Source organism: Trichoplusia ni, chromosome 21 (genome assembly GCF_003590095.1).
Source record: "Trichoplusia ni isolate ovarian cell line Hi5 chromosome 21, tn1, whole genome shotgun sequence".
Taxonomy (NCBI): domain Eukaryota; kingdom Metazoa; phylum Arthropoda; class Insecta; order Lepidoptera; family Noctuidae; genus Trichoplusia; species Trichoplusia ni.
In genome coordinates, this window is record NC_039498.1 from 5,148,116 (window position 1) to 5,292,294 (window position 144,179).

A 144,179-nucleotide genomic window follows, 5' to 3' on the forward strand; every position below is an offset into this window, starting at 1 on the left:
CTGAAGAGTTTGTTTGTTTGACTGTTTGTTAGTTTGTTTGAACGCGCTAATCTCAGGAACTACTGGTCCAAATTGAAAAAAATATTTTTGTGTTGAATAGACCATTTATCGAGGAAGGCTTTAGGCTATAAACCGTCACGCTGTTACTAATAGGAGCGAAGATACAATGGAAAATGTGAAAAAAAACAGGGCAGGTATAAATCATAACTTATATCTTCTACCCACGGGGACGAAGTCGCGGGCAACAGCTAGTAATATAATAAATCTGGCCAAACTGAAAACCTCCTCCTCTTTGATATCGGTTCCAGACTTCACGTCTTAAGATAAAGTTCACCGGTGACTAGTGACTGATTCCGGTTGTAGTTCTGTCACTTTTCGTTTAGTTAAAATGTTCATGTAAACAATGAGACCGCTACTATATTGCGATACATTTGTCTTTCTCTGAAAGTTTTTTTTCCTTTTGGGGAGTAGTTTCTGCGACTTTGTACATCGGTTAGAAATATTAATTTTAAATACCTAAATCTACAAGAATAACACACCCTGTATCGAAAAGTTTCGGTTAAAGACATGCTGTTAGATAACCCGGCTATATTTTTCGGTAATAACAATAATATGTGTTATGGTTAAATCTTAACTGTTAGAACGTAATCGTGTGTTACTAAGTTAACTGAAATGCGGTTTAAGACGATTTCATAAAACAGTTTTGCGGTTTTACGATAACTTGGTCCATGTAAATGTATTAGCTAATTGTGTTTTAAGAAAGATAGAGAAGATGTGTGTTTTAAGAGAAAGTTAAGGTTTGTAATGTACCTACGTACTTGAATTAAAATTTCTGAATTTTAAATTGCTTGTGGTTTTTTATGCGGAATTTTTTTGAATAAAGGTATTTTTAACGTCAATTATAAAACACTTTTTGTAAATATTGTAGTATATGTGACTATAGCGATAATTTGATGATAGCAAAAGTTTGTCTGCTTTTGTGTCTGTATTTACGCGCTCTAACGTAAAACAAATAATGACAAATATTGATTAAATTTGTTACAGACTTTAGCTGGCACCCTGGATAAGGTCTAGTTTTCTCACATAAATCAACTCAGAAGAATATTAACTCAAAATTCTCGCTAACGCATAGCTCTTCAATTTTACTAACACTAACATCAACTACATAATTTGAAGTTGCTTCCAGTGAAACCGCCATCTTGTGAAAATAAGTTTTTATATTCACAAGATGGCGGTTTACGGCGGTACCTACTTTGTCGACCGCAGTTAAATAAGATTTGACCATAGAAATCTAAATAACAAGGTAATAGAAGTGCCAACGCCGCGTGACCTTGTCGCCACACTGGTGTCTTGGACGACACCAGCGCGCGAACTTACGCTCAGTCGCTCGCGGAACGTCGTCACAGCAAGAACCACTAAAAATGGTGTTTTGCGGCGTTTCTCAGGCTGGAAATTCATCTGCATCGTGTAATAACATAAATAAATAGATAACATTTTATCGGTAAGTAAATTATTGCAGTAATATTGATGTTATTGCAAAATTAAATTTCAAAACATAACCTTCATTATAAACCATATTTATATCGCACCATCCTGCAACAATTGCATTCTTTACTAATCATTGCCTCTGCAGTAAGAGACTTACAGAAATGCACCGTTGTAAAAAGAGAAATGTATAACGAAAAATAATATTTATCAATGCGATCGTATTTGTAGTGGTACGGCCGCACAAAACTGTCGGAAATAGTGATGTGGTTAAGTGCGGACAAATTATCCAAAATTAACATTGTATACGAAAAGTAACAATTTTAATAGTCGTTTGTTTTTGTGAACATATTATTGAATATATTTTTATTTCAGAATCCCACAGGTTGCAAATAAATACAAAAGACAAGTGGATGACTACCACGGGTAAACGAAATTGGTACCCTACAACTGAGGCCGAATATACACTATAAAATTAGTTGCATGCTTGATAACTTGCCGCCCGCCGCCGCCCGCGCCCCTCTCCATTTTTACGGCTCGGACCGCGCTCGCAACTGAATGTTTCAAAAAGTACGCCTTGCGCTATAGCATAGCATTGAATAAAAATTGCAATTTAAACTTATCCAAATCTCATAAATACCTATTTTTTTGTTATGAACGTTTACTAGTCATTCGATACATGAACAGGGCTGCTTTTGTAAGACGACTAAAAAGTCACCGTATATACTAAACCTACCTAGGTACCAAGTATTTCTTAATAATATTTTTTTTTGTCAACCGACAATTAGCGATTTTTTTTTTGTAAGTGGGTACATATTATAATGTAATCCATAGAAGAATACAACAAAAAACATTGTCACTCATAATTTCGTCTTTCATTATATTTCGGATCCTTAGTCAATCCCTAGTGTAGTTTACGTAATCACTACAACTAATGCAAAAAAATGCAATGACTGTGTGAGTTAGTAAATCCATACAACGACAAAGTCAACCTTATTGCATTAGACGTACGGCCTAGTATTGTTTGCTTGGTCTTCTCGATGTTAATGTTTGCGTGATTGCGTAGTTATTTGCTGTGAATGTGTTGAAGCCCCGCCCACCGGCGACATGCGTTTCGATAGATCGCCGCGGTATATGCCATTTCTATTACCTTGTTATTTAGATTTCTATGGATTTGACTTAAAGTGCAATGGTTTAATAACTTGATTTTAAATGTAAATGAAGAGAGAGTAAGAATCACTGTCTTTGACTAGGCATAGACAAAGCTTTTTATGACTTTCTTTGAATCGAAGATGATACAAAATCGCTTTAAAAATATTAATATGTGTTAATCTATACTAATATATAAAGCTGAAGAGTTTGTTTGTTTGAACGCACTAATCTCAGGAACTACTGGTTCAAATTGAAAAATTATTTTTGTGTTGATTAGACCATTCATCGAGGAAGGTTTAAGGCTATAGACCATCACGCTGCGACTAATAGGAGCGAAGATACAATGGAAAATGTGAAAAATTCTAACCATGTGGACGAAGTCGCTGGCAACAGCTAGTCCTGGTTATAAACTACCTGTGTACCAAGTTTCGTCGAAACCCGTCCAGTGGTTTTTGAGTAAACGACTAACAGATATCCGTACATCCATACATATAGGATTGTACACTAGTCTTTGCCTGTGGCTACTCTTGAATTTAATCCACTAATATAAAATTGTAAATTTTATTCGCAAGATGCAATTTTATAAAAGCAAAATTTTAATTCCACAAATTAGATAAATATTATGAAAATCTACTAGACGTAGACAAAACTACGTGTTAGCTACGACCAAACCCAAATATCATCAAAAACGATACAGCAGTTTACGCGTTAAGAGCTAACATTTATACAAAAACTTGCGCTTTTACAACATAAGTGTGATCTACAGTTTTAAAATACAGATCCGATTTAAAATGCCAACAGCTATAAAATCCTAGGAGAGATTCAAGTTATTCTATTCAGATATATGTAAAATACATTTGTATAGCCCAGTTGTGATTGCCTAGTGTGAATGCCAACTGCCTTAGGGACAACTTTTACTGTTTTCTATATCACTTTCCCTCGTAGATTTGCAAACTGTGTTCACTTAAAGTGGCCATACTTACCGCTTTTTGATGGATAATTCCCGGCTTCAGACAGTCTGTTTTTTGTATTTTTTTAGTAAAACGACTCTCGCATTAATTAATTTAATCTTTGTATAGCGGGGGTTTTACAAAAATATAATTCACATGCACAAAGACACCCAGACTCAGAACAAGCTTTCGTAGATCACACAAATGCTTGTCCTACGCGGGGATCGAACCTGCGACACGATGATCTCAACCACTCGGCTATCCGTGCAGTCAGTCTGACCAAGTGTCCTTAGCTAGGGTGTTAACATTCCGCTTTCGTTAACAAACAAATGATAAGTTTATAACAGTAGCTAATATAGTAAAAACCTAATTTTTATTTTCTCCACTTTTTCGGGTGGGAAATTAACAAATGACGAATGGGAGAAGTCATTTGTTAAGGAGGGAGTGTTAGATTTTTACTGACTGAAACCCACCCATGTTCCTCCTTTGCCCGTCGTATACCGAGGCCAAGGTATCCATTTCGGACGAGTCCCGTTTGATTCTCTGACAATTGTGTTCACCTTTATGAAATAAAACTTCTTTACTCGCGACTAGGAGGAGGAGGTAACTAGACGATAATGCTACGGAAGTCTGTTATGGCAATATGGTGTCACGTTTCTGTACCATTCGGGTCTAAAATATTTTTGATTTTTTAATGGATAATTTAAAAAAAAACTATCAAAAATTGTCGATTTTTTCAACAATTTTTGATAGTTGTTTTTTCTCAGTCAGTTTTACTTCAATCGCGTGTGACACGCACTCTTTTTTATCTTTTGGCAAGGCGTAGGAATCCTCTTAGACATCCACCTCATCTGGGGAGTAAGCGGGTACTATAATTCATCATCATTCTTACTGACTATACCTGAAACGCCCGCGCCGTGCTACGTCTCCCACGTTTTGTTTTCTTCACATACCGGACCATATCTCATCTTAGTCAACAAGACAAGTAGACAAGACTTTAGTCAGTAAGACAAATCAGAGTTTATCAGGAGTCCCGCTTTCATAAGAAACATGGTCACTCACTTATACTAGCGTTGACATTTTACTTTCTACGTACATTTAATATTTAAGTAATGAAAGACTTTGGAGGCTGTAAAGTTAGAGGTTACATTTTGTTTGAAGTTAACGAGCGAGGAGAAAATATGATTTATCTTCAGTGTTTTGCTTTTCAAGAATAAGTGTATAAAGTCACATACAATAGGGATGATGCCAATTTTTTTTGCAGTGTCCGTCTTGTAGTTTTTTGTATAATAATGGATACGTATTTTTTAATTTGTCCCGCAAACATAAATTGACCAAATTACAGTGAATGAAACGTACCCCTGACGACACGATTGAGTATAAATTTTACTCTATCGTTACGTCACAAGCCCCCTCTCCTAAACTTTAAAGCAACTGCTAACAAACAACAACTAGAATTGACAAAGATTAACAATCAAATCAATTCTAGTTTTTCTGAAAAAGGAAAAAATACGTGTCTCATACTTTTCAATTATCTAACTGAAGCACTAATGAGATTTTTTCTTTTTATACCCAATCATCATCCCTATTGCATGGAAAAGTCAGTTGATATAAATCTTACTACACTTCGGGGAACCTAACTTGATGTATTTTAACATCTTCTTCATTCAGGACTTTAGTCATTGTTTTGCAAAATTATTAAAATCAGATGCATAAACACACCCAGATTCAGGCAAGAATTCGTCAGAATTTGTCTTACACGGGGATCGAATTAGCAATACCTGTCTTTGGTGTGGTGTACTACCTATACCACTTGCCTATCCGTGCAATTATTGATAGCCAGAATAGTTATGAAGCGGTGAAGGATGGTCGAATTAAAATCCAGTCCATAGTCGAAAAGTATAACTCAGTAAACTAATTTGAATAAGCGAATTAAGTCTCTTTTACATTTTGACAACTTTTTTTATTGTGGAAAGTAAAACCGCGGCACGAAGGGCCAAGGGAGGTACATGGTTGGATTTTCGTCAGTAATAGTCTAACACTCCCTTCCGCTCAACCCAAAGCGGAGCGGTTTATTTGATGATTATCAATCCAAAAATATGAAATGAAAATTATCAAATGACTCTTATAATTGGTTGGTAACTAATTTTGTACATTTCGTTAATTCTTATGATTTAAGATATATACGATAGTCGGAGACCATGTGCTGTTATTATAAATAATTACTAATAAGGTATTAATAAAGATAGAAAGAAACGTCAATAAAAGAAATGCTTTTTATTCGAGTCTTATAAAATTACTTAAATTAAAGTGCTGTACTTAATTATTTTTAATATGTAATAAATCAATTTCTTCATGGTAACTTCACAAAATTATCACAATTATATAATTCAATTTATAAAATATAAATATCATTATTCATTTATATCTAAGTCTTTAAGACTAAGTATAAAATCTTATTTAAGTCACATATTTTCTAAATAAAATAAGATAATATTTTTAAATAATCTAAAAAATAATATATAAAACTTATTTAATACATTTTAATTTTGAATTCGCATCGTCAATTCAACTTAAATTAAAATTTAAGGCAAACTGACAATTATTTAAGCACCTATCCGTTACCTTAATAATGAAAATTATTTAAAATATTTATTAAAACTAAATTTCAAAAAAAAATATGAATTACATTTTCATAAAATGCCTTTGTAGGGCCCCGAGACGATACTCATATTAGACTCAAAATTTTGAATATGTTACTTTTTTTAAAATCGATTCAAGCTTTATTAATTTAATCCTTGTGACTTTCAAAATTTTCTCAAACATTCAAGTCACACGCACAAAGACACCCAAACATAGAAAGAGCATTCGTGCATCACAAAAATGCTTGTCTTACGTGGGGATCGAACCTGCGACACGGCACTGACAGTAGGTTTAGCGTGGTCACCTGTACGACTATTCTATCCCAGCCATCCAATTAAACCGATTACTTAATTGAATTTGAAAGATTATGAAATTTTCAAGAATTTGAGCGTCCTTAGATATTTCATATTTTTAGTAGGAGGTCAAATTAAACGGAACAATGTAGTATTCATTTGTTACAAGAAGGTTTCACAAAATTATGCGTAATTATTTGTTAGGTTATATTTTTAGATTTTGACGGTCTATTTCATAGTTGCTTCAATCTGTCTGAAACGGTTCTATCAAGCACTTTATGTTCGATAAAAAATTGAATTGTTTCGAGGCCCTTAATAAATGAGCAAAAAAAATACAATACCAATTATATTTTTTTCGAACTGTCACTACTAGTCTCTATTTTACTCTTTTCTCTCTCTAACAATCTCCTTCTCACTTCTTCTGGATTGTATCTCTTTCTGTAAACCCTTCTGACTCTTCTAACGGGGTTGACGTTCCTAGTTTTGACAATTTTCTTCCCAAAACTAGCTGTTGACGCCAAGTTAGTGATTTTCTCGTCATTCCTTAAACTCTTACTCTTGCGAGTGGAGTTAGTGTATATATCTCTCTGTTCTCTTATTGTGGCATCGTAAAAGACCTTCCCATTAACTATAGCTTTTCGAATATTTTCTGTAGTGGATAAGACTCTTGGTGGTCTTACAAATGATGTCTCACTCACTTCTAAACTCTTATCGGCTCTTTCTCTTTCAATCTCATCTTTACTCACCTTCTGTATAACTCCTCTTCGTTCTATATTAAATCGATTACCGAAATTGAAATCGAGTAAATCTTTATCGATTGCTATGTGTTTCGATTCTAAGTCTTTTTGTGAACGTTTGTCTAAAACTAGTTTTCCGCCTCTTCTTGAAGCCAAAATCCGGCCTATTTCCTCAATCTGTCTCTCTTCTGCCTCTAGCATTTTTAGATCAGACAACTTATCGCCTTTGACGTCATCTAAATCGATCACTTCAATCGAACTCGAGAAATCATCGATTTTATCATCGATTCCTGGAATTGTGTCTTTGATTTTGACGCTTTCTGGTTTAACTATTTCTACTTCAGTTATATTCTCTGTCACTGGCTCTTCTGTCACTACTACTTCTTTGACAGGTAGTGCTGTAGTAGTAGGGATAACTTTGACAGTAGTTATTTCTAGAACTTCGTCAAAGTCGCTTATATTTCGTTTTTTCTCGTCTCGGTGTTTCTCTTGGTTGTCGCTTCTCGGTTGCTGGGTTGTCGGTAAGGCGGTGGTTGTGAACCGTTCGGTTGTGGTTGTGGGCTGTTGAGTCTCGTTGTAACGGAAGTAGGTTGTGTTTGGTGGCGGTTCCTTGTGTAGGTAAGCAACGGGCCAGTATCTGAAAAAGTGGTATATTTTTCAAATATTTTATTGGTATCGATACATTAGGAGCCTTACTCTTGTCCCCAAATGGGGTAATGATACTCGTAAGGTGGCAGGGATTGAAGAGGAAGAGCTGGAGAACGAGCTCAGTGAAGGAGTTTGGAAAATACCTATGTATGGCCAACATTAGATTGAATCTATTGATTTTGATGATGATTTATCAGTAACCCATCTTGAAAAATTTGAAACGTAATAAATTATTGAGTATTGAATAAATTTTGAATTTGAGACCACACGGTTTATACAAATTCCAGTTAACTCAAAGTGATGTCGGAACTAAAACCTAATATCTCATAACTTCCTTACCTTGGTACTCCTAGTCCGTTGGGCGGTGGTCCTTCTGGTCCCTGTGAAGGCGAAACCGGCAGCCAGGTCCCGGTCCCCGGCGGAGGCGAGTTGTGGCTGAACTTGATATGAGGACGAGACTCAGTTGGGACTCGAGAATAACCTGAAAGATAGACAGGGTTAAGATATAGGAAGAAAGAATATTGACTAGAAATGGTCAAACCGTTTGAATTAAATACATAGATATTCATTTTCGTTTATTTTATTTAAAGCATCAAAGAGTTAGGCTTAAATCAATCTCTCAGCGGTTATGGTAAGACCGATTACAGGTTAAGGTACGCTTAACGCAGTTGATTCCTTTTGTAGCTTCAATTTGAGTCAAATGATACGATGATCTGTTTAGCCCATTATAGTTGTTTAATTTATACCTGGTAAAGGATTCCCATATTTATCATAGTAAGCTTGAGGTCCGTTCTTGTACAAGTCGTCCCAGTACTTCCGGTCGCCTTCAGATATATATGGTCCCACTGGCCCCTGTAGTCCCGGTCGTCCCGATCCTGGGGGTCCGGGTGGTCCCGAGGGTCTGTTCCTGTCGGGGTATCCTGGTCTTCCGAGCCAGGGTTGTGGACGTTCTGGGCGGATTGGGAGGTTCTCTAAAATAAAAATTATGATTTAAATAAATAATGGTAATTATTTCTTAAACAAAAAGAAAATACGGTAAATTTTATACTAAGGATAGAAACAGAATTGGTTGTGCTGGTTTTGGATAATTTTGTTCTTGAACCGAAGGCTGAGATCTAGTAACCTACAAAAAAATACACATCTAATCATCATCACCAAATTTTAGTTCCCATTTGTATATAGCTTTTTATTCATCTGTGAGATCTCTCTTACCTTACATATTTTCAATTCTGCGACACATAATAATATGTTTTTTTTTTTACTTTCAACAATTAGTAAAAAAGCATTTTCTCACCTCTATAGCCAGACCCCTGATGAGCATCCTGTGCTTGTGACGGATGGGGTATCTTGTGCTGGTGGTAGGGGTAATACTTCTCGCTGCACGGACGCCATTGGTCCTCATTGGGGCCTACGTAGCACCTGAAAAGTTTAAAAAACGTATTAAACATTTGCAACATATAGATTATAGTTTTATGTCGTATTGAAATCAATCTGGCTGTAGGCTTGTAGAGTATCGCCAGTCCAAAATAAAACTGGTAGAAAAACTATTTTTAGCTAGTTGCTTTGAAATCTCAATTTTCAGTGCGAATAAAAAAAAAGTTTAATTTTTTTACACCTTAAATTTCACGATAAGTAGGTAAATAGTATTATCTAATGAGTGTAAGTTACTTTTTGTATATTAAATAAAAATAAAACAAAATTACATCATAAGCATTCACAGCACACGGAAACAAATAATGTAATGCTTATTAAAAAGAAAGGGCTTTTGATTTGATTTTCTTGAGACAAGAAAGCCTATGTTTTTTTGTTAAATGTATTTAATTCATGTTTCTTGAAAAAAAAACATATTATTATAGTACATACCATGGTTTATGGAATCCCTCACTGTAGCCACAACGGTGTGTGGGAGAGCAGCAGTAATCCCAAGATCCTGAAACACACATATGAAACTAATTCAAAAAGAAGAATAATCACCAGGTTTTAAATCAAACATACGAAGCGAATTTTTAATAAGTGATACTAAGGAAGTCGTTCTGCCATACCTATCTCTCCACCCTCAGGCTCACAAGCCCAGTGGCCAGCTACCGTGTTCTGCGCGCAGCGGGAGCCAGAGCGACACGGGAAGCCCGAGACTGTGTAGTGTCGGGATACTGATGCTGGAAGGTAACATGATGAGTTTGGACATGTGACTTGAATGTTTGTGAAATATGTAGACACAAGGATAAATTCCATAGCCAGAATTGAGGGGAACAAGGTAAAAGAAAACCCTGTCATGTGATGGAGTCATATTTTTGAAGGTTGGGACCATAAAGGGTAAGGAAAAACCAATTTTTGATATTGATTTTTGATAATTTGTAGCTATAACAGCCACAGTTACACATCATCTGTGAAAATTCCTGCTGTTTAGCTATGACGACGTAAAAGATAAGACCTAGTAACAGACGACATCGGAGCCTTAATAATAGGCCGATATTACCCATTAGGTAGAGAAAATTAAATTATTCCAGCGATTTGATCAAATAACACTTCAAAACAAACCCTAGAAAAGTAGAATCTAGTACTCCTGATAAATACGCGTAAGTAAACCGTTGCATCATTTAATAATGAATCAGTCTCACGATAGTTATTACCAAAACCCGGAGAGATCTCCTGAAGCTGTCAAAGCTAGAATGACAATACATTTTTACTTACATGGTTCGCTGACTTCCCTATCAGGTAATCCTGGTTTACCCCCTGGTCTTGGTCTGTACACATCCTGGATCGGTCGGCTTGGTCCCGGATAACCCGGTCTCCGTTCAGGCAAATAACCCGGTTTCTCCGGTAAATACCCTGGTTTCTCAACAAAGTCATTAGGCCTGAAAACCGGTCTCTGTGGCCTAAATGGTTTTACATCCGGGTCTGGTAAATATCCGGGTTTGTAGCTACCCGGACCAGACGGGTAGTCTTTAATGTTTGTGACGATCACAGGTGGTGTGTAAGCAGGTTTGAAGCTGGGCCCAATTGGACCCGGGTAGTCCGGTTTATATGGCCCTGAGGGACCAGAGTATTCGGGTTTGAAGTCTGGTCCCGATGGCTCTGGGTATGGTTTGTGAGGAGCGCTAGGTGGGTAGTTGGGTTTATACCCGGGCGCTGAAGGATCAGAATACCCGGGTTTGTAAGGATCGGGTCTCGAGTATGGTTTGAAGCCGGGACCACTTGGAGGTCCAGACGCTGGAATGTGTGGTGTATCTGTGAATAAAAGAATAATTTATCTCTGTTTTTATCAAATGGAACTTAAATATTCCTTCCTGATAATTCGTTATTACACATGCTTACAGGAGTTGCAATGACGCAACTTCTGTAAGCCAGGATCTACTATGAAAATAACGACAACCACCGAAACAAAAAAGTTCGGTGTGTCCCAAGGGGTTATAAACAACATCAGAAATGGTAAAAAGAAGGAGTAAGAAGTCTTAACAAGCGGTAACTATCAAAAGTAACATTAAATTGATAAAATAAAGAAAATGATTAGTTACCATGATGATCTGGATACTCGGGACCAGACGGGGCTGAAGGGCCAGAGGGCCCAGAGGGACCGGAGAGACCAGTAGTCGGGGGACCAGATGGTCCCGACACGGAGTACGGATCTTCAACCGGCGGTGCGGAGAGGGGACGAGGTATTTCTGGTGCCGGTTCACTGAAAAGAAAAATCAGAAGTAAAATGGACAGTAGAAATCTTCAGCAAGCAATTGTACACGTTTAAAATGGCAATATTGCCTTTGATACTACGCAAGGGGAAGTTTTGTTACCTCTGGCAGGAAAATCTAAAAAAACTTAAAGGCGTATCGTTACCGGGAAGGGTATTTTGAGTCCAGAGGGACTAGAATAAGTGTAAGAAATATTAGTTTATCGTAAAGATATTGTCACAGATATCATTCGGTGTCCAATAGGTAAAATAATTGAAATAAAAGAGCGGTGTTTTCGACGGCAAGTTATTTTGCAGTTTGGCAAATATGATTATTATTACTCACTCATAACTCGCGTGGACTTTCCTCCAACACTGTCCGTTGAAGAGATCAAAGGCGAAGAGCCAGTCGTGGGCTGAGTGCTCGTAGTCGACGCCGCGCTGAAGGTCGAACAGACGGATCTCGGACAGGAAGCAGTTGTCCACACTTGAGGGAGCTTTGTTACTGGATAAAGGAGATTTGAATGGGAAAGATTTAGTATGAAACTATTACTAAAATATAATAGTTATACATGTAAATGTACTAGTAGAAATATTCAATAGTTCTGCTTGAAGTTTAGGTAATCTGTTTATAGAATAGGTGGCTAATATTACGTCTTAAAGTAATACTATAGCTGGTTTGGAAGAAAAATGCCATTCTACACCATTTTGTGCGCTATCACGCTTACACGACCATAGTTAAATATAAATATAAATAAATGCGGACAACATCACATACATTGTTCTGAACCCAAAGTAAGTTGCTAAAGCACTTGTGTTATGGAATTCAGATACAACGAAAGTACCACAAACACCCAGACCCGAGACAATGTAGAAATGTGAATTTTTACATTGACCCGACCGGGAATCGAACCCGGGACCTCAGAGCTAGCGACACCTTGAAACCGGTGCGTACGCCACTCGACCACGGAGGTCGTCAAAATAGTTACATGACTTAAAGATCTGAAGGTAGACTGTTAAAGCAATCACAGTCTGCTAGGTTAGCTTAAATATATGTTAAATAAATTTATTGTGCGTGCTGTGTAAAATTTGTAAATTTCGTGATCGGTTTGACGAGGACATTTTGATGCTTGTCCTAGTCGGGTGCAGCTGGTAAATTATATGTTTTTGTGTGCAATAAAATATTAAGTTTGACCGGTGTCCTCATGACATGTGTGCTTTAAAAAATACCCTTCAATTTGCCCATGAAGTAATTTTCTGAATGATTAAAGATAAACTCACTTAAAGGAGAAGCTGAGACATCGGAAAGGCGCGTCATTACACGCGCGTCCACACGCCTGCTCGTCCTTGACGCGCGCCTGACCGCGGATTGCCGCGCCTGTCAGCTTGGCTGCCTTGTCGTATTGCAGGTAACATTCTAGAGAGAATCATAGGCTTATTTATTATACATGTTCCAAAAAACACTCTTCGCTATAGTTTTTGCGTCATTAAATTCGATAAAAATTAAGATCGATATTCTATGCGTTTACATAGACAGACAGCATGCGTAAGATTTACAAGGCGACTTTTTAAGCGATTAGATTTATAATGTACATTTAGTAAGATTCCTACTGACGCCAATTTATACCTTCCAGTTGACAGTGACAGGGTTCGAACGACTTTTTACTCAGTTTCTATCTTTAATACGGCCTTTACCTTTTAGTTGTACGGATTTACCGTCTTTTAAGGTCAATTCTGAAAAAACGTGACCAATAGTCAATACGACTTATCTTTTATCACATACCCTCATCCCGATGCTGTACATCATCATATAACGCCGGCTCGCATCCTCTCCCATAGTTGCCTCTTGCGTACAGCTCATGCCCACTGTTAGGCCTCACGCCGTGCCCATTCTCCAGTGAAGTCGGTGGTGATGACGTTAAGATGCAATTCTCAAGGTCATCACCTATCTTTGGTGAGTCGAACCTTTGAATATTAAGTTTAAAGTTATGAAAAATAGTCATAAATATAGTTTATTCGTATATCTATTAGGATAGCCTGCCTAGTTTTGGACTCAACCAGAGTCTTTAATCATGAGCGTGACATAAATCAAAAGGATCTTTTTTTATTTCAAGTCCTTTGGCCGTTTTCCACGTACTTTCAAAATGTTACAATATCGACTCAAGGTCCACAGTAAGTATGGTTGTACAATATTTTACAGATGGAAAAGTTCGACAAAAATTGGAAGAACAGACGCATATTTTGCGACACTGATTCCAATACTACGACATCATAGGAACACGTTTCCTTAATACATGATTGGAAACTTATCATTTAACTTTTGCTGTCGAGTAAAGGACTCTCTTAAAGTTACACTACAAGACAGTATGCTTTTATTTTAAAAGGTTTCTTTCGTCGCTAGATGATATTGCTATTGCAAAAGTTTCAGGGTTTAAGTATTTTTATCATCTATTAATTAGTTCTGCGGATTTATTTGTGTCCCGCTCTGACCCAGATAGAGGTCTTTGGTAGTTGTTGAAAAGATACAGCGCATTAGGTACATGACATAGAGTAGGTTCCACAATGCTGCAATCTTACTTGAAAAGGTGCTGGTATTCAGTAGGTGTCAAAAGATACCTAAAGATTAAAACAGGTGGTAGAAGGGCTCAATTGCACCCAGTCTCTCTAAAAATAGACACTTTAACCCACTCATGGTATCCGCATTATAAAGATCAAAACATTATCAGCCCCCCTGGTCTCTATGGTCCCCATGGTACCCTTGGTCCCAATATTACCTGAAGCTAAACCCCCTGCAGAAGAAGGCATGTGCTCGGATACACTCTGCCTCGCAGGCCCCCAGCCCGCCCACCGTCAGCGCCGCGCCCACAGCACCGTCACTCACAGCCGAGCCAGACCGCACGTGCCAGAAGCACTCTACAAAGACAATCATATTAATAATACATGCCTGTAAATGTCTCATTGCTGGGTCAATTGCTGAGACCAACAGATGCTTAGCACTTAAGAAGCGTGAATGAATCAAGGTGCTGACTTAGGTAGACTTTGAAGATGAGAAACTTCATGGTGAGGACTCTCTCCCTTTGTAGATTTCTATCCCTCCTGCTCAGAAGCTTTGAACGTTTAACGAAACAGTGCTTTCACAGCCATAGTAGCGTGAAACGTTAAATAAAGAAGAAGAAAGAGATAAAGAAGTTTCACTTTAAGAACAATTTACACACATATCCAGTGTTGCCACTTGTTAAAAACAACAGTAAGTTGTAATTTATTGAATTGAATTCGAGTTTGACGCAACGTACTAAAAGTCAGACACGATGCGACAGAAAGTAATTCGAAAGCACTAAGCGTTGACGAGACGGTGACTACTTTGCTCACGTACTTTCGAATGAATGTAAAGTATAGTAAACTTTCAAATAATTTTAAACCTTACCGCTTTCGACCCAAGGTTTATAGTTGATAGTCACACAGCCCTGGTCTTGTGGCATGGCGTACACATCAGAGCTACTGTCAGCTGACATCTCGAGACCTCTGTAAGGTCTCTCGCTTAGGAAGCAATTGTCGGACCCGTGGGAGTTAGAATAGCTAGATGGACAAGAAATATAATCAAAATCAAAAGCTTTTATTTCAAATAAAAATTAAATATAAGTCATATCTATCAAAAATAACGTTAAATAATAAATAAATTGTTTATTATTATCGTAAAGATCGTAATGTTAATGAAATACTTGGAAGTGTGGTCAACAACGTTTTAAAAGATGTACTTTAATATAGTACAGCAACTTGTTTGTTTTAATTTACCTTAATAAAATAGATAACCCGCTTAATACATACATAATACAGAACAAATGAGATCGTGACCATCACACAAACATTTGTCCTAGTTGGGGATCGAACCCACAACTTCTGATATAGCAGTCAAGGCCACTAACAACTGCACCTACAGGGCAGTCAAATAAATTCAACATCCTTTCTTACTTACCGATAGCTATACGACACACATTTGAATTCCCTCTCGCCAAAGCAAGCTGCCTCGCACTCCACCACATTGCGAGCGATCAGAGCACGTCTTATAGCGCCACTACCCAAGGACATACCTGGGCGACGACGAGAGGAACAGTCTGGAAAAAATGTTTTAATAAAAAAACGCAAATATGTAATACACATTCTAATATTATTAAAGCGAAAGTATCTCTGTCTGCTGTCTCGCTTTCTCGCCAAAACTCCTGAACTGACTGTAGTGAAATATGAAACACAGATAATCTAAAGCCTGAGCAAGGGAATGGCCTACTTTTTAACTTAAAAAAAGCGTAAAGGGTGGGTAAATTTTATAATTATAAAAAAATCGGTTAAGGCTACAATTATAATGACATTCATACGGAAACGGGAACCACTGCGCTCTGTAAACTGAAACTGAAGTCCACTGAAGGCTTGTGGCTTTCACGAGCTTATTACATCACATATTCATTATTGAATACGAGAGTCGTTATTTTTATTAAAAAAATCATTATTCGTACCTTTCGTTCTCCCATCGTCACTGCGATCTATCTGCTCATATACATGCGACTTTGGTTTATAAAAACTCGATTCCCCATAATCTAATCCATTAGTATTGCCAGAACTCCCCGAATTATTCCATCTCCCTCTTTTCCAAGACCCATATCCATATCTGCTGCTCCAAGTTTCCCCATTTTTCCCTAAACTGTGGTAGTTGAAATTGTTGTTGGAGATTGGTTTGACGCCGTAAGATGGTTTTTCAGCATCACTGGCTAGTCTCCAGTGGTCTATGGATTTGTGATAGTCATTCCTGTCTTTGTAATGATCGAATCCACCGTAGACTCCACCATACTGCCCCCAGTTCTCTTGATCGTCATCACTTCGGGCTAATCCTGGAAAATATACAAAATCATCAATCAAAGAATCAAAAGAGTTCAAGCGTTTGTGTGACCCGCGAATGCCTAAGTATTAGTGAAGGTGACTTGAATATTTGTGAAACCCCCCTCTACACCAGTATTAGATTATTTATTGCAAAAGTTTTTTTTTTAAATTATCTTGTTGTAAGACCGTTCTTTGCTCCACCAAGTCAAAACATTAATCTTTGTTAATTTCCCTTCAATACCCTTCCATTCAGTTATTTATCGATCAATTTATCTAAAAGTGATATAAAAAGTACTGACAACTAAACACCTAGTAGCCCCAACCAAGTATAGTAATTTCTATGGAATGGAAACATTCGGTAAAATATTTGTAACTTTGATATCATCAGCTTTATGGCACTTGTTATCTATGTAACCTATAAATGCATGAGAAATCATTGAAATGAGCACACACTGCTTCTAATAGACTTATGCACGTCGCAATAGTCAGACAAAGAATGTAATATTTCAATAGTTTGATGTACTTTTTGTCACGTGACTTTTTTATAAAGGCTCTTACTGAAATTATGATTGAAAGGATCAGTTCAATTTCAAGTCTCAAAACAGGAATAGGATTCAGATACAATTCTCGCATGGCTCAAAGTTTCAGAAGGGCATTCAACTCTCTGGCTCAACCATATTTTATGTAGCTCACTGTGGCCCAATGGCCCCAAAGGCCTTTAGCAAATCCATTCACGATTCTCTATCTTGGTCGGCTTGGAATCACGCGCCTAAAGTGGTATGCGTTTAAACCATCCCTCCACCACATATACACCCACTGTATGTGGGTCACCCACACACCGAATATAATCCAAAAAAAAATTATCATATCAATTCTTTTAAAATTCATCCGCACCAAAAGTTAAAACGGAAGATTCTTAACATCTTCAAATAAATTCTTACCTTGATTAATCCTATACGGTATATAATTCCTGTCATCATATCTTTTATTCCCGAACCCTCTTCTGTCTTCCCCAAACCGATCCCGATTCCTGCCATCAAAACTATCATATCTGTCTCTCCATCCTGACTGAGCACCATCACCATCAGGGATCCTATTCGGTTTTGAGGATAAAAAACCAGAATGCAAGATCCCCGGTCCTCGTAGCGTCTCTGGGCAGTTGGGTTCCAAGCTATTTCGGTCGAGTTCGAAGAAATCGAAGTCTTTGTCTTCCACGAAGTCGCGGCGAAGGTCGAAAGCTTCTATTGGTTTGGTCATCAGCTCGCAGAGGCCTTTGCCGCGGAAGGAGCGGTCTAATCTGGGGAGAAAAGGATTCACATAAGTTTTCTGGAGACATAAACATGAATAAAAGGATATAGGTATCGGAAACCTTTTAATAAGATTCCACTGCCAATCTGTCTGCATTTGATATGTTTGTTGCCGCTAGTAATAATTAGAAAACGAAGGAAAATCGAGGTTGACTGTTACAGTCATTTTGATGGCTTCCCATTTTCATATTAAAATTGTTTTTTATTTTTCCTATTTGTATGGAAGCCTAAGTGTCAACTTCGAATCGCACACAAGCATTTTTCAATTTAGGTACTAAGATTTTTTTGGAGATAAACCGTTTGTTTATCTCGGTAAACTTTTACATAAAAACATACGGAAATGTCAAATAATCTCATACCAAAACAAAAGTATAAATTTTTCCGACTTCAAGAGACTTTGTAGCAATCTGTCTTCAAGCACAACGAAAACTATAAATTTAGCAAACATTCCCAACTTATTGCGGTCTCAACAATGGGTGGTACCATAGTACCATAGTAACCTTCGCCGCGTCCCAATTATGTCACTTCACACAAATGTAAACCATTATGTTCAGACGATTCTCATCATCTTTATGTAAATTGTGATGGGGCGGATTTGGGGGTACTATTTATATAGTACTGTACTGACAGCACGGATAGCCGAGTGGTTGGGGTCACCACGCCAAACCCACTGAGCGTGACGTGTCGTGTGTTCGATCCCCGCGTAAGACAAGCATTTTTGTGCTCCACGAATGCTTGAATTGTTTGTTGATGACTTGAATGTTTGTGAAACCCGCCGCGACACAAGGATGGAGTTAAATAGTCATAAAAGATGTATTGAATAACAGCGTCAAGAACTGAACATTTTGTCAATAAATCGCGAGATTATCTATTCTATAATTTCTAGATATTAATTCTAATTAGAAGTAATTTGGTTACGACGTCTTAAACAATTATTGGAGGAAGTCGACCCCAAAACTGTGTGAGAAAAGTCTTATTAATATTTTTCGGTTGCCATGGTTACCAAAAATTGTTATTATTGTCTGGCTTTATAAACAAAATGTAGAGTTTGTCCCTGTGTTATCTAACACAAGGTAGTTGCTATGTTGCAGGATAGTAAACCAACTAGACATTCCAGGAAATGTCTAGATTCTTGTCATGCATTGTTTTCTAGCCATTTTTCATCTCCTGATGAAAACTAATGGAAAGAACTTTGTTATTCAAGTTGTATTAATAGGTTTCCTATGGAAGGAGGCAAGCTCACAATACAACCGAATAAACACGATTTAAAATGAATCTGCCAGTTACAAATCAAAATATTTTAGAAAAAAGTTAATGGTTATACAATATTAATAAGGTAAAAAATGAAGTAGGTATTTAGTTTTAATGTAAGCATGCATTTATTAAAAAAAAAAATATTTTTAATGAAAATACACGCTTCACAGTAATACTTCCAGTAAATAAATACATCCTAGACAGTTTTCAAAAAGCCGGATACCGCGCTAACCCTGCGACATGCGCTCGCGCACAATGCTGATCCGACTGATACCACGCCGAGGTCAAACGTCATGGATTACGAGTAAACTATACACGAAATTAAAAAGGTCTTTATTATTCGTTAATGAATACATTAATTACTTTCGTGAAGCAGAGTCAAAAATATGAATTCATTACCGCCATGTTAGCTCCTGAATAAGGACTCGAATTAAGTCCGAAACTAGTTGGGTGATCCCGATGAATACGCTTAAGTAAACCCATATAATGATTATATATTAATGATTGTTAAAATTAATTTAAACCTGGATTTTCCAGGTGAATGTCATAATTGTTCCTAAAAATGTCGCGAGATTTGGTATCTACTAACTAAAAAGAGGTTTTAGTTCACTGCAAATGATAACAAATACATAAATAGTGTAATAGGCCAGCTACTGTTTAATACATGAAATATTGAATATTTAACATCTTTAAGAGATTTTAAACTTAACTTTCAAATTATCGTTAATTTCAAGTAGTTTTACCAAGGTGCAAATTAAACAGTCTTGACGAAAATAGGACATCCAAATAATCCGAATGGATTTATTGATTGGTATCCTGGTATTATAGGTCGAAGAAATTTTAAATGAAGTACAAGAAATCCTTTAAATCCATATTCCTGAATAATCGATACTAACTTGATCACGTTTTGATCTTAAAGTCTTCTAGTTTATCTTTAATTGACAGTGGGAGTAAGGGCAGTGGTGTATTCAGGCAAATCTAGCACCGATTTTACCAGAACTCAGAATGAGATACAAACTTTAAGCCCGATATACGAGTTGGACAAGCGACACTAAGGATTCTTTACATTTTTTTTCCTTTTGCTATGACCTAATTATAAATTTTACCACTTAAGAATAGATGTGGAATGCAATAAAAGTATTGAGTCGTCATCATCATCCTAGTTTTCCGACTTTCAAGCTTCTGACTACTTGTAACGACTGTCAAAGCTGTAGGAATAACAGCCGGGACCCACAATTTAACGTGCCTTCCAAAACACGGACTAACTCGTTAATAGAACAGAATTTATTTGCATTATTAACTAACTTATATTATCTTCTATTCTAAGAGCCAGCCCTGCTAACCCACATGCCCACGGACCATGCAGAGAAGGGTCTAAGCGACCCAAGTACCTCATGTTACATACCCAAGATTACAAGATAAAATTGTTCTTAAGTCAGCACATCCTCTCGATATCCGATACGAGAGTTAAACATTATAATGAATGCGATTGGTCGGTTGTATGTAATCTTTAATTTTTTAAGAGCATTAAGGCGCGGCGAAAACATCCCCCTGATGTTTCAAGATGAGCTAGAGGTCTAGATATAGATGAAATGAAGGGGTTCATTAATGGGAAACTAATCTTAAAAAAACTTCAAATGTCAATCTTCATTTTTCTACTTATAATGTCAACATTCAGAAAAACATGGGACAGTTCGACTCGCGATCCCACCGCGTCTGCTCATGATTAAGGATTCCGGTTGGGTCCGAAACAAGTCGGGCTACCCCGATAAATACGCGTGAGTTACATCATTTAATAATGAATCAGTCTCACGATAGTTATTATAAAAATTCAGAAAAACATTCCAATCACTATACGTTAGTAAACCGTTTTAAATAATCAATGAATTCAAAATAAATGCTGAAAATTTGGCAGCACATTGGTCAAATTTTATTTTGAATTCATTCAGAGACCCCTTTCCGCGTAATCCAAAGAAGTAAATGAACAAATGACTCCTTCATTTGTTGAATTCCCATCCTTGAAAACCTCAGAAACTTTCAGCAAAAAAATGTTGAGTTATGTCGGGGTAAGCTTTAAAGCGGCTTTATCAAAACATAATATTTTACAAGTAGGTCGTTACTTAAGGTACTACTAAGCACCTTATAACATGGGTTGTTAGTATAGGGATGATGACAGTTTTTTTTGCAGTGTCCGTCTTGTAGTTTTTTGTATAATAATGGATACGTAGTTTTTAATTTGTCCCGCAAACGTAAATTGACCAAATTACACTGAATGAAACTTACGCGTGACGTCACGATTGAGTATAAATTTTACTCTATCTTTACGTCACAAGCCCCCTCTCCTAAACTTTAAAGCAGTTAATCTTTGTCAATTCTAGTTTTTCTGAAAAATGCAAAAATACGTGTCTAATACTTTTCAATTATCTAACTGAGGGACTAATGAGATTTTTTCTTTTTATTCCTATTGTATTGACTTAACACCTGTCAAAGGTCAACTATAATAGTCTTGGTCTAGAGGTTATCTTAAAGCATCTTATAATATGTCTCTTTACTCTTCAAGTGACCCAAGGGCCAATTTAACCTTGGGCTAAGGATAATTATTGCCATCGAACATAGCATTGCTGCAAGATTTTTGATCACACAATTTGCACACACTTTTTGTCTGAAGGCAAAAAAAGATCAGGTTTTTCAAGCGACTTGTGGGAGGCCTTTGCCCAGCAATAGACCGCGGTAGGGTCGATTGATTGTTTAGGCTAGGAAAATAAAATAATTTTTACACCAAAAATATGAAAATCTGAAAACTATCTGATTATAAACTTGAAACTGAAACTGTTTTACATTTCATTTAATATAAAATATAATAACAATAATACACAACTTTCACACAGCACCATCTAGTCTCAAACTAAGCAGAGCTTGTATTATGAGTACTAGACAACTGATAAACATACTTATATACTACTAAATACATACATAATATAGATAAATTACACCCAGACACAGAACAAATGATTGTGCTCATCACACAAACTTTTGTCCTGGTTGGGAATCGAACCCACGACCTCCGGTATAGCAGTCATGGTCACCAGCCACTAGACCAACACGCCAGTGGAATTTGGAGCATAAGTGTAAAAAGGAGCAATCCACGACCATGTTCTTAAGTTAAGGCTGTATAAATTCTTAGTTGGACATCCATCACCGATCCATACCGCTTTTGACAGTCTACATTCAACACATTAGCATTCATATATTTACGAAATGTTGTAAGTAAATATTAAGGCCGGTCGTATCGGGAAGTTAAGACAATTGTGCGAACATACCGTGTGAATGCGATACGTATAACTTAATTTTTATGATTTATCTTGACTGTTAGCAAGTTTGTTGTAGATAGGTTAGGTTGTTGAGATATTGTAACCTTAAAGTTTAGTGTTATATGCAGAGGCGGATTTGCTTATAGGCTGAGTAGGCCTAGGCAAAATTTTTAGGGCGGAAATATTATTTTATTATTTACATAAAGTAGCCAAAAAAGTCGAGAAAGAACTGTTTCTAGTAGGAAAAGGTATTGAAACCAGTATTTTTTTACTTTAACTTAATTTCTGCAAGTACATAATAAATTAGTAGCCATTCATATCCTTAGTAAGGTACTCATTGATAAAACTTCCCTGATTAAATAAGATGTATGTACTTAGAAATTATATAAAATATATAGATAAATTACACCCGAACAAAGAACAAACAATCGTGCTCATCACACAAACATTTGTACTAGTTGGGAATCGAACCCACGACCTCCGGTATGGCAGTCAGGACCACTAAATCAACTTGCATAGATGATTTTACATTTTGGGTATCTCAAAAACCATGGAAACCACTTACCTATAGTTAAAGCTCTCGCAATGGAACCGTTTCTCAATGGCGCACTCCCGGCGACAGTCTTCCAGCCGTTCGCAAGGAACCACCTTCCGAACATGACTCCTGAGCGCCCGCTGACCAGCTAGGACTCGGCGGAAACATGCTGTGAGGAGAGAAAAAATCGATTTAATGGATAAAGGTATATGTCTTTTAGGAGACCTTAGATGTAATACATCGGCCTAGCCTTTTCCCAACTATGTTGGGGTCGGCTACCAGTCTAACCGGTTTCAGCTAAGTACCAGTGTTTTATAAAGAGCGACTGCCTATCTGACCTCCTCAACCCAGTTTACCTGGGCAACACGATACCCCTTGGTTAGACTGGTAGTCAGACTTTTCAAGCTTCTGAATACCTCCACGGACCAACCGCGTCAAGCATAGCTTAACCTGTGATCGATTCACTTATGCGGTTATAGCTTAGCCACGAGCTCCTCTGAGACCTTAGATGTAATTGACAAAGCTAAAACTCCTGGTGAGACCTTTCGGATGTATGAAAGGGCTTCCATGGAGAAGGTGGAAGTTTGGATTCCAACGCTGGCTAGTTCAATTGTGACTTTTGAGAGTTAAAATTTGTTTTATTATTCTAAGACTAGCCGTTGCCCGCGACTTCGTCCAAGTGGTTAGAAGATCTTGAATCAATTTCGCAGCGCACGCAACGGAAGCTATTTCCACATTTTCCGTTGTATCTTCGCTCCTATTAGTCGCAGCGTGATGGTTTATGGCCTAAAACCTTCCTTGATAAATGTGTACTTTACACATTTTTTTTCAATTCGGTCCAGTAGTTCCTGAGATTAGCGCAGTCAAACAAACAGACAAACTCTTTAGCCTTGTAATATTAGTATATACCAATGAAAAGGTGGAAAAAAACTGGTGTCATACTGTAGGTAGTCAAAACTCAAAATATCGATTGTTATATCTGTTAGTTAGTTTTTTACATGAGGAAGTTTGATTTGAAATTTGTATTGAGTTTTTAAGTATTACATCACAGGTTACATACATTTTTAGAAAAACAACAGTTTAAAATATTTAGGCGTATCTATTAATTATATGTGTTAGGTGTAAAGAAAAAATCAGACGATGAAAGGTCAAAATAAGACATTTTTATTAAACATGCATATGACATCCACAAATATTTTTCAGTCTTGGTTCTTTGTGCGACACATGGGCTTTTCAACCCCATGCACGTTTGCCGCTTTTTCCGAATGATAAAATAGTCAAATGTCTCCGACCGCTTTAGGTAGAGAACACTTCTAGGAAACCTAACACGTGTGTTTTCACCCTCAAAACACCAATTAAGGACTCCAGTACAGCCGGCATCAGCCAATGAACATACGTATATTTTTAAGTTTATTTGTAAGTTTACGTAAGTATATTTTTTAACGCTAGTCAGATCTTACAATCCTTTGGATTATCAAAGATTTTAATTACATATATATCACAGCCAAAAAAACTACACTTGTAAGATAAGACGTGGTAAACAATCAAAGCCTTCCCCCATAACGACTTCGCAAGTAGCCAAGTGGTTGCAGTCACCACGCCGAACCTACTGAGCGCGCCGTGTCATCGAGCATTTGTCTGTCACGAATGCTTGTCCTGAGTCTGGGTGTCTTTGCGCATGTGACTTAAATGTTTGTGAAACCCCCCGCGACACATAAATTAACATTCAGGGTGAACTTTTTCATTCGAATAGTTAATTACGTTATCCTATTTAAATAAAACTACTTTTACCGATTTTATCGCGGTTTTAATCTTAGATTTTAGTTCCCGACGTGTCGACACTTTTGCAGGTATCATGGTCACTTTATCCTAGGTCAAACAACCAAGGTCAACAATGACCTAATGATGATGACCACATCTCAAAATGACGTCACGCAAATACCCGAATGATACATTACTTAACCACACAATTACAAACGCAAGAAACTTTTAATGGAAGCAAAAACATCTCACAAAAACTGACCTTGGCTAAGGTCCGTTAAATGAGAACCAAAAAAAGGAATTATGACCCAGTGATGGATTTACGAGAATTTGTGAAGAATTGAACACAAAAACAGCTGGACGCTATTAAATGATGCAACGGTTTACTCACTCGTATTTATCGGGGTTGCCCGACTAGTTTCAAAGCAAAACGGAGTTCTCAGTGAGTCGTAAACCGTTGATTCTTTTAATAATGAAGCATTTTCATGAAAGGTACTTTGGAAATATAGTTGTACATTGGCTCTAGTATGAAGTCCATCCAAATGTCTGTAAAATATTTCTCTTAGCGATTAGATCGCCCATTCATTCGCTTATGCCTCTATGTGGTGTGAGTTTGTTATTATTCGCTGTTCTTGTGTACGTCACACATGCACGTAAAGCCGATATGTTTTATCTGACGCGGGTTCGATCCCCGCGTAAGACAAACGTTTCAATGATCCCCGAGCTTGTCCTGTGTCTGGATGTATTTATGCATGTGATTTGAATGTTTGGGAAACTCTCGTAAGACAAGGATTAAATTCATTAGTCGATTTTTTGACAGTCGTTAAAGGTAGTTGGAAGCTAGAAAATCTAACATCCAGTCTTTCTAAGGGGTACTACTTGAGGAGGTCAAAAAAGGAGGAAAAAACACGTACTTAGCTGCAAGAACTAAAGATTATTCATAACATACGTACTACCATAGAAATCTAAATAACAAGGTAATGTTATTTAGATTTCTATGCGTACTACACTCGAAAATTATACCCGAGCGCAACCAAACCTAGTTTCCAAAATGTTGAAAATCGATTGCATTTTCAGCTCACCTTGGTATTAATATCTAACTTTCAGAAAATAAGTAAGTATCATTTGGTGTTTTTTAAGGACTCTCGCGGGGGATTTCACACACATGCACGATCTCAAATGTACACTGCAGTTTATGTGTTTTTGTGTATTCTTTGTTGGAGATCCAAGAAGAAATTTTTTGCCCAGTTGTTGGTCAATTTACAACTTATTATTTATATCTCGCCCACTATATCCCACTGCTGGCAAAGGCCTCCCCCAAATCCTTCCACGATTCTCTGTTCTGGGTCACATAAAATCAGTCCGCGCGGTAAGCGTTAAGATCGCGAATGTATAACTTACATCTATTAAATATATTTTTTTATTTTATACATACTTGGTGCATTCTCCACAAGTATAACCCGCGATCCAAGCACGACACACACAGAATGACAAAACAAAATAATTGTTGTCCACAATTTCATTTTCACAACACTTTATCATTTGCATTATCCACGAAATCCAATATCACTGTTATACACACATTCAATTACATTCAAACAATTCATAATTGTTATATCACTGAATATAATAATAACACTTTCAATTCAAAAAGAATTTTAAATTTCGGATTCCGAATTCGAAAATTCAACTCGTATTTCTATTTATTTTATTTTATGCAATTGGTTATAACTCATTGTTATTTAAATTGAATTTCGAATATAACAATTTCGAAAAACCTATAACAATTGATTTTTTTATTTTGTTATTTTTATGAGTTTGTGGGTCAAAGAGTTCGCGTCGCGTAACATAGTGCAACTGAACAGTAGCATTGTCTGCAATAAGCTTATATGTGAATGGGATATTGAGTAAAGAATTGTGTGGATAAGACCTTTGACAAAACAATGGGCTTTTAAAATAGTTTCGAGTGGTTGTCAAATTTTGGTGATGAAGATATTTTGCGCCAAACAGTAATGCCTCAGAGGTTTATTAACTAACGGACGAAAAATGTAAAGGTTTGTGTGTTGAGTATTATGTATTAGTGGATACTCGTTCCTCAGTATTTGACTGGGAACCCAGCTTGTCTTGATGATATTAAATAGTTTCTTATTTATGACTGCTGAAAGTATATAGGCTCTGTCGATTTATATAGAATAGTCTTGTTTTGCGAATATTTCACAATTTTTACATTTTTATCTTCTAATATATAAAATTCCCGTGTCACGATGTTAGTTACCGTACTCCTCCGAAACCGTTCGAGCGATTTTTATGAAATTTTGTATACAAATTGGGTAGATCTGAGAATAGAACAACATCTATTTTTCATAACCCTAAGTGACAAGGGTTGCTCACACTGAAAAAAAATATTTTGTTTTTTGGACGAAATTGTGTTTTTATTTTTTTTATTATGTGGCATTAAAATACATACAACTAGAAAAAAAAAAATTCGGCAAAATAACGTTTGCTGGGTCAGCTAGTATAATTATATATTTTAAGTAAGAATGGATTGAGATGCAAGTTCGAGCAAAGGCGGGCAAGCACCAATGTAACTTTTTCAAAGTTCATTAACTATTCTAAGACACCACTGACAAACGGTGAAGGAAACCCGGATAAACAAATATAGGAATCTGAAATCACCAACCTGCAATGAGCTACCATGGTGATTAATGCTTACAGAAAGAGGCGTGTGCCCAGCTGTGGGACGTATATAGGCTAGTATAATTATTTTTACTATTTAATCAAAAGTTTTCATTTCAACTAGAACCTATTCAACCTAATTCAAAGTTTCGCCTCAAAATAAAAAATACCCTTAAAAAAATCGTACAGTCATATCCACACAATATCAACGTCGTGTTCATTACATCTGATAACTCCACCGTCGGCCTATTGTCTCCTAAAAAAAGGATATTTACAGCAAAAAGCCTAATATATCCTACCATTGTGAACACATGAGAATGTTAACATTTAATGTCAAAATGTAATATGTATTTGTAATGGGCGTATTTAATTTGTATTCGTTATAAATTACTTGGAAATTTGTATTTCACACCTCACGAATTAAAACACGCATAAGTACATATTACATATATATTTTTAATAGAAACTTTTGTGTGAACGGTTTTATATTCGGTTCGACTCGCGACCCCGCCGCCTCAGCTCATGATTAAGGACTCCGATTGGGACCGAAACTAGTCGGGTACCCCCGATAAATATGCGTACGAATACATGTGCATCATTTAAAAACATAAATATTTAAATAGCTGCATTCTTAAACAGCTGCACCTATTTTCATATAATTTGGTACAGTGGCAGCTATCACTATGGCATATAGATAGGTAGCTAAATACACGGATTGTCGAGTGGTAGGTATAGTTCACCTCCTCAAAACCCATTGTACGAAACATTTCGCGGGTTCAATCGCCGAGTAAGACAAGTGTTTGTGTGATCCACGAATGCTTATCCTGAGTCTCCTGTATCCTGTATTCTGCCTTTGTGCATGTCACTTGATTTTTTGGGAAACCCCGAGATACAAAGCTAGGATACCTAAGTGCACCGCGTTAAAAAAAATAAGAATTTGTTTGCTGTTAAAAAATATTCTGGTCTCCTTTCTACCCATATTAGGGTTTTATATTTCACGAAAATTATTTTCACATATAAGACAATAATCTTGCTTTACTCAAGCTAAAATTCTTAGTGTTAAGAACACGTTGCCATGGTAACCAGTCTAGCAAAGTACCAAAACAAAAAACAGTCGAAATCCACTCCACAAAGTCTTCCGTGTAATTTTACAAATTGTGTTTATCCGGCGGAGTCCGTGGCTTCTAATGCACGGACGTTTTAAAAGTAATTTATTTTTTAGAGATCCGTAGGAAATTACTTAAAACTTTGTATACTGGAAGACGAGTAATGATCAAAACTATGTAAACTTAAAAATAAAAAAGTAGTAGACTTAGAAGAAAGAAGTAGTAAACTTAAAAATATTTATGAGATGGGTAGTTTTGAAACAAGCTTAGGTATAAAAAAAAACTTGGTAAGAAAAAGCTTGAAAAAATATTCAAACATATCTAAACTCGACGGTGTTTTAGTAGAGCTTCTAGGGCCTAGTCCCACTGCTGGACAAAAACCATTTCCTGTATAGGAAAGGTATGAGCATTGATCCCACTCACTCACTGCTCACTTGATCAATATTTGGGATACAGGTTTCCTCACGATATTTTTCCTTCGCCATTTGTCTGTTGTGACTTAAAATCTATACTAATATATAAAGCTGAAGATTTTGTTTGTTTGTTTGTTTGAACGCGCTAATCTCAGGAACTACTGGTCCAAATTGAAAAATTCTTTTTGTGTTGAATAGATCATTCATCGAGGAAGGCTTTAGGGTATAAACCATCACGCTGCGACTAATAGGAGCGAAGATTCAAAGCAAAATGTGAAAAAAATAGTGCATGTATAAGTCATAACTTATACCTTCTACCCACGGGGACGAAGTCGCGGGCAACAGCTAGTAATTAATAAAGTATATATAGCAATAGGTATCCAAAACAATTATCTATTTTTATTAATCACGATGTAATTATACAAAATATATGTACGGAATTCAGTTAACTTGCACCGAAACGAACTTTAACGCATTTTTTTAAAACAATACGACTGCACATTACGTTTAAACGGTCATCCTTGATGTCTTATATAGACAATTGTATTTTATATACAATTAGTTCCTTTTAAAATCTAAATTTATGGTTTTTTGAAGGACGGGTGTAAGATCAAAATCACTTAAAAGAACGACCCCTTAAAAGAATTGAATCCTTTTATCGCGAAGGTATATAAAGTCATAATTACAAATTAAAAGATTTTAAACAAACTGTTTTTTAATTAAACAAATACTTAAAAGCAAACTTGGGCTTGCTTTCCAAAGAAAAACGGTTATGCAACCATGGCCATAAGTCTACAAAAATTTCATTTCAAGTTATGCTAAATTACCGATAGCCAAATGGTTGAGGTGACCACGCCAAACTCCACGTAGGACAAGCATTTGTTAGTCCACAATTGCTTGACCTGAGTCTGGGTGTCTCTGTGCATATGATTTGTATGTTAGTGAAACCCCCCGCGACACAAGGATTAAATGCCTTACGGCGGGAGTTTTCATTGGGACATACTCGAAAAAAAGTAAAAAATCTTACTATCGAGAACCTATTTACGATTTACAAATTAAAAAAAAAAAACAAAAATCAAAATCATTTATTGGAACAAAAAGTAGTCATCATTCATCATTGGCCTAGCCTTTTCCCAACTATGTTGGGGTCGGCTACCAGCCCAACCGGTTTCAACTAAGTGCCAGTGTTTTACAAGGAGCGACTGCCTATCTGACCTCCTTAACCCAGTTACCTGGGCAACACGATACCCCTTGGTTAGACTGGCTGTCATACTTTTTTTTTTCAAGCTTCTGACTACCTGTAACGACTGTCAAAGATGTGGGAATAACAGCCGGGACCCACAATTTAACGTGCCTTCCGAAACACGGAGGAACTCGTTATGACAAAGATGGTCACCCATCTACAGGCCAACCGCGCCAAGCATAGCTTAACCTGTGATTGTATCACGTATGCGGTTATAGCTTAGCCACGAGCTCCTTTTTGGAACAAAAAGTAGTGAATAACATTAATTATGCGTTAACAGCCAACAGAATTACCTTTCTTATGTGCTTAAACAAACGAAATACCTGTCTGTAAATATACATAAATATTTCATATAAAAAAAATTGTTTCGCTCGAACATTTTTTTTTACAACACCTAAATTCACATTATAAGCATAGTCACAATTTACACGACGTCTTGCCCACAATAATAGGGTTTCATTTTTACCCTTTGCCTATGAAACCCTTAAAAGGCCAATTGATATTTTGCGCAAAGATTAATTTGAATCTTAAATTACTTAATTATATGGCTCTGATTCAAAATTTTCGTTAAATCATAATTCAAAAGTTCCTACCCTTGTTGAAAACGGCTTCCTACGATTGTTTTGTCAGCACCCAAGGTCTGAACACAATAGCAAGATTTACGATAAAAGCAGTTTAGTTTTAACACTTACATCATTTTGGTATAAAATATGTGAGTTATGTGTTGGTGTGTGCTTGGCTGCGTATTTAAGTTTAAGTCTTAATTTTTTCAATGGAAAGTATGGAAAACAGACAGCCTTTGACTGTCGTTACAAGCAGTCAGAAGCTTGAAAGTCTGACAACTAGTCTAACCAAGGGGTATCATGTTGCCCAGGTAACTGGGTTGAGGAAGTCAGATAGGCAGTCGCTCCTTGTAAAACACTGGTAGTCAGCTGAAACCGGTTGGACTGGTAGCCGACCCCAACATAGTTGGGAAAAGGCTAGGCCAATGATGATGTAAGGAAAACAGACCGGAATCCATGACTTTCATATTATTATTTTAAAGACTATTCCCGCTGTAAGGATTTTAATCCTTATGTTTGGTGGTTTCACAGACATATAAATCAGGTACACAACAACACCTAGACTCAGAACAAGCATTTGTGGATCACACAAATGCTGCAATAATCAACATCGCTTGGAAAGAGCCAGAGAAAAACGTAAATAATTATAATATGACTTACTATTCAAAATACAGTTCAATACAGGGTGGAAGAGACGTCATAGCATTCATGAAAAGACCGGTAAAAAATTCCAACGCAGGGGGGTCTGGAACCATGCCTAGAACCCCTGGACCACCGGATCGGTATGACGTCCTTTCCACCCTGTAAATGTATATGTTTTGAGTCTATTCAAGCTTAAAAAAACTGATTATCGTCTGAAATGTACTATGGTCCTTCAGACCTTCAAAAAAATTGTGGTAAAACAATGGCATTTTCATCTTATATTTCTTTTTCAAAAAATGCATTTTTTTCTAAAAAATTGTACCTTCATTCTCAACACAGCATGAAAATAACTCCTAGCCAGAGTATATATTTAAAGATATATAAAAACAAAACAATGGCGAAGGCTAAGCAAACCGCTCTATGATATAACTTTAACAATAAGTTTCGTACACAATGATTCAAGAATCTTGATATTTGATCGCAATCTTTAATTTGTTGGTGTAGGTTGTGAGATGTAGCGGGTTAACTGAGGCCCTATCACATTATGTAGAGGTAGATGCGGAAGAGACTTGCAACTCTACGCCATGTATTGAATTGTTTTTCTTAACTCCATAGCTTTCCTCCGTAAATTTTGCCAATGACAGCACTGAAAACTAATGAATCGTAACTTATACGCACTAATACATATATTGACTGCACGGAGAGCTGAGTGGTTGAGGTCATCCCGCCAAACGCACTCAGCGCGACGTGACGCGGGTTCGGTCCCCGCGTACGACAAGCATTTGTGTGATCCAACTATGCTTGTCTTGAGTCTGGGTGTCTTTGTGCATATGATTTGAATGTTTGTGAAACCCCCCGCGACGCAAGGAAAAAGTGTCTTTAAGTGCGAGTCCTTTTTTTAAATAACAACTTGGGTTTGATTTATCGGTATTTCCCAACTAGTTTCGGACCCAACCGGACTCCTTAATCATGAGCTGATGCGGCGTGGTCGCGAGTCGGACTAATCAAAGACTCCAGTTAATTTTGCATCATTTAATAATGAATCATTCTCACGATAGTCACCATAAAGACTAGTTAACTGGTTCAGGGAAAGTTAACAAAAATTCATGTTAAAATTTGTCGTTAATGCTGTTAATATAAAAATCTAGATTGTTTTTCAAAATTTTCTTATCACTTCTGTCAACTTACATGACCTTTAAGGATCGGACAGGGTCTTTAAACATACTGTAAATAAAGAAGCGTAGTATTTAATACTCCATCCTTCATTATCTACACTAATATTATAAAGAGGAAAGATTTGATTGTTTGACACGAATAGGCTTCGAAACTACTAGACCGATTTGAAAAATTCTTTCATTGTTGAGAAGCTACATTATCCCTGCTGAACATAGGCTATAATTTATTTTGAAAAATATTAGGGTTCCGTAAGAAAATTGCGATAATGTAAGCAAAGGTGTAAAATCAGAAACCTATTTCTGCGAACGCTGCTAATACTACAGACAATAGAACAAAATGATGTACTACGGGTTTGCTTACCGCGCGGACGAAGTCGCGGGCAACGGTTTTGACGTAGCTGGTTTTAGTAGTATTTTCCATCTTATCACTCAGACCACCAGCAAATAGTAAATTGCATGCAGTAGGCATCAGTAAATGGTTAAGACCTTCCATTATGCTGGCATTATTGAGTAAAAACTTAAGGTATTGGGCGGAAAGATGATGTATCATTTTGTTAACTACATACCTATATTTAGCTATGTGAAATATTTGTGTATATTTGAGGAGCTTTGCGGCGTTGCTTTGCAAACAGTTTATGTATTGTTTTTCGGCTTAAATTATTCTTTCTTCGGATTTTGTTTGAATTTCTCTGTCCAGCAGCTGTAGGGAATTTAATCTTTGTACCGGTAGGTTGGTACAAATTACAGTAACATGCACCAATTCACCCGGAATTGAAAGAAACCTGCGTGGATGACACAAATGCTTGTCTTAAGTAAGGATAAAACTTTTGCTTACTTGGAATAGGGATGATGACATTTTTTTATTTGCAGTGTCCGTCTTGTAGTTTTTTGTATAATAATGGATACGTATTTTTTAATTTGTCCCGCGAACATAAATTGACCAAATTACAGTGAATAAAACTTACGCGTGACGTCATGATTGAGTATAAATTTTACTCTATCGTTACGTCACAAAACCCCTCTCCTAAGCTTTAAAGCACAGGAAAAAATACGTGTCTCATACTTTTCAATTATCTAAATGAGGGACTAATGAGATTTTTTCTTTTTATACCCAGTCATCATCCCTATTATACCTTTAGCCTGTTACTAAGGTTTAGATCTTGAGTCAAGAACGTTAAAGCTTTATTTAAATCAACATGATTCAGAACTATAGCGTTAAGTATGTCTACATTATTACTGAAGACGCTCTAAACGTACCCAAAGCGTAAAAATGGAACTTTATTAATAAGCAGGTATCCTTCCACAGACCACGAGCATCCTAGGAGGAGGAACTGGACAACTTCAGTAACCATCTGACCCGTATCCTCTCCGAGGAACAGCCTTTAACCCCTGCGCAACATCTCCTGCATTTGATCAGTACCTGTCATTGCACATCATGACGCACCGACCGCGATTTACTAAACGCATTTTTTAACCGATTGTGTCCCAAAGGATGTACCCCACTTATGGTGTCAGAAAAACTCGAAATGACATAATAGCAGCCTTCAGATGACCATCACGCAGACTACACACTGTCGGTACTAAGCGTGACACACTTACTATTGTATAGTTCATAGAATTATATGCTCTTTATACGGTTAAATGTTGTAAGGTCAATGTTAAATTTTTGGGACAATTTGAAGAGGGAAGAGCATTTTGATTGCAAGAGTTCAGGGCCCTAAAGTAATACTATTAGAATTGTGAAATCGAGATACAAACCCACCTCATACCACTCTACCACAACCATAAATATTAAGACATGGTGGTCGTCCACCAGGTGAAAATCGGAGTGGAGTTCCTTCAGATATTTTGTATCGATATACCAACCTATTTACGATGTAAAACCACAACAATACGTGGATAACAAAAGCGGCGATCCGTGATAGTAAGGCCTTTTTCTTAACACAGAGAATTTTTTCTTGGGACAAGCGGACTGACATACCACCACACTAAATTACCTAACCCTTCCCTTGTAACAAGAAACTGCAATTCAAACAACCGTAATCCCTGATAAATGCTGTTAAAGACATAGAACACTCAAAAATGACAGACAAAATCAAAACCCCATACAACGAAATTGTATGGCCACCGACCATGGGAGCTGGAGGTCATAAAACTACACCCATTCTGATGTTAATGATATCACTTTATTATGTTGTAGAACAATAGGCGCGAGGCGACGCGTTTCGGGCATTTATAAAAGGTCAGCGTTATGGTGGCCTTAGTTTTGGTTTTACGGATATTTAATTAAATTGTATTGCACATGAGTTTTTAGTTATTTCTTTTACTATAGAAAAAGTCGCGGGTCGAGTCTGGATGCGGCTGGCACAAGACCGTAAAAATTGGCACGAGAAAGGGGATGCCTATGCCCAGCAGTGGGAGGATAATGATGATTTGTCCTGTATAAACTCAATACGCTCACAAATAAAGTAGCTATCTATTCGTGAAAGAATTTTCAGAATGCGTTCAGTAGATTTGGAGATTATTCTCGACAAATTCTCTAATTTTATCTTGGTATAATATTACTACAGATAATCGTCTGACCGTCCATCTATCACTATCATGGCAACTAGGCAGTTTACATTTTTGACTGGTTATTTAAAAGCTTAGCTCCTACAAGTGCTGTTTCTTCCATTAAGCTTCCCTATATACCATTTTAACTGCACGCATAGCCGAGTGTTTGAGGTCATCACGCAAAACCCACTGTGCACGACGTGTCACCGGTTCGCTCTCCGCTCAGGACAAGCGTTCCTGTATCGAATGCTTGTCCTGAGTCTGGGTGTCTTTGTGCACGTGACTTGAATGTTTGTGAAACCCCCCAGCGATGCGTGTATACTTTTTTTAATACATGTTCAATTTATCACCAAACTGCCACTTCCCTTGGCAAATATCGACTACAGAAAAATATACCTAAATTAAATAATGCAAATCATCAATGTTCTTAAAGTTTGGAACCCAGGAGACAATTAAACTTATTTAGCAACGCACCTACAGTCTACACATACTTGCAATTAAACAATACGTAATTACTTAAATTAATTCATGGAATACGGAAAGGTTTTTGTGGTCGGCAGTGCAAATTAGTCAAATTCTTTTTTAATGTTTGTTTTGTGTTTTTCTGGTATGGGAAGTATTTATTTGTTAATTATTCATTAACTTCATTGTGTTTAAATAAAAGTGAATCTGTTTTAATCCGTTTGGATTAATACTCAGAAAAGATTGTCTCGTTTTAACGTTCACTTAATTTAAAATTAGGGCATTGTAGATTTTAAAGAATTGGAAATGAAAGAGGTAGTTCTCTATAGATTCATCAATCTTAACAAGAAAATATTACGAGCTATATAAATAATAGCACGCAAATGAACGCATATGAACTTTATGTCTTCCGAGATAAAGGTAAATAGCGCATGCATTAGATTTCAATAAAGCCGAATGCAAATTTAAGCACAGCCAATGATATTTTTGTCCTACATTCAATAATGATGTATTTTATAAAGCGTTAACATTGAAGTCTATATATCACTGTAATATGTAAAACAGATTTCATTAGATGGATATTATGCGCAAGATGGCAGGCAGGAGCTGGATGCAAACAACCGAAGATAAATCTCGATGATGTGTAATAGGGGAGGCCTATGTCCAGCAGTGGACGAATATGGGCTGATGGTGATGATGATGGATATTCGTCTTAATGACCTGACTAAGTTACTTTTTTAATTTCGTTCTTTCTTAAAGCCAGTTATGGAAATCCACCTACCTTTATAAGTTTCCTTTTCAGGATTCCTTCCAAAACCTTCATAGTCACTTATAGCCATTGGTCTTGAAGTCACCACCTCACCACCCGGTCTGGCGATGTAGCTCGGTGCGTTAACCGGCTTGTCCGACTCGTCTTCATAAACCGGCTTTATAGCCGGCTTGTTGTAGCCTGAAGTCGTTGGTTTGTCATAAGCTGTTGGAACAGATCAATAGTTTTGTTAATTGATTTTATTTTTGTATATTAGTGGTTGTCAGACTTTCTAGCTTCTGAAATCCGTATCGATTTTCAAAGATTTGTAATAACAGCTGGAACCACGATTTAACGTGTTTCTCGAATCTCTGAAGAAGTCGTTATGACAATGCTCGCCCATCCAAAGAACGACCGTATCAACTGTAGCTTAACTTGTGATCGATCAACTTGTGCAGTTATAGTTAAGCCTCAAACAAGTTAAAAAATAAATAAAATAATTAACAAACCTGAATCTGCATCATCATTTTCATAAGGTGGCTTCCCATAAGCTTCGTCTTGGGGTCTACCCCCTTGAGGTCTATTAAAGTCGTTCTGGGGTCCATAAGACCCTGAGCTTCCATAACCACTTGAAGTGCCAAAGGAGGAACTAAGATCACTTTGACTACCATAAGATCCTTGTGACCCATAGGCATTCGAAGTGCTTTGGGTTGTCCCATATGACCCTGAAGTGGTATACGATCCTTGGGTGCTCTGACTACCATAAGATCCTCCATATGACGCTTGACTTCCATATGATCCTTGGCTATTTGAACCATAACCACCATAGCTTTGATCATGACCCTGACTTGATCCATACCCTCCGTACGATGGTTTGTTATAGTCATTTGGTTTTTGTAACCCATAACCACTGTCTTGGTTTCCGTAAGGTTTATTATTGCTGTAGTCATTACTTCCATAAGACGGTGGAATGTAAGATGGTTTATCATTGCCATAAGAAGGTTTTATATCGTAAGCTGGTTTCTGCACGCCATAAGATGGTTTGTTATAACCGTAAGAAGGTTTTTCAGCCCCATATGCTGGTTTGTCGTCACCATAAGGTTTGTCAGCTCCGTAACTGGGTTTAGATGGTTTCGCACTACCACCGTAACCGGCATCGCTTGGCTCTCCATACCCTGGTCGCTCAGGTTTTGGGTCTGGTCTGTATGGATTATTACCGTAACTGGGTTGGTGAGGTTTACCCCCATAACCAGTGTCACTTGGTTCTCCGTAACCTGGTCTCTCTGGTCGATATGGTGGGATATCATAATTGGGTTTTTGGGGTTTCGATGTACCACCGTAGCCTGTATCAGCTGGCTCTCCATACCCTGGTCTTTCTGGTTTTGGGTCTGGTCTGTAAGAAACATCTCCGAAACTTGGTTTTTGGGGTTTAGAACCACTATATCCTGTATCACTAGGTTCTCCATAGCCTGGTCTCTCTGGTTTTGGGTCTGGTCTATACGGGGCGTCTCCATAACCGGGTTTTTGTGGCTTAGACCCACCATACCCGGTGTCAGCTGGTTCCCCATACCCTGGTCGATCCGGTTTTGGATCAGGTCTGTAAGAAGTATCTCCGTAACTTGGTTTTTGGGGTTTAGAACCACTATATCCTGTATCACTAGGTTCTCCATAGCCTGGTCTCTCTGGTTTGGGGTCTGGTCTATACGGGGCGTCGCCATAACCGGGTTTTTGTGGCTTGGACCCACCATAACCAGTGTCAGCTGGTTCTCCATACACTGGTCTTTCCGGCCTGGAATCTGGGCGATAAGGACTAGTACCATACCCGGTATCGGAAACAGATCCAGACCCATAATAATGAGAATGACTGGCCTGTGATTGGGTGTATGAGTTTTGACTGGAATAAGTCCCATAGCCATATAAACCTTGACCATATGTCGGTTTTGGTGGGCGGTATGGTCTTGGTGGGTCTGAGATCTCAACGTGTATGGAATTATCTTCATAAGGAGTGGTCTGACCATAACCGCTTGTTGGTCCTTGATATTCCGGACGGGGGACGTAGGAATCTTTATTTGGGTATGGTTTTAGGCCTTGACCATACCCTGAATCAGTCTGACCATAACTGGGTCTCACTGGGTAATCATTTCCAGGTTTATTGTAACCATCGTATTGTGGTTTGGGTTTCCTATTTGGTCTTATAATGTAGATGTAATCAGGTTTTTCTGGAACATTCGGAGGTCTTTCTGGTCTATTATAATCGTTACTCGGATAGCCAGGCCGATCATTAGGTCTATAAGGATCTTGAAACTGCAACACATCGTATGGATCAGGTCTGTTAGACCCATTATGGCTAGGTCTCGGTCTGTACGGATCTTGAGGTCTAGACCAATCTTGAGGTCTGTAATCCTGGGGTCTGTTATCCTGAGGCTTGTACGGTATATCTTGAGGCTTATGCACACCATAACTTGGTCCAACATCATTATCAGGTTTCTGACTTGCATAATCATCAGGTCTTTCATCATATTGTGGTTTGTGCACTGGCCTACTGACTCCATAATTCTCCAGATCAGTGGGAAGTTGATAGTCATCGTTGAAAGGGGATTTTTCGTCGACTGGTCTGAAAACCGGTCTATGGGCCGGACCTTCTGAAGGTTCGTCAAATTGAGGGGGGATTGGTGAAGGGGGAGATTGTTCGCATTGGAAACGACGCACGTAGACGTCGTAGTCAGGATGACGCAGGAGTAGGTTCTTCTCTTTCAGAGTTTTCTCGTCGTTTTTGCCGAGATTGCAGGTCGCGTTGCCTTTTGCGCCGACTCTGAAATGTGAATAGGCAGTTTGAGGACAAATTCCATTTTAAATTTATAAATAAAAGAATAATAAACCAGTCAAATGCGATTCGCACTCGATTTGTTCTTACAGCTTTAACAGAAATTAATAATATGTTAAAATGGACATACGGACAAACAGTGGATCCTCCGTTATAAGTTTCCGTTTTTTGCCCTTTCAGTACGCAATCCTGAGTATGACAATTCATCGAAATCAGATTTATTAAAACTAGACTCTTGCCTTTAGAAAAACCACAAAGCTTTTCTAAACTGGCATATTAAAAAAAAACACTCATTAAACCAGCTCCCCTGTTTAAAATAATATTTATGTTTAACAAATACTGTTCTAAAACTTCACTCTTAACTTGGAAAACTGGCAGAACAAAGCATCACCTTCGTAAATACAACGACATAAAACAAACAAAACATTATGGCACTACTAGCGCCATCTACTAACCCATAATCATAACTCTGGCATTGCTTGTCTTGCTTGCAAATGTGTTCACATTCGCGTGTCGTTAGTTCCGTTACATTTCGATAGATGGCGTCAAGAGGCAGCTGCTCGCCAATGGATATTCTTTCAAAACAATCTGTAAATAAACATAATTTTTGTAAATAAATTGACTTAAGTATATAAGACTAAGAAAGGAGGAAATTGAATAAATTTCTTTCATGATTAATTATTTCTTCCCGCAATTTAAAGCATTATTGATTTCGATCTTCCTCCTTCGCTCCAGAATCCTGCCATAAGAAAATGGTTTATACTGACAGACTAATACTATTTCGATCTCTTATTAAGCCCTACAGCAATTAGGCTAGTATCATTTGTTTGACCACACTGTTTTATTATAGATCTTGAACAGATGAGCGGAACTGATGCATATATTACGTGAAAACGAGTTCCTCACAATAGTTCTTTCAAAGAAATGTTTCATCAAAATTTGTCTAAACAAGGCTCAATTTTTTTTTTCTATTTAATTTCATCATGTTGTAATTATTGTTACAGATGTATGACAATATATCAGTATCCACGTATCCACCTTTCTTTTATATCATATTAGCTTTTCGCCCGCGGCTTCGCCCACGTCGATGTGGGTTATATCGCGTTTCCAAGAGAACTCTTGAAAAGTCCTGGATAAAAACTATCCTATGTTTTTCCTCAAGGTCAACTATATCTCTGTACCAAATTTCATTAAAATCAGTTCAGTGGTTTAGACGTGAAAGCGTAACAGACAGACAGGCAGACACAGACAGACAGAGTTACTCTCGCATTTATAATATTAGTAGGGATTGTATGTGATAATGTAAGGAAATATTACCATAACTGTCATTAAGATCACTGCCTACCATAGATACCTACCTAGGTAAAATAGCGTAAGAAGGCCGTCTTACAAAATGACAAATAGCATATTCAATTTATTAAATTACTCATAAAATTATTATTATTCAGCTATTTATAACTGCAATTCCGGAAATGATGAAACTTCTGTAATTAGTAATTAGATTTCATAATATTGACAAATGTTATGCGGTGCATGGCTATCTTGGGTAACGGCAAGAGGCACATGTTGACGCATACAGCTTGTCTATACTTGTGTTATGAAAAGTTGTGAGTCCTTAACGTTCTGGACGTAATCTCAGCACCTACTGCACCTATTTTATGTTTTTTTTAATAGAAACCAAATTAATTGTTTGATTTTTTTATTGGATGAGAGTAGTTACCTAACTAACCACTAACATTTTAAATACGAGTGGGTAATTGTGAATGGATGTTTGTTAGTTTTTCCCGCAAAAACTACTTGATTGTTTTGGCTGAATTTTGGTACACAGATAGTTTATAACGTGGATTAATATATGGGTTGTTTTTATCCGAACTGCATGTTCTGGTGGAATCATTTTTTATTTGAAGCGGAGCCAATGGCTATAGCTAGTTTACTTATAATTAAACCTGCTTATTCTGCTGTGTATTCTCGTGGCTTTGCGGATTTGTATGCGTATGGCTCCAAGTTCTGAATGTTCAAATGTTTCGTGGAAGTGTAGCTCTTTTTAAAGTTAATAGAAAAAAGGTGATTCCCGCGCTAAGGAACTTAATCCTTACGTCGCGGAAATTACACAAACATTCAAGTAACATGCACAAAGACACCCAGACTCCGGACAAATATTCGTGGACTACAAAAACGCTTGTCCTACGCGGGGATCGAACCCGCGACACGTCGCGTTCAGTGGGTTTGGTGTGGTAACCACAGCCACTCGGCTATCCGTGCAGTCAACTTTACTTCGTTCCCTAAAAATATTAATAAGAATAAATCTTACCTTCTATTGATGTTCCAAGCTGCGAGTCTATGGTCAATGTTTGCACGGCCGCCGCAAGCAAAACCGGGCACAAAACTAGTATGTTTAACATTTTGACTAACAAACAGACCAACATGCTAACACTTCATATTATTAACCTTCATTTTAATTACAATCAATCATTAAGAAATTAATTTTAAATTATTTTTATATTTTATTTAGTATTTCATAGCGATATCCTTTCATGTAAGAAATAAACTTGATTATTGTATTGTTTTTATACCATTGCTTGTTTTGTTATAACATTCTAAATATTATAGCTTAATAACAGCGCAATGGAATACAAGAACAATAGATTTCAGAAATCACTCGCACACAATGAAATCAGACAGCGAAAAAACAAAAATACATCTATCTTTCTCTAACAATCTAAAATCACTACGCAAAAGCGAGATAGAACAAAACACTAAAGCACAAACGATTCGAAATTCAAAATCCTCCCGCTCAAATTCTCACAGATTAACAAAGAATTTTTACTTTTTTATTTGCGAAAGTATTAGCAAAGGCACACGTCCATACGGTTTTGGTTTTGCAAATACTGTGCTTGAAATTGTTAGGTGTGCCCGAGTCATGGTCTGGTGCACAGAAAACACTTCCTTGCCATCTTATGTGAACTCTAAGTTTGTTAATCGGAGTTATAAACCTGTGCTTATACTGTGAATCTGCCTGTTGGTTTGTGCCTTTTTTAAGAAAAAAAGAGGTTTAAGTAACATGATTTGCGCTTGTTTAAAAAGTTTTGTGATTAAATATTGTTTGTTTTTTTAAGTTATTTTCAAAGAATAAATAAAGCAACAAATTTATCAGAAAAAAATCTGGTAGTAAAACATTTCAACCCTACAATTTTTGAATGACTAAACCGTTTTTTTCAAACATTTCAAAGAACACTCCCAAAATTAATCATTAAAACAAAACAAACTAAATTGTAATCGCTCAATCCGTTCGGGAGCTATGATGCCACATACACATGAGACATATTAAATAGTAGTTTCCATACACTATAACACATTTAAAAATAAACATTATATAGTTTCGGCATAAAATACCTAACTAATTGAAACAAAAAATTAAGTTCACGCTCTGTCTGTCAAACCATAAGAAATATTAAAAAAAAACTTTATAGCTAACGTATTTTTTTTCTTTTACAAAATGTCGGATTCCATTCCAAATACAAAAATATTATTATGAATACGTTTTTAGGGTTCCGTACCTCAAAAGTAAAAAACGGAACCCTTATAGGATCACTTTGTTGTCCGTCTGTCCGTCCGTCCGTCCGTCCGTCCGTCTGTCAAGACCCTTTTTCTCGGGAACGCGTGGAGGTATGAAGCTGAAATTTATATCAATTACTCAGGTCTACTGTCCCTTAAAGCTGTGAAAAAATCAAACTTCTAAGCCAACGCAGTCAAAAGATACAGCCGTTTATGCCGCAAATTTTCGACACTTGCAAGGGAATCAAAATCTACAGGGTGCTTCCCGTGAACTCAGAATCTTGAAATTTGGTACGAAGCAACGTCTTATAGCATAGATAAAGGAAAAATTACGAAAACCATAAATTTTTAGTTACATTTCAAAATATATATTTATATGACTCGATTGTCGTAATGAACGAACTTTGTAAACCTTGCAGGTTTGTACGGAACCCTCGGTGCGCGAGTCCGACTCGCACTTGGCCGGGTTTTTTTATTGTATCAAAACTACTAGCTGTTGCCCGCGACTTCGTCCCCGTGGGTAGAAGATATAAGTTGAGAGTGATTTATACCGGCCCTGTTTTTTTTCACATTTTCCATTCTATCTTCACTCCCATTAGTCGCAGCGTGATGGTTTATAGCCTAAAGCCTTCCTCGATGAATGGTCTATTCAACCCAAAAAGAATTTTTCAATTTGGACCAGTAGTTCCTGAGATTAGCGTGTTCAAACAAACAAACAAACTCTTCAGCTTTATATATTAGTATAGAAGTATAGATAATAAGAAGGAATATAATTTTCAACCGTTTTGGAAAAGGAGGTGGTTCTCAAACGTGCTTTCGATTGTTTTTTTAATGTTTGTTACCTATATTACTTCGGTCTTGATGAACCGATGTTGTTTATGCTTCTTTTATTAAACGTTCAATAGTTAACTGTCATTTGGTATAAAGTGTCATCAAATTAGGCTCTATTTTATTTATACTATACACATACTACATATTTTAATATGAAACATTGCCTATGTAACATTGCCTTAGACCTCTGAAATACATTTGTCCCTATTCTTACATGATTTATAATTGGATATTTGACTAAAAATATCTAGTTTTGTATTTATAAACTATATCAATAAAACATTTCAGCGATAATAGAATCAAAGATGGTGAAACATATATATTATGAAAGGGGTGACTTCTTCATGAAAAGTGTGTATTATGTGAGGATCTATAATCTTCATTTTATGTATACACCATAAAAGCATAAATCGCATCCTATCCATTTTGGCTATTTATCTGACAGATTTATTAGATATTTTATTTATATTCAAATCGCAATAATCCTGTATTTAATAAAACTACTTTAATTTTGATTTAATTACATAAGGTCTAAACACCTTCAAAACTCAAACGGAAAGCAGACAATTACTTAACGTCATCTATATGCAAATTACCTTTATCTATTTAAACATTAAGATATAAATAAATAAACAAACTAAAATATGTACGTCCTGCAGTCAGAAAAAAAACTGTTTACATTAAAACAACACCATTTAGATGCAATCAATTATTACTATGTTCAGCCTTTCAGGTTTTTTAAGAAACCTCATAGTTGTTTTTTACGTTCTTTCAGTATTGAAATGAAACTACTTTTACTGATTTTATCGCGGTATAATTTTAGATTTTAGTCACACTTTTAGACCATGATACCTGCAAAGGTTTCGAAACGTCGGAAACTAAAATCTAAACGTGACCATGATACCTGCAAAGGTTTCGAAACGTCGGGAACTAAAATCTAAAATTAAACCGCAATAAAATCCGTAAAAGTAGTTTCATTTCAATGTTCTTTCAGTAGTCATTGGTAAAACCAGGGAAGACAAGAGGGGATATGGCATTAAACCTCCACCCTCAAAAGTCTCTTAAATTAGATAAGTGTAAAATCCCGCGGTCGGTGTATGAAGGATTGCAACGCATTGCCATACACCGACACAAAAACGCAAATGACGTAGCACGGCGTTTCAGGTTTAGTCAGTAAGAGTCTGACACTACCCATTTCCTCCCCCGAGGGAGTGGGTGTCCATGAGGATTCCCCCGCCTTACCAACAAAAAAATTGTAAAATATTGAAATGAAACTACTTTTACGGATTTCATCGCGGTTCAATTTTACATTTTATGGTCATGGTTACGGGCAGACAGTCTGCCCGTGACCATGATACCTTCAAAGGTGTCGAAAAGTCGGGAACTAAAATCTAAAATTAATCCGCGATAAAAACCGTAAAAGTAGTTTCATTTCAAAGTGTAAAATATCTTAAATTTCCGTAAATCCGAGATCATCGGGTTATAGATCCTTTATCTTACATTTACACATCTTTGACAGTTCCGGGTGATTAGAAGCTAGGAATGTAACATCCAGTCTTACTAAGGGATACCGTATTGCCCAGGTAATTGGGTTGAGAAAGTCAGATAGGCAGTCGCTCATTGTTAAACACTGGTACTTAGCTGAATCCGGTCAGACTGGAAGCTGTCCCCAACATAGTTGGGAACAGGTTAGGATAATGATGTTCTTTTCTTTGCCCTTCTTGTACCGAGTTTGCAATAACCTTTTCGGAAAATTTGGCTAGGTTGACAGGCATGACAGGCCTCCTGAGTTTGCTGAGATATCTTTAAGGCGCGTGGAACGCGAAAGCGCTGGCCGGCACGGACCTCACTAATGGTCGTGCAGTAAGCTTCCCCTCCTCCTTAAACGACATTCCAGAATCTGCCTTAGCTTGTATTCTCCCGAGAAAAGAGTCAGAATTTTACGACCTTTACGAACTTTTTCAAATCTTTGGCACTGATAAGGGTAGATGTTAAAAAGGACAACATGACAGTGACTTATCATTGTATTCTTGAAGAAGGTTGTGGTGATGATGATGATGATTTTTGAAGAAGGTTTTATGTCAGTAAAAAAGCTTTTAAGCAACATAAAGACAGACAAATCCGTAGTAAATGAAGTAAGGCTAATGACATCATATACTTTACTGTTTCTTTGTGTAAATAAAACGTTATTTTTCCCCATCTTCGTCAGAATTCGTCATAATTCTTTTGTTTTTAATCATTTCTTAGTTTCGCTTATAAGATTGGATTATTTTTATGGTTTAATATATCCCAAAGCAGTTAATCTGAAGTAGCAATACTTTATTTCCAAAATGACCAACTTTATTAACACCAAACCAAGATTTTATACATTCCTTAGTTCAACGATTCTTATAAATAATTTAAACGGTATGAATTTGCTTGTAACTATTAATCTAACAAAAAATATTTGCCCGTTCTCAGCGCGGTTAAATTATGGTGTTATCTAGCACCTGCGAAATAATTAGGGTTCCATTTTTTGTATCTGAGTGATATAATATATGAAAGTTCAGTGAATTATGAGCAAACTAGCTGTTGCCCGCGACTTCGCCCGCGTGGTTTGAAGATATAAGTTAGGAATTTTTGAACGGAAGCCCTCGAAGTTGAATGTGTTTCCCCGTTTTTGCCACATTTTCCATTGTATCTTCGCTTCTATTAGTCGCAGCGTGATGGTGTATAGCCTAAAGCCTCCTTCGATAATTGGTCTATTCAACACAAAAAGAATTTTTCAATTTGGACCAGTAGTTCCTGAGATTAGCGCGTTCAAACAAACAAACAATCAAACAAACTCTTCAGCTTTTTATATTAGTATAGATAGTATAGATTAGCTAATGATTACACAAATATCTTTTTTTTTATCGTTGCCGACCCAGGCATTGGTACTTCACTTTTGTACGTACCACAATTAAATATTTTATATGCTAAGTATTCAGAATAAAGTGGAAGCTGCCCCAAGCACATTTCTGGTCAAACTTCCGCAAAAATAATTCGCATCTATATCAGTTCATCCGTTTAGGTTGGACCGATGAAGCAGAGAAACAAACATAGTGGTCACATTTATAAACAGGATCACTTCCTCGGGGGAGGAAACGGGTAGTGTCAGACTCTTACTGACTAAACCTGAACCGCCGTGCTACGTCATCCGCGTTTTTGTGTCGGTATATGGCAATGCGTTACAATCCTTCACACAGTTTCTAAGGAACCCCTGCTCCGAGACAGATTCAGGCAAATCTTATCTTGGACTCATATCAAATAATTATATGTTGTTCATGAATTATTCAGACGGAGCATTCGCGAGTTTTATGAGAATGTAAAGAAACTCTTTTGTTTTAAATCGAAAAAATAATAACAGTAACCGAATGCTAACAGTTTGCCAACGGTTCTGTTTTAATTAATGCCTTTTTTTTATTTTACGACGACCTCCGTGGTCGAGTGGCGTACGCACCGGTTTCAAGGTGTCGCTAGCTCTGAGGTCCCGGGTTCGATCCCCGGTCGGGTCAATGTAAAAATTTACAGTTCTAAATTACCTCGGGTCTGGGTGTTTGTGGTACCTTCGTTGTATCTGAATTCCATCATACAAGTGCTTTGGCAGCTTACTTTGGGTGCAGAACAATGTATGTGATGATGTCCGCATTATTTATTTACGAAACATTGTAAAAAATGCAGAACAAGATAATAAACTATGTTAAGAAGAAGGCTTAACCGTTCTTCTTTGAAACGACATTTTTGCAAATTAAGGTATTTCTTGAATAGTTGTTGAGGCAAGTAAAGGATAACGTTTTGACTGCACGAATAGCCGAGTGGTTGGGTCATCACGCCAAACCCACTGAGCGCGACGTGTCGCGGGTTTGGTCCCCGCGTAGGACAAGCATTTGTGTGATTCAAGAATGCTTGTCATGAGTCTGGGTGTAATTTATTGTGCATATGAAACTTAAATGCTCGTGGAAACCCCCCGACACAAGGAATAAATAAGTTAATGCCAGCGAGAGTCGCGCAGAGCATGCGCGAGCCATCCCGTGGCTCTGGCACAGGGAGATGAAGGGGCCCGGGGTGTTTTTAGTCGATGGAAGTCCGATATATCCCCACGCATTGCCCTCGACCTTGGTTGAAGTCATCAGGGTTTCACACGGGAAAAGTAGATTAAAATGCACAGGAATTCTAAAAGACATTTGCAGGTAACGGGATTTGAACTGACGATCATTGTGTTGGCATCTTTTTCCATCCTCCCATATTGGTGGTATTGGATATATAAACACTTAAAATAGTTTTAGGATTACGAACCTTTCAAAAACAATTATTTAAGAGTAATATTGCATGCCGAATGGATAATTTCTTTATTCTAACGGTTGATATCTTGATTGATGTGTGTTGATTGGAACTACTCGTAAGTGGTTCCAATTAGCACTTAAATTTAATTAAGTAAGAACAAGTTTTAAGCTCTTAAATATTTTATAAATTAAACAAAAATCCTACACATCGAGCCTACAAACAAAATAAACAGGAGGGTCATGTGAAAACGAATTCAACACAAGTATGGCTCTTGAGGAAAACATAAACTCCGAAATGATTAAATAAATACTTTAATTTGACAGAAGGAGGCAGGAGACTCCCTCGTTAAGAAATTTAAACCTTATGTCGCGGGATGTTTACCAACATTCAAGTCACAAGCACAAAGACACCAAGATTCAGGACAAGCGTTCGTGGATCCCGCAAAGGCTTGCCCTACGCGGAGATTGAACATGCGACACGTCGCGCTTAGAGGGTTTGGTGTAATAACCTCAACCACTCGGCTATTCGTGTAGCGAAACAGGGAGTAGATTAGCATCCCTATTCGACCCACAGTAATAACACTATGAGTCGAGGATGTAGGCCTTCAGCATCACGCCTAACGGAAACATAAAAACTGAACCACTTTTCAGTAGGTATACTCCATACATACTTGAATACTTCATACCGTTTTAACAGTAATCTACTTATTTCGGTAACGGCATAATTAACGCTTTCGTAATTAACATTTAGACTAGAAATCTAGGTAGCTTTCAGACAACTATCCCACGCTTGAATTTAGACAGCGATGTTATTTAACCGACACTTTTGACTTCAGATGTAAGATTTTTTTGACAATTGTTCTATTTTCAAATATGCGGGTATGACTATCTTTGTTTAACGTATTAAACGTACAAGTGACTGTATACTGAGTCACTCGGTTTCACTCGTATTCTTCGTTCATTCTTTCATTCAATTTTCCTCCTTAGATTTCTTGTCTTCAAAATCAGATTTAATTCTGGATATATTTATTAGTTATTTCTAATTCTTACAATTACTTTCGTAAGGAGGAGTTAAAATTACGTTTGACTAATTTTGACTTGTGTCGTGAGAAAAAGGCCTCTGTCTGGGTCCGAACTAGTCGGGCTATCCCAAAAAATACGCGTGAGTAAACCGTTTATAAATATGACTATTACTAAATCTTAATAAAATTAATCCAGCCCTTTTGAAAAATCGGCATTATCATCATAGCTGATTCATTGAACTGATCGCGCTGGAGAGAGGCCTATGTCCAGTAGTGGACTGCTATAGGCTGATGATGATCATCATAGCTTGAGATTATCCACTGCTGGTGATAGCTCTTCCCACATTTCTAGACCTAGCTATTTAGAAAATAACTTCAACAGTCACTAAAAGCACAAGAATTGCTTTAAAGCAAATCTGCATTATAACAGCACAAGTGTCATTACAACAAGCACAAACATTGCTTTGATGTCAGCGTCCGCCATCTTTGCTGTAACAGGCGCCATTTTTAAACCAACATGGCAGAATTGAGCTTCAACATTATGACTCAGACAACCTGTCAGCCATCGTATAACAATGAATGGAGTAATTAGCAATGCTTTTATCTTTAATCTGAAGACGAGAAGTTGTTATTAAATTAATTATATGCTTCGGTTTTAGTGATGGGAGTTGAGAGTTATCGATGTTTATTTTACAGGTGTCGATAGAACGTACTACCTACGGATATCAATAGTTATAAAAGCAGTCAAGTGCTAGTCAGACTCGTGACGCTAAGGGCTAAAAATGCTTTAAAGAGAAAAAATCGTTTAGGAGTTTTTTTAAATTTGTGTTCCCACCTTCAGCTAGCGACCTACAGCGACGATAGAAATACATCGTATTTGAAGAAAGACAGACGGGCTGGGGAGCCGAAGTAATAGGTTTTCAATTTTGCTGTGGGTACGCAACCTTAAGAAGGCGTTAGACAATGATCTGACTGAATACTGTTAGGACAATAATTTCTTGCTATTTTTTTTCAAGTATATTATATATTTAAAACTGGGATTCCCTCGGGGGTCATGAAATCCGCTCTTAGATTCGCTTCCATATACTTCAGTGCCAGATCAGCATTGACTTCTTGCACAACTTGTCTATGACCCTTGCTACACGCTCCGAAAATACCATAAACATCGATATTTTTCACAAACCTTACAAAGTCAGCCCATCACTATACGCGTAAACTCTGACCACCGATCGTTGGATAACAAGGCTTCTGACTTCAGTAGCATTCAGTCATCGACCCTATACTTAATAAATGCCTATTAGTAACCATTGACCATAACCTCCATACTTGTACTTAGCGATTCAGACCACGTGGAGCATTTTTCTGACTGTAAATCATCAAAATGGCTCCTTCCGCTTTTGGTTGAGTGGAAAAGGTAACAGACCCATGTTTCTTCCTTTGCTCTTTGTGCACCGGGGCCACGGTAATTCTTTCTGACAATCCCACTGCGACGGCAGGTATTAGCCCAAATGGGCTCGTCTTCTGACATCATCTATTTGAGGGTCTGGAGTCTCACACCTTATTTTGAAACAGGAATTGACGTGGTAGGCGGTTCATGTTTTGGAGACGATAAATCTTTGACTAATCTTCGGTTTGGCGCTTTCGATTGGGTCGGTTTATTTAATATTTACCTACTTCAAAATTAAGACGAATTTATTTGTTTATTGTGTGGCTCAGTTTCCTTTTATCAATTGAAACCTACGTTCATTTGTTCTCTACAAACCTTTTTAGATATTATGATAAAACCTAGTATTTTTGCCGGGGTGAAACGCGGATGACTTCAACCGAAGCCGAGAGCACGACATTCGGATTTGTCGGACTTTCGAAGATTAAAAACACTCTGTACTTCTTCAACTACCTGGGCCAGATCCATGGGTGCCCTCCAACATGCTCCTCAATAAATTATCTAGATGCAGGCAGAAGTATGAACAACCGTAACCATCAGTCATCAAATACAAGAGGAAACAAAAGCCACAATATTGGCTCCTCGCTTTAACGTTTCGCACTGAGTCTCACCGAACAGATTTGCAGTGTTGATAACAACAAATTTATTCTTCAAAAGAAATACAATTATACATGTCATAAGTCGATGACCCAGCGGACTTTATAGCCTTTTGTATTTCACACCTTTGTTCGTTCTTTTTTATCTGATGGAGAAAATACTTAGAATTAGACGGTTAAGCTCCATAACTGAAAACTGTCTGAATGACTGGTTATATGAAGTGGCGTAGCTAAGGAAAGGGGGCGGATCGTGTGTCACTTTATTAAGGGTGACACTTGGTGAAAAAGGAAATCGCCAGCACAAAAAAATCTTTTTACGGGGATTGCTTCGCTAGCAGTTAGCACCCAGCTCCATGTTAAATTTCGTTGAGTGTTAGTTAATATTGAGTCTTGTTCATTCTCCAAAATTATAAATAATCAATCTCATAGAAAATTTATTGCTTTTTAGATGAGGTGCTAACATCAACTTCCGCACCGGGTGCCACCCAAGGTAGGTACACCACTGGTTATATGGACGAACGACGGATAGCAAAATTTTGTACTTAAGTGTCATTGTCAAAGATATTTAAGACCGTCATTTGCCTAAGTGTCGTGTTATCACAGTCGTATGCTAGAAATTTAAGAGACGAAAGTATTACTTCCGCGAGGTTGATTCATAATTATTTATTTATTAACGGCTCACTCACGCGTGTTTATCTTGACCGTACGACTAGTTTCGTACCAACCGGAGTCCTTAATCATGAGCTGAAGTGCAGGGTCGCGAGTCGAGCCTAGTATAGGGCGGTCCCGATAAGTACGTCAGCAAACCGCAAAATTAAGTAAATAAATAATAAAAATAAAAGAAATAAATGCGGACAACATCACATACATTGTTCTGAACCCAAAGTAAGTTGCTAAAGCACTTGTGTTATGGAATTCAGATAGAACGAAGGTACCACAAACACCCAGACCCGAGACAATGTAGCAATGTGAATTTTTACATTGGCCCGACCGGGGTCGAACCCGGGACCTCAGAGATAGCGACACCTTGAAACCGGTGCGTACGCCACTCGACCACGGAGGTCTTCATATAAGTATAAACCAAAGAAATCCAAATGAATATAAGGCAATACCTTTGCATCTGCTTTCGAAATTTTCAAAGGCAAGACCGGCCTACATAGCAAGAAATATTATACAAGCTACTGATTTGAACCGTCGTTGTGTCAATAACTTAAAAATTGGCGATCTAACTAACAGTTAAGTTTCACGGATCGTTAAGTTTTATCGTCTTGTTACGGACACCGTTCTGTTATCTGTAACATCGGACAATGGGCAGCTTGTTAAGATTTCGGGGCTATGAGCTGGCTTAATATTTTTTTGGTAATTTTTTTAGGATGTTTTTTTTGACCCGGAAGTCGGAAAACGGTAGAAACATCGATTTAACCACGCCTAACCCACTGAGCGTGACGTCTTGCGGGTTCGTTCCCGCGTAGGACAAGCATTTGTATGATCCACGAATGCTCGTTCTGAGTCTGGGTGTCTTTGCGCATGTGATTTGTATGTTTGTAAAACCCCCTGCGACACAAGGATTAAATACTTTACAGCGGGAGTCGTGTAAAAAAAAACTGGTACATATTATGTTGATGGCTGAATGAGAATGTTGACATACATTATCATCCCAGTTTTTTTAGGTTGGCTTCCATTCTAACTATATCGAATTAGTCGAACCATCGACACGTCGCGATTAGTGGGTGTGATTTGGCGTGGTGCGTCAACCACTCGGCTATCCATGCAATCTAAATGATACAGAAATAGACGTCAGAATCTCCTTATCAAAAATAGATTTGAAAAATCTAAATATCCATTTTCCTAAATGTCACTCCATTTTTTTTCAAAATCGATCGTACTCTTTTTACCGTTGTTAATTGCATTGTCATCTGGTTCGAAGCTACCCTGAAAATTTCAGCCTGCTAGCTCATCAGGAAGTGACTCAAAATTGACTTGCAAAAATCCAACCGAAATGACAAAAAAACAAGAAAGTGAATGTATAAAAACGTGGTAAAATTAAACTCCATAAATAACACAAACACATTTATTTCTTCTTGTTCTTATCTGCTTTCTCCCTCTTTCTCTTGTTGATGGGGTTCCTGGGGTCGTAGATGTCGAACCAGTCGTCGCCTTTCGTGGACGCGTCCTTTGCGAGGACTGCGCCCTTAGCCTCAAAACGTAAGGTATGTCCGAGCCTGGAATATAATGGAAGTGGTAACATGGTGGTTAAATGGAAGAATTTAGGAGCATGACGTTGCAGGCGTTGCATTATTGCGTATTAGTAATAAATGTGGGAAATAGTGAAAGTACTGTACGCAGAAGCCGTCGGATTATATGATTGGGAAGAAAAAACATAGTATTTGTGTGGAGAATGTGTCATCGGGTTCGAAGCTACCCTGATTTCAGCCTGCTAGCTTATCGGGAAGTGCCTCAAAATTGAGTTTGCAAAAATCCAACCGGAACGACAAACAAACAAGAAAGTGAGTTTATAAAAACGTGGAAAAAAGAGTAATGTTCTCACCAATCATCAGAGTTTAAGTTCTCATCCTTATCATCAGCTGGCTTCTCCGAGGGTTCACCTTCAGTCTCCGCCTTCACTCTGATCGCGTGCAGTTTAGTCTTAAACTTGGCTAGCAGTTGTAAAGTGAAGTCTTCCCTGTAACAAAGTGTTTGAACAACTAAGCAACGTTACCTTAACGTTTGAGTCAATATTGTAATAGAATCAGTGATAGATAGATAATAATATAATAATATATTCTGGGACAACTCCCACACGGTTATCTGATCCCAAGCTAAGCAGAGCTTGTGTTATGGTAACCAGACAACTGAACAAATGATCATGCTCATCACACAACATTTGTCCTGGGCGGGAATCGCGCCCACGACCTCCGGTTTAGCAGTCAGGGTCACTAACCACTAGACCAACAGGCCCGTCGAGGTAGATAGATAGAATATTCTTTATTGCACACCACATAAGTACAGAATTGGATACAAATAAATAGTTATATTGTGCCACAATGGGCGGTCGGTGATCTCAAAGTTAAACTGCATAAGCAGCTTTTAACGGCTTTAAATTTAGATTTTAAAACTTATTAATTGATAAATAAATACATTCATTCATTCAAGAGGTAGCCATTAGTTTGACTTGAAACAGTGTGTGCTTTGAGGTATCAAAGGGTAAAAACGGAACCATATCCCTGAGGCACCGCTTTCGGTCTGATCATCAGACACCAGGATCTCAGGAACTGTGGTCGATAGACAGGTTTTTAACAGATAATGTTGCCGTTTTAAACACAAATATTAAAAATGGAGTTCAATATTGTAAGCTAAGTTTGTGTGTTTGTCGATTTTTTTTGTCATTCCCACGACTTACAAGACTGACTTTGACAAATGCATAGTTAGGTTTTTTTGATAACTTTCAATACACCATTACGCCTTTACTAAAAATAATAACAATTAACCAATAAAACGTTTATTAGTGAAATAATATGATACATCAAAATTATAAAAAAGTTCATATTTTTGTGACTTTGGCAAAGTATTTACATTAAAATTATTAACAATGACTAAAACATGGTTTAAATATAAATTACATGATTATACTTACAAATGTGTACTATCGACAAAAAGTATTCAAGGCACATTCAACTTATTTTTTAGACACATTCAAATACAGTGCGGCCCCTTGCCTGCCATTTAATAACAGAATTAGGAAACATCTGTTGCAATCAGCAAGATGAAAAATTATGTTCATAGGACATGACGCATTCCAAAGTAACATATCATCTATATTTTATAATAGAAGGCGATTTTAAAGATAAAAATATTTGCCTGGTGAATAATTACTGTTTATTATTATTCATCATCCTAGCCTTTTCCTAAGCTGGGATCGGCTTCCAATCTAATAGGATGCAGCTAAGTACCAGTGTTTTACAAGCCTATATGACCTCCTCAACCCAGTCACCTGGGCAACACGATACCCCTTAGTCAGACTGGTTGTCAGATTTCCAACTTCCAAACTAAAATCTGTCGACTGTCTAAGATGTATGAATAACAGCCGGGACCCACAGTTTAACGTGCCTTCCGAAACTCGTTATGACATAGATGGTCACCCATCGACGGACCAGCCGTGTAAAGCGTAGTCAGACCTGTCATTGATCACCTTCTGCAGTTATACCTTAGCCACGAGGCTGAGGTCATGTGCTATATATTTAAAACATAACCTAACTTATGCATATTTCATTTAACATGCAAACACTCATCCAGGTCATCAGAATCATTAATAACAGCCTCGTCCCACGGCCCATACTTATTATCCTTGTACTTCTGCCAATAGACAAACATGAAAGGACAATACCCACTCAAAACAAACACAACGAACAAAAAATAATACAACAAAGTACGCGACACACTATACAAAGTTGCCACAGTCAAAAATAAAGTGAAAAAAAATAACACGTTAAACAATTTCGTGTGTAAGCAGGTTTTAAATAACTGTGGGCTTAACACAAAGAATTGTACGGATATTGTTAATAGTACGAAAGCATCAAAAGGCGTTGATAGGCGGGAAACTAAACAGACTGACGCAAATATCGCTGCGTTGATAGACAAAGACTTTGAAACTATCGCTGCAGGTACGTTATAATCGAAAAATATTAAATGTATACACAACATTATGACCGCCCAAGCATATATAGTGTCTGTACTTACCGTATCTGTCAAAGTATGAAGTACAGGTGATAGTAAATATCCAATCAAAATATATACTAATACAGTTTTTAAATGCCGCAATACTGCACTACCCTCAAAAGAGATATATAACATATAACTAAGTACAGTTATGATAACCGAACTATATATCACAGTATTCGTTTTAATCCAGTTATTATACATATATACGTAAATAACAGCGTATAATATACATATACAGAGTCTTAGTACGACGCGAAATGAGCCTTGGACAGCTTGTCTTAAAGTCACTTTTTCAACGTTCAAGTTTTTTCTTAATTCTTGAAGGAATTTTTCGTCGGTATAGTTATCTGGGTACTCTCGGTTTTCGTATAAGTTCTTAACCCATGGTTTTCGCTGAGTTGGTCTTCTCGTTGATTTCGATCGCCTGAAATCGGTCTTCAGTTACTTTGGGGCCTTGGTTTCTTGATTTTGACACTTATTTTAAAAGAAATAATAATTGTTTTTGTTTGGCGTGGGAGTTTAGAGATTGAAAAACGTTAGGTAAGAAGATTGGACAAATAAACGCGTTATTATTTTGGGACGTACCCAGAGTGTATTAAAATGATAATTAATGAAGTTATTTTTCTAAGAAAAATCTGCGATACCATACGAAATAGTATGTTTTGCATTTATTTTTTAATCATTCGCAATTATTAGTATTAGTATTTACATGCATCAAAACAAAGTTATTTCACGCTAAGCATTAGTAATTATAATAAAGGGGTTAGTTAATTCGCTATTTGCTATAGGGCCGATTTTAAGTCAAAGTTTTTTTACAGATACTCAAAATTCTTATTTTAATATCTGATACAAAATCGGCCCTTAATCAAAAAAAATATTGAAGAAATATATGTATACCTAGCAGCTCCCTTCTTAGGTAGTTTTTCTTTCATCTTCCTATATTTCTCTTGTTCCTCAACATACTTCTTGTACATCTCATTATCTTCTTCCGTCTTCTTAACTTCTGCTTTCTCTTCTTGTTCACTCTGTTCTTTGATCTTCTCTTTCTCATTTTTGCTATCTTTCATCTCTTTCCTGAGCTGTTTTATTTCGTTTTGGATTCGTGTTCTGTAAATATATTTTGGATTTGAAGACAAGGGAGTTTTATAGGCACAATAATAGATTAATCGTTTTAATAACTCCCTCGTTGGGGGTTAAAAGGAAGTTCAAAGTTATTGTAAGTACTAACTAAAACCAGAGTAAATCTTGCCTTGCTAAATTATTCAAAATACAGTTCTAATCGAACAGGTTTGGAAAGAACCCTTTTCAAAGAAATGAAACTTAATTAGTGTAGTCAAAAATCATATATAATCAAAATCATATACTTTTATTTCAGATACGCCCTTTTCGAGGCACTTTTAAAACCTTACAGGCCCAAAATTATCCCATAGCTGGGCAAAGGCCTCTTTCGGTAAAGAGAAGAATTAAACATTAATCTATCTAAACTTCTAAATAATTAAACAAATACACTCACTTTTCCTTCTTAATAGCATCATCTCTATCCTTCCCAATATAATACTCTTCTTCTTCTTCGCTCGCACTTTCTATCTTCTGCCTCTTGCTGTCTCCTTCTGGACTCCGCTCTCTCTTGGACTTGAGTTTGTCTCTTATATTAGTGACAGCTGCTGCGGTCTCTTTGTCTCTCTCCTCGTCTTGTTCCTGTGGTTCTGCGATTGGTACATCTTGATCTAGTTCTAATTCTAGAATAGAAATGAGACGAAATTTACTTTTTAAATGATGCAACGGTCTAGTCACGCATACTTGTGGGGATTGCCCGACTAGTTCGAAACAAAACTTTACTAAATTTTGGTTGATTGGGCCTGTTGGTCTAGTGGTTAGTGACCCTGACTGCTATACCAGAGGTCGTGGGTTCGATTCCCGCCCAGGACAAATGTTGTGTGATGAGCATGATCATTTGTTCTGGTGTCTGGGTGTAATTTATCTATAATATGTATGTATTTAGAAATATATAAGTAACTTTATCAGTTGTCTGGTTACCATAACACAAGCTCTGCTTAGCTTGGGATCAGATAACCGTGTGTGAGTTGTCCCATGATATTATGATATTAAATTATTTTTTCTTTCCAATTTCAATTCATTTAATATGACATTTTTTATAATTACATATCAATTAAAAACGATTCTCATATCAAGGAATTCAATCCTTATATCGCGGGGTGTTCCTCAAACGGTCAAGAGACATGCATAAGCCACCTTAACTAAGTCTAAGCATTCGTTGATCACACAAATACTTGTCCTTCGCGGGTATCGAACCAACGACACGGCGTGGTAACCGAAACCTCGACTATTGATGCAAGAGATGGTATTAAATAATGGTACCAATGTCACACCACATTATACCTTATCCGCAAATAATCTTGGGAACAGGATTTGGCGTATAATATAATCGACATCTTCGCGGACTGAGGCGCGGGTAAAGCTAGTATTGATCTTCTGACTTCATAAAAATCTTTTTTTTTTGGATGGGATATCATCAAATGATTTCTTCCGCTTTGGATTGAGCAGAAGGGAGTGTCAGACTTCTACTGACTAAAACCCACCCCTGTTCCTTCCTTTGCCCTTCGTGTACTCCACGGTAACTCTTTCGGACAATCCCACTGTTTCATGAACATACCTGCTGCCGTCATTTTGCTGAGTTTAGGATCTTCTAGAAGGTCGTGCGTAGACTTGGGCTTGCCGCGGTACTCCTGAGCCTCGCCTTCGTCTTCCTCTGCCTCTTCACCAAAAGAGAGGAGACCGAAGTTTCTAGAAGTAAGTAATATAATATGAAGTTTGATTCTCTTCATTATAAACGAAACAGATATTGTTTACAATTGATTGGAAAAAAATACTTGAACCCGATTCTGCAACTCTTGTATGTCTGCAAATATTATTAATTGTATCGTGAGAAATTTAAGTCAGATTTAGTGGCACAGTAACGTTACGTTAGGAAGCGGTTTACCCTAACTATAAATCATTCTATTAACTAAATATTGGCAAGTTTTTATCAACTTTTAATGCCTTATTTACATAATTAATTTACTTTAAATCTTATTATTTCAATACTTACTTAACCCCAACGCGCTCCTTCTTTTTCTTCTTCGGCTTTTCTTCCTCGATGGTCGCTTGTACCCTGGGTTCTATATCAGTGAAGGGGTTGATCAACACTGTAGTGCTCGTGATCTTGTGAGGATGTTCAGGACGGTCGTCGGGGCCTATAAGACCCTCGGAGAGTTTTAGGACGTTGTATATTGTTTCTCCTGTAAAAAAATATATTATAACATCACTAGCTGTTGCCCGCGACTTCGTCCCCGTGGGTAGAAGATATAAGTTATGATTTACACCTGCCCTGTATTTTTACATTTTCCATTGTATTTTCGCTCCTATTAGTCGCAGCGTGATGGTTTATAGCCTAAAGCCTTCCTTGATGAATGATCTATTCAACACAAAAATATTTTTTCAATTTGGACCAGTAGTTCCTGAGATTAGCGCGTTCAAACAAACTCTTCAGCTTTATATATTAGTATAGATAGATTATTTTAAAAAATGGTGGACAACACGGGTACCTCTTCTTAAATGCCATTTCTTAGGTCCCAAAACAAATTCAATGTGAACATACCTTTTCTTTAAATCAATCAGTCTGTCTATTAGAATGTCACATATAAAAGAAACTTAAAAAATGGGTATTACTACATTATTGTACACTTGTTATTTATATCCTAACGGTTTACTCGCGCGTATTTATCGGATTAGCTCGTGGTACAAGAACTCCGTTTGTTTCCGAAACTAGTCGGGCAATCCCGATAAATACACATCAGTAAACCAGTATTAAATAATAAGTATGAATCTTCTCACGATGATAACTTTTTGTTATGTTAGCGAACATACAGGGAAAACCTGTGAGAGATGGATTCATCAATCTAATTCACATGTATTTCTCATTAAAACTATAAAATAATAATTCGTAATTTACCTGTAACCTTCCCAAATATAGTATGCTTGTTCTGTAGCTCCGGTGTAGCAGCGAGTGTTATAAAGAACTGTGATCCATTGTCATCTTTACCGGCGTTTGCGCACGCGACCAGACCGCGCCGGTTGAAACGTAACCGAGAATGAAACTCGTCCTGAAAGCAATTCAATTATCCTTCATTATGTAAGTCTGTTTGTCTGTTGATTTGTTGACTTCCTGTGTGGTAATGAAGAATCAAGGACAGATAATTTCTCTTCTCCACTTGTCAATAAAATGGTCTGAGTTTGGATAGTTTCATACAAAAATTTACAAATGTTTTAACTTATTCTAATGATGAGCTTTTCTAGACCCCTTCTAGAATTTCTCTTTAAAAACAAATGTCAGCACCACTGACAAACAATGATGGAAAAGACCAAGCAAACCTGAATTTGGATTTCAAACATTGGAAACTGAAACAGTCAACTTACAATGGGCTAGCATGGTTATCAAGACTCAAATCTTCTTTATACACGAGGAGGCCTGCCAGCAGTGGTACATTCCACTACTAGGCACAGGCAGAGGCCTGTAAGCTGAGCTCTCTATAGGCTGGTATTATTTGGATAATTACCTTAAAAGTGGACCCATAGATGGACTCTCCACCGGTACCATCACCGTTTGGGTCACCTCCCTGCACAATAAACCCTGGCACAACTCTGTGGAATATTGTTCCTGCAATCATACAAGAAAGAATTTAACAGTTGTATATGTAGTTGATAAAAAATGGAACTTAACCTTATTTTAAGTTTTGAGTATGCTAGGTTTTTCATCATTGTGTAACAGCGGTTTCACAAACACTAAAGTAACAAGCTCAAAAACATTGGGAACCAACATTTGTGAATTGCTCAAATACTTTTATAAATATATATTACAAATTATTATGGATTTATGCATTGCACCCAGACACAGAACAAAATAAATGATCATGCTCATAACACCAAATTTGGTGCTGGGTGGGAACTGGTTGTGAACACACAACCTTTATAGCAGTCAAAGCCACTAACCGCAAGACCAACAGGATACTCCTTACATTAAATTAACTTATCAATACATTGAATTATAATTGAAAATTGTTTGTAGAAGATATTTAAAATCTTTTACTTCAAGTAAGTCGATGTACTTTCATAACATTACAATATTCTAGACTCTAGGTATTACAGGGGAAAGTTTTCTAAGCCCAAATTATATTTCTCAAGGTTTTTGTTACATAATCTATTGCTTACCATTGTAGTACCCTTCCATACACAGTTGTATGAAGTTGCGGCATGCTTTCGGAGCCTCCTTTGTCCATAATTCTATGTCTATCTCTCCAGCTGATGTTTTTAATAGCACCTGCAATAGAAGTAAGAAAATCACTTAAAACAGGTCTTATATCTAAATTAATGAGTTTCTATTTAAATAACGGACGTTTTAAGAACTGAAATTTTGTACATACAGCGAATATTCTTTTTATTTTAGAAGTATATCGCTTGTGAAAAAAAAAATACCTGAAACTAACCTCATTTGAAAAATACGTCTTAAACATTTAAACAACACTTTTTTACATTCCATAACAATAAAGATAAAAGCAAAGGTAAAGTTATACACTTAAACATAGAAACAAGGCCAAAATAAGTTAAAAATAACATTATAAAACAAATTTTACGAAAAGTCAAGAAATTATCTTACCTTACCCAACGCAGGCGGTTCTTGTATATAAATATTACTCATTGTACATTTAACTACTTACTCTAGATCAATAATTATCACTTAGTTTGTATATTAATTAATTAATAACAGTTAAAACATTATTAACACGTAAATATTAAGTTTTTATTTTTAGTTGCTTTCCCAAACAATCCCAAGATTGTCAAACTCGTTTGGCGTAGCGTTTGACGTTGATATACTTGATATTGACACCGAGTCTTTTTAGTTTGCTTTAAATCAAACGACAACTTTAACGCTATCGTTTAATAAAGTAGGTTTCACGCTGAGGTTTGAACCTTACTTTCGACGCTAAATTAAATAGAAATAAATAAGTCAAAGTGTTTGTTTGCAAACGAAGTAATACTCTAACTAATATTTGTGTAGATGTAATAACAATAACATAGACTGCTCACAAAAACTATTGTATTTACGGTATGCTAGGTATCCTACATACCTATTTATGTAATATTTGAACCTAAATACAAAACAGTTGTATTTTGTTTCATATATCACACAAAATCAAATCTAACCATATTAATAAGCCTATTTCAAAATTAAAATGGAAAGAAGAATCCCGCATCTATCCAGCCATGGCATCTTACTGTGCCATATTAAAATATTTCTTAAAAAAAAATATTCTTCAACATTCAAACCTTTACAGTAACCTTACATAGAGACCTCCTTTCATGTTAATTTATACCTGTGTTAGGAGGTCCCAAATTAAATTTATTTAGTCAATAAATTTTATAAACTTGTATGTAAGTAATCATTTAACCTATTGTCCCCTAGGCGGTTGACCTAGCCATATTGCCCAAGAGTTGTCACTTGCCAAAATTATTCCAGTACAGTAATCAATTATTTCTTATGAGTAGTTTAAAACTTGACATGTCCATACTTTGTATGGTGCGTGGGTTTTAAAACATGGTTCTGTACTTTTGTTTAATTTGTTAGGGTTCCGTATCACGTATTAATAGAAGCAGTTTTTCCAATTACTGCTCATTTCGTTACTTTTTTTCAACTTTCCGTTTTTCTAAAACTGAATTTATTCTTGTGGAGTGGGGGGTATCGCAAACATTGACATTAAAACAGTTACATGCACGAGACACATAGACACAGAACAAGCATTCATGGATCACACAAATGCTTGTCCTACCCGGGGATCCAACTCGCGAAACGTTGCGCTCAGTGGGTTTGGCGTGGTGACCTCAACCACTCTTCCAGACATGCAATCAAACTTTACGTTTACGATTACTGTGACTATATACATTTTTGGGAACATTTCCAATCTAACGGGCCTCTAACCATGATATATTCAGAGCAAATTCTTAATTCATCTATCTTGACCTCCATTCGACACGTCAATGTCACTTGATGTTATATCAGCTTGAACGCGTAATATTTCTGCCTACCTTACCGAAACTCCAAGTAACAGTTTTGCATGAGTGAAAGAGAGAAGAATAGGAAACTTAGAGTGCCATCCCACTTCTACAACTGCGACATTTTGACTTTATGTGGTCGTGGTAGGTCAAAACGGATATGTCCCGATATTTTATTAAAGTAATTAAGATTTATTAGTAATTTATTATGGTTTAATTTTATTATTTTTTCGTGATACGCCTACACTAAGAAATACATTAAAAACTGCTTGCATATATGCAAAACTCATTTGAGCCCGAGTCGTTATACGTTTTTTTACACTCGTTAAATGAAATTGCATAATTTTCAGCTTAAAATGTTTAATAATCAAAGTTATAGTTTAAAAAAAAGAGTGCCTGTAACCGTCACACGCAATGGATTTTTTTTATTGATCTGTTAGTAAACTACTCTCTATAGAGAAAATCAAAAATATTTAGCGTAGGTATCATAAACTTAGTTCTTACCGACAGGTAATAACTCTACCTATTTGAAAACAACCTAAAATAGGACTAACTGCTCTGGAGATCTTTATTCTGTCTACTGATTTATAAATCTAAACCATCTAGGGCGCCAACCAAACTCGTACAAAAAAAAAAAACAAACAGAAAAAAATCCCCGCTTTTAGGACATCATAGGAACATGGTGTAGAATCAAAAACATAACAACTCCTACTGAACCAGCTCAAAAACTCCAGTGACCCATCAAAATCCAAACCTTATTAAGCGCCGCTTAACCTGACATATCTGCTGCGATTATGCAAAGCAGCTAACAATACATCGTCGCGGCATTATTTAAGTGACGTGTGTATCGATAAGTGATCTGATCTTCAAACGTCAGTCTGGCCACACTTGGACCAAGATTCAGGGTTGTCAGAAAATAAAGTATTTAATGCTGTAGGAAATAATAGTGGGGAAGAGAGCGTCGCAGACGCAGCACAGTAAAGTGTTATAAGTTTTACGTGTATATTGTGTCTGTCAGTCAGTCTGTGGCATCATAGCTAATAAACAAATTGAGCGTTGCGATTTCATTTTGTATTAAAGGTGAATTATGTGCGAGTCTTCTTCTTCTTCATCTTAGACATGTTGCATAAAATCTACAAGCGACTTAAGATTCGTGGCGAGAAAGATCGTAATGCCGGGTTATAAAAAGAACTGTTTAAGTATAGTAAGTATGTCATCGCAAGTGTGCAGTTTATTTTTTGATTAGTACAAATGAGGAGATCACTCAAAAATATAATAAGTATTTGTGACAACCCTATGAGTGAGTGGCGCCATATGTAAGCGTGTTGACCGCCGACACCGAGGCCAAATTCCAATGTTCCAAATTATTGATATTAGATAAATAATAGCTATGTTTTACTATACTTTTTAACCGACTTCAAAAGAAGGACGTTAGCTCGTACTGGTTGCGGAAGGCCGAGGACCAGGTGTCGTGGCGCAACCTGGGGGAGGCCTGTTGATTGTATACCGGTACAAAAAATAAAACTAAAAACTCAATACAAAAAATACTGGTTAACAGTGGGAATAAGGTCCTCCTGCAAACAAAAAAGATTATTAAAAGTACTTGCATTAAAAGCCAATAACCAAATAATAACAACATATTACAAACGCTATGAAAAAATTCTAAAAGCCGCGGTTGTAACCGCTAAAAAAATTCACTACAAAAATAAAATTACTAAATCTAAAAATAAAATAAAAACTATATGGAGTATTGTAAATGAACGGACGAATAAAAAAATAAAAAAAGATAAGCATAATATTAAATTACAACTTCAAAATGAACTCTTAACTAATCCGAGACAGATCGCAGATTACTTTAATAAATTTTTTGCTACTATTGGAGAAAATAAGACAGGTAAAGAAGCCAAAAACTGTAATGTGCTCCCTTGCACGGAGAACACTATATTTCTCAACCCGATTAGCCCTCGCGAAGTTAACCTAATAATAAAAAAATTAAAAAGTAAAAATAGTTACGGAATAGATGAGCTCCCACCTACCCTATTCAAATTCTGTGCAGATGAGCTGACAATACCATTCTTTATATTAATAAATCAGTCATTTAACGAAGGTGTCGTGCCAGACTTACTAAAACACGCACTGATAAAACCTATCCACAAAAAAAACCTGAAAACAGATCCGAATAATTACCGACCAATTGCCCTTTTACCCACAGCCTCAAAAATCTTTGAAAAGGCGATGACCATCCGTATATATTCCTTTTGTGAAAAATACAAAATATTTGATGAACACCAAAATGGGTTTCGCAAAAACAAATCTACAACACTGGCAGTCTATAAATATATCCAAGAAGCCCTAAACATAATTAACAACAAGCAGTATGCAATAGGCGTATTGCTAGATATGACAAAAGCCTATGATAAAGTGCAATTCAAGATACTTCTAGATAAACTTTACAGAATAGGTATACGTGGATTGGCTCATAAATGGTTGACATCTTATCTGACGGGTAGACAACAAACTGTAGAATTAGAATTCTTTGATCAAGAAAATAATGAAATAGAAAACATTCGATCTAGTAAAATAGACATAAAAGCCTCAATTCCCCAAGGTAGCGTGATAGGATGCCTACTATTCCTAGTTTATATCAACGATTTACCTAAAATCATCGCGGGACCTAGTGTGCTCTTTGCGGACGACATATCTTTGCTAATATCTTGTCAAAATAACCTAAACCTAAATGATAAACTAAACTCTACTATCACCACAACAGTTGACTGGATGAAAGAACACAACTTAGAAGTAAATTTTTCAAAAACAAAATTAATATCCTTCTTTCCGTACCAAAAATCCCCTATAAATATAAATTTTACCTTTGAAGGACAAAAAATAGAAGTAGTTAACGAATTCACCCTGCTGGGAATAACAATAGACACCCATATAAATTGGAAACCACATGTGAAGAAAGTGCGAGCAAAATTATCAAAGTTCTCCTACGCCCTACGCGAAGTCAAAAAGACCACTGACCTTCCAACGGCACTCATGAGTTACTACGCCTACGCTTATTCTTGGCTAACTTATGGTGTAATTCTATGGGGAAATAGTACCGACGCACCCACTATCTTCACATTACAAAAAAAACTGATTAGAATTTTAGTTAATATAAAAGAAACAGATTCTTGCCGACCGTACTTCAAAAGCCTTAAAATACTAACCCTTCCCAGTATCTACATTCTAGAAATATGTAAATTTGTGCGAAAATACCCCGAATATTATAACACTAGAGAAACCATTCAGAATAGATATACACTTAGACATAGAAATAGGCTGAACTTACCTACATCCCGGATAAAAATGCATTCTTCTAGTCCCCTTGTCATGTCCGTAAAAATATACAATAGGCTACCAGAACAAATTAAAAATGAAACTAAACTAGATATGTTTGTTAAAAAATTAAAGAACTTTTTAATAGACAAATGTTTCTACAGTATTAATGAATATTTATATGATTAAACTTAAAAATAATATTGTAGACATACATGCATAATTATTGTAAATACATTAAAAATACAATATTTAAAGCGATAGATTAAATAATATACTGAATTTATTACTTATATATTATAATATTTATTAATTTTAATGCAATTTAATAAGCGCAATTGTTAATATAATAATTAATATAATAAAATAAAATAGATACATAAATTAGCTTTAAAATTATGGGCATAAAATATGTAAGAAAATAAAGAAATAATAATAACAGTATTACTAGATTATTAAGTACTTATAATAGAATTTATTACTTATGTTATATCTATTCATTTTAATGTAATTTAATAAGTGCAATTTAATTAGTCACTGTTATAATATAATAAAATAGATACAAAAATAAATAAGCTTAAAAAATTATAGGCATAAAATATGTAAGTAGGTAAAAAAAAAAAAAAAAAAAAAAAAAAAAAAAAAAAAAAAAAAAAAGGAAAAATTAATAACAGTATTACTAAATTGAGTAACATTATAAGTATATAATAAAGCGTTCTTCCTGTCTCCTACAAATATGCTGTGCCCAACAGGGTCCATAATTGTGTCTTATATTTAACATACCAACTGTTACCTACAATGTACATTATGGAAGCAATAAATATTGAGTATTGAGTATTGAGTATTGACCGACAAAAATACTCTGTAGAGATTTATAAGAATAGCAAAGTAAACCAAATTAAATTATAACAACTTTTGTGCATACATAACAGTTTGACTCGCGACTCAAGCTCATGATTAAAGACTCCGTTCGGATCCGAAACTAGTCGAGCTATCCCGATGAATACGACTACAAATAAATAATTAGTCAAAAAATAACGTTCAAAAGTATGAAAATGACATTTCGATAGATCACGTGACTTTGACCTGTCATCTCTATACATTCGATTGTTTTCTATTGACGTTAACTGTTGTTTGGCTGGTAGTGGGGGAGTGTTTGCTGGTATGATAATAAAAATAACAAGTATTTCTATTATTTTCTATCGGTTTCCTTCAATCCCGGGCTTACCATATCCGTTACATTTACCTTGACCTTAAATAACTTCCTTAAGACGTGACACGATACAATTACTTTTTAATGAAACTGGACAAGCGCGAGTTGGACTCGCGATACCAAGGATTCCGGACAAATACGCAAAATTAAAATAAATTATTGAGGGAAAAATCAATTGCAAAAATCAATGTGTTCTTTTAGGCAAATGGATTTGTATAACACCCTTAGACTTACTTTATGACCGTAATATGATTGCTTAACCTCGATTTTTATTTTTAGTATTTGTTCTTATATCAATAGCGGAAATACATCATCTGTATAAAATGTCACCTATCTAGCTATCACGGTTCATAAGATACTGTATCTTGATGTGTACTCTACTGTATCTGTATCCTGATGACGGACGGACAGACAGTGGCGCCACAGGAATAAGGTTGCGGTTTTATCTTTAGGATACGAATCCCTAGAAATGCTTCGTATGCTCTCTTAGATCCGGCTTCTAACCTTTTGTAGAGCTTAAAATGTGTCTGGTATGTAATTTTATTCTTGGTTATTATAAGTATTTTTTTTATACTTGCAACTATATGCGCAGAAGCGTGCACAGAGATTTTAGTCAGGGTAGGAAAAAAGTAACGGCCAAGTGCGATTCTGATTCCCGACTCTCACATTTGGTACAAATTGTACAAAATGTAAAAAAGGTTACCCATCAAATTCACGACCGTATCAAATGATGCTTAACCTCGATTTCTCGGTGATCTATGAAACTGTTCACTCTCTAAATAACTATCAACGTTCATGCCCACAGCCAAAAGACAAACGGACAGAAGAAATTATGCGACTGTATCAGATAAGTTCTACAGATATACGATATTGGATGTATGGGTATATATTTTTTAAATAAAAACAACTAGAAATAACGAGTTTTGTTAAAAGCGACTCCTGCAATGAGGAGTTGAATCCTTGTATCGCGTGTCCTTCGCAAACATTCAAGTCACAGGCACAAAGACACTCCGATCTCACAAATGCTTGTGCTACGCTTGGATCGAGCAAGCGACGCGTCGCGATCAGTGGGTTTGACGTGATGACTTCAACCTTACCTAATTTTTTGAGTAACCAAGGTTCTTGTTTTCTTGCAAGGTTTTATTAAGTTTCGTCCGTCCCGTCACGTTTAGGTACTAGCAGTCTGTCTGTCGGTCGATGAAATCTTGCAAGTTGAATTTGATAAACTTCCCGGTTTTCGATGTATATTGCGTGACAATGCAATACTGTGACTTGACATAGCGCTGATCTGATGCTGGAGCTGGAAGGTAACCGCGGTATTTAAAAGTTATTCCCAGGAAACACAAATCTATATCTATACTTACTAATGTATAAAGCTGAAGAGTTTGTTTGTTTGAACGCGCTAATCTCAAGAACTACTGGTCCAAATTGAAAAAGAGGAAGGCTTTAGGCTATAAACCATCACGCTGCGAATAATAGGAACGAAGATAGGTTCAATGGAAAATGTGAAAAAACAGGGCAGGTATAAATCATAACTTATATCTTCTACCCACGGGAACGAAGTCGCGGGCAACAGCTAGTCTAGTAACAACTACTAGCACGCCCATCCAACACAAATAAATCTATATTATAATTTCTAGTCTATATACGTCTAACTTTTAAGCACAATATTCTTCGTTATAGTGAAGGGTTAAGCATTGATCACCACGCTAGCTATCTCTTTCTGATTTCATGTATATGTATTTTTTTAGCTACTTATCTACAACAGAAGCGAAACACTGAAGTAATGTTAACCAATTAGTATTACCTGCACTCAACCGAAAACTTTAATTTCTAAATTACCTACTTACAGTTTACACTAGAGCCCCAATTCTGCTATTAGCAATTGCCTATAAATGGATTTTTTATAAATTTGACACTAGTTGTATTCTAGGTACATTGTATTTTCGAAAATTTTGAGATTCATTTTATTGAATAAACATTGCATAAAATGTTCTCTTCAGAATCGACCGTTGTAGCAGTTACAGGCCGCTCCCTGGCCAACGAAATAATTCTGAAAGTAAAACACATATTTTACTTAACTGCACGGGTGTGAAAGAGACGACGCTCTATGCCATGTATTGCGCTGTCACGCTCCAACAGCTGCAATATTTGAAGAGTTTGTAAGCCCTTAGAAAACTATGTGTAACCTCCTTAAACAAATATGTCTTAAGTAAAACTGTTTAGTATAACAGGTTGAGTGCGTATTATGGTCAGCGCGCATAGCGAGCGACCTTCTGCGCGTGCGCGAAACGCGATACACTCGTCTTGTATCGATACTCTGATTGAATGGTGTTATGTTTTAAGTAGCCATCTTGTTAAATGAATATACAAATAGAGGTAAATGGTTCTAACGTTCTTCTAAGCCAGTCTAAATAGTGGAATTGAGGACCAGGTTTGTTTTTTTTTAAAGCAACTTTCATTCAGGGAATTAAAATTAAATAATAAATAAATAAATGCGGACAACATCACATACATTGTTCTGAACCCAAAGTAAGTTTTTAAAGCACTTGTGTTATGGAATTCAAATGCAACGAAGGTACCACAAACACCCAGACCCGAGACAATGCAGAAATGTCAATTTTTACATTGACCCGCCCGGGGATCGAACCCGGGACCTCAGAGCTAGCACTTGAAACCGGTGCGTACGCCACTCGACCACGGAGGTCGTCCATCGTCCATAAATGTAATCAAAAAGTGTTTGAGTCATCTAAAATACATCTATAGAGAATCAAAACAAGAATTCGTGGTTCACACTAATATTTGTCTTACCCAGACATTGAACCTGCGACAAGCTTCGCTTTGGATTTGGCCTGTTGAGCTTTATTAACCACGCACCTATCCGTTCGTACAAACCAATAAAACACCTGCAAAGAGGATCAATATATTCTGAATTAATTGATTGGTATATATGTTTTGTCAGACATATTGAAAATTTTAATTATTTATTCATTAATAGCGGTTTACTTACGCATATTTATCTGGAACCACTTACGTTCGATGTAATTAACCTTCATCGATAATTTATTTACTTTCTGACGATTGTATTACCAAACAACTTTATTAATTGGTCCATGAAGGCATTTTAAGAACATTTTTTATTTGTTTTTCTTTAACAACTAACAAGGAATGTCGTTTTCGTTGTGGCCTCAATCACTTGGCTATCATCATCATCATCATCATCATCGGCCCATACTCGTCCACTGCTGGACATAGGCCTCCCCAATTGCACGCATTTGACGTTCAATTGAAGCAAAATTTGAACCAAGATAAATGGCCTAAGGCCATACAAATAAAACTTAGTCCATGTTACATAACGCGATCCCTAGGTCAATAACTACACTACACTAATTTGAACTCGGATTACTTTAATAGTTTTCGTAGAGCGATCCGCTCGCCGCCATACTGGATTTTATTTATTTTTTATTTAATGTTTATTTATTTTTTTATTATATATTTGCAACCATGTTGAAGATTTTAGCTGTTGTTATTTTGGGTATGTGACTGTGTTTTTATGTATTTTTGTTTGTGTGTGTGTGTGACGGTATTTCCTTGCTTTTATTAGAAGATATTTTTCGTTTAACAGAAGGTTTTAGGGGCTGGTAAAATATTTATGGTTATTTCATGAGTGATTGTTTTTTTTTCTTAATGTTTTTATTTTAAGTGTCAAGTTTGTGTTAACGTTTTTTAAGACAGCTTTTTTTTAAGCAGTTATTTTTTTTTTTTATTATATTATTCAAACAATTAAATTGTGGTCGTTTATGTATCTAAATTTCGTGTACTAAATGGTAAAGTTATTCTTTATGTTCAATGACGCTTGCGATTACTCGATTGGACCTCTAAGGTCAAATAAAAAATATTCTTAAGTTGTGTGCAGTGTTTTTAAATTATAATGTTTTAGATATGTGACCTTAACTGAGGTTTCAATGTCTTAAGTTCGATACCAGAACAGTCAAAAGTGGTGTAATGGTTTTATAGATGACTTTATTTTTATTTTCCCTCGGGAACTACTTAGAAATCAGGATAAAAGGTAGCCTATGTTCTTTTCTAGATCAATGGTTATATGCATGCCAAATTTCATCCAAATCCGTTTAGCCATTTTTGCGTGATTGAGTAACAAACATCCAAACATCCACACTTTCACATATAATAAGGATAAGGGTTTTCATCCGACATTCAACCGATTTTTGATTTTTTTGTGTTTAAAGTGAAATAGTCGTCATTTGGTCCCAAAAATCATCAAATTTTGCTCAGTAGTTTTTGATCAAAATCGATTGTATAATTTTGTTGCTAGTTTCTTATCCTACTCATGAAAACTTTTTCTCCTAATTCCAGGTATCACAATGGTACTAACACAACAGCCTGACTATTACCACTACCTCCACTTGCCACACTCTCCACCCCTACATCCGGTGCTGAGCGAGGCGCCGCCCACAAGCTTCTCGTGCGCCGCCCGCCCTAGAGGCTACTATGCTGACGTGCAGACTGGCTGTCAGGTACTGTATCATAGTAGTGGAACTACTGGCACTACCTTCACTAGATACCAGATGCTTTGAAACTGTCCCAATGCTGGGCAAAGTCCTCTTTCCAAATAGAGAATGATTGAGTATTGATCACTACGCTTGGCCACTGTGGGCGATTAAAGATTTCAATATGTGTAATCCAGGTTTCCTCAAGATGTTATCATTAAAGCTTCACCGTTTGTCTATAGTATTTTAAAGTAATTAAATTAGGCAATTCGAAAGTAAAATTTATATTCCTTTTCTCTATAAGTACTACTTATGTATTTAAAATACCGAAGAGGATACAGAATTATCGTTTGCGGTTGTGACACCACTGTTATAGATTGTAGTTCTAAAATGGTAATATTTAAAATTTGAAGGCCTACGCCATTCCATTCGTATACCACCGACCTAAAAATATACAGTTCTGTTAAAAAGGTTAATAACGAATGAGTGTCCTTAAACATATTTGATTAAAGTCTGTGTAGCCCTTTAAGTGAGGGTGAAAAATTTAACTGTCGGCCTTTTTACAATTTTATCTTGTTAAACATACTACTGTACGTGTGTATGTCAATGAATTCCTGCTAATCGTCTGGACTGCTTTGAATGTTTTTTTTCTGTATACATAGTTAGTTAGAGTAATTATTTTTACCAATTCTTTCAGGTGTTCCATTTCTGTTGGCGCCAGCACATTGTGAGCACTGATCTGTGCGCAAATGGCACAGTCTTCAATGAACAGTTCCAAGTAAGTTTGAAACAAACTCTATATATAATTATATCACTTGATATTCATATAATATTCACATAAAAATATGCTGAGGGCCAAATGTGGCAATTTTTATACTAACTTTCGTGAAGATGATTTATTGTTAAAATGATACAACGATTAACTCACGGGTATTTATCGGGATTGCCTGACTAGTTTCGGATCCGACCGGAGTCCTTAATCATGAGCTGGTGCGGGGGTGAGCAAGCAAGTCGAGTTATATTATTTAGCTAAGCATGTGTAGAGATTCAACAGCAATGATTTAAACTCTCTTTATCACAAAATAATCCAAATAATACTTCTATAATTAAACACCTTTATTATATTACAGGTTTGTGATCACTTCTACAACGTGCGATGCGGATCACCGTATGAAGATTTATAAATAATAATTTAAAAGTAAATTATTTATTTTAGAGTGATAATTAATTAATCCCACTTATAATATTGTATTAAATTAAAAATGAGATCACACCTAGTCCTCCTTGATTATTTTTTATTTAAAGGTATATAAAAGAGGTAAGATAACGGACCGTGTCACCACTTGAAACATTTTTTCTTTCATGATTTTAAGTCTTTTTTAAGCGACTTCAAAAGAAGGATATTCTCAATTTGATTGTTTGTATGTATGTATGTTTGTCCGCGATTATCTCGCGTTTGACTAAAGTGATTTGGATGCGGTTTTTAGAAAAGTATTAGTTACATTCAGAAGAAGGTTTTAGTGCTTTGACCAACTCAAAAAAGGAGGTTCTGTGTTTCACCTGTAAGGATGTATGTAGGTATGTGTCTATAAAGATTTTTGGTTATTGTTAGAAAATAAATCCCTGTATAACATTATATATATTCAATATAGGTAATAAATCACGAAAACCTTAAATAAATTAAGAACCTGCCACTAAAAACGATAAAATTAAAAACAAAAAAAATTTTCACTTATAAAAATAACCGCCTTAAAAAATAAACTTTACTTACAACTTAACTTACTTTTCGAAGTCGGTGCAAAACCAAAATGAAAACGGCTACATAGAGAAAACTATACGACAAATTATTCAATCAAGAAGAATAGAATTTAACTCTGTAAAATTGTAAATAATCTAAGTAAATATATAGTCGGCAAACGTAGTGTAGGACGTCCTCAGGCACGGTGGAGTGATGACTTGCGCAAGACGGCTGGCAGGAGCTGGATGCGAGAAGCCGAAAATCGATCTCAGTGGCGTGCACTTGGAGAGGGCTATGTCCAGCAGCGGACTGCGATAGGCTGATGATGATGATGATGATGATGATGAAATATATAAGAATAGCGACATCTTAAACTTAAAAGTTGTTTAGGTTATGTCAGATCAGTTTAGTTTTTTGAAGGCGGTTCTATTTTACGAAAACAAAAAAAATCTAACATTGAACTTTTTTCCTAGCTACTACTGAATATTACCCTGTTGTAGTGTCGGTTGAAATCTCATAGTACACAGTCATACATTATTAAGATATGAATAGCAACTTTATTCTTTAAGTATTAAGGTCGAACCTGTCGTTGCGTGTCGGTTTACGAAATCTCATGGTACACAGTCAGACGTTACTTAGATATGAATAGCAGCTTTATTCTCCAAGACTTAAGGTCGATTTTCAAATGGTAGTGATGACATTTGAGTGTACTGGTCGATAAATTCAAAACTTCCCTCACAGGTCTCGTTAGCTCAGAGGGCGAGAGCGTCGATGTCCAGGTTTAATCACCTGAGCATCGGAGGTCGGAGGTTCAAATCCTTCACGAGCCTAATTTGGACAGCCTTACTTTTGAAGTTTTTCAGTATGAAATATGACACGAGGTAAACATTATTTCTCTTTTCAGTCACGGGATCAGTTCATGTGAAGAGACCCGGCCCTATTAAAAGGCATGCACGGGGCACAGGTCCAACATGTAGAGGCCTTGTTGAGAACTTTAATCTTAACTGCGATGGGGTATATACCAGGGGCCATCCATCCCTGCTCTATAAAAGAACAAACATGGACGGCTCAAGGTAGCTATAAAACTATTGCTAAGTCAGATGCCTCATTGTTAAATAGCTAGAGAAGGGAACGCAGACATTTAATATAATTATACCAATGGCCCAAATTAGTTTTATAGCAACCTTGGGCTATCCATGTCTGTTCTTCTGTAGAACACTTGCATGCATAAATATGGCCCTTAATGGGCATCAAGGGCCATCCACCTGTTACATGTTGGATGAAAGTTCTCAACAAGGCCTCTGCATGTGGGCATGTGCCATCGTGTATGCTTTTAAAAACCTTGGCCCTTTCCATGAAGTTATCCCAAAAGTTTGAATATATCAATATATATAATCATTATAATTATAATAGAGTCAACCGATAAAATACTTATATTTAAATACACACATATTATACACAAATTACACTCGGACACGAATCATCGTGCTCGTCACACAATTAAAACACAGACTTATCATTTCTAAAAACGAAAATAAGACGGCAATAAGTCCTTTAAAAATCAAATAAAACTAACACATGGATTTCCAAAACTTTTATTACAAAACTTACAAAAAAAGAGTATTCAACCAAATATACGTAAAAAAACATAAAATATAAAAATAATCTCACAAATAAAAAATAGAAATAAATGAATTACATTATTAATGAGTTTTCGAAAAATATTTACATAATCGATTTAATATATACTGCGGCAGTGGATTTCACCTTATAAAAGGCATTCAGGTGTATGAGCGAGATAGCACTATACACGGCATAGAGCGCTATCCCTCTCACACATACGCAACAGTCTTACTATAATAGGTTGACCTCCTAATCTCAAACTCATTCTCTTGTATTAAAATTAAAAATTGTTGTTTCTATACTTAAGAAAAGATATTTAAACATTCATTGTTATTGACCAGTAACGAAGCGCTGTTGTCTCTCTTTTACAACAATCCCACTATTAAAAGATGAATAAACCCCATGATTGGCAATTCCTTCATTGAATTCGACAACTGGTCCAGCATGTAAAATCAGCCTATTTTCATCCCAAAGCTGGGCACAGGCCTCTTCCTATGTAGGGGAGGTTTGACCATTGATCACCCCGCTAGCTCACAGCGTGTTGCCAATCAGTAACCGATATTTTAATATTAACTCTCTAATTTTTTTCAAGTAAATGTACCAAAACGTTAAACAGTCGAATTTAAACAGTCCAAAGCTCAATCTACCCAAAATTTCAAAAACAACAACTGTTTTATTAAATTCAAACTCCAGAAAATTCCAGCCATCGAAACTTAATTATTATCAGAATACATTAATAAAAAGCAGGAACTATACCTTAATTCCAAGCACAGAGGACAAACACACAAACAGACAGACGAAACTAACCCCAAGCCTATTTACTCCACTGTCTTCGTTCGTTGGTACCTCGTTATCCCGGGATAACCTATCCATTTCGTCCATAATCCGTTTCTCTTCAACAGCCAAGGATATAGCATCATTTATGGTCTGCATGAGCGCGTAGTTGGAATATTTTAAGTGCGGAAGACGTAGAGATAGAAGACCGTCTTTCACCACGTAGTGTGGGCCTCTTGAACCTAGCAGGTTTGCTGTGGAAGATAAGGATGGTTAATAAACGGAAAGAATTTTTAAGCAAGGTTTTTAAAGGAGTCCTGCAGAAAAGAACTTAATTCGTGTGTCGCACGGGGCTTTCAGAAATATCCAAGTCACATGCACAAAGATACCCAGACTCAGAACAAGCATTCTTGGGTAATAGAAATGCTTTTCTTACGCGGGGATCGATCGCAACACTTTCGCGTATTGAGTATATGTATGCGTAAAATAAAAATCATTTAAATGTTTTTAAATTCCAACACCACCGAAGCACTGAATCCCTTATTGCGATAGTTTAACAATATAAACGCGTCAAAATACTTCATTTTCGCTTCGCTTTTTTTTTTAATCTTTATTTTAATTTGGGGTTTTGGTCCCATCAGGACATGTCAACCTCACCGTACCCTGATACAAATAATAACTCTTAATATAACTTAAAATAATAACAAAACTTAGAATTGATTATTGTCGATTATCTATAGGTATTGTTAGCAAGCGACATAGTTTCTTGGCCACTTCTGATGTGATTCATTAGCTTTCTTAATATCTATAGGTGTCATTATTGTGTCGTTGTAAAAAAGCGACAGCGTGCTATGTTCTTCTTCACAGCTAGAGCATTTATTGATTTTACGATTTGATTTGAATCTTTGCAAAAATTTTGAGACCTTGACCCAGCAATGGGTCACTGGGTCACTTTAAGCTACAAAAAACCTTACAAAATACTGAAAATTCTTACCATCAGGTATATTCAAAGTCTTGACAGCCTTCTGAACGAGTGGATCTTGGACCATCCTCTTGTGTCTCTCCACGAAGTCTATGTAAGCGTCTGTCTCGTTGCAGAGCCCCTTAAAGTCGTCCGTGTCTATACTCCACACCATAAGACCACCTAGGTTCTTATCTATGGCGAATCTGGAACAATGTATAGTGATATACTAATAGTCTGGAAAAAATGTTAACCTTGGACAGACCTATAAAACATTACAACGACCTGCTTAATACTTTAGGACGGGTCTTGTGTTGACCCTTGTGTAGGAAGTGGGGTTAAGTCAGTAGATATGTGAATGGAGAAAGTGGATGGAGCCATTTGATGTTTTCCAATTCTGAAAAAAGGTACTATATCCTACATAAAATCCTACTAATATTATAAACGATGTTTGTTCATCTTTCACCAAAAAAACACTGAACGACGAAATTAGACGAAACTTGGTACGCAGGTAGTTTACAACCAGAATACCATATAGGATAGTTTTAATCCCGATTTTATGTTCCCGTGAGTTAATTTTCGATTCACAGATACTTACTTGACTTTAATAGCGAGAGACCTGCCGTTGTCATAGGCGATGACTTTCTCTCCGTCACGAATGTAAGGTGTTTCAGACTGTTCGTGCCAGTGGTACTCCCACTGCGACCCGTTGGATGCTGCTACACATATCTGGGGATACGAGGTGGATTTAGAACGGGAATAGAATATAGGTAGATAGGTAGATAAATAGAATACTCTTTATTGTACACCATAAGGAAAAACAATTTAGGTCAATATAAACAAATATGATGAGTACAAAAGGCGGTCTCATAGCTAAAAAGCAATCTCTTCCAGACAACCTTTGGATGGAATCGAATTATGGAAGAATTTGAAACAGGCTAGTTAATGGCGTACATTCAGATAATTATTTAGGTATATATTTTTATGTAATTGATTTTAACAAAAACAGGATAAATTGTCTTCACAAAACCAAATTCTTTAAAGATTTTTTTTTGAAAAAGACTCCCAAATTAAAGAATTTAATCCTTCAGTCGCGGGTTTCACAAACATACAAATCACATGCACAAACACACTTAGACTATGCAGATCACACAAATGCTTGCCCTACGCGGGGATCAAACCCGCGACACGATGCACACATAGGGTTTAGCGTGGTAGGGTAGCTCAACCACTCGGCTATCAATGCAGTCAATGTAACATATTCTATTCAATTCTATTTTAATTTAACGCCGAGCAAAAATCGGGTCTGCTTGAATGCCCACCGGTGGGCCGTGTGGCGTTTAACGTGTTACCACATTAATCTGTCTTATAGACAGAAAAATGGGGAAAAGATATTGAAAATAAGAAACCTCACCTCATTATACCCCATGAACCCAGCTTCACCAGTATAAGGTCCCTTGAATCCTGTGCTCTGCACCGGCGTGGAGCCAAACTCCAGCACCTTCGTGGACGGATCCCTGAGGATGAACGTCCTCCCGTACATGGGGAGTCCCATCACCATCTTGTATGGGGATACGCCGTGGGATAGAAGGTATTCGACGGTCCATTCCTGGAAATAATAGGATAGATTTAGTAGTAGATCTAGGATTGACAGTGGTCTGTTTTTTGGACTAGATTGTTTTGTTTGTTTTCGGTTTTTATTCCATCCTTCCTTTTTGGAATTTAATCCTTGTGCCTCTGGTGGTTTCATAATTAAGTCACAAGCAAGACCGCTTGTAAGCGCGGGATCGAACCCGCGACAGTGGGTTGAGCATGGATACCCTCAACCGGTCAGCTATCCGAGTAGTCAAAACGTTAATGCAACAAAGTTATTGAAGACTGTCATCACTTTTAAGTGTCATGTTGTCTTTGGCATTGCCAATAGGAATGCAAATACAAATAGTCATTTTTAAAACGTCACTAAACTAAGTCATTCAATACTCTAGAAAATGAACCCGCAAAATTTAAAAGACTCACCACACTCAAAGTATCCTCATCATTAATACCCCTTAAAGGTGCATTAGCTCCTAACACTCCGTCCCAGGTCCCGTGGTAGTCGTAACACATCATGTGTATGAGGTCTAAGTAGCGGCTCAGCTTGGCCAAGTCGTAAGCTGTCTCCATAGTGGTCTTGCCAGCTCCAAGAGCTGCTGTGAGGATGTAGCCGTATGGTTGGAAGGCTTCGCTTAGTTCCTGTAGAAAATAATGGTTGAATAATAAGAACAGGGGTTTTTGAGTAATGAAATTGGTTTAAAAAGGGTTTTAAGGAGAATAAGGGCTTTTAGCGTAAGTATTGTGATTAAGAACTCCGGTTGGGTCCGAAACTAGTCGGGCTACCCCGATAAATACGCGTGAGTAAACTGTTGCATCATTTAATAGTTAAAGAGTTTATTTAGAAAAATAAGGTTTTTATAAACAGAATAGTTAGTTCTCTGACTTATTCGGGTTCGATACTTAAAGGTTAAAAACGAAACCCTATTAATAGGGCACAGCTGTCTGTGCGTTTATCACCAGCCTGTATGGTTACGTGTGTTTATCACATAAACCGTGGCACAGCTACACAGTGAAAAATTTCACATGTGATTTTTTTTTGACAGACAGACATATGAAACTTATGACATCCCTCTTTATGCGTCGGGATTAAAAAGAGATAGATATAAGTATGATAGTTACCTTTACAAGTAATACAAAGTTTTCTCTGTCATAAGGTTTTCCGTCTCTCTTAGTGGGATACTCCCAGTCCAAGTCCAAACCATCGAACTTGTAGTTACTGAAACAAGAATGGAGGTTTTAAAACACGGCTATCCACCTGAAAATTGATTAAAAATGGTTTCATATAGAGGACTTAGTTAAAGAAGTTAAAAAGAGTGTAGGGTGGGTGAGTCTGGGTGCTATCTATCGTAATTCGACATTTAAAAAGTGGTACTTAGAAGGCAATTTTGAATACCAGGTTATTGTATTATTGCACACCTTTAAGTCGGGTTATAGCTGTGTACAATATTGAAAACTTGTAACAAGTCTACATAACAAAATCGAAATCAAATTTCCTTTCATAGCTTTTTCGGAATATATCAAAACTTTTTTTTAGTCATGCCAGTATAATCAATCTTTAGGATAATAATGATTGTTGTTTTACTGCGAATTTATCTACTTTCTATCTACTATCTTTATCTACTTTGTCAGACAAATTAATGATAGTCAAACAGATTATACGAAACCACAACAAAAATGCCTAAAATACTCTGAATTCGGACTAATAATCTTTTTCCTGTTTACAAATTAATATGAAAACAATATGATAAGAAATAAGATTATTCTTTTTTTGTTGTGACAAATTCTAATTTGATTCATGCTTCGTCTCTTATCAAAAATGAGTAATAAAAACATAAGCATCCGAATGTTAATAAAAATCCCCGAAACACTAATTTTTCTGAAGTTGTGAAGTTGTTCTGAAATTGAATGTTTTTTACAATATTAAACACACAACAAGATTTTTACGACTTTTTTTTAACGTCAATCAAATTTTAAACAAAATATTTTAAATGTATGTTTTTAATTATTTAAACAGGTTAATTATTTCTTAATTATTCTGAAAATTTTGTATGCTGGCAGAAACTAGCCATCGAACATTATAATTCATATTTGAGAAGTAGCCAAGTCTAACCTTAGGCCATAATATATTATCCAAACTTATGAGGAGAAATGATATTTTATGTTATTATAAATCAATTTCAGGACTGACCAACTTGGCCACCATTAAGATCGCACTTCTTTTGTCGTTGAAGTCGACAACTAAGGCATGTATATGAACTTGGCTCTTGTTCCATGATTTATGTTTTTAATGAGATTAAATACACACTTTATAAGTTAATAGAGAATCAATCACTTTCTTTGGGTGAATAATTATATCTTCTAATATAAAAAAATCCCGTGTCACGATGTTAGTTACCGTACTCCTCGGAAACGGCTTCACCGATTTTTACCAAATTTTATATATTATGCGTATTTAGTAGGTCTGAGAATCGGCTGGCATCTATTTTTCATACCCCCTAAGTGATAGCACCTAGCTGTACTATAAATGTTATTAACTTACTTTAGCATCAGCAAAACACTTTTTACAAAAGCATCTCTGCTCTCTGCCTTGGAAGCCATATTGGAATATCTTGGGGACCCCTCGTTCCACCCTCCGATGGCGAGGGTCACCTTCAGATGCGGATACTTGTCTTTTAGGGCCACTATTCTCTTGTAACCAGCCCTTCCGTAGTCCGTCTCTAGATCCTGCCATGGGTCTGAAAGAGATGGAAATACATAGTTAAGATTGGTGAAGATAGAATTTAATAGGTATGTATTTTTTATTCCTCCCTTATATATAAAACTAGCTGTTGCCCGCGACTTCGTCCGCGTGGATAGAAGATATAAGTTATGATTCATATCTGCCCTGCTTTTTCCACATTTTCCATTGTATCTTCGCTCCTATTAGTCGCAGCGTGGATGGTGTAAAACCTGCCTTGATGAATGGTCTATTCGACACAAAAATATTTTTTCAATTTGAGCCAGTAGTTCCTGAGATTAGCGGGTTCAAACAAACAAACTCTTCAGCTTTATATATTAAAGTATAGAAATGTAGATTCTCGTGTCACGGTGTACGTAATTTAACTCCTCCAAAACTTATGCTCCAATGCTTATTTACACGGAACCATCTGCATCACAAGTTCGACTCGCACTTGACAAATTTTCTTGTTATAGATGACTCATCAAATAGTTGTCTTCAATTAATAATTATCAAAAGCATTAAAAAGTAAAACAATTATCGAATTAAAGAGAAATCAACTTTGAAACAAACGCATCAAGTTAATGCAATTGTAAAGAATAAATTACATCAGAGCTATGTTTTAATTACACAACTCATTAATTTGTTTAAAAGCACGCAGTGTATTTCAGGCATGTAATTAAATAACAATTCTATTGTGGTTGGAATAAGTCTTTTCTACGAGAATTTGGTAGTTTTTTACGGTGGATAATGTTTCTAAATACTTATATTTCTTTTCATTGATTTAGCAAGGTGATAGCAAAACGAGGGAGATTCAATGATGTCTGATTGAAAATAAAAAAAATAAACATCTTCATATAGTTCACTCCTCAGGCATACTTGGTTTTTGAAGAATTTTAAAAAAATAATTCAGTGGATTGGGCTTGCAATTTTCTCCTTTTAACTTCTGACTCTCTCTTTTAGCTACTTAACGGGTGAACCTATTAGGATTCGGTTTATCTTGACGAGAGTTTTTTTTAAATCGAAATGAAAAGTTCTTATTTCAAATAGGCCGTTTTCCAGGCACTTTTAAAACGATACAATAATGGCTCTAGTTGCATAGTTCCAAAGTCTCATTCTTATGGAGAAGAACCTTCAAGAAACTCCAAAGTCCATTCTTAATTTTACATTGCTCAAAATAACATACTCACCCAAACTCTTAATAGTATTAGTAGTCTCATTCAGGCCAGCGAATGAGTAGACCAGGTGAGTGCATAGCCCTGGCTCCAGGTCCTCCAAGCTGAACTTGCCCGGGTCGGGCCGGTAGACCGCCCAGGTGGCGACGTAGCAGACCACCTTCTTGTCATGTGATGGACCAACATGTTTCACTGTAAAGGAAGATTGGATTGTAAGAAAAAGAATGTGACTGATTATTTAAATGTGGTGTAAGTGATTGATTTTGAGGGGTATACTTCTGCTAACTAAAAAACTAAAAAAAACTGCCCGAAACTAAAAAAATAGGTAGTACCTATTTTTTTAGTTTCGGGCGAATAGTACATTACAAACTTTTGTTGAACCGGATTCGCCCGATTCGGGCGAATCGATCACTAAGCCGCTTTTTGGACGCGTATTTTCCATTTTTATAATGAAAAGCGATTGAATAAAAAAATACTTTTACTAAAAGCACTCCTGCAGTAAATTAGTAGTAATTCTTGTATCACGGGGATCTTCACAAACCTTTAAGACACATGCACAAAGACATCCAGACTTAGAACGAGCGTTTATGGATCACCATCTCTATGCGGGGATACCATCTCTACGTGAGTTTGCCTAGGTGATCTACACTACTCGGCCATCTGTCCAATCTATGAAAGACACATATCGATTTTTTTGTCAAATAATCTATTGTTTAGCAAACATAGCTTTAGCGATGTTCGGGATAGGTCTTCAATCTTTTTTCACTCTCGTTCAAAGACTCCTGACGAATCGTTATAAAAAACCGTCAAATCATTTTATTAAATAAAGATCGGATACCTTAAGACCTTGACTTTGTCATGACATTGACCTACGATGAAGCTATATTTATAATTTCAGCTAAGTGACACGATTTTGGTCCAAATATATTTGGAGAAATGTACCTTCCTATCTTTCGAGGAAAGCCATATAGCATAGCGCTAGAAATATGGGTGGTTTTAATTTGGGTCTAACATCATTAAACCTTTAAAAGTACGTTTTTGAAATTTGATAATTTTAGAAAAAAGTTAGGAATATAAAAATATATATATATTTATTATTAAAAAAAAACATAGTTCACATTACTTAAATACATGTGACTCGGATGTAAAACCAGTAAAAATATCTTAATAGTTATAATCATGGGAGTTGAGTTAATCTACACCAAAACATAATAATATATGAGAAGGATGGTCTAAAGATAATATAGGGACACCCGAACTAGGTTTGTTTTAAACCTGTGTTTCGGGTTAAAGCTCTTAAGATGATAAAAGGTATGGTACAAAGCGTACTTGTTAGTGATGTCACACGATACTTTAAATCTCTGAAAGGCAAAATACCTCTCCAATATTATTTGGGTATCTATCTGACGGGCTAAAAAGTATTTTTGACAAATACTATAACATTCCAGCAACGATAACTATTTTCTCTCAGTTAGAGAAGCTGAACCTCATGCGTAGACCACCTAAATAACTAGAAATCCTGACTTATATCAATCTTAATATTTCGATATCAAATAAATACATGAATATGAACTTAATATTCGGTGTAAGGACAGACTCGAAGGTGAACAGGTAGACGACTAGAATTCACAACTTCGTGTTGTATCGTATGGTGTGTCTACAGCCAAATTGTTTATTTATAAACTGGTTTTAATAATATTGAAGATGAATTTTCTGTCCATTTTTCGACGATTTATTTCGTATAAGGAATATTTATAGGTTCGGTTCGTGTGATGTGTTAGTAAGATCGATGTATCTCTATTGAAATTAAATACTTTTACGGATTTTATCGCGTTTTAATTTTAGATGGTCACGGGCAGCCATGATACCTGCAAAGGTGTCGAAACGTGGGGAAGTCAAATCTAAAATTAAACCGCGATGAAGTCCATAAAGTAGTTTCATTTCAATGTCTAACATTTGCGTAAACCTAAGAAACCAATTTCTCTTTATTTTTTGTATGTTTGGTGCAGAACTTTTTGTCAATTTTTCAATTTTTTTTTTGTTTCTTATCGTACGGTATCAATTATACGAAAACGTAGGTACAACAGCACTGTAGATCCCCATGGCCAGTACATGAGATACATTTCTCAAAGCTCAAATGCTGATAAATCATTCAAATGTATTAAATTGATCAAAGTCACGCCATTTGTCGAAAACGAAGGTCAATCAAGAACATTCAGTTTTCTATTCGTAGTCTATTTTAGTGCGTTGTAAACATTGTCTTTATTGTAAAGTAATTTTAAGGTTTTCGTAGCCAGAGGGTAAAAATGGTACCGTATAAGCTTTGACTAAGGCTACCCTGTCTGTCCCTCTTGCCGTCTATCCGTCTATCCACCTTTCCGTCTCCAGGCGGAATCTCATGAACCATTATGGATAAGCAGTTGAAATTTTCGCTGATGATATTTATCGCTTCATCAGCAGTTACCGAAAATTTTAATTTAAGGATAGATCGATATCGTCATAAATTAGACAGGTGTCCTAAATTAAAAAAAAAGAAATATATTAAAAAAAAATTACCATCAGTGTCGCAAACCTTGCATATAACCTCTTTTTAACGATAACACTTGCTTTACAGGAGGTTCTACAACAAATCATTTCTCGTATACAATACGCACTTATAATAGTCGTGGTGACCTATGCCAGTCGGCTGTCGGTAAACTCATAGTTTGATACTGGACAGGCATTCTCATTTCAAGGTCATTATGAAGTAAGACTTCCTTGATAAACGCTGTTTATAAGACGATGCCTAGGAAATATAGTTCATTTGTATATAGCGCTTACGAATAAGCTTTTTGAAGGACGTCATAAAGGAGGTTCTGAATTCGTCTTATTTGTACATATTTACATAAGTCAGGTCGATAGAAAATAAATTTAATTGAAATCGCTCATTCCGTTGGGAGTTGAACTGTGATAACACAGACAGACAAACAAGTTAAACTTATAACACTCCTCTGATTGCGTCGGGGGTTAAAATCAACATCAATCCTACTATTACTATTATAAACGTAAAAGTTTGTATGTAACGATGTTTATTTCTCTTTTACGCAAAAACCACTGAACAGATTTAGACGAAACTTGGTACACAGATAATTTTATAACCAAGGTTAACACATAGGATAGTCTTTATCCCGATTTTTGCTCATTTTTGATTCGCGGGCAGGTCCGCCAGCAACAGCTAGTACCTACTAACATAAAAGAAGTGTGTAGTGTAGTGACATACGTACACATTTATTTCGAAAACAGTTTTAAAACACCAAAAACCAAAAAGCTTTGCTTTCATTCCGTATCGGTTACCGCACATTTAGGTTAAAACATACTCATTAACTGCAGTTATAACCAGCCAAACAGAAACTGTCACCGGCCGTGAAACAATGGATCATGATAACACTTAACTGTACTTTAAACAGTTCAAATTTAACTGAATACTGTTAACTTACTCGTAGGTTCATTTGAGGAAACTATTTTGTATGAAAATACATAAAGAAATGCAAACATTTTTTGAAAATTGATAGCTCTACTTTTATAAATTTAGAATTTTTGACATCATCCTAGAACTGTCCCAACTTTGTTGGGGTCGGCTTCCAGTCCAACCGGTTTCAGTTAAGTACCAGTGTTTTACAAGGAGCGACTGCCTATCTGATCTCCTCAACCCAGTTACCTGGGCAACACGATACCCCTTGGTTAGACTGGCTGTCAGACTTTTTCAAGCTTTTGACTACCAAAGACCCAAATACGGAGTAACTCCTTGTGACATAGATGGTCATCCATAAACCGATCGTATCAAGTGCAGCTTAACCTGATCGATCAACTTGTATCCTTAAAGTTAAAGAAAACATTCAAAGGGCTTTGAACTGTTTATAAGCCTTAGTCATTGTATGGAAAAATGCTCAGTGACATCAACAACACAGTAAAAGCGACTCTACCTCAAAGTTAAAAGGTTGATTTTGCTTATGATGACTATTATTAAGATACGAACCATTGCAAAAATGATTGGCTGAGTCAGACCTAAAGTTCTGACTATAAACCTAAATGACTAATACTACAATTAGCAGTTTTTAGCATATTATTAAGTCTGCATAAGTTTAGGTTTCCTTGTGAATCATTCACAATCGGCCTAGCCTTTTCAACTATTTTTGGGTCCTTCCAGTCCAGTTCCAAACTGGAAGAGAGACCAGAAGACTCCTCAACCAATTCCTGGGTAACACGATACAACTTCGTTAGACTGGTTGTTAATCTTTCAACTTCCTGACTACCAGTAGGCTGTAACGAATGTCAAGGTAGATGAATAACAGCCGGGACCCACAATTTAACGTGCCTTCCAAGACAGGGAGGAATTCGCTATGACAAATATGGTCACTCATCTACGGATCAACCGCGACATGCGTAGCTTAACCTGTGATCGATTCACTTATGCAGTTATACCTTAGCTCCTTGTGAATCACTATCAAATTAATGTAATTATACCAGCCAATAAATTTCCCACGGTTGGCCAAAGGCCTCCATCAACAGGTTAGTTCCCAACAGGAAATTTTGATATATTTAGAATCTGAGTTTCCTCCAGTCACTTGTGAATTAGAAAAGAACCAGAGTATCTTTTGCAAATTATATTTGGACTCTTTTTGACCTTCGACACAAAAAGAGGTGTTATAAGTTGGACGTATCCTACCTTGAACGGATTGAGTGATTTCAATTTAGTTTATTTTGTATTAAAGGTGAATTATGTGGCAGTGTTCGCTCTTGTGGTTCGACCATATGTTTGACCGATATTTAAGGACTCCCGCAAAAGACAGACAGGCATTCAAACACGTAAAACTTATTACACCCCCTTTTTACATCGGGGAAAAACATACAACACATATTAAGTTCCAGTCATATTACTTTAAGGTGTAGTTATAGCTCTTGACTGTACAATAGGGATGATGACTGGGTATAAAAAGAAAAAATCTCATTAGTCCCTCAGTTAGATAATTGAAAAGTATGAGACACGTATTTTTTCCTTTTTCAGAAAAACTAGAATTGACAAAGATTAACTGCTTTAAAATCGATCTCAGTGGCGTGCACTTGGAGAGGCCTATGTCCAGCAGTGGACTACGATAGGCTCATGATGATGATGATGATGAACTGCTTTAAAGTTTCGGAGAGGGGGCTTGTGACGTAACGATAGAGTAAAATTTATACTCAATCGTGACGTCACGCGTAAGTTTCATTCACTGTAATTTGGTCAATTGATGTATATGGATACGTATTTTTTTATCCATTATTATACAAAAAACTACATTGACATCATCCCTATTTATTGTTTGTGCGTCCTTATTGGTTATTTCTTTTCCTGTTTCTTTGGCCGAATATTGGTGTACTCCAAATAATTATTGTATGTCATTGAAAAAGAGTAACCATGGAGTTTCTTGCTCGTTCTTGTCCATGAGGATCTACCTTCTGAACAAGCGGTTGCTTCAATAGGAGACTGACCGACCGACTGACACTAGATTTTAATATTGTTTATATATGTTTGACGTTCAAAAGTGCCATATTCTGGTCTAATTGAAATAAAGAATTTGGCTTTGACTTTGATAGGCCTTTAGTACACTGTACGTGCTAAACCAACATATCCCCTCCACTCTCCAATATACCCTCGGTGTTCTTTTTACCTTTGTCAAGTCATGCTATTGTCTTTGTTCTCTATACAAGTGAAAACTTAGATAATGTTCTGAACGCGGTCAGGCGCGACTTGCATCGCACGAGACAGGGTGAATGACTCGCTGTTTCGAAGTATGCTCTAGGTACGTTCAGATGCGGCTTGTTACCTAATCAGGTTATATACTCTATAAAATTGACTGCACGGATAGCCGAGGGGTTGAGGTTGACAACTAAACCTACTGAGCGCGACGTGTCCCGAGTTCGATCCCCGACGATAGGCGTTTTTTGATCTACAATCCGGCAGTAATAATTATAATAAGTATTGTATGTAGCAGTAATAATTATAAATATAAATAAGTCTATGTTTAGACGGGCCTGTTGGTCTAGTGGTTAGTGACCCTGACTGCTATACCGGAGGTCGTGGGTTCGATTCCCGCCCAGGACAAATGTTGTGTGATGAGCGTGATCATTTGTTCTGGTGTCTGGGTGTAATTTATCTATAATATGTATGTATTTAGAAATATATAAGTAAGTTTATCAGTTGTCTGGTCACCATAACACAAGCTCTGCTTAGCTTGGGATCAGATAACTGTGTGTAAGTTGTCCCAGGATATATTATACTAGCTGTTGCCCGCGATTTCGTCCCCGTGGGTAGAAGATATAAGTTATGATTTATACCTGCCCTGTTTTTTTTCACATTTTCAATTGTATCTTTGCTCCTATTAGTCGCAGCTTGATGGTTTATAGCCTAAAGCCTTCCTCAAAGAATGGTCTATTCAACACAAAAATATTTTTTCAATTTGGACCAGTAGTTCCTGAGATTAGCGCGTTCAAACAAACAAACAAACTCTCCAGCTTTATATATTAGTAATATAGATATTATATTATATTATGTGTTAATTCAGGGTGTCAGCCAACATAGTACAAAACTTAACATTAACAAGCTCTAAGTTTGTTCAACTTCATCTTCATTGAGATAAATCAAATATCACAGATATGTTAATTGCATAAAAAGGGTTTTAACCTTGCCTTGCAAAATGTTTGTTATTGTGAAAATAATAACTAAACCAAGGTTCGAAGTTATTGCTTAACGTAACTTGAAATAGTTTTAACTGATGTACTGATAGTTAATCTCATTTGTCTATACTAATCTATACTTCTATATCTATACTCTATACTAATATATAAAGCTGAAGAGTTTTTTTGTTGGTTTGAACGCGCTAAACTCAGGAACTACTTATCCAAATCAAAAATTTATTTTTGTGTGGTATAGACCATTCATCGAGGAAGGCTTTAGGCTATTAACCATCACGCTGCGACTAATAGGAGCGAAGATACAATGGAAAATGTGAAAAAGACAGGGCAGGTATAAATCATAACTTATATCTTCTACCCACGGGGACGAAGTCGCGGGCAACAGCTATTTATTAGATACTGCTTGCCTGGATATCGGTTATAGCTTCAAAAGCATAACCCTCCTTTAAGGAAATCGGATAAAAGTAGTATTTGTCCTAGTTTATGCAAAGGGTCAACTAGTAATTAGGCAAGACGTTTGGACGTGAACAGGTGACAAACATACACACACTGACACTCACAAAAAAGGGAACAGAAAAACAAACTTTCAAAAAAGGGAGCCTATTATTAGGGTCGTTTTTACCTTCTAGACACGGAACCCCTAAAATATATAATATAATATTGGACTACATTCACACAACGCCATCTAGTCTCAAATTAAGCAAAGCTTGTGTTATGAGTACTAGACAACTGATAAACATACTTATATAGTTCTAAATACATACATATTGTAGATAAATTACACCCAGACACAGAACAAATGATCGTGCTCATCCCACAAACATTTGTCCTGGGTGGGAATCGAACCCACGACCTCCGATATAGCAGTCAGGGTCACTAACCACCACACCAACAGGCCAATCATGAACATCGATTGATAATAATTATGATTTTCACTGCATTTTCGTATGATATCGCAAACCAAACAATTTGACCACTGTGCTGTAACACAGCTAACTAGCATGTACCTTACCGTTGCCTAACGTAAGATCAGAGGTCACACGTATACCTACGTGCCTAATTATACTTAAATATTTAGTCACATCGCCATATTATAAAGCGTTGCTTAATAGATTCCTCGATCCTTTCGCGAATCAACAATGGACAATGTTGGTTTGGCATTCTTCCTTTAGGTCGCCTTGGTTTGACGAAAATATGTTTTGGAATAACAATAGGTTTTGGTCCGAATGCAGCCTAATTAGGAAACTGTTCAAGTAGGAATAAGACTCGCGAAATTAAGTGAGAATGGGCTAAAGAAAAATAAATATTGTATTTGGTTATACCTGCAAAATGGTGTATGTTTTAGTTGAATAAATAAATAAATAAATTGGTTAGATGACAACATTTTTGTCCACGTGCACCCATCAATAACTTTATTTTTATTACGGTAATTTGTTGTCAAAGCGGCAATAAAATCTATCTTCTGTGAAAATTTCAACAGTTTAGCTTCCATGGTTCTTTAGATACAGCTGACAGACGGACGGACAGATAGCAGTGTCTCGGTAATAAGGTTAAGTTGTTACCTTTGGGGTAGAGTATCCCAAAAATAACATTAATTGAGCATTGTGATATTACAAAGCACAATATTAACCGACTAATAATATAAACGTGTTAGTTTATTTTTTACTCGAAAACTACTTAATGTATTTGAACGAAATTTGATTTAGAGATGGTTTATAACCTGGATTCAGGGCCGGATCTAGGGGGCCAGGGGCCCCGAGGCAATAAAGGAGTGGGGTTGGTTCAAGTAATTTTCATTCAGTGAAAAATGAGAGTTTTTTTTATGCATAGTTTGGTGGTGGGCCCCTGGTCATAGTGGGCCCCTAGGCACTGGCTTAAAGTGCCTTATGGATAATACGGTACTGCCTGGATTGATAGAAATCATAGTTTTAATCCCGATTTTATGTTCCCGCGGGTTCATCTTTGATTCTTAGCTACTAGTTATAAATACGTAGAACTCTACATTCAATTTAATGTACTGAGTTTGCTGGACCGTCGATTGCAAAACGCATACCTAAATATTACGTGACTTAAGTTGGTAACAGCTTTACCAATCAGTCTTCGGTGACAAATGACATGTCTGGAAATCGCTTCTTTCATCAAATTTTATTAACTCTACATTTTGTCATTGATTTAGGTTACTTTCCCACATTTTCAACTGCCAAACTAGTAAAATGATACACTGACTAAATTTACGCAAAATAATGTTTTCAATGTAAAATTAAAAATATGATTTAATGTTCGGACAAGTGCTAAAGTAGAGCCACTTATCACAAGAAAGTAAAGTAGAGCAACTTCCCAAGTCGTTCAGTTATATCTTTTTAAATTTTCCCGTTAATACACGATTCAACGAACAATAGTCGGGAATATTGTCTGTAGTATACAATGACAATAAATCCAAGATGGCGACGAAAAAAACGAGTTTCTTATAAAAATTAAAAACACCTTTCACTTACCGGCCAAGGTTTGTGCACTGACTGACACAGCGGCCGTTACAAACAGTACAAAACACAAAACTTTCATTTTAAACTATTATACACTTATAATATCACAGAGAATAATTATTTTATTAAAACAATCATTAATTTAACACAGTTTTATAAACTTTTTCTTGTTTTTGGTGTCGTATTTTCTTATTCGAATTTTAAATTTGATAGTACGATGGCGCGACGCGGCGACGCATGCGCGCTCGCGGTTTCTGTTTTGTGAGTAGGGCGAACGGGTTGCCATGTAGTAAAAGCTAAAACTCCACGGTTTAATGTTATTGCTTTTGTTAATAGGTACAGGAAATACCTATTTATCCTTGTGGAACTCATGGAGACAAAGAGGATGGAAACACTTGTCTTGATGATCTTGAATGCCTATCAATATTGATATAATATGGTTAAATAATTATAATCAGTATATTTTTGATACTCATAATCAATGGAGACTTATTTTACTGTTTCTATAATCCTCAGAAGGACTGTGCTTCAAAATAATACAAATTAAAATAATGTTGAGATATATATTTGTGTAAGCATAACTTAAAAAAAAATAACTTCAAAGGATTTCCCGCTAAAAAGGCAAAAAATAATAACTTGGCAACATTTACCCTGGTACGTGCAACGACGGGTAAACTTTGCCTCTCAAATGCTTAATACCAAAATCAACCTTATCTACACGGCATAAAGTTCAATATTCTTTGTCTTGCAAAACAGTACATTCACACTGTCATTATGAAGTTATTTGACCGTAGTTAAGGTATGCGACACGCAATATTTTACTAATGTTTTAGAAAATTAACAATTAAATCTGTTTTAATTAGTTTTTATTACATTATGGCTGACCAGACATCACTATTGTGCAATTAAGTAACATTAAGGCAACTATGTCAGGAGAAACGCAAACAAATGACTTTCCTCATTGATAATTCAGTCGTTAATCACAATAAAATAAATTGTGCAGTCCATCGGACAATTCCTCAAGAAATATTCAGTACGTATTTCTTATTTTATCTTGTAAACAAATAATGAACGAAATTAAATATAATGAAATCTACTGTGACGTCACTAACCAGTACGTTTTTGACGGACAAAGTGACAGATATTTTACGATAAATTAAAAAAGATTCAATAAAATCGGTTTATTCAGTCTGAGCTCCTGATATAACAAACATAAAAAAATTAAAACAAATTGATAACCATCCCCTTTTTCAGTCGAAAAAATAATGCCACTTTTAAGTATCACTCATCCCACATATGGGGGCAGAAAAGTTCTGGAGTGGAGACCACGTACAACCAAGCGCAGCGTGGGACGGCCACCTGCCAGATGGACCAACGACCTGGTGAAAACCGCTGGGTCCCGTTGGATGCAGGTGGCAACGAACCGGTCCCGCTGGAGAAATTATGGAGAGGCCTATGTCCAACAGTGGACTGCTATAGGCTGAGATGATGACCCCACATATTACATAACAAATTACTTTGTTTCATCTTTATTAATATTTTAGGGGTTTTTATCCACATGGATACGTCAACGCCATCGTACCTTCTACAGAATTTACTTACACGCTACTCAAAAGGGAATCACTGATCACACACTCGAACCAGGATTTCTGAAGCAGGATTTGACAAAAAAGAAATATAAATGCTTGATTATAAGTCTGTGCAAAATTAGACTACTGTCAATTCATCTGTTTAGTGGCACCCAAATTTCAATATGTCTACCTTCGTCGAATGTCAAAACATATGTCGCTAAGGTAAACTGAATATTAATTGTGGACATATCTGGCTCTCATTGCACCACTTACTGATCATAGTAAGTAAATAAGGACGAGCTGTTCGCTGTCCGATTTAAGATGATCTTCTGACAGATCGTAAAATTGATCGACATAACATGTTGTTGAATTGAAATGAAACTACTTTTACGGATTTTATCGCGGTTTAATTTTAGATTTTAGTTCCCGACGTTTCGAAACCTTTGCAGGTATCATGGTCACGGGCAGACTAAAATATGAAGGTAGAACGAGCAACATCTTCTGTCAAGACGAACGCCATCTCAGTCTGCCCGTGACCATGATACCTGCAAAGGTTTCGAAACGTCGGGAACTAAAATCTAAAATTAAACCGCGATAAAATCCGTAAAAGTAGTTTCATTTCAATGTCTAACATTCGCGTAAACCTAAGAAACCACTATGTTGTTGAATTGATTAAAGTGTAATAAGATTGATTCTGTAAATGCCCTTCGAATTTCACTTTGTGCTTAGTTGAATTTATGTATTGTCAAAAGATTATTCTTAGAAAGGACTTTGTCTAGTGCTTAACTCTACAAGCCTTTTTCCAAGGCATGTTAGTGTTAACCATCATCATCATCAAGCAATGACGGGCACGTGTATCAGGCTAACTTATCGCCTATGCATATCAGAATTACAAATTAAAACAATTGCTGGAATTTAGACCTGCAACTATATGCATAATAATTCAATCTTTGAAACCCTAGTTCACATAAATACTTAGACCTTTGTTTAGTCCTAGCTACCGCATTAGGTTAAGTAACCTGTAAGTGTGATAATAAAATAAATAAATCTCTATTATTATTTATGTTCGGCGCAACATGTCTTTTCCTTCCATACCTTTCTATCTGACGTCATCTCACAAGAAACATTCTTTGCAGCTATATCGCCGTCCTGTTGGTGTTAACCAACCTATCTGGATTCCGACTATATTACCGATCCGATTCAGAATTTCACGTAAATAACTGACCTATATACGTAGGTATGTTATAACAGATCTAAAAACACCACATCTAAAAAACTACTCAACTGATTTTGATGGCCTACAGGATTTCCTTAGGTAAACAATACTACAACTAAAACAAATACTTAAACGGGCTTGTAATTTTGTAGTTCCGAAGATATGCGAACACAATCATAAAACCACGTACATAGAGTTTGGAAATACAGGTGTTGAGTATGGATGTGGATGGATATAGGGGAAGAGGACGACCAAGGAAGTGTATGGAAGGAGAAGACATGTTGCGCCGACCCCAAATGATAATTATGATCAGGGCAGGGGAATGATGATGATGAGTTTTGAAATTTAGCATATAAGTCCAGAGGCTGATAAAAACGAACATATACGAAAACATCACCATCATCCACAGCCTTTATCCTCCCACTGCAGGGCATAGGCCTCCCCTTTCTCGTGCCAATTTCTACGCTTCCTGTGCTAGCCTCATCCAGACTCGACCCGAGACCTTTATTATGTCATCGACCCATCTTGCTCCCGGACGGCGAAAACTATACAGTAATGGAAATATTAAACGCTCGTCAAATATAAAAACCCTCTTTTTTAAAGTCGGATACAAATAAATACTCTCAGAAGTGAATTGAAAAATGCTCTACAAAGCTCTATATTTTGCAATATGAATAAATTCCTATCGACACACGATGGAATTTTATACGATCCCGTTTTACTGTGAATTTCAATAAATACTCATATTTTGTTGTGTACGACATATTGACACGAAAAATGTGCTAAGCGAAAGTTGGCATTTATTTTCTGCTTATACAATCATTATGGGATGGTATGACTGCCAAGCCAAGTGGTCGAGTTCGCCACGTCAAACGAACAGTGCGCGACGTCTCGCGAGTTCGATCCCCGCGTAGGACAAAAATTTGTGTGATCCACGAATGCTTATTGCGATATTACACGGAGCTTCAATCACAAAGTTCAGTTTTTGAGGTCTTTTTTGCATTTAATATCTCAATCCTGCTGTCCTACTAATATTATAAACGAGAAAATTTGTATGTTCGTTCCTCTTTCTCGCAAAAACCATTGAACCATTGGATTTAGACGAAACTTGGTACACAGTTTATAACCAGGATTAACAGAGGACAGTTTTTTTAGAAGAATCGCGGAAGGATTTGGGCGGCCTTTGCCCAGCAGTGGGCTAGATAAAAAAATAGCTGTTAACCCGATTTTATGTTCCCGTGGGATCATTGTCGACTCTCGTAGCAGGCGGGCCCGCAGGCTACAGCTAGTTTTAGAGAGTAAAACCACGGGACGCTAATCAAAAACAAGAAGGTACAAAAATTGAGACCAAATCGACTGTTAACACGAACAAAAGCCAAGAATAGAAGGTTACACAAAATAAATAAATCGCTGAGATATTTATGTTTTTAATTACAACCCACCGAGAACAAAGTGCTTTTAATAAAATGGCGTCGCTGAACCAAATGAAGATGGAAACAATTGCTTGATATTAAGCTTACACTTCTTATTTTAGAAAAGACATATAGAGCTGTTGTCTATAGTTATTATGTAGAGAGGTGGAGTTTGTGTGTTTGTGAAGTAGTAGGGGTAATCTCAGAATTTACTGAACTGTTTAGGATACATTTGTGATTGTGATAATATACTATATATCTGAATTCCGAAAAAACTCTTTGAAAAAGTTCTTTCGAATCAGGTTGTTTATTTTTTTTATGCTCAAGAATTTCTCGCACTGATTTCCATTTTGAGTAGTGGACTTTGAGTGATTTTTTTTAAGGGATCCGTATCAAAAGAGTAAAAAAAAATGTTATCAAGGCATCGATGTCTATGCGTCTGTCCATTAGTGTAGCCAGGCTGTATCTCATTAGCTGTGACAACTAGGCATTTCAAATTATCACATTTGATATATTCTTTTTTCCCCGTCGTCAAGTAGTTGTCAAACAACGTTTGATAAAGTCAATTTTGAAGTTCAACCTACTGAATCCTCAGTCTTTGCAAGGCAACATTTTACTTGACCAGTTTTTCACGTTAACACTGACTGTGTTAGGTAGTTCAAAATAATATTCAATTCACGAATCTTATTTAGAATACTCGTGTAAAAAGATTTACCTAATAAAAATGAACTTGCCTGAACAAGTACTGGGAACATTTTACTGTCTGTCTATTCTAACATTTGTATAAGGAGTGGGCAGTGCAAATTAAGACAGAGGGTGCTGTCTCCGGCCGATCCCTGGCTTATCCTTATTGTTCCCAGGAGCTAAGCTTTTAAAGCTTGGAGTGTAGAGGAAGCGAAGATTTATAGTAAATGCGTTTGTATGTTAAGATTTTTAATATCAGGAGTGCACGGATAGCCGAGTGGTTGAGGTCATCACGCCAAATGCACTGTGCACGACGTGTCGCGAGTTCGATCCCCGCGTATGATCCAAAAATGCTTGTTCTGCGTCTGGGTGTCTTTGTGCATGTTATTTGTATGTTTGTGATACCTCTCGCGATATAAAGATTAAATTACTTGCTAAGGGAGTCGTTAAAAAAGAGTTATAAGTTTTATTGTAATCACTGAAGCGACGGTCTGCGAATATACGTTTTGCTATCACGATGTTACAATGTTTTATTCTGCTTCGTAGTTAAAAAGTCTCACTCTCATATTTCTCAGTACCAAAGCATTTTATTTTAACCAATAAAAATATGCAACTATCTCCAAGTGAAAACTACTAAGCCAAACTTAATTCAATTTTGTGGGACAAAATGACAGCTCTTCGTCATTAATGAAAAAATATTCAACAAAATTATTCATCCAGTCCAAAGTTCTGAGGTAATCAGTATATAAAAAAAACATAGACAAGAACATAGAAAAGAACATAGACAAATAGAGAACCTCCTCTTTTTTGAAGTCGTTTTACAATTCTTAAAGGTAATAATTTGTCTTGTCTTTGTAAAATAAGGTGAAAAAAATGCAAAAAATATCTGCCATACAAAGAAAAAAGACCACAGATGAAGGTATGTACTCATGACAATCCATCATCTCAAAAAATAAGAATAGAAATATTCCAAGATTCAAAAAACAAGAATTTATTTCTTCTAAATTAAAATAAATTGAATCAAATTGACCTGCCTTAAGGGCAGATTGAGAAGGCTTATCTATATTGATAAGGCTATTTTCACGAATATAAATGTTATGGTTTATTAAATTGGTTGTTTGTCTGTATTTGTATATCCGGATATAGAGATAGAGTAGAGGAGCTCGTGACTAAGCTACAACGGCGCATGGTCGATCACTGGGTAAGCTACGGTTTATAAGTTCGATCCGTGGATGGGAGAACTTCTATGTCATAACGAGATGCTAGTTCTGAGAGTTGCTGCATTAAGGAATTTAATCCTTGCGTCATGAGGGTTACACAAACATTCCATTCATATGTACAAAGACACCCAGAATCCAGATTCAGTCATTCGTGGATTACACAAATGATTGTCCTATGCGGGGAGCGAACCATAAACACGTCGCGTACATTAGATTTTTCGTGGTCACCTCAACCACTCAGGAAATGCAGTCGTAGCTGTATCCGTTTAGACTAGCAATCGACCCTAGATCATGGTTGAGAAAAAGGCTAATATGATGTCATTTAAGCACATTCTGGACTTTTCAATCAACTTCTAAAGCCACAATGTGGGAGCTTATTCCTAAATTACATATTAAAACAGTTGCTGGAATTTAGACCTGCAACTATGTATGTGCATAATAATTCAATCTTTGAATCCCTAGTTCACATAAATACTTAGACCTTTGTTTAGTCCTAGCTACCGCATTTGGTTAAGTAACCAGTAATGGTAGATTGGTGTCATAATTAAATAAATAAATAAGTTCCTAATTTCTACCAATAGTATCGTTTTTCAGACACATCGGTGCCCCACGCACTAATGATTGGTTTATAATGTCGTGATGGATAGCATGCGACAATTTATAGCTTCGCCCACGCGGTGTAGAGTCAGCCTTACTGAGAAAGTGAATGAAAATTGACAAGCTTTACCTATATCGATGAAGTGGTTCTGTATGTTTATTTTATTGTGTACTGATTTTAATATTAGTTCGGAGAGGAGAATTCGTTGTACAAGTTTTTAATGTGTTTGTTTGTGTGTTCGTAGCTCTTATATCAATTAATCTTTTGTGTTTTGTTTTTAACAGATTTCAATATAGGATTAGATGACTTGGCGAACTTCGTGCCTAACATTTGGGTTTGCCAAGTAATTAACAAAAACTTTTCAATGGATACCTGTGTCCAAGCCAGAAAGAAAACTAATTTATTTTGTTGAATGCTTAACTAATTTTATTTTCTTTATGATCGATTTCTTATGATTCTTTATGATCTAGGTAATCGTTTTCCTAACATATTACAATGACGACCAGATATGACATTAATCTTATAAACATAACCTTTTTGCATCACCTATAGTTAGTGGGACTTAACAAAACACATTCGATTACACGGTCCTCAGAGTGGTATCATCACGGCAAACTCACTGTTGACGACTTGTCGTGGATTCGATCACCGCGTTAGGGCAAGCATCTGTGTGATCTAGAACGTTTATGTTGAGTTTAGGTGTATTTGCGCTTGTGACTGGAATGTTTGTAAAGCGACACAAGAATTAATATCTTTAAAAATAATTGCGTTAATAAAGCCTTTAAACGCTACAAAACTACAAAATAATCCGAAGAACCCCAATTCAAATCAAAACTGATTTATTTTTAACTTATATTAACTGTCCAAAGGGTTTTAGTATGTCGCTCACGTACCCCTAACAATCACAGCGGTAGGTGTTGCGATTTCAGTCGCATTTCGTATCGTTTGCTCCCGCGATCAAACGCCTCGACACTGGAGTGTGTTCAATTATTTTCGACTCTATTTTTTTGTAGTGTAGAGTTTAAAATCCTTTGTTGTTGTAACCGTTTTTGGAGATAGGTGAGTGTTTTCATGTATTTTTTTTACTGCTTCGCAATTTTCCTCCATTTTTAATATTTCTTTATTTATTTTTATTTTTGTACAACCAAAAATGGGGCTAAAATTCTAAATTTGATCTTGATAAATGCGATTATACATAATTTTTTATTGCTTGTTGTGATTTTTCTATTTATTTTGTATATGTATAGTGTGATCCGCGAATGCTTATCCTATGTCTGTGTGTCTGTGCATGTTAATTGAATGTTTGTGAAAACCCCCGCGACAAAACAATCAACAACAACAAAAGGTGTATTTTATCTCATCCAGCAGTGCAAAATTATCTATACTAATATATAAAGCTGAAGAATTTGTTTGTTTGTTTGAACGCGCTAATCTCAGGAACTACTAGTCCAAATTGAAAAAATCTTTTTGTGTTGAATAGACCATTCATCGAGGAAGGCTTTAAGCTATAAACCATCACGCTGCGACTAATAGGAGCTAAGATATAATGGAGACATAAATCATAACTTATATCTTCTACCGATGGGGACGAAGTCGCGGGCAACAGCTAGATTTTAAATAGTTGTCAGGTCTTAGTAAAAAAAATCAGTTTTTCTTTTTTCTGCTGTTACCTATGACTTTTAAGAAAAATGTCAATAAGCTAGTATTATATTTCGCATATCTTTTGTCTAGCTTTTAAACCCATCGAAATTTTAAACATCTGGTGGACGATACTGTAATTCGCCAAAACAAGAAAAAAAATCGTGTCATGGATAGCTTATTTTATTATGAATCTATACCATCTCTTAGTTGCAACAAAACTCTACATTTTAGTGTACGCCTGTGGAATTATGGTTTCACATACGACAGATATATGAAAACAAAATGCTGATGCTGCAGAATAAAGTCCATTAAAAGGTTTTCTGCAAAAGATGGCTTCACGAAACCGCCTTTTGTGACACCATTTAACTATTTATCTTTGTCAAATCCAGTGCTTAGATGGTTTACAAGGTATACTGCCGGGGCAGCAGGAGTGTCAGAAAGGGTTACGGTTGCCCTGGTACAAGAATGGAAAATGAAGGAACATGCCTGGGTTTTAGACTGTAGGAGTCTGAGACTCCGTTCCGCTCAACCCAAAACAGAAGGCATCGTAAGATAGAGATAATTTCCTTTATAATAAGCATAGGAATTCGAAAAGGAAAAGACGTCAGTGCCATGATTGCATCATTATGAAATTAAAGCTCTAGCCTGTCGTCGGTGTAGCTTTTTCCATCTTTGTCTATCCTGTGTCATCTATTTTAAATCCTAATTATGTTGTGTCTAACTGCCCTATCCTTCAATTGGTCTATGTTCTATCTTCTTGGTCTTCCTCTGCCTATTCGAGCCTCTATTCGTACTTTTATATTGAATGCCTACTCATTAATATTTTTTTCAGTCCGATTTATTTTTCGTTCCTTCTTACCCAAAGGGTAATAGTGATAACCTATTACTGAGGCACCGTTGTCTGCTCATCTGTCCGTCCGTGCACCTGTTAATGATAGACAGACAGTTGACATTTTCGCAGATCATGGACAAATGTGTGATGAGCATGATCATTTGTTCTGGTGTCTGTGTGTAATTTATCTATAATATGTATGTATTTAGAAATATATAAGTAAGTTTATCAGTTGTCTGGTTACCATAACACAAGCTTTGCTTACCTTGGGATCAGATAACCGTGTGTGACTTGTCCCAGAATATATATATATACTAGCTGACCCAGCAAACGTTGTTTTGCCTATTAAATTATTTCTAGTTGTCTGTATTTTAGTGCCACATTATAAAAAAAAAAACAAATAATTTAAAAAAAGAAGTTAAATATTTTTTTAGTGTGAGCAACCCTTATCACTTAGGGGTATGAAAAATAGATGTTGTTCTATTCTCAGACCTACCCAATATGTATACAAAATTTCATAAAAAACAGTATATCCGTTCGGAGGAGTACTGTAACTAACACCGTGACACGGGAATTTTATATATTAGAAGATTTATTGTTGCATCTATAATAACAAATACTTATAATAAAAAATCGAGGTTTAACAAAGGTTGTACTATTTGTACAAAACCCTCAGTGAAGCCAGTCTGACTCCCATTTGACCGATTTTCCAGCACCACATCTAAAATTACCGTAACTTCTATATTTCATAATAGTTAGTTGCCCTCACCCGGCTACCAATCAAAAATAATCCCATGGGAACATAAAATGTGGATAAAACTACTCAATGTCTTAATCATCATTGGCCTAGCCTTTTCCCAAATATGTTGGGTTCGGCTTCCAGTCTAACCGGTTTCAGCTAAGTACCAGTGTTTTACAAGGAGCGACTGCCTATCTGACCTCCTTAACCCAGTTAACTGGGCAACACGATACCCCTTGGTTAGATTCGTTGTCAGACTTTTTCAAGCTTCTGACTACGTGTAACGACTGTCAAAGATGTAGGAATATCAGCCAGGACCCACAATTTAACGTGCCTTCTCTATGTCTTAATCCTGGTTATAAACTGTCTGTGTAACAAGTTTCATCTAAATCCGTTCAGTGATTTTTGCGTGAAAGAGGAACAAACAACCATACATCATACATACAAACTTTCGCTTTTATAATATTAGTAGCCTTAGAATGATAGTACGTAAAGTCAAAACAAAATAACATGATGTAAACCTGAGTAACATCAGGATAATATAATGAAAGCACTCGTTATCTTATCAGGAGGGCTCTCGTGATTTGAGGTGATAATCCTCGCTGCTTATCACCATCCGATAATGTACTTAATTTGTGCTGATTACAATATTATTAGAGAGGAGCTTCACAAGCAAAAGGTAATCAATAAGGGAGGATTTGAAGTTCATTTTTAGTTAATACTTTTTGGGCAAAAATTTAGATTTCGTACAAGAATTGGTTAAGGCTTTATAAAAAAAAATGAATCCATCTTTATTTTCAAATTTATTTTTATATATACTACTTGTAGGGGACCATCGCATACACACACACTCACAAACACACACCCACACACACGCACACACACATTCCCACACAAAAAAATCATCCTAACATCGTAACAAACTACTCATTTACGCATAATTTCAATATTATTATTTCTTATGATCTCAGTTATTATTATTATTTTGTAATTTTATTAGTTATAAGTATAGTCTCTTTTTTATGTTTTTCTAGTTTTAAGTGCTTTTCTATTAATGTTTATTAATTTCAATGTTGAAGCACTCCCCATTTCGGAGGTGGGCGCTAACAGTTGCGACACAGTTTTTTAATAACTAATGCGGCTGTTAACGCATAATTAATGTTAATCACTACTATTTGTTCCAATAAATGATATTGATTTTGATTTTGATCTATGTTGCAAATCGACTCGAAATACCGATTTTATATTTGAGACACAATATTCCACTTAATTATTATAAAAATTGCACTGAGCAATAACTAATACTCAAGACTTCGTTATATATGAAAGAGGCCTTTCCCCAACAGTGGGACAAAATGTTAAACGACAATATTATTGTCCATAAAATTGACCGCGGGAACCGAAACTGCAATCACATAACAAAACATTGATAGGTACAGCCAGCAAAAAAAACTCGACGAAGAACAACAGATTTAAAAGCTGATGAAATTGTTTTGGGTTTTGTATATTTATCAGACCTCTTGATATTGTATAATTTATTGATGTACAAACTGGTGAATAAGTTTAAACCGTTCATAGGTCTTTAACTAAGACTAAGAGCCTTAAATTATAAAAAAAAAACTGTTGTTTAAATTAATTTTAGTAAGAGTTGTTGTATTTTATTTAAGAACCTTATAAAACTTCATAGAAGTATTATAAGGTAACTCATATTTTTTTTTAAAAGGAACAGCGTATTTTATTGAAATTAATAATATAAATCAGTCAGACAGATTTCCAAAAAATATTGAATCATATTTTTCATTCTATGACATCATTCTAAATTTTAGAAATATTAAAATCACTTGAGATCATGAAATGTATGGAAGAGGTTGCTAGAGACATCAATATCCAATTCATTTTAGTTCTCGAGATAAAAGAATCCATATTTATTATTTTTGTAAATGTCTGAATATTTTTTTTTTGGTAAATACTTTATGAGCGCTAGTCGTGTTTGAGAGTACCAAATCCATTAAAACCAAACTCTATTGTCTGAAAGCCTACTCTTGTTTTTCAAAATCAAAATCAAATGTCATTTATTCAAATTAGGCTACTAAATAGCACTTTTTGAAGATCGGATTACATTGGACAACACCCAGTTTCGCCCACCCTTCACCGCTTCCTAATCGCTTTTGCTGTGAGAGAATACACCGCAACAAACTCCCCAGCAGCACGCTGTCTTAAAATCTCTTATCAGCCATATTGCCATTACTGGCTGTATCCCACTGCAACTTAAACTGCAAATAGATCTTGCCTTGCCAATTGGCTAACGACATCCGCTGGGGCCGATTTAATGGATGACCCGATGGAGCGAGGTGTGAACGCGTGTGGACACGGTTTGGACACAATGAATTGAATTGTACTAGATAACTGTCTCTGATATGCATTTGGTTGAGATTTATGAAGCTTGGTGTTGCGTTGATTCGGGTTTTGAAGGGTGTTCTGGTGTAAAAAACGCATGAATTGTAGGCTGTTAAAGTGCTGAATTTTATGAGATCCTGATTTAAAAATTGCGTTCATATTTTTGCTCGCGTTTGGGTAGTAAATTATTACGTCTTCAAGAGAGTCATTTTTTATATTTGTACCGTTTCTTTTCATCAAAATAAATAGCAGGTGTCTTAAAAAAAGTAGCAAATTCTGCAAAAAAAAGTTGGGAGGACCAAAACATATTTTTATAGGGCTAACTATCTGCACTTCAAGTGTAAGTAAACATTTTTTTTCGCAGTCGGTCTTCTTGATTTTTCCAACATTTTAATAATTTATCATTATTGAGACATAAACTAGCAGACCAACTGTTCTTCTGGGCAAGTGTCTGTCCAGTGGTAATATGGCCAATCTTTGGCATTATCCTGCCCTTTGCAGTCCTGTAAAGGGCAGCACTGCAAAGGGCAGTTTATTTTATATAATTTAAAAAATATACTTACCTAACAATTTCTCTTCCAGATCCCAATCAACCTCCCAAACAATGAGCATATAGAAACAAAATGGACTCCTTCAAGATACTCTTATTAATCCTCTTAGCAGGGGCATGCAAAAGCAAATCCCTAAGCATAGACAAGTACGTCAAAAAACTAAACGAAGACTATGCATATTTCCGAATGACACTTGCAGAAATGGCCTGGAATACCACAGTCAACACCAGCCTAGTTTTTGACAATACTAAATTACTGGTAGATCAAGGGAAACTAGAGAAAATTGCTTGTAATTATCTGACTATGCTGTTTGCTCAAAATTGTTTTAAAGATTTGATGAGACAGACGTATTTGTTTTGCCGAGGACCCAAGTACGATATGAATGATTTAAGGTGAGGTTGTTGTAAGCTATCTAGATATATACTTATCTAGAAAAGAGTAGGTTCTAAATTTGTTTTTTTGCCGTAAAACTTTCTGAGTGGATACACGGATTTTATTGATCCTTTTTTTCATTTAACGTGAAACAGCTGAAATTTAATCCTATAAACATTTTTACCAAGGTTTGGAACGGTTACGTAGTTCCTCCTTGGTAACCAAAGCTAGATCTAATGCTTCATTGATTTCAAAAAGGATGAGGGTCCTAAATCGACTGTATATTTTTATGTTTGTTACGTCAGAATTTCATACTAGATGATCAGATTTTATTGATTCTTCATTCACTGAACGCGAAATAGCTGTTATTTAGTCCTATTAAAACTTCAGTAGATCTCTATTAGAAGTCGATCGTATGTTTTTGTCATAAAAGCAATAAAAAATCTTTATTATTTTAGAGCTTTACAAATACATTCTCGAAAAATGCAAACAACATTCATGAACGGCGAAATATGCATACCGACTGAGGAATACACATCTAAAGACAACACAACACAAGTCGTCAACGCCATCTATTACTTCTTATCGAAACTACGGCACGCCGTAGACGCGTCCATTTCAAAAGACGCTTATTACATATACACAGCTAAATACGTTATTTCTAATACTGAAGATTTTAAAGAGAGTGAGAATCGAGTGTGCCTGAAAGGGTACGAAGACTTTCATAAGATTATGAAGTTTACAAGTGATCATGTGGTCTTGAAATGGGTGTATATTGTTTGGAGAGAGCTCATGTTGCCGGCAAAGGACTCTTATGTTGAGTTCTCTAATATTTTGAATGTAGCTGCCCAGAAATTTGGTAAGTATAACGGTCTACTTATACAATTATCTTCAATCTTTATTATGTGAACAAACGTTTGGCTGTGAGATAAAACCCTGGGAAAAAATTAAGCTTGATCTTAAAGCTCCGATGTACTTCTAGCAGTTTGTACGCCTGTCACCAGACTGTATCTCAGGAAATGTTATAGCTAGACAGTTAAATGTTCACGAGTGATCAAAATCAAAATTCATTTATTCAAATTAGGCTACTAAGTAACACTTTTTGAAGGTCAGATTTCATTGGACAGCACCCAGTTTCGCCCACCCTTCAGTTCCTGTGCTTTTGCCGTGAGAGAAGAAACGGTGCAACATACTCCCCAGCACATGCAATTAGATTACCGTTATAACAACGAATAAAGTCAAACGAGGCTAAACAACGGTCAGGCACCACCCACTTCTTTCCCCTTAAAAATGGTTTCCATAAAACCTGCCTTACAAAATAACCTTCTCATAGAAAAAACAAAAACTTATTTTTATGCATTTTTTTTACATTACTTGGCAAAAATAATAATATAAGTAACCGACAGGGATCTTGAGCGCTCGGCGAAAGAGTGGGGATCGCTTTGCGCATCGTAAAATAAAACGCCAATCAATAGAGCGTACTCGACGTCTTGTGATGCATGCAACTGCAGCAAAGAACGAATTTCAACCAATCACGAGTGACGGCTATGACGCGATGCGCTGCGGGACAATCACTGCACTTAGTCCGCCCCGCGCCTCACTTCACACCGCAAAAGGGACCCAAAAAATCACTTCTGCGCAGGTGAAGGTCAGCGCTTAAGATCCGTGCCGGTAACTTATACCAGGCCATATTTTTTTTTAGGATACCGTAACTACGGTGAAGTATGGCGTGAAGAACTTGAAATACCTGACTTGAAGTCAATGATAGAAAAAATACAGCCTCATATACATGACCTATATACGTTAATACATGGAGTGCTGAGACACCAACTAAGAAAATTTTACGGCGATATTGTACCAGAACAAGGCGCCATACCCGCTCATTTACTTGGTAAGGCTTTTCAAACTGTGATTTCATTAAATAGGGATGATGACAATTTTTTTTTGCAGTGTCGGTCTTGTAGTTTTTTGTATAATAATGGATACGTATTTTTTTATTTGTCCCGCAAACATAAATTGACTAAATTACAGGGAATGAAACTTACGCGTGACGTCACGATTGAGTATAAATTTTACTCTATCGTTACGTCACAAGCCCCCTCTCCTAAACTTTAAAGCAGTTATTTTTGTCAATTCCAGTTTTTCTGAAAAAGGAAAAAATACGTGTCTCATAATTTTCAATTATCTAACTGAGGGACTAATGAGATTTTTTCTTTTTATACCCAATCATCATCCCTATTGTGACCATTATCAATTTTATTGAAAATTTACTTAGTATATTAGTCTAATCCTGTCTATGTAATAGTTAATGTAATCTAAACATACACGCGCGCACACACAAACACTCTCTCTCACACGCACACCCTCACTTACACACACTCACACGTACACTCACATCCACTAACTATTTATGACCATTTTCGTATTCTAAAGCATTTTTCTACAAAATAATTGGAAATTTAGTATGCGACGGTGCACTCAAGGACAATACAATGAATTTTAAAATGCAAATGAAATTTAGTCCAATTGCCATTCATACTTCGGCCATTCAGTAAAATAGCAGAAAATAAAATAACAGGTCCGGGTCAGCTATGTTGACTATGGTAGTTCATATCCCCATGTCATTCCTTACATGAGGGTAAATGTCATTGGATTTTCAACCTTACGGCTGAAGAAATAGATGACCAAAATGTCTGTATCATGATTACAGGTAGCCTTTGGGGCAATGATTGGAGCGTATGGCTTGAACGGTCCCTACCCCATATTGAAGGCGTAGAAAAGAAGATTAAGAAAAAGAATTGGACGATGGAACACAAAGTAAGTAACATTTTAAACAACAAAAATGTACAACCACCTAAAAATCAGTCAAACTTGAGGAAATAATGGACCAAATGAAAACTTTAGGTACATAAGAAAACAAACACAGAATCACACAAAATTTGTGAATTGATAAACTTAATTTTTTGAAGCCGGTTGAAATGCTCACATTGGTATTTTGCCTGTCTTTCGGTCGAACCTGTACCTTGTGCGTACAAATCCGTGAATAGAACCAGAACGCCCACACGACACGATTGTAGTCTAATATTCGACAGGTGATTCAGAATGATGATTATCTGACCATTGGGAGATTCATTGTTGAATAAAAAACACGCTTTGACTATTTTTATTCCTATAAATTATTATTCCCATGAATACTTGTATTCCTGAGAACCTAAACAGCCAGTCCTAAACAGCTAGTCCGCCATCGTGGGGAGGCCGCCATATTGGATTTGTAATGACGTTTCTTAGCTAGTCATGTATTGTCATCAGAACTTAGAGCGTGTGCAAAACTTCATCCTAATCGAAGACCGGGAAGTGAGTCAAATTAAGATTCTAAGATTTTCTAACACAGTTACAGACTGAATGTTTGTAATAAAAGAGCGTCAGTATAGGTACCGGCACGGATCTTGAGCGCTGACCTTCACCTGCGCAGAAGTAATTTTTTGGGTCCCTTTTGCGGTATGAAGTGAGGCGCGGGGCGGACTCCAGTGCAGTGATTGGCCCGCAGCGCATCGCGTCATAGCCGTCACTCGAGTTGCATGCACCTCAAGACGACGAGTACCCACAATTGATTGGCGTTTTATTTTACGATGCGCAAAGCGATCCCCACTCTGCCGCCAAGCGCTCAAGATCCGTGCCGGTAAGTATAACAGGCTTTTCTTCTCAGTTTTAAAAAATATTTTATTTCCAGGTCGCTTTAGTCGAAGACTTGTATTATTCAATGGGCCTGCACGCAATGTCACATAAGTTTTGGGAAAATTCTATTTTTGAGAAAGGAAACAATACAAACATAGACTGTTTCGGTGCTGCCGCAGACATGTACAAAAATAACTATGACGTCAGGTCAGTGTTGCCAGTAGAGTTAACGATAGTGTTGCCAAAACATCGAGGTCTTATTCATATTTTTATTTAATGTATAAAGTTTTCGTGTCACGGTATACGTAATTGAACTCCCCCAAAACGGCTCGACCTTTTCTCATGAAATTTCGTGTGTAAATTGCGTCTGATGACGTTGATGACATCTATTTTTCATATTCCATTTTTTTTTATTCCCTAGTACTCATTTGTATGGCAAAACATAATTTGCTTTGGTCAGCTAGTAATATATATGTCGGCGTAGCTCTCTTTTGGATGTCAGGATAGCCGACATTGGGATAGGGTATTCAATAAAACACACATTCACGCCTCATTATCTCATTATCGTTTAATCCTAACCCTATCTGGACATATTCCCAACAACGCCCGCCCGTCACCGCTTGCTAAGCGCGCTGGAGAGAACAAACGGCGCAACAAACTCGCCAGCCTTGCGCTGTCCAATCATTACACATTATTTAGTTACTTTACACAATCTATATTCACAATATTAACAACACAATCATCAATTACGCCTCAACAATTACTAACTTTAATATTACGCAATAATCACTTAGTAACACGACCATCTTCAAACTTATAATCCACTATTCTAAATTCAAATATACCCGCGCTTCTATTTTACAACCAGCCAGTATTGGCGCGAACAGTAACTATATAGGTTTTATGAATGAGGTTGCGAACTATTTTTCACCAATGAGGTTTTAATTATGATTTAGTTATTTATTCTCATGCTCATCTCCGACATATATTTTAATCATTAAGTGTTTCACAATGATTTGATCACTGTTTTCAGAATATTATACTGCTCTGAAGTTGAGGATGAATTTAACGTGTTACACCATGAGATGGGACATTTAGAGTACTTTATGTATTATGCGGATCAACCGACAGTATACAGGGTGAGTAATTGTGTAATAATAACAACCCCCTGTAGCTAAGTGACATTTCTACAATCGTTAAGTCGCTTATCAAAACGAAATATGCTTTCCTTGCATGACATATTATTAAATTGTAGAGATGCCACTTGGATAATCCATAAATGGGATGGGTAACGCTAAATTTATGCGCGGGGTTTAACACACATTCAAGTCACATGCATAAAGGCACATAGACTCAGGAAAAGCATTCGTGGATTACACAAATGCTTGTCCTTTACGGGGATCCAACATCGCGCAAACTAGGTTTTGGGTGGTAACGTCAAACAGTCGCTATATTAGTTTTCTCAGTTTTTTGGGCAAACCAATTTTACCGAAGACCTAAACTATAATTTACTTTTCAGTCAGGCAATTCAGCTTTCCACGAATCAATAGGAGAAGCCGTTTATTTGGGAGCAGTAACGCCACAACACCTGAACAGAATAGGTGTCATAGACGATTACGTATTATTCTCAACTGAAGAACAAACCAGAAGCAAAAACAAAAGAAGCGGAGAAGAAGTCACATTAGGTACTGAAAGTACCATCGGTACTACAGATACTACACAGACAACTGATGGTATTGACACTACTACTTATGAAACAACTACAGAATATGGTGAAGAAGAAACAGATGATATAGTTTACCCACGTCTTTTTGAAGAAGAAATTCTTTCAATAGACATGATACTACTCCTGCAGAGGGCATTCAAAAGACTGCCATCAATAATGCTTTCTTTAGCATTAGGTGAACTAAGGTGGGACAATTTTGGTGCAACGAAAAAGGTTAATACAGATTTTTGGCTGTTAATTGAAAAATGGCAGGGTATAAAACCTCCTGTGGCAAGGAACGAAGAATATTTGGATGCTACGGCCATTTATTATATAACTCATAATATACCCACAATGAGGTAATTAAACATTTAGAATTTACAGCTTGTAAAGTAAAGTTCCTTTTTTCCCACGTTTTTATAAACTCACTTTCTTGTTTGTTTGTTTGTCGTTCCTGTTGTATTTTTGCAACTCAATTTTGAGCAATCTGAGCAATCTGCAAGCTGAAATTTTCATGATGACTTCAAACCCGATGACAATGCAATTTACAACTATAAAAACGGTTGAACCGATTTTGATAATTTGAATGGATAAACAATTACTTTTTAAATCTATTAATTTCATTTCAGGTATTACTTAAGTGAGTTTATCCAACATCAGCTTTTTGAGAGGATGTGTATAGCTTCGATTTATGGTACGCCGACGAGTGCAGAAAAACTACCGGATTCAATGAAGCTGACACGCTGCGATATTTACGGATCAAGAGCAGCTGGGAAAGTCCTTACGTAAGTATCTGTAATCGGCGTTTTTGAGGAATTTTGTAAACAGACAAGCAAGCAGCTCGAAGAATTTTTTTCAATCATAGTCAAAAAAAAGTCATTTATTTTATTAATTAGGTAGAACAAAAAAATCAGTCACATATAATAAGAATAGCTCATGAGGATCACGCAAATTTAGGAGGACAATTTGAAAGATACCGGATTAAAAAAACATTATTGTGTCCATATATTACACAAGCTTTTCGCCCGCGTCGAGGTCGGTTATATCGCGTTTCCAAGAGAACTCTTCAAAAGTCCGGGATAAAAACTATCCTATGTTCTTACACTATTACTTACTATCCAACTCTATCTCTGTACCAAATTTCATTAAAATCAGTTCAGTGGTTTAGACGTGAAAGCGTAACACACAGACAAACAGGCAGACAGACAGAAAGAAAGACAGAGTTATTTTCGCATTTATAATATAAGTAGGGATGTATGTATTCTTGTATCGCGGTGGGTTTCACAAACACTCAAGTAACATGCACAAAGACACCCAGACTCAGGACAAGCATAGGGGATCACACAAATGCTTATAGGCGACCGCGTCGGCGTGGTTTCCTAAAGTGTTTTTTTTTTAGATCTTTAGTGTCATTTTAAATTTCTTTTAGCGGTAGCAAGCGGCTCTGCCATTTTGGGATATTGGACTAAACCATAATCATGTTTTTATCTGTATGAAGAAAATGTGTGCAAAGTTTTATGACGATCCGTTAAGTATTTTCCCGTGAACGCGTACAAAGAAACAAACATTCATAACACTAGTAATGACTAGTAGGGATTATCTATCATTGGCCTTTTTCCCAACTATGTTGGGGTCGGCTTCCAGTCTAACCGGATTCAGCTGAGTACCAGTGTTTTACAAGGAGCGACTGCCTATCTGACCTCCTCGACCCAGTTACCTGGGCAACACGATACCGTATTAATTATCTAGAATTTACTTAATTTCCAGAGAATTCATGTCACCGGGGAATTCGTTACATTGGCGGGAACTCCTGAAAAAGTCGACTGGTTTAGAAGACATTAGTGGAGACGCTATTGAAAGATACTACAAACCACTTACTGACTTTCTAAGTCTATATGTATGGAGACACGGCATTCCCATTGGCTGGTGATTTGTCCCAGCCTAAATGTATTGGTATTTATTTAAAAATGTATGTGCGTAATAAATAAATGTATAATTCAGAAAAAGTTGAAAATCTATGTTTAGAATAAATAATGTATTGTAAAAAATGTATTTAAGACGAATATATCAAAGTCTTATTATTAATTGTGTTATACAAGGTGTTTAAAAAGGACCGATCATATTTTTACGAAATAACGGATTGTTTAATTTGATACAGCTTATTGAAGACAAAATGTACAAATAAAACAATATATATAAATTAACAATAAATACAATTTATTAAATTAACATTAAATAATAGATTTTATCAACAAAGATTTTGTTTCGTCAATAAAAAAGCCTTAAATTAATCTTTAACAAAAATAAAAACAAAAGAAATGGTACAAAATAAATAATAGCAGAATAACTTACTCCAAGCGTTTAAAATTAATACCTAATTAATTTATTTACATTAAACAAAAATGGTAGAAAATGTGTAAATTTTATAAAAAATATTTTGTTACGTATTTACATTTACAAGTATTTACAAAATGATGAGATTTAAGCTTTTTCTATCTTTAAATATTTCTCGAAAAGACCAAAGAGTCTTTTTTATAAATAGTTGTCAAACATTAATGTTATTAACGGTACATCATGTAAGTTCCTTTTATGTTTGCCATTAAATATTTTTTATCAAAAAATCGTCAATTTTGTTCTCATGTACCTGTATATCTCTACAAAATGTAATCAAAATTCACTAATAATTGTAAATTAGAAAAACATTTGCCAAAACTATATTCTTTTTGAAAAAAAATGACCAACTCCGTACAAACCTGTGTTTTATCGAGCAAAATATTTGTGTTAAAATCCAGTCTTCACATTTGAAGCACTTACATGTTCATATTTTAATATTGCAATTTAAGCGAGTATTTAAGTAACAGTTATTATTGAATGTAGATATAATTATCACAATAAATTCTTATAAAATAAATGAGTCAAAAATAGTTGACTTTCGATTTACAGAACATTTTCGGGAAGACACAGGCTGTAACTTAAATGCGTTGTCATATTTTAAATAGCACTTTTGCATTTTGTAATAAAATTTTAGGAAATTATTTCTATAGATAGAAGTGTTATATAAAATATGACCACACATTTTAGTTACACCCTGTATATAAAATATAATAATCCTATTGACTATTTGGTGGAGTAGGGTTTATAACTAACATTTATTCGTTGGTAAAACTATATTAACGCGAATCAAATAACAATAGGACCGTAATGGCCGCCTTTTAATAGAACTGTCACATTTAAAAATGGTGGTTTTAGCACTTTTTTTTTTATATACATGATATTCATTTTTATTAATAGTGTGCACATCACTAGAGCTTAAATTATTATTAAGTTTTAGTGATCTACGAACTATCAATTTTTATTTAGACAGCTAATTTGGCAGACCATCGATCTTATTCTTTTTTGGATCGCATTTTTTAAATATTTACGTAAACACATATTAACAGTGAAGTGACATTGGTAAAAATCTTCTGTACATAACAAAGGTTTGTAAGAAAAATTGCATGATTGGTAGTTTCAGAGCTGATTCAAAGATCGGCCGAAAGCAACGCTAAATTTAATTTTAAAGTAATCCGAAAACGCACGAAAATTTCAGGTGTCATATTTAAATAATAACGAAATGTCATATCGAAAAAAAAATGATATAAATTAGAAAAAATAACTTATTTGATGATTAAATGAAAATATTTATAAAATGTACTCTTCGAAACGAGTTTATAACAGATAATTTAATTTGTATATATCGTTATTTAGTGACTTATTGAAATGTACTTTCATAAGTTTTCGTTTTGCTATTAATTAAACAATCAGAATACTAAAATGATCAATTTAATCATTTCGTATGTCACTTCGTATATTTTTATACGGTTTTTGAGTATGACAATTTTAATACGAAATTACTTTTCAAAAACATTTCGTTGCTACTCTATTCACCGAATCTGTTGTATGCACAGCGTGTTCAGATATTAGTACTCATATTATTTGTAATATTTGACGACCTCTGTGGTCGAGTGGCGTACACACCGGTTTCAAGGTGTCGCTAGCTCTGAGGTCCCGGGTTCGATCCCCGGTCGTAATGTAAAAATTCACATTTCTACAATGTTTCGGGTCTGGGTGTTTGTGGTACCTTCGTTGTATCTGAATTCCATAACACAAGTGCTTTAGAAACTTACTTTGGGTTCAAAACAATGTAAGTGATGTTGTCCGCATTTATTATTATTATTAATACTGCACTTGGTGATAGTAAACAATGACTTATAATTGCGTATACATTTACGTATTTTGTTTATGTTTTTAGGGTACCGTTCCCTAAGGATAAAAGTGGATTCTTATTCATGAAGTGCCGAGTTCTGTCGAACTGTTGCCAGGAATTATTCAGAGAACCGTTTTCTTTAGCTTGTTCGTACGGAACCTTCAGAGTCTCGAGTACGACTCGCACTTGACCAGCTTTATTTTAGTTAACAGCTTTTTTAGTGTAAATATTTCCCTTTCTAAAGTATTTATAATATGACCACGTATTTCTGTAACATGCTGTATATGAATTTTAAATTCCGATTTTAATTCCTTCAAATCATGGCAGTGATATTCGTCGTCGACTTAAAATTTAAAAATTTTACTAATAAATTAAATTTTCAGTAGCCAATCAAAACCACTCGAAATAATACAAATATACGCCATTTTTCAATAATAAACACTCAATTTGAGGAATTATTGAATCTGAACTTACTTGCTGTTATTGAGACAACGTGAAATACATCTTATTAAAATTGAGCTAAGATTCAATATTGTTTGAAAAGCTTTTGTAAAAAACCGTTACATTTGAATTGATGTATGATGATAAAACAAAAGCTCCGCATCGTATTACCATAGTTACGAATAAAAAACCTCAAATGTATGAGAATGACATATCTTTTTGACAGCTGACATGACTTTGTTATGTCAGTTCAATACATTTGAGTGATTTAGCATTAGCTCTTAGAAATATTATGTAACGTGTCCTCAGATAAGCGTCCTCCCATGGTAAGCGATTCACTTTTATTACCAAACTGTCAGATCAACCAGCTATTATATAAAACAAAAATCACTGTTCTTTTTCCAGTAATTCATGCAAGCGATTAGCTTCTGTTTCTTGCCAATGGACATTCTTAAAAAAACGTTCGACTTCTGATCATCTATATACAAAAAACACTGTATTACATACTTATATTTAAACTTTCGCGTTGCATAATTATATATTGACATAAAAGATTACGGGGATTAACGCGAATTTCACCTTGATCAGCCCGACGTTTCGACCAGGGCCCCGATTCTGCTATTTACAACGGCCGATGAATGAATGGCAATTGGATTAAATTTAAAATTAATCCTATTCTATAAAACATTTTGCAAATACAATAATTGGAAGTTAATTGTGTTGACCTTGAGTGTACCGTCCCATACTGAATTTCCAATTATTGTGTAGAAAAATGCTTAAGAGGATACGAAAATTGTCATTTTAAGCCAAATTTCATTCATTCATCGGATTGTAAATAGCAGAATTGGGGCCTCAGTTACACCGGCCGTGGTCACGAGCAGATTCCGTCGTGCTAATCAATTAAAATTCGCGTTAATCCCTATATACTTTTATGTTAATATACTGTATGAAAAAAAACAAATGTTATGAAAGGGTGGTGGCGTGTGATATCCAGTCGACGGTGTGTGCTACCCGGTGGTAGATGCCGGGCTGGCCGCGGCTGGCGCAGCTGTAGCCCGCGGAGACCACGCCGATGAGGTACCAGCGCCCGGAGCGCTCCAGCATGAGCGGGCCTCCGCTGTCGCCCTGGCAGGAGTCCTTGCCGCCGCCGCGGTAGCCCGCGCATAACATCTCGGGGTATATGACTACGTTTATACCTGGAAATTGAGATACAGATATAGTGAGTAAATGCTTATATGATTTTCAACACACAGAAAACATTTTTGCTAAAACAGCTGCAACAGTGGTTATGGCATACTTGAAATTATGGACATGATTAAATGTTATTTGTGCGACTCAGGCTTCGAAATTCTATATGTAAAAGATGGGTAAGCACATAACATTTTTCGGAGCCCGAAACACATTTGACACATGATTAAAATGTGTCTCAAGAGGAATAAAAAAAACGTCGCAATACCAATGAAGCCTATTTTTCAATCAGTCCGTGATCATTAAAGCAAAAAAATGTTCTGAAAACAAAATCCGGAGTTAAAGATTTTTATAAAAACGTAACTATTTAATTTACAAAGACATTTGCAAACAAAAAAACAAATGATAAATGAATTGCAGGTTATGTTACTTCAAGAGCATCATTCAATACTAAGACTTCACAATTTAAAAATGCATAGCTACCCACCATTAGCCCTGTGCCATCTCTCGCATACTCTATTGTCGAGTACAGGCACGTCCACAGCTTGCAGCGTCCTTGGGCGAAGGCGGGAGCCAGGGCTGAGCGCGCCCCAACCCGCTGCCCAGCCGTACTGCCCAAGGAAGTCTGACCCTCGCTCCGGTAGGCAGATGGGGGCTGGAATGGAGAACATATAGGTATTAGGTACTGGTCATTGAGAATTTGAAGAGTTAGAAGAGTGCGATATAGAAAGAATTTGATTTAAGGTAACTGGTGGATTTCAATTGCAATATGGTCGTTTAATAATAGATTTAAAACTTTATCAAAATTTTTCTTTCGATTTTGATTTATAGTTGTAAATTGCATTGTTACCGAGTATGAGGCTACCCTGAAAATTCAAGCCTGCTAGCTAATCGGGAAGTTCCTCAAAATTGAGTGACAAAAAGCATACAAATAAGAAAGTGAGTGTATAAAAACGTGGGGAAAATACGGAAATGCTGTATGGATCGTAACATTCAAACAGCGCCATCTAGATTAAGATTGAGCAAAGCTTGTTTCATGACTTATTTCTTTGTTTAGTCAAGGCTTCGATAGCACTATAGTAAAAGATCTAAAACGTTACCGTATCTCAAATTCTACGAGTATGTACTTATAATTGGAGGAGATAGCAAAATATGCAATATAGGTAAATGTGTATTAACACACAATGAAGATATTAATTAATATACGACAAGAAATTCGGTGTAAAAAAAGTTTATAACTACCTAGTTGTAAATGATCTTAAATGTTAAATATAAATGTAGGTCTGTCAAATCTCATCTTTTGTAACTAAGATTCTTTTCTTTTTCTTATTTTTAAAGACGCTTTCTACAGAAATCAACAAGACAATTGCACATAGACAACCAGACGCGAACTTTAAACCTTCATTCCTACTCGGGAATCGAATCTGCGATACACGAAGCAAACAGTTTGTTTATGTCACATGGCTTTCCGTGCAGTCATAATTACTATCCATTTACATAGGTAGTCAAAACATTATTTTACAAAACAAAAATCTATACTCACCTATATGTGGCATATAATGCACGTTTCTATCCAACGTCAGCACAGCCACATCGAACCTATCGGCTTGGGGCGTGAACTTGAACAGGGGGTGGACTTTGATGGTTCTCACGCCGAAGGTATAAGCCGGGAGCGGTTCAGCTGCCGAATTGATGACGTAGTCACCCAGCGTGACGCGAACGTGACGCGGCTGAGCGCGTGCCACGCAGTGACCCGCAGTCACAACGTGACGACGTGATATTAGCGAGCCACCGCATCTGAAATTGAGGAATTTTGAGTTTAAAATTTGGTTTTAATGTAAAGAAATTTGATATGGCATTGGAGGTAGAAAATTGGGTATTTGTATAGGTTTGATTTGAGCCGGTATTTACCTGTTTTTGTTTTGATTCCATATTATTTTGTATTTAACTATGTTAAAAAGTTATAGCTGCGGTCGTAAATAAACCTAGTATTTGTAATACTGGTATAGAATGCAGAAGCCCGAAACAACAGACTGTTTTAAGGATTTTAAGAGATGTTTTGTTCTCAATCAAGCTTTTGATAATGTTCATCATATTATTTAAATGACAATGACTAAATATTATACTCGAAGTGGAAATATCTCCTGAAGAAGTATTTCTATATCATATCAAAAATAAAACAAACCTAAACTCAAGCCTTTTTAATCAAAACTAAATATTTTGAATGTGGTATACCACAAGGCAATATTCTACGACCCTATAACGGAATACGAAATATATGATAAGAAACATCAATCAACAGACACAAGCCTTTTCGCCCATAATCCTACTATAACAGAAATATCCCATATTGATTTCACCATACATAAAATTACGTTACTCAAAACACCATTGTGTATGTAATAGAAAGAATTATAAAACGCAACAGAAACTTGTGCAATAATGAGAATTGTCAAAAGTTGCGCGCCATTGTAACAATGAAGATGACAGTTTCATTTTTTTATTACGTTTTCGGCATTGTCCTTTTGAAGAATGCTTGATCATTATTTTTAAATTATGGAACGTAATAAGGCTTGCTATTCGCTGAACGATTTGTTGGTGAATTAAAGTAATGCTGGCTGCAGTTTAAATTGAGGAAATGTTATAAAAAATAACTGTTGAGTGGTTAAAGACTTTTGCCTTAGGTATGTATACGAAAAGTGTTGCGATTTTATGTATATACTTTTCGACATTGGCTGTGTACAGCAAATATATGATTTCAGATTTGTTTAGCATAATTTTATTAATATATCCTACATATTAATAAAATTATGCTGACTGTCTTTGTACGTAGATTATCTGACTGCGGTAAAATTATTTTAAGAGAAACTGGTAGACTCACGTTGATCACGACGAACAGATAAAACAATATCATTTCTTGTTATTTTCATTCCTAGTATTCTTATAAATAGATACCCTAAGTACAATAAGGAAATGCAAAATTAAATATGGCATATTACGCTAGTAACTATTAATATAAGTTACTAATAACAACTTAAATCAGATTTCAAATTCAGTCAAGCATTAAAATCAAAATCAATAATTAAGTAAATAAAACAAAATTCTACTTTTACTACAAAGACATGCAAAGCATTTGTCGATACATCAAAAGGTACCTAAAATCACTTACCTTATAAATCAATTAATTAGTCTGGTTAGTCGTTATTGTTAGATAAAATAAACATTTTTCATAAGAAGAGGAATGTGCGAAAAAGTCGGTGAAGTAATCAAAAAGATATCACTAATAGATCACTTACAATCATATTCACAAAATCTTTTTTTAGGTTTGATGTAGTTTGACGAGCTTCAGCCAGAGAAAATTTAAAGAGTCGGCAACGAAAGCTGATTGCACCCCTAAAGTTTTGGACCTGGGCCCCGATTCTGCTATTTACAATGGCCGATGAATCAATGAAAATAGGCTAAAAACGACATTTTACAGTTTTGAGCTGAGACATCTTTAGGAAAACTTGTCTAACACAGTGAAGTCTAGGTATTTCCTACTATGGAATTTCGACACAATCTCGAAAAGAAAAATAGTCAAATCATTCGATAGAAGATTGTAGAATATGAGTGTAAACCAGCATGAAACATAGGATTCTAAATCGCGTAAGTTTGTGAATATGATTGTCAGTAACATGCAGTAAAGAAAAGAGGTACCTAATTATAGTATTTATAAAGAAAATACAGAATCGAATTTTCAAATATACTTCTATAAAAAATGGCAATATATTCAGAATATTTTTCATTGAAAATTCGAATAAATTTTTATACAATATTTTTATAAAACTAACTAAAGACTGTATCATACAAATTAGACATGTTTATGTTACGTTACGCCAAGGTGACGATCTTGGAGAAAAATATGGCTACTACTTCTGAACTATTTTGCAAGTTTATTTTCTGTTTTTAATTGTATGTTATTATTTCTCCTTTATGAAATAACTGATTCTTTATTATCTAATCTTTATCACTCTTATTTAAGAGTCTCAAAGTTCGGTTGGGTGACAGACCCAAAAGAAAATGGCTTGATCTGTATATATATCTAAAACTCCATGTATTTCAATGTTATTTCATATTAAAAGTAGCATATTGCCCTTTGCCATTTAAAATCACAGCCCCAATAATGAACCCATAAAAAAAGATACAAGTGTACAAAAAAAATCTTAAATGTTTCCCAGTGACGTCACACAGCGCAACGTAACATAAACATAATAACACCACTATACAAGAAGGAGATGCTAAACATCATGCTACCTCTTTCGCACATTTACCTCTCTATCCAACACTGCTTCCAACCGATTAGCTCGAATATCGACATAAGCATGTTGCATCTGAAATATAATTATTATTTCATGTTAATTAATTAATTAGGTTATTTGCACACGTTTGAGTGGTGATAATAATAAAAATAAGTAGGACTAGACTATAAACTATTTTGACTGCCCTGTTGGTCTAGTGGTAAGTGGCCCTGACTGCTATACCGGAGGTCGTCTGTTCGATTCCCATCCAGGGCAAATGTTTGTATCATGAGCACGATATTTTTTTGTGTCTAAGTGTAATTTATCTATAATATGTATGCATTTAGAAATATTTATGTATGTTTAACAGTTTTCTACTAGTCACAATACAAGCTTTGCTTAGTTTGAGACTAGATGGCGTTGTCTGTAAGATGTGGACTATACTTTTAAGAGGGGGCGTGCTTCTTCTTTTTGAGAAGTTTCGTTGCCAATGTGGAAAAGAGACAACACTCTATGTCATGTATTGTGCTGTCCCCCTTCCACAACAGCATTATTTAACGAGGTGATACTAGGACTTTAAGACGCCATTCTTTCCCACTCAAAACTTTTTTAAATTATTTACAACGAAGCCCGATTCCTAAGTATCAAGTATTGAGTGATGAATTTTAGTGATATATTTACGAATTTACAAACTTTAATACAGAAAACAGAAGAATTATTTTTATTACCACTCATTAATATTATTTTAAAGTTGTATTTACACATTTGAAATGTCCACGCAAATATTATATTTTAAGTGTCCCGTGAAGTTAAAACTTGATTTTTTTACTCCAATTGGGAGTGCTCTTTTTAGTTTGTGTTGTTTGTCAATAGATGGCGCTGTCACAACACGAAACGTTTGAAGCATTCTTGTTCGGTAATCTCGCTTTTGGAAGTTTTCTAATATGTGCGTGAACGTTTCCAATATAATTAGTATACATTTTAGTTCATTAGTGCTTAATATACAATGTTATCAAAATACTGTGTTTCGTACAAAATTGTGCTACAAACTTATTTAAGCTGGTAGTGGTGGCGCTAGTGTAGTTATAAAACTTTAAATGTAAGGTAAAATTTTAGTTCCCAATTTCGCCACCAGCATACATAAGTTGGTACTATAAATTGATGAAAATTATGAAATTAGATGGATGAAAATGATGTGATAAATTGTAAGAATATGGGTGATTATAAAATGAATGATTTCAATATTACTATTTGTAAAATAAGAACATATTTCTAGTAATATACATGAATTTACAACCATCGTTGAAGCCCATCACAGACAACGATCTATCATGGGCCAACATGGGCCAAGAAAGACTATTAGAAATCATCACCATAGCCATTATGGTCGATCACGAACTACCATGGTCCGTCATCATTAACAAATAGGACCCATCTCGAGTCACTATTGACCATCATAGCCCATTACCGCTCATAAAAGTTTCTCACGCTCTATCACGGGTCAACATTAACTATCAAAGGTCATCATGATGTATCAAAGGTCATCATAGCCTATCAGAGGTAATCATGATCTATCAAAGGTCACCACGACCTATCACACCCAAAAATCATAACAGAACTATATAACCTTGAGGATCCTATCCTGATGTAGGCTTGCCATGGGAAGGTGCCGAAGCCAGCGTCGTCGCCGCCGACAATACGTCGCTGAGCCGTCTGCTTGCTCACCGCTATGCCGCAGCCTGCAAACAAGAAAGAAAAACATTGAAAAACACGAAAAAAGATATAGGGGATTCTAACCTAAACATATCGCGGTATTTTATCCCTTCGAAGTTCAAGCTAGTCGCACCCAGGAAACATGTTTGTGAAGAGCACGACCATTTGTTCTGTGTCGGAATGTAGAAATATATAAGTATGTTTATCAGTTGTCTAGTACTCCTAATACAAGCTCCGCTTATTTTGAGACTAGATGGCGCTGAGTAAAAGTTGTAAAAAATGAAATCCCTTAAATATTCAAACTTAGATGCAGCCCTATTTAACTGTTTTTCTTATTAAGATAAGAGAAGTTAACTACCCACTAGGTCGGGGACCAAACTATTGAGCATGCCCTTAGAGAACTTTGATAACCTAGTTTTTACTACTTATGTTTGATTTGGTATAAGTAAGACACTTCGCACACAGTGGATTTGGCGTGGTGACCTCAACCACTCGGCTATCCATACAGTCAAATTTAACTTACAATTAATTTATAAATTATTATAGTTAATTTCCTGCAATGGATCTTAACTTGACAAAACTAAGTGTTTAATTATATGAATATCCTTTTACTAACAGATTTCACTAAAATAACATTACGCAAAAGTTTATAAATATGTTTGGATTAATTAAAAAGGGACATATAACTTTAAATAGGCACATTAGTATCTTGCCTGCGTTGGAATCGAACCCGAACCTCGTGAATACAAAACCATGCGTAGAACCGCAAGACCACCATACTTATTGTTTTTAAAAAATATTATATACCTTCGTAAACAAAGTCATCCGCTTTAATAGTATTATTTTCTTTAGTTTTCTTTTCTTTGCTAGTTTTTTTCTTTTCTAAAGACACGTCTATACACAGGCATATGACTAGAAACAATAGAATAAACTTCATTTTTTTTATTCTCTTAATATTCTGTCATTTTTGTTAATTTAGCCGATTTTGACAATTACTTAGTTATTATTTTTTATTCGGCCCGCGTGTTCTTTTCTTCGTTATACAGAATTTTCGTATCTTAATGTTGAATTTTCACACTAAGTCTGTTAGGTTAGCACTTAAAATAATTATAATTATCATTCTCGATAAAAACTTCACAACATTTGGGACATAAGATTACTTTTCACTATGCACTTTATTTTTCAAATTAAAAAAAAAAACACTTCCTCACACAAATTGAAAAACACAGTCTAACATCACACCATTTCAAAAATACTCAAAACACGTTAAATTAGCCACAAACAATCCTTATGTATGTAGAAAGAGGCCTGTGCCCAGTGGGTCATTATCAGGCTGATTTTAATACAAAAACCACATCATTATATAAAAAAAAAATTTTTTTAACTATTTGAAGAACTATACGTGTTTCTAATAATAATTATAACTAACAACTAACGATGCAAAGCGTGTTAGCTGCGTACGCGCATACATAGACAATTTCCGATGATTTTCCCTCTAGGAAACAATTTTACCGGTAATTGTAACATTTGGTACGAATTAATATTGAACAATAGACAATGTATGCAGTTTTTTTTAAACCTTTCGTTGATGAATATTAATGAAAATTATGTATGTACGGCTAATATTTATTGTTATGTCATGTTGTTTATGTAGGTGCTGTGATTGCTACTTTGTTTAATAGGTAGGTATATACGTTTGATTCTATACTAAAGTTAAAATATAATTTTCACCTTTCCATTTATTTATTAAAGATTATAATTTACGAAGACACACTATTTAAATGTCACAATAGATTCGTATTTCGCACCCGTCAACGCTCAAATGTATGGAACATTTCGATTCGATAAGTCACGTGACCTTGACCTGTCATCTCCATACATCTAAAAGTTTTCTATTGACGTTAAAGATTCCATAGTAGTCCAAGAATAGTTTTTCCATATCTAATTTCTACATTACCAATTATATCATCAGAAGAAGGTAAGAACTGTGTTGAATAAGTCACATATAGAATAGAATACTGCACTTAGACTTGACTGCATGGATAGCCGAGTGGTTGAGGTCAAAACGCCAAACCCACTGGGCGTGTCGTGTCGCTGCTTCCCCGCGTAGAACAAGCGTTTGTGTATGTTCCACGAATGCTTGTTCTGAGTCTGGGTGTCTTTGTGCATGTGATTTGTATGTTTGTAAACCCCCGCGACACAAGGAGTAAATTCCTTACTGCGGGAGTCGTTTTTAAAATAGAAAAAAATAGATTAGAATATTCTTTATTGTACACCATGGAATTGCAGCAGTGATTAATAATACATACAGTGTTAGGGTACAATGGCGGTCTTATCGCTAAAAGCGATATCTTCCAGACAACCTTTGGATGGACAGGAAAGTTATATACTATAGTATAGTACTCCTTCATTTGAGACTCATGTATATTTGCCGAAATTTCACTTACATTTATAAATATCAGTTATTCTTCCCAATTTAACCCCCCTCAACTTTTAAACAACTCCACCGGTTTTAATAAAAAATGTACATTCACCTTTAATACAAAACCAAAAAAAAACACTCAACCCAATCCTAAGATATGATGCCTCAAACAGACAGACAGGCCGATAAATCAAACGTATAACACATCTCTTTTTGCGTCGCGGTTAAAAGTAAACAATAAGCATGACAAAGTAAAGATTATAATCCTATTAACCATGATATTGTCTGAACAATAACATATTCACCAGCTGTCATATTTTGACATTTACAAAGAACAATAGTTTTATTAATTCGGATATGTAAATTTCACTTTTAGGATTAAATAACGTGCGTATTAAGATGCGTATTGTGATTAGGAAAGGAAAGTATGAATACATTTAATAGAACATACATTTAAACATTGGACGAGTACATGGTTGTTACAATGATTGTTACGAAAGGTCATCCCGACTACCAGCGAGAGGAAGCAACCGTTTTTTAACTTCTATTTTTGTTACAGACTGATAGAAGACAGTTTCGTTATAAAACCTCCGTGGTCGAGTGGCGTACGCACCGGTTTCAAGGTATCGCTAGCTCTGAGGTCCCGGGTTCGATCCCCGTTCGGGTCAATGTATAAAATCACATTTCTACATTGTCTCGGGTCTGGGTGTTTGTGGTACCTTCGTTGTATCTGAATTCCATAACACAAGTGCTTCAGCAATTTACTTTGGGTTCAGAACAATGTATGTGATGTTGTCCGCATTTATTTATTTATATGTATTTATTTAAAACCCTAAATGTATAGAATTTGTATCTGGGGGCACGGTAGTGCCCCCGTCATGACGAGCCTAGCGAAGCGCACGGGCACTACCTACCTTTTCTCGAAGCGCTTCGTCGTTTGTTTGAACCCCCATAACAGGCGATTTGAGTGTTTTTTTTCCCCCCTAGCCCAGATCGATCTGGAACTTTCCTCAAAAGGCCAGTCCAAAGAAATACTGTGCACTGGTTTATGCATTTCTATTGTCTGGACTTCAAAAGAGACTGTGACCCCTGAATTTGTTTCGACGTTTCTTCTCAGGGTAGTCAGATAAAAAATGTCGACTCCAGTGTTCTCAAAAAAAGGGGACTTGTGAAAGAGATGTTATATCCTACTTACAGAATAAATGATTTCATTTCATGGGTTTGGATTATGCAAGATCAACTCACTCATCAAAATTTTTGGGATATATTGTCAATAACGGATAACTTTTTGACAGTGCGAGTCAAAATGTTTTTGGTGGGATCTACATGTCCGCGATTCAATAACACTGGGATTTTTAATAAAATCTTTTCCGGTAATTAATCATCATCAATTAAATAAAAAATGGCTAAGCTAAAGATAAAAAAAGCTAAAAAAAAAACTTATTAGTTGAATACCATATAGTTTATGTTCAATTTTATCTTTATTTTTATTCATCAAATGATTAAATACACAACAAAACTTCAAATCCATCAACAAAATAGTTGCGCAACTATCGTACCACAGTAGCTCCACTATCGCCGGACTCAACAGCAACAATACATCAACATAATGGATATCAACTTGAACTTTCGCGTTCTGCGGCGGCTGCGGTTAGGAAGTAGACAAGATTTCCTCACTATTACCTAGAATGATGGATTTGAAATCTGTACATTATGTAGCTAGGAAATTAGTATTTACTATATTGCTTTATAGATTCCGGACTAGGTATTTCTTTGGTCGATTATCAGTTTCAGCGAACAATTTAACGGTTAGCTGTGCTCTACAGAGTCCAGAAATTAACGTGATTTTTAAATAAAAAAAAAAAATTATTAAAAACATAGTTCACATTACTTAAATACATGTACGAATACGAATGACTCAGATGTAAAACCAGTAAAAATATCTTAATAGTTATAATCATAGGAGTTGAGTTAATCTACACCAAGACATAATAATATAGGAGAAGGATGGTCTAAAGATAATATATGGACACCCGAACTAGGTTTGTTTTAAACCTGTGTTTCGGGTTATCAGTGCAGAAAAATGATTGATGGATATTTTAATGAAATTCCATCACTTAATTGTATTATAAAATAGATATTTTACGGCGTTTTGAGAGTCGTTTAAAAAGTCATAAGAATGCCCATGGTAAAACTTGTGCATGTAACTCACTCACTCAACCCACGAATCGAGAAAAGCCAATTATTAAAATTAAGTGCATAAACGACTGGTCTGCTGGTCTAGTGCCTAATATAATTACTTTTTGAAATAAACATTTATTATTATTATTATATATTTTTATATTTATTATTATATATTTTTATATTTTTTATTATATATTTTTATATTTATGTTTCCTCCCTTCTGAAGGGGTAAATTATGTTATCGCACGGACCGTAGTCAAATGCGAAAAGACTTAATATTTAATTAGTTGTGTATCCTGCGGAGACAGATGATGTCGTCAAAAACTTGCGTGTCAATCGGCAGGTGTTTAGTATGACCGCTTTTTGCAACGTGTTCAGTGTATATGATGGCACGTCAAGCACATCAAGGCATCTCTGCAGGCTCTTAGGAATAACACCGGTCGCTGAAACTACTACAGGGATATATTATTAAATGGCACTGGCTGCTATACCGGAGGTAGTGGCTTCAATTCCCACTCAGACTAAATGCTTGTGTGATTTATCTATTATTAGGTATGTATTAAGAAATATATAAGTATGTTTATCAGTTATCTAGCACTCATAATAAAAGCTTTCCTTTAAAAGCAAAAGTTATGTAAAATGAATTTATATTCTTTTATATTATAACCGAGACATGTCTCAATCAAATCAAAAACTACAACTTTATTTAATTATCTTGGAGTCTGAAGAATAAATAGTGCACATAACTTAGCATATGCATAACCTTGTCTGACAATATATGCGATGTTTTGCCGTAAAGATCAGAATACAATACGATACGCCATGTCTAACATTGTACTCAATGTTTAGGCACCGTATAATAAGCGAATGCAACATCCTATAGTTACTATATTCTATTCGATTGCCTCATAAGCCGTCGTTTGATGACTGACAGACAATCCACAATTTCAAGGTTATCATAATGTGTGTAACTAAACACATGTTAAATTACGAGTAGCTATCTTATAAACGGAGATCTTATTTCTATACTAATATATAAAGCTGAAGAGTTTGTTTGTTTGTTTGAACGCGCTAATCTCAGGAACTACTGGTTCAAATTGAAAAAGTTTGTGTTGAATAGACCATTCATCGAGGAAGGTTTTAGGCTATATACCATCACGCTGCGACTAATGGGAGCGAAGATGTAATGGAAAATGTGGAAAAAACATGGCAGGTATAAATCATAACTTATATCTTCTAACCACGCGAACGAAGTCGCGGGCAACAGCTAGTAGTCTGATAAAACGTTTAGTATTTTTCAATGGGCTTTAAAAAAGGAGGATGCAATTTCCATCTTTGTCATAAGGAGTTCCTCCGTGTTTCGGAAGGCACGTTGAATTGTGGGTCCCGGCTGTAATTCATACATCTTTGACAGTCGTTACAGGTAGTCAGAAGCTTGAAGGTCTGATAGTCGAGTATCGTGTTGCCCAAGTAACTGGGTTGAGGAGGTCAGATATTCAGTCGCTCCTTGTACAACACTGGTACTTAGCTGAAGACAGTTAAACTGCAAGCCGATCTGACAATATTTGGGAAAAGGCTACACCGATGATGATTTTCTTAACGTCAGATTTAGGTAGCTTCCGTATTCCACAGAGCTAGCTTCTATTTATCTGACCTCAAAAACCCATTTCACTGTGTTACAGCATCCCATATAAGACTGGTTGTCAGAATTAAACGTTAAGATCATAACATTGTTATAAAACGTTTGTATTGCATAAGTTCCGGTTACAATAATTCCGTTCCTACCAAAATAATTCTGTTTTTCAACTCTTGTCCTTTATGAATACAAAACTTTCTAATAATCAATTTATGTGTACCGAAAAAGATTGGATTACCTCAGCAGGACTATAAATAAAACTATGATTCAGCGGCTATTAAAACAAAAAGACCTACACCCGACTTTAGATAAAAACTACTGAGATTTTTTTTCTGGTTTCTTTTATGGATCAAATGACACCTTTTCCACATTATTAAAAAAATATTTATCTATTTAATAATTTATGTACACTCAAAATAGTAAAAAACACAACAATACAAAATATGTACCTATTTGCAAGCAGCTTATTTAAAAAAATATCTCTACTAGCAGACCCCAAAAGAAAAGTGATTTACATTGGCAGTCAACGGTATGAAAATATCAACAAAATCGGTTCGTCCTGTCCAAAGATCTAAACCAAAACACATTTAATAAATCCGACGAATTGACAACCTCGTCCTTTATGAAGTTAGTCGTCCAGATTACATGACTATCAAATGTCCAGTCGAAAATATACTACCTACATTATAATGCAGTGACATAAGAAAATACGATAGTATGACTCAATTGAATGATCACATACAAAACATCAATATTATATAACAAACAAACATACAATGAATTTAAATCAAATTTAAGTGGAGTACAAGTTGTTTATATTTATTATATTGGTTATTCCATGCATGCAAAATAGGACCTTGAATCAATGGCCTAATATTCAATTTAAATGCTCTAGATTCAATATAAACAATGAAATGAAAGCGAGTTTCCTTGCGATCGTTCTTGGTCATGTTGCATCGAAATCGGTTCAGGTATTTAAGAGATATATCAGAGGAAAGTCAGGATGAACGCTAAGTAGTGTATTTTTGTCGCGGTTTTTTACATATTTGTTTCTCTTTGTGATAATTAAAAGACGTTTTCTGGACTGAGGAAAAAAAAACATTTCTCATTATAGAGAATCTAAATCTTTAGTTTATATTAATACATGTTAATTATTATATAAACGACTGATTTATTATATAGTACTTAATTTTGCTATCTTTATATTTGTTTTTAGTCGCTTTTCATTTTTAGAACTAAGTTTTTATACAAAGAGACACACTATACCAAGATGATTTACCTTTTTAAGTGCCTTTACAAATAGATTACCGAATCTATCAACTATAAATACTTATCTATACTAATATATAAAGCTGAAGAGTTTGTTTGTTTCTTTGAACGCGCTAATCTCAGGAACTACTGGTTCAAATTGAAAAAATCTTTTTGTGTTGAATAGACCATTCATCGAGGAGAGCTTTAGGCTATAAACCATCACGCTGCGACTCATAGGTGCGAAGATACAATGGAGAATGTGGAAAAAACAGGGCAGGTATAAATTATAACTTATATCTTCTAACCACGCGGACGGAGTCGCGGGCAACAGCTAGTATGTACATAAACAGCTAACTCTAACCTCAAAACACAAATTATTTCGGTTATTACGCTGCCCTTCATAATGACAACAGTTGTTAGCTTTCTACAGCCATAATTAACACCTATAATGTTATGTTGTTAACCTATTTTGTTATATAACATTGAATGTATTACAGATGTGTATGTCATGATAATAATATAATGTCTTGAGTTTGATTTAGAAGTATTCTTAAATATCTTCCAACATTTTTAGGACTTTTTTTAAAAGGTTTGTATCCCTACTAATATTATAAATGCGAAAGTAACTCTGTCTGTCTGTCTGTTCCGCTTTCACGTCTAAACCACTGAACAATGAACTGATTTTAATTAAATTTGGTACATAGATAGAGTTGACCTTGAGAAAGAATATAGGATAGTTTTTATCCCGGAATTTTGAAGAGTTCTCTTGGAAACGCGATATAACCGACCTTGACGCGGTCGAAGCCGCGGGCGAAAAGCTAGTCCTTAATAAAAAGGAACTCTATTATTGAGGAACGGTTGTCCGTCCATACGTCACTATACTATATCCCATGAACTGTGATAGTAACACAACTGAAATGACTACAGATAATGTATTTCTGTTGCTATAAAATTGAGGCTAATCAACGATTGGTATAGTTATAAATTTTATAGTTGTATATAGGTGACAAATATCTATCTTTCCATGGCCTTTTTGTAAGGAACCCTCAGTGTCACAAGTCTTATTCACACATGAACGAATTTTTGCTCACTCATCTTACACAAATTTATCTAAATACTTTACCATAATAAGACTACCTATCAGACAACCGAATTAAAAACAATACGCCATCATCATCATCATCATTCCAGCTTTTTCCCAACTATGTGGGGTCGTCTAACCGGAATTATTGTTTTAAAAACAATGTATCAAAATCAATAAATCTCGACCCAAAAACCGAATAACAGGTTATCAAAACACGGAATCCTTTCAAGAGCTACCAGTTGCCGGTAAAATTCACATAAAAATTACGTCACCGGTAAAGTCGGCCAGCTTTCTACATGACATAACATACAACCATGAGTTACTTAAGCAGGTATAAACATTCTGAACACGTTTTCAAGCATGTTTGTATGTAGGTCTGTGTTGGTATTCAATGGTGGTACACCAATTAGATGGGTATAGATAGATTAACACTAATTGTTGGTGTGGTTTTAAGATTACATTACAGATTCCAATAGGGATGATGACTGGGTATAAAAAGAAAAAATCGCATAAATCCCTCAGTTAGATAATTGAAAAGTATGAGACACGTATTTTTTCCTTTTTCAGAAAAACAAGAATTGACAAAGATTAACTGCTTTAAAGTTTAGGAGAGGGGGCTTGTGACGTAACGATAGAGTAAAATTTATACTCAATCGTGACGTCACGCGTAAGTTTCATTCACTGTAATTTAGTCAATTTATGTTTGCGGGACAAACTAAAAAATACGTATGCATTATTATACAAAAAACTACAAGACGAACACTGCAAAAAAAATGTCATCATTCCTATTGTATTGGCAAAATTAAATGGTTTTTTAATTGGATGAGCTTGCGTCCCAGCTAGTTACGTTTTCGAGGATATAGCATTTTTGTTTTCGGCTAGGCAGGGATGACTTTAGAATAGCCATACCAAGTGGGTAGTGTCTTCACTTTACCTGACTAAACCTGTACCGGCGTTAAATGTCTTAACCAATTCCAGTCGCAACTTTATCTACTGCTAGAAAGCTAAGCTAAACTACATTAGCAGTTGCTGCCCGCCCGCTCCAAAAAAGCAGTGATCCCGAGGGAACACAAACCCCTGGTTGTAAACTATCTATGAACCAAGTTTCGTCTAAATCCGTTCAGTGGTTTTTGCGTGAAATAGAAACTAGAGATGTTTTAATGTTAATAATAATCTGGATTTAAAAGCACACACTCTAATTTCATTTAACATTTCTTCTCTATAATTAGACCAGACAAAACATAAAAAAACAAGCTAATTCTTCTACCAAAATAAAGAATTAAATATCAACAATAAGATCGCATCTAAAGAGTTCCTAAATAAAAAACTATCATTTATAAATCCCATAAAAATAAAACGAACAATAAAATAACGGCCCACTGTGCTTACAGATCTTATCAGATAATACCTAAGTATTACACTCATATAACACCCACGGCTCCAATTTATGCCCAAGAGTAGCCATAAAAAGAATAACGAGCTCCTATTTAACATTCTACAGAGTTCTTCCATCACCTCTTGAATCAGTGTTGTTATGGATATCCATATCCGTAACCGAAACTATCGGATATCCGAAATAAAAAAATATCCGTAACCATAACCGAATCCGAAATAAAATGATTCTTTATGGTAAAAATTACACGTCAAACTGACACAAAATTGTCAAATCCAAAACAGCTGACACCTTCCAATTTACAATTTACATTTCCTTAAAAAAATAATATCCGTAACCGAAACTATCGGATAATCCGAAATAATTCAATATCCATAAACGTAACCGAAACCGAAACCGAGATTATATTTTACAAATATCCGCATTCGTATCCGGATCCGAAATTATATATCCATAACATCCCTGTCTTGAAGTATAAGAGTGTGGAAGAGAGACAAGGTTCTACGGCTTATGATGCGCTGTCCTGCTTCCACAATAAGAGGTGTTGGGTTTTTGTATCGTCGAAGATTTATGTCTGTTTAAGGCCCGATTTTTCAATCGCCAGATAACTTTTATTTGAAGAATAAATATGGCCGTTTGACATATTTTCTATACAAAAGCTGTCAAAACGTCAAACATATTCGTCAAATAAAAGTTATCTGGCGATTGAAAAATCAGCCGTAAATCTAACTTAAAGTTGGTAGGTTGTAAATTAAGAGGTTTTTAAGATTGAAGCATGTAGCTGCAATGTAGTTTTATTAATATTTACTTTGTTTTTCCAAGATGACTTGGCTAGCTGTTTGCCCGCGGGTCCACCTGCTACAAATCGATACTAAAAGAATCTTTTAAGTTTATATTATCTTTTTAACCAAAACTACAAGAAGGTTAATTTTAAACGCATTAAATAAACTATCACGGTCATAAAAATCCGATTAAACTAAAGTTTTGGAGAGTCGCGCAGTTAAACATCGTTTATATTCAAAGTAGGCCATTCAGTTAACTATTTATTGTTAACTTTAACTGGTTTAGTTCAAGCTTTTACCTTTGTGATATAATTATTGATAGTGGAAAGTTAACGATACTATGCGTACAGTTTAAAACGGAAGATAAAAAATTGTGGGCGTTTAAAAAAGAAAATAATTTTAAAAAGACACCCGACAAGCAATCTAACAGTATCTAAGTCGTTTCACCGGTTGTAATACTAGAAATTGCAGGACTGATTTTGGCAGAACAAGTCTAAGCACCTTCAATGTAAAACTCTCTTTCAAAAAAAACCGCATCCAAATCGATTCACCCGTTTAAGTGCTACAAAGTCACAGATACAGACGAAGCAGTCAAACTTACAACAGCCTTCTTTTCGTGTGTGGGGTTAAAAATACTACCGATATCTCTTCTTTTTATATAGCCTGTTTTAGATCCCACTGCTGGGCAAATCCCTCGCTCTTTCTCTTTCAAACCTCTCTATCTATCTCTACCGATACCTCTTCATTATTATCATTTGTTGTGAAAGAGAGTCATTGTCTATATCTTGTAATGCTCTCTCGCTTTATCATCATCATCATCATCTCAGCCTATCGCCGTCCACTGCTGAACGTAGGCCTCCCCCAAAGAGCGCCAACCATCCCGGTCCTCTCGCTTGCACACTGTCAATTTATAAACTTATTCTACTAAACTATTGTAAAAGTTTTTAAACCACTTAAAAAATAACAACTTGATTTGGATTACATTAAGTAAATTTCATAACAATTTTATACAATTAACTTAAAATCCGTGAGAAAACACTTTCAAATTGTTGAGTGACAGTATTTCTCAAGAAAATATTTTTAGCGGAATTTTTTTGAGCATCCTTTTTGTCTCTGGTAAGCGGAGGCTACACTGTCAGCTAGCGAGCGATAGAAAAAGGCACGTGACACCAATGTTTGCGGTGACAATTGTAGTGTGAATTTTAAACATATAACCGACTTGAAATAAAAAGTACTAATTCAAAATTGATAATTTTTTATGGGACAAAATTATAGTTTTTAAGAGTCATCAAAATCGGTACATCCAGACCAATACTTTGACTGCACGGATAGCCGAGTGGTTGAGGTGACCACGCCAAACCCACTGAGCGTGACATGGCGCGAGATCGATCCCCGCGAAGGACAAGAATTTGTCAAATGTCATTCTTCAATCAGTAAAAAATATCAAAATCGGTTCATCCGTTCAGGTCTAACTGGCTCAGGCTGCCTCAGACACACACACACAGCCACAAACTTATAACAACCTGTAGTTTTTGCGGGATTAAAAATATAGACTAACACTCTCGCTTGCTGACAGTGTAGCCCACACTTTAAACTGTATTCAAAATATTCAAGATTAGATAAAATGAGGCTTTCGTTAGCTTATTGTCTTACAACAATAGAAACTGTTGCTATTGTGAAAAGATATAGAAAGTGTATATGAAATATAGACCCGCTAGGAATCCATTATGGTATGTTATTGTTGAAAACGTGAGACGGAAATAGTTCAGTCTTTTTTTTGAAAATTGTTTTGGCAAAAATGTTTTATGTGAAAATCTGTTGAAGTGTGTTTGTCACAAAATAAAGAGAAGTTTTTGGTTTCGGAATATCGGTTCTAAATATTTGTTATTTCTTTTCTTTCTAAATTCTACCTGGTCTTAAAACGTGGTTAAATTAGCTCAAATATTTATAGGTTCTAGTAGAAACCTTGCAAAAAATATTCAAAATGCCCGTTTTTTAAACGGGAGATAGATCATAGAGACAACAGTCTCAATTTTATTACAAATTAAACTTTAATATGTCAAATAAATGACATTTGAGAATACAACTTAAAGTAACAGAATCATAATCAAATATGAAAGCGAAAAAATCTTAAATATAATGAGTTTAAATAAATTGTTTTGGAACACAATTAGCATTAAATTTGCAAATAATATACGTAAATAGGAAAGTGCAATAAAAACTCAGTTCATTTAAAAATATGTAAAGAATTTCACATTTTTAAATATTTTAGTTTTATTACGTCGACCTTAACCTCGTAGTGAATCATTTTGTTATTTTTAATTTTGGAGAAAATTATAAAATTGTTTGCAAAAACTTAAATGTTAAATAACTAACTGTAAAATAACTTCATAAAGCATACAGTTTTTGCTATTGTTTCTGCTCAAAATAGTTGCCCAACTATTTTGAGCTGTAACTGTAGGTACGATTTTTTAAATTACTTTATTTAAGGGATCTGGTGGAAGCCTTTGCCCAAGCATGGGACTCAGTAGGCTAGAAAATATATATACATCAAAATTTGCTTAGTCGTTGAAAACAAAGTCGCTCTGACTGTCTCTCTGACCTTAAAATACGCAGCAGATTGATTCAAATTAAGGTTTTTTTTGTATATAATATATACATGGCAGACGTAACTAACATCTACGAGCGAGATCGCGGGCAGAAGCTAGTGCTATTTAAATGTGAAACTTGAAAACATAACCTACTGCACTTCTAAGCGATTGGTTTTATAAATAGCTAGTTTATTGAATATTTATATAATTTCTAAAATTAAATTTTACGAAAAGAAATAAAGTCTTTTTTTACGAAAAATCTCGAAAAACCTCCTCTCCTCTTAATCCTCTTTGAGACGCAGTCCGTTAAAGACAATACCGCCAAAGTCGTAAGCAAAAGTGACACTAGCAGAGTACTATAAAACGAAAGTTGGTCAGTTTACTCACGTCCACGCTTGTCATCCCTTTACCCTTAAACGGCTGAACCAATAAACCAATCGATTAAAAAAAATATTCTGTCAGTAAAACATTCATTTTTGGATATCCATACAGTCAAAAAAAAATAGTCATATCAGCAGAGTCCCTGATAAAACCTACCTATTTATAAATGTGATTGAAAAACTAACTTGTTAAAGGAAATAGGTGCCTATCATTACAAAACGTAATAACATAGGGTGTCATCCTAGGCCTATATTTGTTTTATCCTGTGTTTCATAATGCTATAATTAGATATCTTTAGATACGGGAAGCGGTACGCCCTTGTGCGCGGGAAGTGACGCTCGGATGCGCCGGCGCACTGGCGTGTGGTTCAAGTTGTTAGGTCTGTGTTGTAAGCGGTTGCGGGAGAATTTGGGATGATTTTTGGAGTTTTGTAGCCAATGGGTGAAAGTAAAAATCTATTACTGAGGTTTCGGTGTCTGTCTGGGAGTCGGTTACCAGGCTGTATCTATCTCATGAACTGTGGCTGGACGGATAACTTAGGTTTGGTTATTTTTACAGAACGCTTAGCGTGAGTCCGACTTGTACCTACTTGACAAGTTGTATGCGTAAAAGAAGAGTAAAAAATGAATGTTTTAACCCTACAATTACATCAACTGCTTCATCAACAACAGACTTTTGAAAATATTAAATGAAAATATATTTACGTAATTTTGTCCAAAAAATTTTTTTTTTTCGAAAACATCGTTTAACGTGTCAAAATCCGAGTTTCAAAATCAGAGTATCTTTATTGCACTGCTCATATAGATTAATAACTTTGCTATTGGTAACATCGAACTCATGTACAACAATTTACACAAAATGACATAACTAGGAAAAGAAAAACCAGAGAGCATCATATATCATCATGAGAAAACCGTGAGGAAGTCGGTCCTAGTATCATACAGGCACCGGAAGACGCGATTCAGCGTGACGTGGTGTGTGGTCCAAGTTAGAGGGGGGAGGAAAAAGGGGGAAATTGTGGTTGTTTGCATTCCGTTCCCGTGGTCTCAGGTCAAGGGAAGGGTGAAGCACTCCGGCTGTTTTAGCCTGTAAGAGCACACCTCTCGGCCTTCCCAAGGGTGGAGAAATTCCATGAGGATTTTTCGGGTAAAAAAGGGAGGGGAAAGGGGGTAAACAAATAGTCTAAACTTTAAAAGAAGCGATGACCCCTGAGTGAGTGAGTTTCTTCTCCGAGTAGCCAGTTAGGAAATGTCGACTCCAGCTAGCTTAAAAATGGCATTTAAAAGTGATGACGTCTATCCTATTTAGCGAATAAATTATTTAATTTAATTTCGGTGTAGTATAAGATTTTTTTGTGGTACGAATAGTATTCTACTAATGTACTAATAGTATAAAGTTGAATAGTTGGTTGAACGCGCTAATCACCGGAATTAATGGTTTGATTATGATAAACTATCTGTTGCCCGCGACTTCGTCCCCGTGGGTAGAAGATATAAGTTATGATTTATACTTGCCCTGTTTTTTTTCACATTTTCCATTGTATCTTCGCTCCTATTAGTCGCAGCGTGATGGTTTGTAGCCTAAAGCCTGACTCGATGAATAGTCTATTCAACACAAAACGATTTTTTCAATTTGGTAAGTAGTTCCTGAGATTAGCGCGTTAAAACAAACAAACAAACTCTTCAGCTTTATATATTAGTATAGAGTATAGATTATTTGAATTTTAGGTCATAGCCCATTTATTGAGGAAAGTTATGGAATATACCATCATGTTACGAATAATAGGACCAAAACAATACTGTAATATGTTACAAAACCTGAGAGAAGATGCATGCACTTTAAAACTACTAATCCGATTTCCACTGCTGAACGTAGGCCTCCCCCAAAGAGCGCCAACCATCCCGGTCCTGATAGGCGATAGGCTGAGATGATGATGATGATGAATCCAATTTCATGAATTCTCTTTCATCATCTTCCAAAGCCTTTAAAATTCCAAATGCCTTTTCCCGCTACCGTGTACAACTTGCACCACACAACGCGTCCAGTAATCAGGCGCGGCGGCGGCGGCGCGTTGTTTCCGCGCCACCTCGCCACCTTTCACCGTATTTACATTCGCCAGTGACAATTATTACACGTAAGTGTTGCCAAGTTGACTTAGCAGGCCTTAGTGAGCCTTAGTCATGGGGTTTCGAAAGATTTGAGATCCATTGCGGAGCAGCTTTGCTACTCTAGCCAAGTAATTTCTACAATCATTAATGTCAGTAGATAAAAACTATTTAGCCGTAAATAAATCAACTTTCAAGTGCTTACTCCATATTAGCTCAAAAAGTATGAAAATCTGACTATACTAAATCGAACGAAAAGTTTACCTATATAGGTAACCTAAGCTATATCTAGGTTTATTCATTTTTAGAACCGTCGCCCAAAGCAATACGATAGACACAATACTAATACGACCTAGTAGATAGAAATCCTTTTTTTAAAGTTGGTTAAAAACACTCTCAATATGGAGATGATAGATCAAAGTCACGTGACTTATCGAAACAAAATATAATCTCCATACATTTGAGCGTTGTTTTCTGATGTTAAGGAAGTCTTTAGTAAGCCTTTGTCATGAGTTTTCATAGAATTTGCAATACATTACAGAGTCAGTCAGTTTTGGTATCAAAAGTGACGTACCATTGCTGGCAGTGTATTGCAAAACTCGTATAATACCACCTCGTTTAAAACAACCTTAGTCATAGGTTTCTACGCGCAGTAAGGTTATGGTAATTATGTAATAGGAGAAAAAAGATTACGCATAACAGGCATGTCAATAATGCCTTTTACTGCTATTAACTTTGAACGGTTTTGGGTTCTGACAAACCTTTTGCAAAAGCTTTCAACTCGATCAAACGAATTATCTTTGGGTTTGACTCAATCTTCTTAGTTTTTGCTGCTATAATATACAAATAATAGCAAATACAAATAACAATCATGAAAAATGTTCAACAACATTCCCACAACGTCATCTAGTCTCAAACTAAACTATTGTATGAGTAACTTCAATATTTCTAAATACATACCTACATAATACAGAAAAAACACTCAGACTCAAAAAAAGATAGTATCCCATATACATTTATCCTGGGTGGGAATCGAACTCATGAAGTACAGCAGTCAGACCCACTAACCACTAGACCAACAGACCATTCACTTACATAATTCCGCAATTTGACTCATTACAGGACGTATAAAACTGCATTTTCCTATATCACATCTTCAGAGTTTTATTAACACATTTGGTGCCAAGTTATTGCGTTTGACCGACTTTCTTCATGACATCATCCGGATTGCCAAATCGAATGATTGTATTATGGCTGTCTTCTTATATGTATATATAGTATGATCTGTTTGTCTGTGTGTTACGTGAGTATGAGACATTTATAGCTGATAAGCTGGGTTTCTGCAAACCTCTGTATAAGAAACGACTCGCAAACTAAGGGACTAATTCTAGTGTTCACATACATTCAAATCACATGACACATGCACAAAGACACCCGCGGTCTCAGAAAAAGTAAGTATTCCTGGATTCCACAAGTGCTTGTTCTGCTAGGGATGTGACTTCAACCATTCGGTTAATTGGGTTTTAGGTATTCCTAAATTTAATATATTCTAATGAGAATGATAATAAAAGTCTAATCAGAAAATGAAGAAACGTCCAGCAAAATTAAAGCAAAGTAGATATAAAATTCTAAGAAACGACTTGATTTTAATATCTAACAAGATATTAAATGCAAGACTTTATTGCCAAAATTAGAATTTTATTGGCAAAAGATATTTTTAGTTACATTAGCCTATATTTGTGCTAAATCTCTTCCTTATTAATAGAAAAGAACTAACATAGCATAGTATCCAACTATTTTGCGATGAATAATGTGTCTAATAGCATCGCCTTACCTCATGTGGTAACCCAAACTACAGGTCCGGTATTACAGAAATCGCTCTAAAATGTTGACAGAAGATCCTTGGACTATCGGGAAATACCTATTACTTAGAATATACTACTTAAAATTATTATAATGACTACGCCTTAAGGCCAGTGTTTTTTTTGCTAGCGACAATTTTCTGCAAATTATTTGTTTTATAACAAATAAATAAATGCGGACAACATCACATACATTGTTCTGAACCCAAAGTAAGTTACTAAAGCACTTGTGTTATGGAATTCTGATACAACGAAGGTACCACAAACACCCAGACCCGAGACAATGTAGAAATGTGAATTTTTACATTGACCCGACCGGGGATCGAACCCGGGACCTCAGAGCTAGCGACACCTTGAAACCGGTGCGTACGCCACTCGACCACGGAGGTCGTCAACTTAGTTTGAGGAGTGCTTACCAGAGAACCTCGTGTCAACGACAACCGATTCTGATATCAAAATTCTGGGCAAAATCTTCCCTTTTCTACTTTTGACGGGCCTCTTGGTCTAGTGGTTAGAGACCCTGACTGTTACACCGGAGGTCGTGGGTTCGATTCCCACCCAGGATAATTGATTATCTGATGAGCACGATCATTTGTTCTGTGTCTGGGTATAATTTATTTATGTTATGTACGTATTAAGAAATATATGAGTATGTTTATCATTTGTCTAAGACTCAAAATACAAGCTTTGCTTAGTTTGAGACTAGATGGCGCTGTGTGACAGTTGCGGGAGATTATATTATTACTTTCAATCATTTCTATCTTTTGCAGTTTTGGGCGTCCGGGATATACATGGTACTTTTTTCTATGAATATTTTTTATAGGTTCCTGTCAGATTAATCGTTAGTTTGAACAAAAATCTAAATATTTAACACTTATTCCGAGTCTTAACACTTTGCACAGAAGTGAAGTCTGGGCCAAGTGTATGTTGTACAATTGAGACACTTCTATACACTTATTATGCCGCCTTGATTCTAAAACTGCAATAATCTAAGTTCAAGACAACTACCGATGCGGATGTCCTAGAATATATATTGTTTCTTTTATCCATCCCACTGTGCCCCACTGCTGGGCAAAGGCATCACCCAAATCTCTGTCCTGGGCCTCATGGAACCAGCCCGTGCGGTAACCGTTAAGGCCTAGGCGTCCCACGGCGACGCCGCCCATCCGCTGACTCCCATAGTGTGATGACTTTGGCCCAGCGATCGCTATCCATGGATGGAGGATATTATGATCAACAAAAGAAATACGGAAACGAATATGAACGGAACGAAAAACATTGGAAACCAGTATTTACATAACCAACAGCAAATTATTAGATTTTGGGTTACATCTCTAATATTTTTAGTCACGACTCAGATCGATTAATTGATTGCTGTGCTAGATATTATATAAACAAAAGTATCTTGTAAACAAATTAAATATAAAAGAAAAGCATCTATTAGTATCAAGTGCTTGTTGCCATATATCATAAGCCTATCCAAGTGAGATTTCTACATGCGTTGATAGAAAACGCTCAAATGATACGGTCAGTCCGTAGATGGTTGACCATCTTTGTCATAACGAGTTCCTTCGTATTTCGGAAGGAATGTTACGCTGTGGGTCCCGGCTGTTATTAACACATCTTTGACAGTCGTTACGGGTAGTCAGGAGCTAGATAGTCTGACAACCAGAATTACTAAGATTATCAGTGTTGCCAGGTCAAAGTAACGTGACTTATCTTTAAGGGTAAATATCATGAGACTAATTGACTGACCTGACTGATTGACTGATCATGAGACAGACAGAGGTCCCGAGTCAAACCGCCGCTACGTCAGCTCATGTTTAAGAACTCCGGTTGGGTCTGAAACTTGTCGAGCACTCCCGATAAACACGCGTAAGTAAGCCGTTGCCTCACTTAATAACGTGCCTTATCGACTCGAATTGTCATGTCAGATTGTAGAAACATCACTTGGATAGAGAGCCTTAGTCATAGGTTTCTGATAGAGAGATTGGAATATTTGTTTAATTAGTGACTTCTGTGATAGCCTATTTATCAGAAAACCTTACACCATCTCGGATCTTCGAAGAAACCCCAATGATTCATATCATTACGAAACCCTTCGCAACCGACAAAATGATTAAACACATTTTGAAAGACATGACACTGAAATAGGAATTCCCATTTGGTTAGATTAAGAAATATGTAAAATAGGTTACAAGGTTGTTTTGTAATATTATCTCTGGTCTAGCGTTTTCGTAATACTCCGTGTATATCCTATCCTATCCTAGAGAAAGTCTCATCGAATAAAGTTAAATAGGTATTTATGTAATTGTAACTGTGCGACTGTTTAACTTTGCCTTCTATTTAACAACGTGTTTTGCTGGGTAACACGGTATCCCATAGTAAACCTGTATCCGTTCTCATTTTTTTGCCACCGCCACCGCTTCCTAGGAGGTTTCGCAATTCAATGATTATGAATGCTCTATTTTTTTTTAAAGATACTTAAATCTGATTATTTATTCATATCCTTGAATTACTTGACCTATTTTTACAACCTTTGGTTTATTGAAAACGGAGAAACTTAAATTAATATCCTGTAACTATCCAACTAGTCGAATAATCTGATATGGAGTAGAAACACCAAATCACTCCCAAACATCCAAACAAAAGACACACAGTCGTAAAAAGAACGCCCTCTTTTACCACAATCGGTTAAACACAGTCACACTCATCATCAAACGGAACCAGAAACAAAAACTAGTGCAAACCAATTTCCATACACGACACATGACGACACCGACGAAATCCGCTTCGGGTACACCCGACCACACAAGTTCATACATTATCGAGAGATGAAACTTGTAAGTCTGAGATTATAGGTCTAATCTTGGGACTTACTGAATCGATTTCGAAAATTCTTTGACCAATAGATAGGTACATTATTCTTGTGTGGCATAGGATAAATTTAGATCAGAAAAATATCGCCCTATATAGCTGTCAGCTGGTTGTTTTGAAGTGACACGTGATACAACAATATGGCGTCGCCTTGTGTGTGTTGCTGTATGCGCCGGCGCCTAAGAGAAAGTGTTTACGTAATAATCAGCTGTGTTGTGGAAAGATGCCTTGTTTACAGAGGTTTTGACTACTTAATTGGAACTTATTTTTGAGATGCTGTTAAGTTTTGATGCATTTAGGTAAATAGTATTAGTATTAGTAAGAAAAGTGGGGTATCTTCTTTTTTGTATTGATGATGCCTTTATTGTACTGGATTCGAGAGGCAATGGATCGGGAGTTGTAACACGATGAACAGTTGATTGGTTTAATTTAAAAAAAAAATCTACTAAGATATAGAATTTTTTATATAAATAATTTTTCGATTTGCTTTCAGTCCTAAAAGTCTGCTAAATATTGTACATGTTTTACAAAAGAAGTGCCTATCTGACATACATAGACCTAAGTGTAGATATTTTTATTAAGTCTTTAATTCAACATCGTCTAAGTTTGAGTCGTTTTACGTAATTTCGTTAGTACTAAACCATATTAAATGTATGATAAATATTACAAACCAAAATAATAAAAATGATGAAAAATAAGATCTAAACTTACCTTCCACGCTAAGGAAAAAAGAGAATAAATAAACAAATAAATAAATCCAAATATTTATAACAATTAGTGTGTTAGTTAATACCATACACAAAAATATATATAAAAAAGTGAGAAAGCAAGACATAGTTAGAAAAAGAGGCGAAATTCAGAAAAAATAATAATAAAATAACAGAAAAAAGGTTTTACACAATTATTTACAAAGTTTTCAGTACCTGATGACGTCACTGGATCCAGGAAAAAACTGTTTTTGGTAATCCTAGCTATGTCTTGCCAACGGCCACATTTGAGCTCGGTTAGTACTTTTAATTTTCCATAGATGGCGCTGTTCTACGTTTTATGCCGAAGCGTAATTGCCAAGTCAAAAATAGTTTCCAGAAAACTGTTAAAATTGCAATAGGAACAAGAACATTTAATTTGGTATCATCAAAAATTTTATCCATGAATGCAATTTCTTTTCAAAAATACTTACGCTTTTTTTTTGAGTTTTTTTGAGTATATCCATGCATTATACAAAAATTTCGAAGCACAACTAACAGACATGCTACTCCAATTACACAAAACACTAAATTAAATACAAAAACAGTGCTAAAAAAGCGTGCCAAGTTATCTAGAAACTAATTCTCCCATTACGCTTTGGCTGTCACTTACTTTCGTCATTGACGACGGGGCCGTAACTCAGGCCTTCATTCCCGTAATCCAGACTATTCGAATCTTGTACGCCAAGTATGCCTGCTTTCGCGACCCTATGACAGCATCCCTTAAGAAGACTCCCACAGGACCCGTCTAACAGTCCCCCGACCATCCAGCAGTAGAAGAAAAACTCGCATGTTCCACCCTGAGGGCATTGTTTTCCATCTTGCCGATCATTCGACTCATTCTTTTCAGTCGTCACAAAATTTGACGTTCCAGGGGTGTTCAACACTCTCCCCTTCCTCTTAGGCAGTCTTGAAGGCAAACTGTCTAAAATATCGTTTATTTTCAACATTTGCTCGTCCGAAATTGGCTTGAATTTCG

At 36.0% G+C, this 144,179-nt stretch overlaps 7 protein-coding genes across 12 annotated transcripts in view; 2 read left to right on the plus strand and 5 right to left on the minus strand.

Annotated features, from left to right (window-relative positions):
• Positions 1 to 6,128: 6,128 nt before the first annotated feature.
• LOC113504107 lies at positions 6,129 to 18,415 on the minus strand. Its single transcript, XM_026886221.1, has 16 exons — positions 17,383 to 18,415; positions 16,081 to 16,452; positions 15,546 to 15,684; positions 14,997 to 15,148; positions 14,347 to 14,485; positions 13,356 to 13,537; positions 12,854 to 12,989; positions 11,919 to 12,077; positions 11,424 to 11,584; positions 10,600 to 11,136; positions 9,951 to 10,064; positions 9,772 to 9,838; positions 9,217 to 9,327; positions 8,655 to 8,815; positions 8,248 to 8,389; positions 6,129 to 7,897 (listed from the first exon to the last, which is right to left on the minus strand). Exons 1-16 carry the CDS (start codon positions 17,843 to 17,845, stop codon positions 6,868 to 6,870), a joined length of 4,065 nt encoding a protein of 1,354 aa, XP_026742022.1. The 5' UTR covers positions 17,846 to 18,415; the 3' UTR covers positions 6,129 to 6,867.
• Positions 12,905 to 72,861, plus strand: LOC113504106. 3 transcript variants are annotated; one of them, XM_026886220.1, is made up of 5 exons: positions 12,905 to 12,981; positions 51,215 to 51,256; positions 71,501 to 71,661; positions 72,332 to 72,412; positions 72,765 to 72,861. In XM_026886220.1, exons 3-5 carry the CDS (start codon positions 71,509 to 71,511, stop codon positions 72,816 to 72,818), a joined length of 288 nt encoding a protein of 95 aa, XP_026742021.1. In that variant the 5' UTR covers positions 12,905 to 12,981; positions 51,215 to 51,256; positions 71,501 to 71,508; the 3' UTR covers positions 72,819 to 72,861. The 3 variants fall into 3 exon arrangements, with proteins under 3 accessions (XP_026742021.1, XP_026742020.1, XP_026742019.1); XM_026886219.1 differs by lacking the exon at positions 12,905 to 12,981 and having other exon boundaries at positions 51,126 to 51,256; XM_026886218.1 differs by lacking the exons at positions 12,905 to 12,981; positions 51,215 to 51,256 and adding an exon at positions 70,232 to 70,661.
• On the minus strand, positions 36,503 to 42,034 carry LOC113504310 (adhesive plaque matrix protein-like). Its single transcript, XM_026886566.1, has 3 exons — positions 41,326 to 42,034; positions 39,470 to 39,602; positions 36,503 to 39,002 (listed from the first exon to the last, which is right to left on the minus strand). The coding sequence occupies exons 1-3, from the start codon at positions 41,438 to 41,440 to the stop codon at positions 36,671 to 36,673; spliced, it is 2,580 nt and encodes an 859-aa protein (XP_026742367.1). The 5' UTR covers positions 41,441 to 42,034; the 3' UTR covers positions 36,503 to 36,670.
• LOC113504105 (spliceosome-associated protein CWC27 homolog) lies at positions 52,824 to 61,403 on the minus strand. 2 transcript variants are annotated; one of them, XM_026886217.1, is made up of 10 exons: positions 61,199 to 61,399; positions 60,754 to 60,862; positions 60,102 to 60,202; positions 59,498 to 59,648; positions 58,595 to 58,784; positions 58,160 to 58,290; positions 56,999 to 57,224; positions 56,383 to 56,592; positions 53,315 to 53,449; positions 52,824 to 52,988 (listed from the first exon to the last, which is right to left on the minus strand). In XM_026886217.1, exons 1-10 carry the CDS (start codon positions 61,238 to 61,240, stop codon positions 52,838 to 52,840), a joined length of 1,446 nt encoding a protein of 481 aa, XP_026742018.1. In that variant the 5' UTR covers positions 61,241 to 61,399; the 3' UTR covers positions 52,824 to 52,837. The 2 variants fall into 2 exon arrangements, with proteins under 2 accessions (XP_026742018.1, XP_026742017.1); XM_026886216.1 differs by lacking the exons at positions 52,824 to 52,988; positions 53,315 to 53,449 and adding an exon at positions 54,725 to 55,909 and having other exon boundaries at positions 61,199 to 61,403.
• Positions 72,862 to 75,043: 2,182 nt separating the features above from the next.
• LOC113504201 (probable chitinase 2) lies at positions 75,044 to 91,551 on the minus strand. 2 transcript variants are annotated; one of them, XM_026886374.1, is made up of 9 exons: positions 91,421 to 91,551; positions 82,230 to 82,406; positions 80,863 to 81,058; positions 79,443 to 79,539; positions 78,747 to 78,962; positions 78,145 to 78,339; positions 77,329 to 77,459; positions 76,764 to 76,936; positions 75,044 to 76,023 (listed from the first exon to the last, which is right to left on the minus strand). In XM_026886374.1, exons 1-9 carry the CDS (start codon positions 91,485 to 91,487, stop codon positions 75,746 to 75,748), a joined length of 1,530 nt encoding a protein of 509 aa, XP_026742175.1. In that variant the 5' UTR covers positions 91,488 to 91,551; the 3' UTR covers positions 75,044 to 75,745. The 2 variants fall into 2 exon arrangements, with proteins under 2 accessions (XP_026742175.1, XP_026742176.1); XM_026886375.1 differs by lacking the exon at positions 82,230 to 82,406.
• A 12,471-nt stretch (positions 91,552 to 104,022) lies between these two features.
• Positions 104,023 to 111,977, plus strand: LOC113504235 (angiotensin-converting enzyme-like). Its single transcript, XM_026886412.1, has 9 exons — positions 104,023 to 104,661; positions 105,100 to 105,500; positions 106,344 to 106,532; positions 107,352 to 107,458; positions 108,372 to 108,523; positions 109,350 to 109,455; positions 109,836 to 110,380; positions 110,651 to 110,806; positions 111,789 to 111,977. Exons 1-9 carry the CDS (start codon positions 104,342 to 104,344, stop codon positions 111,949 to 111,951), a joined length of 2,139 nt encoding a protein of 712 aa, XP_026742213.1. The 5' UTR covers positions 104,023 to 104,341; the 3' UTR covers positions 111,952 to 111,977.
• A 3,565-nt stretch (positions 111,978 to 115,542) lies between these two features.
• Positions 115,543 to 144,179, minus strand: part of LOC113504146 — a 50,138-nt gene continuing 21,501 nt past the window's right edge. Inside the window, exons 2-7 of one of the 2 annotated variants that reach the window (XM_026886308.1) lie at positions 143,814 to 144,179; positions 121,801 to 121,912; positions 120,207 to 120,266; positions 117,440 to 117,693; positions 116,384 to 116,551; positions 115,543 to 115,904 (exon numbers count right to left, since the gene is read on the minus strand). The exon at positions 143,814 to 144,179 is cut by the window's right edge and continues 162 nt beyond it. In XM_026886308.1, the coding sequence (XP_026742109.1) occupies positions 115,672 to 115,904; positions 116,384 to 116,551; positions 117,440 to 117,693; positions 120,207 to 120,266; positions 121,801 to 121,912; positions 143,814 to 144,179 (1,193 nt within the window). In that variant the 3' untranslated portion in view covers positions 115,543 to 115,671. The remainder of the gene's footprint in view (positions 115,905 to 116,383; positions 116,552 to 117,439; positions 117,694 to 120,206; positions 120,267 to 121,800; positions 121,913 to 143,813) is intronic. The other variant, XM_026886309.1, reaches the window with a different exon arrangement.

Bases quoted from the DNA above. Each gene is read 5' to 3' on its own strand.
- LOC113504106 (XM_026886218.1), top strand. From the start codon at position 70,631: ATGTTGAAGATTTTAGCTGTTGTTATTTTGG. The intron at 70,662-71,500 runs GTATGTGACTGT...TCCTAATTCCAG, and splicing joins TTTAGCTGTTGTTATTTTGG to GTATCACAATGGTACTAACA. The intron at 72,413-72,764 runs GTAAGTTTGAAA...ATTATATTACAG, and splicing joins TCTTCAATGAACAGTTCCAA to GTTTGTGATCACTTCTACAA.
- LOC113504105 (XM_026886216.1), bottom strand. From the start codon at position 61,240: ATGAGTAATATTTATATACAAGAACCGCCTGCGTTGGGTAAG. The intron at 58,291-58,594 runs GTAAGTATTGAA...ACTTACTTCTAG, and splicing joins AAGGAGCGCGTTGGGGTTAA to AAACTTCGGTCTCCTCTCTT. The intron at 57,225-58,159 runs GTATGTTCATGA...TTTCTATTCTAG, and splicing joins CAGCAAAATGACGGCAGCAG to AATTAGAACTAGATCAAGAT.
- LOC113504107 (XM_026886221.1), bottom strand. From the start codon at position 17,845: ATGCAGACAGATTGGCAGTGGAATCTTATTAAAAGGTTTCCGATACCT. The intron at 10,065-10,599 runs GTAAGTAAAAAT...GTTACCTTCCAG, and splicing joins TAGGGAAGTCAGCGAACCAT to CATCAGTATCCCGACACTAC. The intron at 8,390-8,654 runs GTATAAATTAAA...TCTATCTTTCAG, and splicing joins ATATGGGAATCCTTTACCAG to GTTATTCTCGAGTCCCAACT.
- LOC113504235 (XM_026886412.1), top strand. From the start codon at position 104,342: ATGGACTCCTTCAAGATACTCTTATTAATCCTCTTAGCAGGGGCATGC. The intron at 104,662-105,099 runs GTGAGGTTGTTG...TTATTATTTTAG, and splicing joins TACGATATGAATGATTTAAG to AGCTTTACAAATACATTCTC. The intron at 110,807-111,788 runs GTAAGTATCTGT...CTTAATTTCCAG, and splicing joins GCAGCTGGGAAAGTCCTTAC to AGAATTCATGTCACCGGGGA.
- LOC113504201 (XM_026886374.1), bottom strand. From the start codon at position 91,487: ATGAAAGTTTTGTGTTTTGTACTGTTTGTAACGGCCGCTGTGTCAGTC. The intron at 82,407-91,420 runs GTAAGTGAAAGG...CTTCCTTTACAG, and splicing joins CAGTGCACAAACCTTGGCCG to TGAAACATGTTGGTCCATCA. The intron at 76,024-76,763 runs GTAAGAATTTTC...TATCTTCCACAG, and splicing joins GACTTTGAATATACCTGATG to CAAACCTGCTAGGTTCAAGA.
- LOC113504310 (XM_026886566.1), bottom strand. From the start codon at position 41,440: ATGTTGGTCTGTTTGTTAGTCAAAATGTTAAACATACTAGTTTTGTGC. The intron at 39,603-41,325 runs GTAAGATTTATT...GTTTATTTACAG, and splicing joins GCTTGGAACATCAATAGAAG to ATTGTTTTGAAAGAATATCC. The intron at 39,003-39,469 runs GTTAGTAGATGG...TTCACATTTCAG, and splicing joins TGCCAGAGTTATGATTATGG to AGTCGGCGCAAAAGGCAACG.